At 50.8% G+C, this 129,546-nt stretch overlaps 3 protein-coding genes and 1 long non-coding RNA gene across 16 annotated transcripts; 2 read left to right on the top strand and 2 right to left on the bottom strand.

Moving 5' to 3' along the window:
• Positions 1-8,007: 8,007 nt before the first annotated feature.
• On the bottom strand, positions 8,008-56,581 carry NADSYN1 (NAD synthetase 1). 6 transcript variants are annotated; one of them, XM_055271493.2, is made up of 21 exons: positions 51,785-52,057; positions 50,029-50,089; positions 46,665-46,781; positions 41,515-41,568; positions 40,850-40,939; positions 37,229-37,280; positions 36,360-36,448; positions 36,046-36,163; positions 35,206-35,337; positions 30,985-31,059; positions 28,598-28,722; positions 28,076-28,124; positions 27,467-27,569; positions 26,547-26,715; positions 25,098-25,233; positions 23,895-24,001; positions 18,567-18,698; positions 17,638-17,707; positions 11,944-12,072; positions 11,022-11,198; positions 8,008-8,247 (listed from the first exon to the last, which is right to left on the bottom strand). In XM_055271493.2, the coding sequence occupies exons 1-21, from the start codon at positions 51,867-51,869 to the stop codon at positions 8,197-8,199; spliced, it is 2,121 nt and encodes a 706-aa protein (XP_055127468.2). In that variant the 5' UTR covers positions 51,870-52,057; the 3' UTR covers positions 8,008-8,196. The 6 variants fall into 6 exon arrangements, with proteins under 6 accessions (XP_055127468.2, XP_063500853.1, XP_063500841.1 ...); XM_063644783.1 differs by lacking the exon at positions 51,785-52,057 and adding an exon at positions 56,285-56,581 and having other exon boundaries at positions 8,008-11,198; XM_063644771.1 differs by having other exon boundaries at positions 8,008-11,198.
• LOC134737376 (uncharacterized) lies at positions 44,025-46,658 on the bottom strand. The gene is made up of 2 exons (XR_010122235.1): positions 44,754-46,658; positions 44,025-44,250 (listed from the first exon to the last, which is right to left on the bottom strand). It is a non-coding gene; the product is annotated as an uncharacterized lncRNA (long non-coding RNA).
• A 189-nt stretch (positions 56,582-56,770) lies between the features above and the next one.
• DHCR7 (7-dehydrocholesterol reductase) lies at positions 56,771-70,796 on the top strand. Its single transcript, XM_063644927.1, is given in 11 exon segments — positions 56,771-56,854; positions 57,433-57,557; positions 60,185-60,288; positions 60,922-61,144; positions 62,778-62,868; positions 63,691-63,904; positions 64,295-64,323; positions 64,326-64,344; positions 66,145-66,349; positions 67,262-67,393; positions 69,368-70,796. Coding segments are annotated over 9 exon segments (1,476 nt in total). The 5' UTR covers positions 56,771-56,854; positions 57,433-57,557; positions 60,185-60,190; the 3' UTR covers positions 69,833-70,796.
• A 10,919-nt stretch (positions 70,797-81,715) lies between these two features.
• On the top strand, positions 81,716-120,807 carry LOC129490581 (actin). Of its 8 annotated transcripts, none has more exons than XM_055294484.2 (9): positions 82,031-82,126; positions 97,669-97,795; positions 103,976-104,104; positions 107,441-107,551; positions 110,470-110,554; positions 111,860-112,021; positions 114,309-114,472; positions 116,433-116,614; positions 120,594-120,807. In XM_055294484.2, exons 2-8 carry the CDS (start codon positions 97,679-97,681, stop codon positions 116,610-116,612), a joined length of 948 nt encoding a protein of 315 aa, XP_055150459.2. In that variant the 5' UTR covers positions 82,031-82,126; positions 97,669-97,678; the 3' UTR covers positions 116,613-116,614; positions 120,594-120,807. The 8 variants fall into 8 exon arrangements, with proteins under 8 accessions (XP_063501110.1, XP_063501126.1, XP_063501102.1 ...); XM_055294466.2 differs by having other exon boundaries at positions 114,309-114,497; XM_055294459.2 differs by having other exon boundaries at positions 114,309-114,497; positions 120,519-120,807.
• The last annotated feature ends 8,739 nt before the right edge of the window (positions 120,808-129,546 follow it).

Below are 129,546 nucleotides of genomic sequence, written 5' to 3'. Positions count from 1 at the left end.
AGGTTGAGAAATGATTGATGTTTATGTGTCGATCTAAATCCTCAGACCTTGCTGAACTCACTGTTATTAGTTCTTGGGTTTTTGTTGTAGATTCCTTGAGATTTTATACCTAGACTACTCTGGTGTGTGCAAATATTTCTTCATTTTTCATCTGTTTATCTTCTAGTTCTTTTGCCTTATTGCCCGGCTAGAACTTCCAGCAGTATGTTGAAGAGTGGTGAGAGTGGACACTTGTAGTCGCTCCTAATGTTAGGGGAAAACATTCAGTTGTCACCATAAAGCCTAATACTGGCTATAGGTTTTTTTGTAGATGATGAAGTGACACTCTAATCCTAGTTTGCTGAGTTTCTTAAATTATGAATAGGCGGTAAAAATTTCTAAATGCTTTTTTTTGTGTGCCAATTGATGCAATTGTGTGAGTTTTCTTCTACAGCCTGTTAGCACAGTGGATTACACTGATTGACTTCCAAATGTGGAGCTAGTCTTACATCCTTGGAATAAACTCCACTTGGTCATGGTTTGTAATTCTTTAATATATTGCTGGATTCTATTTGCTTTCTTTTGTTGAGGATTTTGTGTCTATGTTCATGAGGGGCATTGGTTATTTCTTTTTTTGTATTGTCGTTGTCTGGTTTTGCTATCAGTGTAATACTGGCCCCTTAAAATGAATTTGGAAGGGTTCTCTTCTCCACTATTTTCCAGAGATTATGTAGAATTGGTGTTCATTCTTTAAAAATTTGGTAATTCTCTGCATCTGAAAATTTTAAATTCCAAATTTCTTTTGGCATTTTAAAACTACACATTCAATTCCCTTAATAATTATAGAGCTATCCAAATTATCTATTTTGTCCTGGCTGACTGTTGGTAGTCTGTGCTTTTTGAGGAGTTGGTCTGTTTCACATAAGCTGTTGAATTTCTATGTGTAGAGTTGTTTGCACCATTTGCTCATTATCCATTTCAGGTCTGTGGGGTCTGTAGTGATATCCCCAAACTTGGTATCCATTCCTGAAGCTGGTAGTTTGTATCCTTGTATCCTTTTTCTTTCTTTGTCAGTCTAGCAAGAGGTTTGTTAACTTTACTGATGTTTTTTAAAGAACTAGATTTTTGTCTCATTTATTCTATTTTTTGTCTCTAATTTCATTGATTTCTGTTCTTATCTGGATTTTTTTCTTATTATTATTTTGGGTTTGATATTTTGAAGACATTTTTATAGATTTGTATGTGTTATGGTTTATATTACATTTTAAGTATATTTTTATAGAGTTCCTAGTGATCTTTTATTGAATACTGGATAAAGAGTATAAAAAACTGAGAAAGGTTTTGAGTGATGTTCTTTTCCTGCAGAGACCATTTATTTTCCTTCTGTGGAACAGTTAGACGAGCAGCAGATCACATTGATCCAGTGAGGCATTAAGATAAGAGGCCAGGCTTTATTCTTTGTGAAGCAGTCTCTATTTCTGGCCTGTACTTCTCCCAGGATATAGCCTTGAGGGGTTTCAATAGAAAGCCTTAAGTTTTTACCAAGCCCTTTCTTATTAATCCTAAAATTAAATATTTATTTTCCAGTGCTACAAAACTGCCATAAACTCTGTTTTGCTTTAAAGGCTCTTAGTTGATGCTTTTTGCTTAGCTCCTTGTCCTCTTTCCCCAGGCAGTTTCATAATCTTCAAGGGAAGAAGAGCTGCTGCACACTGGACTCATTTCTCTGAGCTCTTCTTTTCCCTGGAACCTTTGCCATGCAAGCTATGGCTGCGTATGTCAGCCTAAAGTCTGATTTTAGGAAGGAACCGCAGATGCCTCAGCTGCTTTCTGCTTGTGCTGTTATTCTTTCTGCCACTAACGAATGGGCAGAGGCCCCACGGGAGGAGAGTGGAGCGCCGGTACCTGATGCATTTCCCTTCTCACCAGGATCCAGGCACCTCCTGTCCTGGATACCTGGGTTTCTCTCTAGTGCTTTCAACTGCTGTTTTGTGTAATTTTTTCTAGCTTTCCTACTTGTTCTCAGTGATTCTGTTGCTCAGATATGAGCTGTTCCATCAGAACCAGGAATCGCAATACATATTTGAAAAATACATGAATAAATTATCTGCAAATTTAAAAAAAATCAGCTCTCCAGGAGTAGCTTCTATCGTGGGTGATGGCGACTGTCTGAGGCTGGTGTCACAGGGGTAAAAGAGTTTACCAAGAAACTTGTAAGTTAAAAAAAAGGCAGACTTATTAAAGCAAGGAAGCAAGTACATTGCAAGAAGGCAATGGGCAGGCCAGGAGAAGAGGAGCTGACTGCAAGGAGACAAAGGCTTGCAGGGGATTTTACAGGATGGTTCCTGGGCCGTGTGCTGAAGAGGGCTGCATACAATACCTATAATGCCAAGGTTGCAGTGAGCTAACTTGCATTTTTCTATCAGCTGAGGGTCTGGTGATACCTGGGCATGGGAAGATTGTGAGTTATATGCGCAGGAGGGCTGTGTGTGCTGGACCGTGAAGAAATGCAGACTTGTAGCTTATCTGCTTTCTCTTTTTGCTTTCCCTTGGTCCTGCCACCCTGGCTCCTTTTCCCTGATTAGGATTCCACAGCTTCCATGTGTTTTGATTTGTTAGCTCTGACATGGGCCAATGAATCTTTTTTTCTTTAACTATATATAATCTTATTTTTCCCCTCATATAAGCCAATCCTAATTGAATAGAATCATCCTTTTCAAAAGCTTTTTACCAGAGCTCTCCATGCCACTCCCACGTACAGCCTCCCGTGCCTCACTCAGCTACAACCTGGCAAAAATCTCCAGCCCTGCAGAGACTGAGTGGTGCATTGAGTCCCTGATTGCTGTTTTCCAGAAGGATCCCGGAGAGGATGGTTACAACTGCTCTCTCCACGACAGAGTTCCTAAGCTTCATGAACACAGAAGAGGCTGCCGTCACAAAGAAGCAGAAGGACCTCAGTGTCCTTGACCGCATGACGAAGAGACTGGATGTCAACAGTTAGCAGGCAGCTAGATTTCCAAGAATTTCTTAATTCAAAATTGGCAGCCTGGCTGTGCATTGCCATGACTCCCTCCTCAAGGCTGTCCCTTCCTAGAAGCAGACCTGAGGGTCCCTTCGGCCTGGCCTCCAAAGCCACCCCCTTTCCTTTCAGCTTCCTGTCACCATCTTCTCCTCACAGCCCACACGTCCCCTAAGCCCAGCACACCCCTCTTCTCAGGCAGGCCCCACCTGTGGGTAGAAATAAAAGAATGTCACTTTTTTTAAACATGAAAAAAAAGCTTTTTATTGTGAAAAAATTAAAGTATATAAGTCTAGACAGAGCACCAGAATGATCCCCCATATATTCATCACCCTGCTGTAGCAATCATCAATTCACGGCTAATTTGCTTCCTCTATACCCCCATCCACTCCCTTCACACCTGTATTTCTCTGAAGCAACTCCCAGGTATAATGTGATTTAATTTCTACTGATTTCAGCATGCAAATCTAAGCAGCAAGGACTCCTTGAAAAACATACCATTATCACACCTGTCATACCTATCATACCTTTGAACCTATTTATAATGGTTACTTTGAAGTCTTTGCCTATTAAAGCCAACATCTTGTATCTCTGGCAGGCAGTTGATATGGTTAGGCTTTGTGTCTCCACCCAAATCTCTTCTTGAAATGTAACTTCCATAATCCCTGAGTGTCAAGGGAGAGACCAGGTGGAGGTAACTGAATCATGGGGGCTGTTTCCCCCATGCTGTTCTCGGGTCTCGTGATTGTGAATGAGTGCTCACAGTATCTGATGTTTTTTTTTTTTTTTTTTTTTTTTTGAGAAGGAGTCTCTCTCTGTCACCCAGGCTGGAGCGTATTGGCGTGATCTCGGCTCACTGCGAGCTCTGCCTCCCGGGTTCACGCCATTCTCCTGCCTCAGCCTCCCGAGTAGCTGGGACTACAGGCACCCGCCACCACGCCCGGCTAATTTTTTGTATTTTTAGTAGAGACGGGGTTTCACCATGTTAGCCAGGATGGTCTCGATCTCCTGACCTTGTGATCTGCCTGCCTCAGCCTCCCAAAGTGTGGGGATCACAGGCGTGAGCCACTGCGCCCGGCCAGTATCTGATGGTTTTATAAGGAGCTCTTCCCCCTCTGCTGGGCACTTCTCCTTCCTGCCACCTTGTGAAGAAGGTGCCTTGCTTCCGTTCGCCTTCCACCATGACTGTAAGTGTCCTGAGGCCTCCCCAGGCATGCTGAACCGTAAGCCAATTCAACCTCTTTCCTTTACAGACTACCCAGTCTCAGGCAGCTCTTCATAGCAGCGTGAAAACGGACCAAATGGTTTCAGTTTTTTGTTGAAAACTGGGTATTTCAGACAATATATTGCAGGAGCTCTGGATACTGTTCCCCTCTCCTGGGCAGTTCTGAGCATCTATTTACTTTGCCCAAACATCCCTTATTTATTTCAAGTAAACGCTGAAGGTGTCTCTTCTCACATCATTAACTACTCTGCTTAATTCAACTCTTTACTTCATATGTAGAGTTGACGTAGCTGAATGCCTGCTGGATAAGTCAATAAAAGAAACCCTGACACTGCCACTTTGCAATGATCAAATAACTCATCGAATTGAAGATTTAACTGCAAACATAAAACCCAAGTAAACACAGTCTCTTCACATACATTTGGACAAATCTAAAGACATCTCTGAACTTCTGGTATTGCTCTAGCACCAGCCCCAGCCCCAGCTAATTATTGGAAAAGGTCTTCTTTGTAAGTGAATGGTTGGCAACAAACCAAAGTGCTGTCATCTCATAAGCTGGACACTGAAAAGATTTGCAAAACAAGTACAACAATGCCACTCTTCTCACTTAGATGTTTTGTTTCTAGAAAATTTATTTTTTCGTAAAAATACGCTATTTCATGTTAACATGCAATGGGCTTATTTTTAAGTGACTTCATAAAATAAATCTATTTTTAGATTTCTGTTTTAACTTCTCAGGTAGCAAATATCAACAGATAAAAGCCACATAAGCAGATGCTCTTTGGGGTTTTGAGACCAAAGTGTTTGAGAATCACTGTCCTAGAGTTCTAAAAGATTGGAAAGGGGAGGGGAATGCGTACCCCTGTCATTAACAGTATCCAGCTGAGAGGGAGGCTCGGGCTGGCTGACTCGAGGTTCTATTGGAACACAGCCAGGCCTGTTCATCGTGTACTGTCTGAGGCTGCTTCCTGCTATGATGGGAGAACCTTTGGGGCGGATGCTGCTGGGAGCCGGTCAGACTGGGCTGAGCAAAGGCAGAATGGATGAGAACAGGAGGATGAGAATGAGCAAAGGCACCCACGACGAGAACAGGAGGAAAACCCACGCGTTTGGTGGTGACGAGAAATGCGCAGTGAGACTTGGGGTCCCCTGTGCTGCCTTCAGGCTGCGTTTTCCTTGAGTGAAATGTTTTCGCCAAAAGGCAGAGGAGAGGACAAAGCCTCCTGTGCATCTCTGTTCTCCACAGCGTCCCCAGGATGACAGGAGGAGGTCCCCAACACCTGAACAAGCTGTGTTTGACGCAAGGGGACGTTTTCCTCTCGAGGAGGTTTGCTGGCTCATGTCAGTGATGAGGTTTCAGGACAGAGCCCGGGACCATCAGCAACCTGGATATGGCCAGACAGAGCTGGAAGCTTCTCACTGGCGGAGACTGAAGGGTCACTACCCTACCTTAATCTCAGCTGGACTCACGCCAGATGCAGCCCACTTAGGAGGACCCAGTACTAGACTATCCTACCACTGGGGGACACACTATCGTGTAACTGAGGGACACTAGGCTGTACCTGGGTGGACACTGCCCTGTAACTAACTGGGGGACACTGCCCTATAACTGGGGGACACTGCCCTGTTACTGGGGGACACTAGCAAGTAACTGGGGGACACTGCCCTGTACTGGGGAATGCTATCCTATTATCCTGTTCCTGGGGGACACCAGCTTATAACTTGGGGACACTATAATGGGGGACATTGCCCTGCAATTGGGGGACATTATCCTGTTAATGGGGGACACTAGTAACTGGGGATACTACCTTATAATGGGGGACAATATTGTATAACTGGGAGACACTATGAGGGGACATTGCCCTGTAACTGGGGGACATCACCCTATAACTGGGGGACATCACCCTATAACTGTGGGGATATCACCCTATAACTGTGGGGACATTACCCTATAACTGGGGAGACACTCACCTATAACTGGGGGACATCACCCTATAACTAGGGGGATATCACCCTATAACTGGGGGGACATTACCCTACAACTGGGGACACTATAATGGGGGAACATTACCTTATAACTGGGGGACACTACCCTGTAGCTTGGGGATACACTATGCTATGACTGGGGAGACACTGCCCTGTAACTGAGTGGACGCTATCCTGTAACCAGAAGATACTAACCTATAACTGAGGGACAGTATCCTATCACTGGGGACACTGCCTTATAACTGGGGGACACCACCCTATAACTTGAAGGTCGGGGGTCAGGGTCTGGTGCCCCTGAACTCAGCTCTTGCAGGTGGGGAGTTTTGGAGCCTCTGAGGATAATTCCACCAGATGGTGCTGTCTTCAGGGTCCCAGCCTCACCTGATCATCTTTCAGGGGACACACTCCCCACCCCATTGCCACACATCTGGGGTGCAGAAAGAGGCCAGAAGCCTCCAGCTTCCATCCAAGGCCTAAGGAGAATCTCAGGTCTCCTGCTGGGTGCTCCCCAAGAAGGTGTGCGGTGCCGGCCACCCCAGTGCACTCAGACCTATCCAGGCAGGGGGCATCCACGATGTGACGTGTGTAACATACTCTGGAGGAAGTGATGGAGAAGACAACGATGGTGGTGACCACTCAGCCCGACAGCACCTGCCGAGTGCCCCCCACTTTCTACTATCCCAACAGCACCTGCCGAGTGCCCCCCACTTTCTGCTATCATGCCACTTAGTACTTCTATGACCTAGAGATGGTGAGACCAGGACAGACCAAGGAGGCCTCGGGCAGCAACCCCCTGGGGGTCATCCCCAGTGGCAGCACACTGGGAGGGACAGGGCCTGCTGGGGGCCACCTCGGCCCCAGGCACATCACAGTTGGAAGGCTTCCTGGTGGCCCAGGACAGAGGGAAATCTACAGCCCTGGCTTAGGGAAAGCTGGACAGTGAGAGGAGACAGAGCAGGGACAGGGGAAGAAAGGCCGCGTGCAGACCCGCAGAGACGGCAAGGTGGGAGGATCACTCCCTGTACCCCAGCCCAGGGCCCCCAGTCGCTTCCTGGGAAATTCACCCTCGGCTGCAGTCCATGCCCCAGCCCGGGCCCTGGGTTTGGTGTGGGGCTCTAGGTGAGGCTGGGAAGCAGGAGTGTCCCAGGCAGAGGGGCTGGGCATGGGGGAGAGAAAGGGCAGACACCCGGTGGGCAGCACAGACCCCAAACCCACTCCACCCTCCTGGAGGCTCTGGCCTGTGAACCCATCTTCGTCTCATCTTCACCCTGCAAGGATGGGAGGCTGAGACTCCCTGGGGCAACCCAGGAAAGAGGGTTCTAGGACCAAGGGGAGCTCTGGAGAGGATGGAAAAGTCGCTCCTCACCCCATTCCATAAACAGACAAAGGTGCCCAGAATGGCATGAAGATCAGCGGAAGGGGGACCCAGAGGGCCCCGCCCCTGCCCCACAACTGGCCCCACGCCTAGATGGGGTGGTTCTCCCACAGGACAGGAGTAAGGCCGACTGGTCCCCAGACTCCCAGGAAGAAAGCTCTGCAGGGACCATCTCCCCAGAACCTTCTGGAACCCAGGACAGGAAGGCGTATGTGGGTGGGAAAGGAGGTCTTCTCTCCTTCATTTTCTGCTCATGACACCCCTCCCTGCCCGGGAGCTACTGTTCTTGTTCCTGCAGTAAAGATGCCACATGGGGCGGCGGTTGGGCCCCTCCTACCCAGGCGGCTGCCGTCAGAGAGTGCTGGAGTTCGCGGGGAAGCGCACGCTGGAGGGAGGTCAAAATCATGTGCATTGGATTCCAGCCTCTTTTTAAGCCCAGGCTTTATTCCAGCCTCTTTTTGAGGAATTTGACTGAAAACTTCCCTCCTTCTCGGCTGATGCGCCATGCCGTCCTGGGCTCCTAGTGCAGGGCTCCTACCCTTGGCTCCAGCAATGTTGATGACGAGGTGCTGGGGTCCCCGAGGAGAGGAGGCCTCCAGGAAGGAACCAGCCTCAGTCCACGCCGTCCAGGGACTGTGGCTCTGCCCTCTCGAGCTGTAGCACCTAGAAAGAGAGGCCTGTGACACCACAGCCCCACGAAGACGGACTGTGGGGCTGTCGAAACACTGGCACACACCAAAAGCGGGTCACAAGTCCCAGAGGTGAGGAAAAGTAAATTACCAGAGTCCCCACCAGATGCTGGGAGTGTGCGCTGGAAAAGCCTGGAGGGGCGGGTCCAGCACACGCATAGCTGTCACTGCAGATGACAGCAGTGTCTCCACCTTTACCTGCAGCTGTCTCTGATGTTCCCACATGCATCATTCTTTTGGCTGCATAGTGTCTGAACCCCCTTCCGGATCTGGGGGAGCCCACCCCTGAGTACATCTTGGTGGGAGCCAAGCCCCCACCTCCCACTACAGAGGCCAGAGCTGGGGCAGCTCCCTCTCCTGCCCTGGGTGGCCGAATGACAGGGCCCGTCACCTGAGGCTTGGCCACTCCACTGCCTGGTGACCCAGGGACACTGGGACTCAGGGATGGCAGAGGAGGTTGGCATCCAGCCTAGGCCGGGTGTGGCACGTGGGCTCCGTCCAGCCACAGCAGGGGATATAGGGCAGCAGCCACCTGGCCTGAGTCCCAGCTTTCCAGACCCTGTGACCCCTGCCCTCGCTTCCACCCTCTAAGTCACTCTTTCAGCAAGTTCCATTCCATGGAAATCAGCCAGACACAGTATCTCTTCCTTACAACCATGCAGCCCCAAATGCCTTCTAGTCCCAAATGTCAGCATTCCTCAACCTTGGCACCACCAACACGTGGAACGAAGAATTCTCTGCTGGGCGTGGGGTTGGGAGGGGCCCGTCCTGCACATGGTAGGACATTCAGCAGCATCCCTGGGCTCTACCCACAGGATGCTGGGAGCACAGACCCCCGCCCAGTCGTGATAACCACAATCATCTCCAGTCATCGCCTAATGTCCCCTCGGGCAGGTCAACGGTCCCAGATGTAGAACCCCCGCCACTGATCCACCCTTGTTTACACGCCACCTGCTCAGAGATGCTGTCATCGATCACGAGGTATAAAGTGGCACCTCGTGTCCTCTAGCTCAGCAGAGGAGGGTTTTCCTCATGTCCTTAAGGAAGAGTTCAAGACATCTTTCTGACTAGAAAGTGACTACTCTGTGGTCATACAGCACCTGTATGTGCCTCTGTTGTGCACTGATCACACTGTGCTATGGTCTCACAGGTGCTGGAAGGACACTAGGTGTCCTCTAGCTCAGTGTAGACTCCTCAGGATTTGTCATTGTTTTTAATTTTTTTAATTAAAATTTTGTTTTGCAACAGGCTCTGGCTCTGTCACCTAGGCTGGAGTGCAGTGGCACGATCACAGCTCACTGCAGCCTCCATCTCCTTGGCTCAGGCGATTCTCCCTCCTCAGCCTCCCAAGTAGCTGGAACCACAGGTGTGCACCACCAGGTTTGGCTAATTGTTGTATTTTTTGTAGAGATGGGGTTTTGCCATGCTGCCCAGGCTGGTCTCCAACTCCTGGGGTCAGGTGATCCTCTCAAAGTGCTGGGACGGCAGGCGTGAGCCATTGCAGCCGGCCTCTGATTTATCATTGTTGACAGTGACTCACTGGCCGGCTCTCTCCTCTCATAAGATGATCCCCTGCGCTAGGAAGGCCATGGCCAAGCTGCTCTGTCATGGCTCCCACCCTGGCTTTGGAAAAGGGAAGGGCCTATCCTTTTTCATTGATTGTATTGTCCTTCCTTGATTCTATTAATAATTAATTAGAAAAAAGAAAAGGAAAGCAGGGTGGGTTGGAAGCCATGACGCCATCTGGATACCCCGGCTGCTTAGAAACGACGGTGATTGTCACCATATTCATAGAGGGGTGTCCAGCTGCTAATTTTAGTTTATGTAATGCCGGCAAATAGAGCCCAGCCTAAAGGAGTGCACGCCAGACTCTAAACACACTCGGCAGTTAGTGTAGCCATTGTGGAAAGCAGTGCAGAGATTCCTCCAAAGATTACAAATAGAACCACCATACGATCCAGCCACCCCACTACTGGGAATAACTGACAGGAAATGAACTCATCTGCTGACGAGACATCTGCATGCCCGTGTTCACCGCAGCGCCATTCCCAACTGCCCAGCTGTGGAATCAGCCTGAGCACCCACCGATGGATGAGTGGATAGAGAAAGTGCGGTGCACACACACAGTGGAGAACTATGCAGCCTTAGGAAAGAAGGAAATTCTGCCATTTGCAACAATATGGATGAACCTACACGAACATCTTAAGTGAAATAAGCCAGGCAGAGAAAGACAAATATTGCATGGTCTGATTCGTCTGTGGAATCTCAAAAAGGTGATCTCGTGGAAGCAGAGAGTGTGACGGTGGCTACTGGGGGCTGGTGGGTGGGGAGATGTTGGTCAAAGGCCACAGAAGAAGTAAGGTCAACAGATCCAGTGCACGACATGGTGACTGTAGTTAATATAGGAAAATTGCTAAGAGAGTAGATTTTAAGTGCTCTCACCACAGACAAATAATAGGCATGTGGGGTAATGCATGCACATGTGAAATAGCTTGACTTAGCCATTCCACCGTGACACACATATCGAAACGTCATGTTGGACATCATCAATATATAGAACTTTTATTTGTCAACATGAAAAAAGTAAATTTAAAAAACGCTTTAAACATACTTGTCCCTTTGCAGAAAGGAGGACAGTAAAAAAGTCACTGCGTATATAAGAAAGTTTTTCAATCCTTCATGGAAATAACTTCACGTTTCTTCTACAGACATGAAACATGGAGAGAGAAACATTCCTGCTGGATTTACCTGATTTTCTATGCACCGAAACTGCCAAGGCCAGCCCGTGTTGTATAGAAATGGTCGCAGATCAAACCTGTTGTCCTCAGGGCTGTAGTTCTCGGCGTGGTATGCGGGTGTGAGCGTGGTCATCTTGTGTCTGTTCATGGAGTACTTGGAGAAAAACCGCTTCACTTTGTCAGCGACCTGGTGGGCGTGCAACACACGCGAGCTTCATGTTACCAAAACTGGAGAGAGCCCAGGCTGGAATTCCCATGCTGGATCACACAAGCAAACGGCTAACGGGTTACTCCCCGCACAGGACCTTCCCCAGTGGCAGGTGTAGGGGATGCCCGTGCTCAGACCGGGGGCGCTGGCCGAGCTATGAAACCGGGGTCCCCCTGCCTTTGATGTTATGAAACCGGGGTCCCCCTGCCTTTGATATTATGAAACCGGGGTCCCCCTGCCTCTGATGCTATGAAACCGGGGTCCCCCTGCCTTTGATGCTGTGAAACGGGGTCTCCCTGCCTCTGATGCTATGGCATGCTGCCTTGGGAGATCTGAGATAAATCTCACGAAGATTTATTTCACAAGGCTTCCAGGAGGTTCCATGGGACTACCATGCTTGTGGGCTTCAGCCCCAGCAAGACTCACAACTAGCAGAAAAGCAATACTATTCTGACCCTGAAGTTTATACTCTGTCCTCAAAAAAAAGGGAGGGCTTGTTTCATGTCGTGTTTACCTGGCTGTGGGTGAGCCTCACTCAGATTAACTTTGGGCCAGCAGAAGATCAGAGTGAGTAAAAATAACCGGAAAGTGTTACTGTGTGAGACACAGTTTTATTATGTTAGGGTCACACTGTTATCTACTCGTTCCTGCAGGTCAAACCAGCCTCTGCAAAGGGGACATTACCTAACTGGCCTCCCTCTGTGATGCGTCCCATGGGCTTTACCTGTCTTGGGGTGCAGATGTGTCTCCACATGCCGAGGAGTTTGCAGAACATGCTGTAGGGCCCCATCTTGGCCACCTTCCTGAGTTTCCCATAGACCGAGAGCTCCGCATACGTCATCCCCATATCTTCCTGTGCACAACAAAAATCCGTTCCACAGTGACAGCAAGTCACAGCGGGGGGAGAGCCTAAAGCTTCTTTTGGAGATGGGAACCAGAGACCAAGGACGCGATACTTTCTCAGAGAGGCAGGAGCAGTGGTGGGCTTTATTCCCCAATACTGGTCAGCCAGTAAGGAGGTAGCATTTGGAAAACAGCAACGAAGAACTAGGCATTTGGTGTGGAGGACCGTAATGGGTGAACTGTGGGTCACCAAGAGCGCTCATGTCTGAGGCCCAGTTCCTGCAGATGTGACTTTATTTGGAAGAAGAGTGTAGGCTGAGCACAGTGGCTCACACCTGTAATGCCAGCACTTTGGGAGGCCGAGGTGAGAGGACTGCTTGAGCCCAGGGGTTTAAGGCCAGCCTGGGCAACATGGCAAGACCTTGTCTCTAAAAAAAATTTAAAAAAACTAGCCGGGTGTGGTGGTGTGTGCACCTGCAGTCCCAGCTACTTAGGGGGCTGAGGTGGGAGGATCACCTGAGCCTGGGTCGTCGACGCTGCAGTGAGCCGAGATTGCGGCTCTGCACTCCAGCCTGGGTGACAGAGTCAGACCCTGTCTCTAAAAAAAAAAAAAAAAAAAGAAAAGAAAAGAAAAAGAAGAAAAGAGAAAAAGATAAAAGGTTATAATTAAGTAAAGAATCTGAAGGTGAGATGACACTGAATGTGGGGTGGGCCCTGCATCCAATGACATCCCTTATGAGGGCCAGGAGGACACGTGGAGAACAGGAGGAAGCCGTGGGAAGAAGGAAGCAAAGGATGGAGCGACGCAGCCACAAGCCAAGGAACACCTGGAGTCCCCAGAAGGTGCAAGAGGCAAGAAAGGATCCCCTAGAGCAGGGGTCACCAACCCCCAGGCCATGGATAGGTACTGGGCCCTGGCCTGTCAGGATCTGGATCGCAGAGCAGGAGGTGAGTGGAGGGGCGAGTGAGCATCACCGCCTGAACTCCACCTCCCATCAGATCCTCAGTGGCATAGATTCTCGTAGAAGCGCGAGCCCTGTTGTGAACTGCACAAGTGAGGGATCTAGGTTGCATGCTCCTTATGAGAATCTACCACCTGATGATGTGAGGTGGAAGAGTCTCATCCCAAAGCCATCTCCCGCCCTCTGTTTGTGGAAAACATTGTCTTCCATGAAACCGGTCCCTGGTGCCAAGACTGGGGACCACTGCCCCAGAGCCTTCGGAGGGACCAGGACTCTGCCAACACCTTGATTTCAGACCCTGGCCTCTGGAACTGTGAGGGAAGCAATTCCTGTGGTTTTAAGCCACTGGGTCATTAGTGACAGCAGCTCCACAAAATCATCCATGGAAGGCGTGGCACATGGAGCAGATGGAGCCTGTCTGCTGCCCTCCTGAGCCCGTGCCCTGAAGTGTGGGGTCTCAGAGAAGAGGGCTGGGGGCTCACTGAAATCTGGGCCATGTTGGAGGCCACAAGATGCCGCTGGTACCACTATTGCAGCGTCAGGCAACAAATGCTTCCAGCCAGGTTCAGAGGAGCCAATTTTACCCCGAGGCTCGTACAACCCAGGCCCTTTCCATTGTTCAAGACCTGCTCCGATTCCCTCTCGATTGCTACCACACCCCAGGGCCATCATCAGACAGTATGGCCAGAGCCATCGCTGGGCCTTCTTGTCCATCCCTCCAGGGGACGCTAAGTGTTTTCACTGCAGTGGCCATGTCTGTGTTGCCCACCACGGAGTCCCCAGCACCTGACGGGTGGTGCACAGGCAGCTGCTTCACTGGTTTCTTTCCCATGAAGTGAGCATTTTCCAGTGTAACATTTACTTCCTTCAATTCAACACTAATAGCTGGAGACTTCAATACCCCACTTTCAATAACGGACAGAACAACTAAGATGAAAAATCAACGAGGAAACAGAAGATACGAACAACTCTGTCAACCAGGGAGGCCTGGCACACGCCTGCAGGGCACTGCACCCGGCGGCGGAACCCACCTTCCTCCCAAGGGCACACGGGACGCTTCCCAGGTCACACCATCTGCTGGGCCACGAGAGAAGCCTCAGACAACTTTAAATGTTGAAGTCATACCAAGTTGCTTTCTCACCACAATGGAATAAAAGTACAAACTCAGTAACAGAAATTTTGGAAATTCACAGATGTGTGGAAATTAAAGAGCATACTCCTAAATAATCAATGGATCAAGGAGGAAGTCACCAAGGGAATCAGAAAATACTTTGATAAATGAAATGAAGACACAACAGACCAAAATATGCGGGAGGCACTGAATGCAGTGCTAGGAGGGAAATTTGTAGCTGTAAACACCTACCTTAAAAAAGAAAAAAGATCTCAAATCAATAACCTAACTTTCTGCCTTGAGACACTAGAAAAAGAAGAGCAAATGAAACCCAAAGCCAGCACAAGGATGGAAATGACAGAGATCGGAGGGAAATTAATGAAAGACAATAGAGAAAATCAACAAAACAAAAAGTTATGCTTGGAAAAATTAAAAAAAATTGACAAATCTTTAGCTAAAATGACCAAGAAAAAAGAGTGAAGACTCAACTAAAATCGGTAATGAAAGACAGACACCTTACTGACCTTATAGAAATCAATGGATGGCCAGACACGGTGGCTCACACCTATAGTCCCAGCACTTTGGGAGGCTGAGGTGGGTGGATCACCTGAGGTCGGGAGTTCGAGACCAGCCTGATCAACATGGAGAAACCCCGTCTCTACTAAACATACAAAATTAGCCGGGCGTGGAGGTGCATGCCTGTAAATCCCAGCTACTTGGGAGGCTGAGGCAGGAGAATTGCTTGCTTGAACCCGGGAGGCGGAGGTTGCAGTGAGCCAAGATTATGCCACTGCACTCCAGCCAGCCTGGGCAACAAGAGCAAAACTCCATCTCAAAAACAAAACAAAACAAAACAAAACAAAACAAAACAAAAGAAATCTTTGGATCATCAAGAAAGACAGGAACGCATCACTTAATGACAGGGATACGTTCTGAGAAACACACAGCCAGGCCATTGCGTCGTGTGAACATCCTCAAGGCACTTACACACATTCAGATGGTCTAGCCTCCTATGAACCTATGCTTCATGATACAGCTTGAGCTCCTAGGCTACACACACGCACAGCATGTTGCTGTACTGAATACTCTGGGCCAGTCTAACACAATGCTAAGTATTTATGTATCTAAGTGTAGAAAATGGACGGTAAAAATACAGTAGAAAGGATAAAAGATGGGACACCTGCATAGGGCACTTCCCAGAACTGGAGCTTGCAGGACTGGAAGCCGCTCTGGGTGAGTCAGGGAGTGAGTGGTGGGTGAATGGGAAGGCCTGGGACGCTACTGTGCTACTGTGGGCTTTCCAAGCACTGTAAACTTAGGCTAGAGTCAATTAATACAAATACATTTTTCTTCCTTCAATAATAAATTAACCTTAGCTTATTGTAACTTTTATACCTTGTAAACTTTTTGTGTTTGTTTTTTGTTTTGTTTTGTTTGTATTTTTTTGGTAGAGACAGGGTTTCACCATGTTGGCCAGGCTGGTCTTGGAAGTCCTGACCTCAGTGATTCACCCACCTCAGCCTCCCAAAGTGCTTGGATTACAGGCGTGAGCCACCATGCTCAGCCTTACCTTATAAACTTTTTAATTAAAAAAAATTTTTTGACTCTTATAACAGCTTAAAACACAAATACATTGTCAGCTGCCACATACAAAAGTTAACTCAACTGGCTCACAGACCTAAACATAAGGACTAAACTATAAAACTCTTAGAAGAAATTGTAGGAGCAAATCCTTGTGACCTACGGAAGTTGGAGGGTCATGGATCTAATTATAAAAATATTTTTTCTTATTCTATAAGCTTTTTTCTATTAAAAAATGATTTTTTATTTTACTTTTTAACATTTTTTGTTAAAAACTAGAACACAGACACATCCATCAGCCTGGGCGTGCCCTGGGTTAGGATCATTAGGCCTGGCAGAAATTCTCTCTAGCTGCGATGGCATGACCCTGTAAATCGGAATCTTAAGGAGGTTACTAAAAAGCTCTGAGCACTAACACATGAGCTCAACAAGGTGCAGGGTATATGGTCAATATGCAAAAATCAATGGTGTTTCTCTATAAACTAGCAATGAACAATCTACACATGAAATTAATAAAACAATTCCATTCACCAGAGTATCAAAAACAATAAAATATTTTGAAATACATTTGGCAAAAGAAGTGCAACCTTAAATTCTGAAAACTAGAAAAAACATTGTGGAAAGACATTAGAGGCCGGGCGCAGTGGCTCATTCCTGTAATCCCAGCACTTTGGGATGCCAAGGCAGGCGGGTTACTTGAGGCCAGGAGTTCGAGGCCTCATGCTCTGGCCAACATGGTGTAACCCCATCTCTACTACAAATACAAAAAACTTAGTGAGGCGTGGTGATGCACACCCATAATCCCAGCTACTCCAGAGGCTGAGGCAGGAGAATCGCTTGAGCCAGAGAGGCGGAGGTAGCAGTGAGCTGAGATTGTGCCACTGCAACTCCAGCCTGGGCAACAGAGTGAGACACTGTCTAAAAAAAAAAAAAAAAAATTAGAGACAACTTAAATAAGTAAGACATTCCGTGTCCCATGTTCATGGACCTGAAGAGTTCTTATGATTAAGATGGAAAACTCCCCAAACTCCAAACTGATCTACAGCGTCCTGCAGTCCCCGTTAAAATGCAAAAGCTTTTTTTTTTCTCCAGAGATTGACAAGCTGATCTCAAAGTTCATATGGATATTCAAGAGGCTGAGAGTAGCCAAAATCCTTCCTACAAAGTTATAATAATCAGGACAGTGGTGGGACCAGCATAAGGAAAAACAGAAAAGATCTGTGGAACAGAATTGAGTGTCCAGAAATAAATCCTACATTTACAACAAGGGTGCCAAGATACATCAATGGGGGAAAGAATCATCCTTTCAGCAAATGGTGCTGGGACCACTGGATATTCACACGCAAAGGAATGAAACTGAACCCCTTCCTCATACCACACACAAAAGTAACCCAAGTAGGTCACAGACCTAAATGTAAGGATGAAAACTAGAAAAACACTTGGAAGAAATCATAGCAGCAAGTCCTTGTGACCTAAGAGGCTGGAGTGGCATGGATTTTATCATAAAACGCCCACAGCCACTTCCCCCAGCATCCACTAAGCTACAAACCACAGCCTGGGCCTCATCATGAAGGGCCAGCATGCAGTGGAGGAGTCCAGGGCGATTCTCCTCCTACATCTCTCTAAAGCAGAGACGCCCCTCCTGCCTGCGAGGGACTTGCGTTACTCCGCCTGCCATCTGCTCTCCCTCCCCTCCCACCATGTCATCCCCTTTCTGGGGCCCCAACAATGAGGAAGTGAACTGAAGTGTCAAAGGCCAGCGATGTGACTGACACTGAGCCCTGAGCACCCAGGCCAGGGACCCAGTGACAGTGATGGAGCACAGCTCCTGGGGTCAGGAGGGAGGTAGGAAGAGCCAGCACCACCATGCAGGAGGTGGGGAGGAGGGCAGGAAGTGCCATGACAAAGCCACCGCCATTACCTCGTCAGTCTGGGACACCTGTCCATCAGCCAAGGGCTCCAGCTCTGCAGTGGCCAGTGCCGACAGGATGCTGCGGCCAAAACACATAGAGGTCGGTCAGTGCAGCTGCGAGGGTGGTGTGAGCTCTGGGAGAGAATCCCCAGACTAAGTTTCCCGAGTACGCTGGCCCCGGTCACTCTGTTCACCGTGGGCAGGACATCACCAAGGCTTGCGGTGCTGGTCTTGCCAGTGGGGGTGAGCACCCTTGGCTGAGGAGTGTGGGCACTGGTGTGGCCTCGCGACTCCAGGAGGAGAGGCAGAGATGGAGGCACAGCGCAGGGCCAGTCCACCGGTCACCGTCCACACCCAGGTCGAGGGGACTCTGCTGTAGGGAACGTCAATGGCCTGTGCGCTGCACCACATTGAGGAGCACCTGGCCTCTACTTGCTAACGCCCAGCACACCCCGTGTGGCGAAGCTGACCAACCATGTCTGCAGACGTTGCCTGATGTCCCCTGGGGAGCACAGTCACTCCAGTGAGGATAAGCAAAAAAGAAAACACATTCCCGTGGCAGGGAACCTCGGCAAAGGCTGAAGAAAGGTCCGGGCACTGATCCACCTGCAGTCACTGCTAAAGCACAGGCGCTCTGCTCAGATATGGCGAGCCTCGGTCCGCCAAGCATCCGCATGGGGACGGCGGGGAAGGGAGGCAGGGCAGGCGGGGAAGGCAGGAGGCCGCAGCTCTGTGATCTGGCCGGAGCCGGGGGGCTGTGGAGGCACCACAGGAAGAAAGGGAGGCTTGGTTGCAGGCCTCAAGTGCCAGCGCAGGGGCAGGACTTTTCAGCAGGCAACAGGAGCTAAGAAGGAGCCTGAGCATGGGCTAGGGTGGCCGGGGCCGTGCTGGGAGAGGAGCCCCGTGGCTGCGGAGCCACAGCCCGTGAGCACACTCACCTCTGCAGGGCAGGAAGCTGGAAGCGCTCGATGCAGAACTGGACGAAGGCCCTCAGGTCCGTCTTGCTGATCCCGCCTATGGGGTTGACGTCCGCACTGGAGCAGTCGTACTTGGTCAGGTAGCCCAGGAGACTGCAGGGAGAGGGAGAGAGAGCGTGGGTTGCCGAGGGTCTGCAGACTCCATCAACCCTGGCCAGCCAGGGAGTCGCTTCTTCCAGGGGCCCTGAAGTCAGAAGTGTGGCAAATTCAAGGGTCCCGGAGAAGTCCCAGAGCTACCGGCAAAGGTGGCAGAGGCTGCAGAGGACCCAGGAGGGCCTTTGAGTGCACCAGAGGAGACGCCGGGGATGGCAGGCAGGTTTCAGGGGTCACCAGCACGGAGCTGGGAGCAGCCATCTGAACAGAGCTGAGGGACAGAGGTCTTGGGGCATCAGGTGTGAGCAGGGACTCGACACATGTGGACACTCTGCTGCCCGGGTGGCTGGGCCCCTCCCCTGCCTGTCAACTCTGAGGCCTGTGGTCAGCAGAAGAATCCATCCCTCACTAAGGTGCCCACATCCTAATCCCCAGAACCTGTGACTCTGTCACCTCGCAGGGCAAAAGGGACTTTGCAGATGGACTCAGTTGTGGACTTGAGATGTGGGGGTGTGCTGGATTGCAGGGTGGGCCCAAAATGCAATCAAAGGGGTCCTTAAAAGAAGGGGGTGAAAGTGAGAGTCCAGGGAGCCCTGACTGCAGGGGAAAGGCAGAGATGCCAGGCCGCTGGTGGTGAAGATGGAGGAGGGGTCGTGAGCCAAAGAAGGCGGGACTCCAGAGCCTGGAAACGGTGGGAAACAGATTCTCTCTGGGGCCTCCAGAAGGAACCCACTGTGTCCACACTTTAACTTGAGCCAGGGGACCCATACCGGACCTGCGTCCTACACAACTGAGGGACCATAAATGTGTGTTGTTGAAGGCACTAACTTTGTGGTCCTGGGTTACAGCCGTCCTTCTCCACCCTACCCCGTTGCCAACGCTGGCGCAGGCCTCCAGGTTCTCCATGGGACTCCTGGCTGACCACCCATCTCCTCCACACCAGGCCAGGCCAGGCCCTTCCACTGTCTGAATCCCCTCAACGGTGCCCTTGACCTTGCAAGGCCTTCCAGGCTGGCCCCTGCCTATCCCACCAGACGCATTTCTTGACACTCCCAAACTCACACCTCCATGCCTTCTCACCCTTCCTGACCCTCACTGTGGTGCAATGTCGGGGTTGTAAGACCCCCAGCGTCCCAACAGAGGGACAAGTGAGACCCTGTGCTGCCTTCAGTGAGGGCTGCCCCAGTCACCCCATCGCTCCCTGTCCTGTCCCATCCAAGGGTCCGTTAGCAGGAGCTGGGATATGGGCCAGACAGGCCAGGGGAGACAACAGTCTCCATCTTACCACTTTTTCTCTTCCATCCCCAGTAACTGCCAAGGACTGGGGAAATCCGCCTGGGCTGACGCAGAGAGCACAGCCAGGGGAAATCCCGCAGTGCAGAGCTCAGCTCAACCTGCAGGCCCATGGGGCCAGGATGCTGCCTCGTCTTGGTGGAAGGAAACTCCGGCTGGGAGGTGGGGACCATGGGGATGGGGAGGCACGGTTATAGGGGGAAAATTGAGGCAGACTTTTTCTGGTGAAATCAAGACTGATTTGGTGGATTGGTGAGACTCTGAAGCCAGCAACAGGTGTGGCCATAAATTTCAATACAGGACCACCGAGTTCCAGCAGCTGTCCCCTCCTCTTGCACTCTTTATTTTGTTTGTTTATTTTCTAAATGGCATTCCCCCAGGCTGGTCACTTCCATCAGCCGAAATCACGCTGTTAGATGCCCACCTTCAACACAGCCTCTCGGCTCTGCATTCCTGTGCTGACCCCAACTTAACCCCGCAGGGCTGACTTCACTCTCCCCTCCCCTCCTGCTCTCTCTGGAACCTTCTCCTGGGCCTGCCTCTGAACCCACCCCTGCTGCTGTGGGCATGCTGGCCGGACACCTAGCAAAGCCACCCTTCTGCCTGATCACCTGCTCTCATCTCCTTGCCAGCAACATCCCCACTGTCCGGCACCAGCAAGTCCATTCCCTCTCTACTGGTCTTTTCTTGACAGCATCTTAAGGCAAGAAAACAAATGGAGACCAGTCTGGGCAACAGAGCGGAAACAAAAAAAATTAGGCATGGTGGTGTGTGCCTACAGTCCCAGCTACTTGGGAGGCTAAGGTGGGAGGATTGTTTGAGCCCAGGAGGTCGAAGCTGCAGTGAGCCATGACGGTGCCACTGTACTCCAGCCTGGGTGACAGAGCAAGACCTGTCTCTAATAATAAAGCAAACTCCTTTTCCTGTCCCCACTGATCTCTGCAGTGCCTATCCTGCACCTCCTCTCCCCTTCAAAGTGAAATTTCTGGAAACAGCTGTCTCTGACTTCTCACACCTCCCCCTGCCCCACACACTGCACACATTCCAAAACCAGCTCTGCGGGTCTTCCAGTCCCCACTCAAGACCAGGCCTTTCAGAGTGACAATGACGGGCTCTCAGTCCTGGGGGGGTCATGACTTAGGCCTTCACAGGCTCTTCTCCACCCCACCCTCGCCTCCTGCAGGCCTTTATGAAACCCACTTCTCAGTAGGGTCCTCCCTGGACAAACTGCTTACAAACTCCCAGCTCTCCCTTCCCCTCCTTGAGCTCTCTCGGCAGACGTTTCCTACAATACACATGTTATCTGCTGGGCTATCACTGTCTCCTCCCACTTGCAGAGAACAGGAATTGTTTCTGACTCATTCACACCACCGAGAAGAAAGCCTGATGGAGGACAGGTGTCCAACAGGCCCCTGATGAGCAGACAGGGATGCAACTGAACTAGAATCAGAAGCAATTCAACAACAGAATTATAGGGAAATTTAAAAAAATCAACACTACACATTCGAGATTCTCGCCAGAACGCAGAGGAAGAGGACTGGCTGTGACCAGTGAGAAGAAGGCGGCAGAGGGGGATGCAGCATGGGAAACAGAGAGAAGGGCTTCACTACAACATCACGAGGGGAGTGTCCACAGCCACAAAGCCTTCTGTCCCGCAGCTGAGAGATTATGTTTGTTTGCTTGTTTTTTTTCTTTTTCTTTTTTTTGAGACGGAGTCTTTCTCTGTCCCCCAGGCTGGAGTGCAGTGGCGCGATCTCGGCTCACTGCAAGCTCCGCCTCCTGGGTTCACGCCATTCTCCTGCTTCAGCCTCCCGAGTAGCTGGGACTACCAGCGCCTGCCACCAGGCCCGGCTAATTTTTTGTATTTTTAGTAGAGACGGGGTTTCACCGTGTTAGCCAGGATGGTCTCGATCTCCTGACCTCGTGATCCGCCCGCCTCGGCCTCCCAAAGTGCTGGGATTACAGACATGAGCCACCGCACCCGGCCCATTTGTTTATTTTGTAAATGGCATCTAGAGACCTTCCAGCTCCCAGAACCCAATCCCACCCTGGAAAAAATACTTGTTTCTTTGTTAACATTTTAAATACAAAAAATGATGGACAAGAGTTGTGAGGGGGAACTGTTACAACACAATTTTCTAACAGATCAAATTCTTCCTCATCTACAAAAGCAATGCAGAGCCCAAAGCAAACATCAATCTCCTCAACTACACTAGAGCTCAGAATATACGCCAGCCAACACACCCCTCCTGAAAAATCAGTCCCTTATGAAGGCATCAGAGGCACCAGAAAAGCAGTGGTCAAAATATGCATGAGGAGGATGAGAATTTTTATACAGTATCAGGTGTTAATTTCAAATTTCTGTAATTAGAAAAATAAAATAGGACTTAAAAGTAAAAAATAAGTTTTAAAAGAGAACACATCTGCAGGCAGGCAAGGATGCAGAGTGATTAAGACACTCACACTCTTTGGGAGGCCGAGGCAGGCGGATCACGAGGTCAGGAGATCGAGACCATCCTGGCTAACACGGTGAAACCCCGTCTCTACTAAAAATACAAGAAAAGTAGCCGGGCATGGTGGCGGGAGCCTGTAGTCCCAGCTACTTGGGAGGCTGAGGCAGGAGAATGGTGTGAACCTGGGAGGCGGAGCTTGCAGTGAGCCGAGATCGCACCACTGCACTCCAGCCTGGGCGACAAAGTAAGACTCCCTCTCAAAAAAAAAAGACACTCACACCATAGAAAAAAGGGAGGGATAGATGGATGGAAGGAAGGAAATGTGGACAGATGGGTGGATGGATGGACAAAGGGAGAGATGAGTGGATGGATGGGTGGGTGGACAGATGAAATGGTGAATGAATACATGGATAGATGAGTGGATAGACGGACAGATGGGTGGATGGACAGACACATGGGTGGATAAATGGATAGGTGTGTGGGTGGATGAATGCATGGAGGGACAGGTGGGTGGAGGGCTGTGTGGGTAGATGGATGGATGGATGAATGCATAGACAGACAGATGGGTGAATGAATGGATAGATGAGTGGGTGAGTGGGTGGGTAGATGGATGAATAGATGGGTCATCGGTGGGTGGATGGACAGACAGATGGATGGGTTGGTGGATGGATGGATGAATGGATGGACAGACAGATGGGTGGATGAATGGACAGATGAGTGGGTATATGGATGGGTGGATGCATACATGGATAGATGAATGGACAGATGGATGGATGGGTGGATAGATGGATGGCCCAACTGATGGATGGATAGATGGATGCACAGACAAACAAATGAATAAATGACAAATAGTTTTTGAAATCCCTCAGCTCCTAAGGAGCAACTAAGAACAGCACAGATGAGCTGAGAGGGGCAGAGGCTCACCTAAGGGAAGTGGGGAAACCAAGGCTGGAAAAGAATTTCTAGCAGCCTCCACTGCTGGGCTTGAGGGGCAGCTTGAATTTTATCTGGAAAACAACAGGGAAGCTCTGAGTTTTGTTGAACAAGGAAGCAATATGAGAAGGGGAGTATTTTCAGTCCACATAAAAAATGAACTCTGGTTTGGAGGTAAAAACTAGCTGCAAAGGAATGACTTAAGACGCAGTGGAACAGCCTAGAAGAAAGAGGGGAGCCTGACCATGGCAGAGGGTGGTAGGAAGATGAATTTGAGGTGCAGTAGAGATGAAGAACCACAAGGCTGATGAAAGTGGTGAGCACCCAGAGCCACCTGCAGGAACGCGATGATATCCGCTCTGCCACTCGGGTTGGGTGAAATTCTAGAGGAATGATGTCGTTCCAGGCACCAAACCTGCCATGAGAGGCACAGGATGATAGAATCTCACAGCGTGTCACCTTCAGAGACCTGAGAGGTTCAGGGGCCCACGACCACGTGCCACTGGGCCACACTCACCTCTCATCCACGTTGGCGGATCCCAGCACGAGGAGTCCACCGCGGATGCCCCGAGACCAGAGGCTCAGCTGAGCAAACAGATAGGCGAGGACCATCCGTATTCGAGCCTGGAAAACACAACAGAGGAAATAACGGGTTCCCTTGCAAAGGAACACAGGGGAGACACATACCCGCAAACTCTTCAAAACAAGAAAATTAAAATAGCTTAGGAGCTCTCTAGTGTTCTGGGAACATCAGAGTCTCAGAGTCCCACAATGTCCCGAGGCCTTCCTCTCAGGGTGGTCCCACTGCCAGGGGGCTCACACAAGCTCAGCGGTGCCTTGCCTTCAAAGATGGGAGCACCCGGAGCCCAGGAGGGCAGAGGGAGCACTGGTGGCAGGACTGAGTCGTGGGGTCCCTGGGAGAAAGCTTGGCAACGGCATTTCCATCCCTTTACCACTGGCAGGAGGGGAGAGGAGAGGCCACCCAGGCACAGCAGAAAGGGGACACAAGAGAGACAGGACAGATCCCAGGAGCCAGAGCCCCCAGCTATCTTTTCCTCCGCCCATCACAGAGCAGCCAGCCAAGTGCAGTAGCCCAGGAGGCAGACAGCGTCTGGGCTGTTCCCTGAGGATTAAAGAGACACACACACACACAGTCATGTGCACTCTCACACTCATGCACACCCACCCACCCACACGCTCGCAGGCATGCTCGTGCACTCATGCAGACGCATTCATGTACACAATTGTGCACTCACATTTGTGCACACTCACTCGCACATCCACACAAAGGCTTGTGCAGAAGCACTCACAAGCACACCCACACTTGTGCATACATTCACATGCTTGTACTCTCATACACTCGTGTAACCTCTCACGCTCAGGCTCACGCTCAGGCTCAGACGCACCCTCTTGCTTTTGCACTCAGGCTCACACACACACTCGAGCATGCACATCCTTACACCCCTGCTCTTGCTATTACACATCACATGCTCACGCACCAACACACACGCAGACCCCCTCCTTGTTAACAAGGCTGCATGACCGACGTCTTCAGTGAGGCATGCAGGCTGTGACCCCAGCACTGGTTGTCTCTAGGTAACCTGTGCCATGACCTTCATGGAGACGACGGCCCGGGTTAGGGCACCTGCACATCCTGCACCAGCCATCCCAGGGCTCCCTGCACCCCCACCCCCAGGGGATGCCGGCCCAGGCAGGGCACCTGCACATTTTGCAGGGCCAGGTTTTCCCTGCTGCTTCCTCCATGAGCTGCGAACAGAGGGCTCTTCCCCGTCACCAGGCTGAAGATGCCCATGACGGCCTTCACGGCTGGATCGATGTTGAAACTGATGTGGTGGCTGGAAGGAGAAGGGTAGGCGTTGAAGGCAGCGTGTGCACATGTGTGCATGTGTGTGCGCATGTGCGCATGTGTGTGCGCATGTGCGGTGAAGCCCTGATGACCTAAAACTGACCATTGTAACCCGTTTAAAGCGTATGATTTGTGGTGTTTAGCAATCCACAGTGCTGTGCAGCCATCACCACCATCCAGCTCAGAACTTCTCATCACCAGAGAAGGAAACCCCATCTCAATGGCAGTCTGTCCCCACTCCCTCCTCCTCCAGCTCTGACAGCTGTGACAGTGACAGACGCAGAGAGTGACAGACACCCTCTCTCTCTATGCCGTGGCCTGTTCTGGACATTGCGTGGAAATGGAATGGAAACGGAATCAAACACCATGTGGCCTGGTGTGGCTGGCTCCACTCCCTTCATCCTCACCACGTCTTCAAGGTTTCTCCTCACTGTGTCATGTGATCGTGCTCCACTCCTTTTTGTGGGTGAATAATATTCCACCGTGTAAATGGACCACAGTTTCTTTCTCTATTCATCTGAGATGGACCTTGGGTTGTCCCTACCTCTTGGCTTCTGCGAATGGTGCTGCTATGGACTTTCCTGAACAAGTATCTGTTCGGGTCCCTCCTTCTGATTCCTCTGAGTACATATCTAGGAGGAGAATCACTGGAGGGCACGGGGACAGCTTTTAGCTGAGCTCAACAAACAGGATGGGGAGCTGCTCATTTCCTCCTAGGAGCCATTATGGATGGAACATTCTAGATGGAACCCAGTCTCTCTTCTCCGGAAAGGTTCCCTCCCTCCACTGACCTCACGTAGAGAACTGCCCGTGGAAGAGGCAGTGAGGGCGGGGGAAGGGAAAGGAGGAGGGGTAGGAGCCAGCCCGCAGCCAACTCCCAGGACTTGCTGCTCACCCTGGTGAGCACATATGACCTGCAGCCTGCAGTGGGAATGCAAGGAGTGAGGGGACAGAAGGGCAGAAATCGCAGGCACCATCGAGACTGGGGTGGGTCAGATAGGGAGGACTCATACACAGCTTCCCTGAAATCTGGCTCAAACCAAGAGAAAGTAGAGCCTTGATACACTCCTAGGTGCACATTTAAGCAATTGCTGATGACTGGAGAAACAAACTGCTCTATCTGTACAGTGGAATATTATTCACCCACAAAAAGGGACGGAGCACTGACATGTTTATCTACACTGTGGATGATACGATGCAGAATGAATGAAGCCAGTCACCAATGCACTCACAGGCAGAGCTTCCAGCGGCTCTGAGCTCTGTCAGCCGCCTGCCATGCCCAACACCAGGAACCAACTCTACCTTCCAATCTGCTGGGCCAACTCTCTGGCCCGGGTGCACGTCTCCTGGGAGGAGTTCTTGCTGGCCATGTAGCAGGTGGTCAGTATGCGTCCGCAGAGGTCTCGGGGATCCTGGGGGGTGTAGCTGATCTGGTTCACGATGGTGCGGACATCAGCCAGCACTTCCTCATCTGAAAACCGCCAGGACAGAATGGGAGGACGTCACCTGAGTGTGTGGGGTGTTTACATAGTTCCACCCCAGTCTATGCCCCCAGATGCCCCTGCGGCTCCACCCCGGTCTATACCCCCAGGAGCCCGTGCAGCTCCACCCCGGTCTACAGCCCCCAGGTGCCTGTGTGGCTCCACCCCGGTCTATACCCCCAGGAGCCCGTGCTGCTCCACCCCGGTCTACAGCCCCCAGGTGCCTGTGTGGCTCCACCCCAGTCTACACTCCCAGGTGCCCATGCAGCTGCACCCCAGTCTGCGGCCCCAGGTGCCCGTGTGGCTTCACCCAGGTCTACACCCCCAGGTGCCTGTGCAGCACCAGCCCACGCTATGGCCCACAGCCCCATCCGGCAGGCATCATCGCCCCTGTTCTGCTGCATATGCTAAGGTGATGTCTGATACCATATCACATGGGGGAGGATGTGAACCTCCGACGCCTGTGTTCTCTCCACCAGGCCACACCATGCACAGAGCAGGCAGGCGCAGCTCTGGAGACTCAGCCACATGGGCCCAAAGCTCCAGGAAGCTGCTGATGGCCTTGCTGCCTTGGCTGCAGGACAGGGATGTGACGCTGTGACATTTGTGCGTGGCCGCAAAGCCCCCTTCACCCTGATGTCCATGGCACGGGTGTTTCCTCTGCCCGCTCCTGGGTCCCCGACTCAGGCAAACCAAGGGCTGGACCCTGGAGCCTTCCTCAAGCCAACAGATGTCACCTACTTCCGCTCCTCACGGCCTCACAGACCTGGCAGCACATGGAGTAGATGAGGCAGGCGGTGGCTGCGCTGTCCACCCCGCCACTCAAGGGCAGCAAAAACCCTGCCTGGAATGGACCAACCAAACACAGTGTGAGCAGACCCTTGGAGAAGCGGCATGCCCACGGATCAGCCAAGCTCCACCCACAGACCTCAAGGAGGCGTCCACAGAAATGCACTTTCCATGAGGTCAGGACAAATACCCACATGTGGCAGGATGAATAGATTTTTCAGAGGGAAAAAGAGACGCTTCAGTGTGGGACATGTCAGAGGCTGACTCCACCAGTGAACTGCAGATACGCGTGATTACAATGCTGGCGAGATGGTGAGCGCGACCCTGAATGCCGACAGGCTAGGTTCCACTGAGCCTCCAAAGGTGGAGCTGACCCACCAGCCACTGTGCCCACCTTGCCTCTGACTAGTGCAGACTAAGCTCCCCATGGAGGCAGAGTGATGAAATACTTTTTGTTGTTTGCATTAAAAAAAAAAAAAAAATCCCTACCCTGCCCCAGAATAAAACTAGACCAACCAGCAGAACAAGCAAAGTGGGCTCACTAGAAACTGGAAGTCTTACCTGTTGGCTTCGTCTTAAAAAATCCCAGAGCCAGCAGGCAGGTCCAAGGCTGCAGGGCAATCAGAACATGGAGCCCGGAGGCAGCGGCCCCTGCCCACAGCACCTGACAACCCACCCAAGCAGGCCCCAGGAGGCTGCAGTGCCACAGTCAATGCTGGGCTCTCAGGATGCCCGTCTCTGCTTTAGGCACCTCATGAGAAGGGACGCATGTGATTCTGAAGACAGCCCCAGGATGTGGGTATTATCATCGTCCTCATTTTAAAATGGGGACACTGAGCCACAGAACTGACAGCACCTTGGGGCCCAAGGTCACAGCACGGGGAAGCAGCAGGGGTGGGGGTCACACCCAGGAGGTCTGGCTCCAGCATCCACACCCTCAACCCAGGGGAGGCACAGTTGCCTCCTGCCAAGTCCCCACCCAGGCAGGTTCTGAAAACCCACTGCGTGACCTCCAGGAGTCCCCACCCCAGAGGCGTGGCCACATGGACGCCAGGTCCCTCCCAGGGCTCAGGGGCCACACACCTTATCTCCTCCTCAGGGCTGTGGTATTTCCACTCGATGGGCTCAGAGACGGGTGCCAGCAAGTCCTCGTGGCACGAGAGGGCAAAGTCCACCTTCACTCTGGGGTAGGGGCTTGCCCTGCTGGCCTGGCAATGGAGATTCAAGGCAGAATGACTCCCGGCTTCATGGAAACCCTCTGGGTCCCTGGGACCAGCAGACAAGCAGGACTCCATCAGCCACAGAAACGCATGTCAAAACCACAGCGAGGCCACGAGGATGGAGAGAAGCAAAACGACCATTGGCAAGAGGTGCTGGTGAGGGGTGAGAAACCGGGATCCTCAAACCTGGCTGCCCGGAACCTACCATGGTGCAGCCGCATGGCAAATGCTCTGGCAGCTCCTCAAAAAGCTAAACAGAGCCAGGTGTGGTGGCTGACACCTGTAATCCCGGCACTTTGGGAGGCTGAGGCAGGTGGATCACCTGAGGTCCGGAGTTCGAGACCAGCCAGACCAATATGATGAAACCCTGTCTCTACTAAAAATACAAAAATTAGCCAGGCATGGTGGTGGGTGCCTGTAATCCCAGCTACTCGGGAGGCTGAGACAGGAGAATCGCTTAAACCTACGAGGCAGAGGTTGTGGTGAGCCAGGATTGTGCCATTGTACTCCAGCCTATGGTAGTTCACAACAAGGGCGAAACTCCGTCTCAAAAAACAAACAAAAAAATAAAAAACAGCTAACAGAGTTACCATAAGACCCAGCCAATTCCACTCCTGGATAGACACACCCAAGAGAAATGAAAACATGTGTTCCCTCCAACAGAAGTACATGTATGTTTGTAGCAGAATTGTTCATGATAGACAGAAAGTGGCAACATTCCCGATGCCCATCAGTGGATGAGTGAATAAACACAACGTGTCCATCCCCGCTACGGAACACTCTCTGACCATACAAAGGGATGAGCTACAGCCACTCCCTGTATCTGTGGGTTCTACACCCGCAGATTCAACCGCACACAGATGTAAGATACAGTAATTGCGGGATCTGAAGCCCATGGATACAGAGGGCTGACTCTTCGTACAGTGAGTTTTGCAGGTGGGACTGTGGGACACAGGCATCCCCGCAGGGGATTGGTGCAGGCTCCTGGGTCCAATCCCTGTGGATACCAAGGGGTGGCTGCACCCGACACATAGATAAACCTTGAAAACAGCACAGTAAAGTGTGGGAAGCCATACGCTGTGTGATTTCATCCCATTGAAACGTCGAGAATAGGCAAATCCATGAAGACAGAGAGTAGATTTGTGGTTGCCAGGGCCGGAGGAGGGGAATGGAGTGCGTAATAGGTACAGTTTCTTTTTGGGGTAATGGAAATGCACTACGACTGTGGCTGCATAACTCCATGAGTACATGAAAAACCACTGAATCAGGTGCTTAAATGGATACACTGGGTGGTATGGCAAATACAACTTAATAAAACTGCTATGAAAAAAAGGCTGGGCATGGTAGTTCACGCCTGTAACTCCAACACTTTGGGAGGCTGAGGGAAGGGGACTGCTTTAGCCCAGGAGTTCAAGACCATCCTAGGCAACAGAGTGAGACTCTGTCTCTACAAAAAAAATTAAAATAAATAAAAAAATATTTAAAAAAAATTAAAAATTAGTTGGGCATGGTGGCGTGTGTCTGTTGTCTCAGCTACTCGGAAGGCTGGGGTGGGAGGATCACTTGAGCCCCAGAGGTCCAGGCTGCGGTGAGCTGTGATGGCACCACTGCACTCAAGCCTGGGCGACGGAACGAGACCCTGTCTCAATCAATAAATGGCAGAAGAGTCCGCTCTGTTTATGAGCATCACACTTCTTCAATGTTTGCAAAAATCACTGTCTCATGAAAGCTGCTCAGTTGGACATCCTATTTGTGATGACGTCCTGCAGAAACAGAGCTCCAGTACCAGCAGCAGGACCTCGGGCTGCAGGACGGGCGTTATTTGCATCCCAGGGTCTCAGACTCAGACTCAGACAAGGCTCGCTTGCGCCTTGGACCTTGCCTCCGACTGCTGAGGTGGGGACCAGCTTGCCACCTCCCACCTTGAGGCCTTCCTGGGCTCCATCCAAGGCTGCTCGGGTCTTCCTTGTGTGGCAGCCCCTAGCACACTGACTGTCTCGTCGGCCTCTCTGCCTGCCTGTCCCCAGCTCACCCCAGCTCAGGGCCTGGCCCAAGCAGAGGATGACGGGGAACAGATGGAAGCAGGTTCCGTCTGCAGCACCAGCCCTTTCCATGCTCGGTAAGTCCGGAACTTCCCCATCGGACTTTTCAGGCACTGCACCCTCACAGCCTCCACCAGGCCCGCACGAATGGGGCCACTTTCCATGTCTTTGATGATCATCTCACACAGGTGTCTACTAGAGCACTCACCTCCAGGTTTCGAGATGAAATCTCCGCCCTGTAGCTCCGGACGTCCTCCAGATCCAGCGTGGCCGTCAGGACTTCCTGGGGAAGGAAATTTCAAAGAGAACCCATGATTTCCCATTTGTTCCACTCCCACATGTAATTTGGCCACTGTCAAAGGTGTTGTCACACTTTCTAAAGCAGGGGCTGAGACCCCTGGATTCCTGGGGGCCCAGGGATGGGGTGATGACATTGAGGCCGACCCACAGCCCTTCCCCCTCACTGTTGCCACCAGAACCTCCACTGCATTCAGACACTTGCCAGTGACCCACTAATCACAGCACAAGACACCACCCTGTCAGTAAGATATACCCTGTCAGTAAGATAGTAAGACACACCCCTGTCAGTAAGACACCGGCCTGTAAGACACACCCCTGTAAGACACACCCATCAGTAAGACACACCCATCAGTAAGACACATCCATCAGTAAGACACACCCCCATGTAAGACACCCGCCTGTCAGTAAGACACACCCCTGTAAGACACACCCCTGTCAGTAAGACACCCCCCTGTAAGACACACCCGTCAGTAAGACGCCCTCATGTCAGTAAGACACACCCGTCAGTAAGATACCCCCGTCAGTAAGACACCCCCGTGTCAGTAAGACACACCCCTGTCAGTAAGACACCCCCATGTCAGTAAGACACCCCCATGTCAGTAAGACACACCCCTGTCAGTAAGACACACCCATCAGTAAGACACCCCCATGTCAGTAAGCCTCTGCCAGCGACTTCTGGGAACAACCCAATCATCGAAAAGACACACAGGGAGCCAGGGCCCCTTTGCTGCCTCTGCATGTGGCTGTGTGAAGATGGGATGGCTGGAGCTGCTGCACACATACCATGCCCATGAGGAGAGGCAATCTGAGACAGGCCAACACAGAGGAGGGCGGAGCTGGAGAGGCAACCTGAGACTGAGGCCAACACAGAGGAGGATGGAGCTGGGGGAGGGCAGAGGCGGAGCTGCAGCCCTGGCATCCACACCAGGGTCCTGGCCTGGACATGCTGCCTGTGTCACAGGAGGTGACACTACCCTGCCTTTGAACCCGGCTATGGTAGGGGTTCTGCCAATTGCGGTATATGCAGAAATGAGGTTTTAACTCATAGGGGTTATTCCTTCATGAAAACATATCTTTATCAAATTGTGTTCCTGAGTGTTGCCTTGCTAAACACGAGTGTGGGACAGCGGGAGCAGCACCTGCACCACTGCGGCGGTTCACAGGATGGCCGTGGCCACCTTGCGCGCCCGTTGCTCCTACCGCTCTAACAGGGGGCCATACCTGGCTGGAGATGCCCATGAACACAAGGAGACCGATTCACGCATCCTGTGGTTCTCTTGCTGCTTCCCAAAGTGATGGCACCATGGCCACCAAACTTCCATGCAGAAAGCCATGGTAAGTGTGAAGCCATAAAACAATGGAGACGGGGGAAGGCAAGGATCGTTCCATGAGAAGGTGGCTCCATCCCACTCTTCCCAAGGCTAGGTTAACAGCCTTCCACACGGCAGCCTGACCCCAGGCACACGACAAGCCGGAAAGCCCGGGGGATTAGGAAGACCCTGAGAAATGCGGGCCCGACAGGGTGGTGGGGTCGGCAGGTCTGTTGCTCGAGCGGGAGGCAGAAGGGGGCGACTCTGAAATGATTCCACGTGTCACAAGACTTCTGTTGACCATTTCAGGTGCACCACGGAGGACCTGGTGGAGGGCGGCGGCCTGAGCCTGAGGACAGCACTGCCACTCTGAATGCAGCCAGCCTGTGGCTGCAGCCTACGACGGAGCTCTCAGGCAACATCAGGAATTCTAGAGACGCGTAAAGCAACGGCTCCCGGATTCTAGTGCACGAAACAACTGCCTGGTGCTCACTAAATATACAGACCCCCAAGGACTCCAATTTGGTGGCTTGATGTGGGGCCGGGAACCTGCAGGGGTCCTGGGACAGGTGATTGATGGCCAACACACCTGCCAATCAACACGATCGCCAATGTGCCTGTGGTTGTGACGTGGGGAACGGGGAGAGGACCACACTTCCCGTCAGCAGGAACTTAATCCTTCTCTTCGAAGCCCTTCCAGCTCTGTCGTGGTTAACGATGAAGCGAAAGGAGGCCTCTGGGGACGCTGTCACGTGGAGAGCAGGGCCTGGGGTGGAGATGGCCACACCCTTGCCTGCCCCTTGTGCGAGAAACCCCTGAAAAGACCGTGGAATTCTTGTTCAGGGTGAAGCTCACTCGGTCCACTATGAAACTGGTTTGGTTTCGTAACCGCCTCCGTGCTGACCACGCCTATGCTGTGCAGAAAGCACTAGACAGAATTGTGAGGATGGGAATGCAGGGGAAGCAAAGCAACGAACTGCTCAGACAGCCTCGCAGAGTCGGCGATGCCAGGACACATGCTCGCCCTGCTCCTGCAAAGCTAACTGCAGAACTCGCCTCCCGTGCTACTGCCTGCCTCGGTGAATCCGCTGCTCTAATGCCTGACCCCCTGCCTTGGTGAATCCGCTGCTCTAATGCCTGTCCCCAAGAAGAGCAGAGTGGAAGGCCGTCGGGTCCAAAGGCGAGCCAGGCGATGCTGTGGGTGGGAGGGAGCGCTGTGGACCCGCGTGCGGTCTGAGCCCGAGAGTGGAGATGCTTCCACCCACGCCGGCTTGGGGCAGAACTAAAAGTTACTTTTTGTTGTATTTGTGCACTTGGGATTGATTTCCACTTGTGGCAATAACAGCCCATTTTTTCTCGTTTGCTTCAAAAACAGAAAGGGAGGGCAGGTGCGGTGGCTCACACCTGTAATCCCAGCACTTTGGGAGGCCGAGGCGGGTGGATTCCCTGAGCTCAGGAGTTTGCGACCAGCCTGGGCAACACACTGAAACCCCATCTCTACTAAGTAAATATAAAAAGTTAGCCGGGCATGGCAGCATGTGTCTGTAGTCCCAGCTACTCAGGAGGCTGAGGCAGAATTGCTTTAACACGGGAGGCGGAGGTTGCAGTGAGCCAAGATTGCGCCACTGCACTCCAGCCTGGGAGACAGAGCAAGACTCCGTCTCAAAAACAAACAAACAAACAACAGGAAGGGAGAGTGGCCCAAACCACTCCAAGGACTTTCCATCTGTGGTCCCTTCTCTGTGGAGGAAGTTTGCATCCATGGCAATAACGATTACCTGGGAAGCCTTGCCCTGTGCTAATGCGCATCTTTAGCCACAGAATGTGCAGAGGTTTCATCAGCTTCCCAAAGGAATCTGGGGCCCCAACAAGGTCCTGAACCCCATTCCAAGTGGCAGCTCAGTTGCTGGTGGGGAATGTGCCAGGTAGGGTTCTTAGCTTTGTTCTCTGTCATCTCCTTCCTCGGAGCACCCACATATCTGTGTTGCTTCGGGATAGCAATGGCGCTTCTGGCCTGTAACTCACAGCTCCCCCGGGGCCGTCCCCCACGCAGCTGGCCATTGTGTGCTCAGAGAGCCCCACAGAACAAAGCCTCCCTGACCAGAGTTCCTGGGGTCTCCACTCCTGCTTCCCAGGACTCGGGGCAGCGTGGCGTGAGGCCTCAGATGAGTATATGCGGCCTCGATGCCGGGGGAAGACAGACAGGGCCTCGAACGGCCTCACCATGAGCTCCCCTGACAGCTCTGCTCCCGTGGATAAGGCCCCCTCACCAAACACAGGATCCCTAGACCGTTCAAAGGAGCAGCTTTGGTTCCCTGCCAGCCTGCAGAATTCAAACAAACCAATGACACCCTCCCTCAGGGGCCAGGCGGCACCCATCCTCTCGTCACCACAGCGTCCGCCTCGCACGGCGGGGGCTGTCCCCTCGGTTCCTGAGCGCACTCCCACCTGGCCCTGTGTGGCACGGAGCCCTCCTCCTGCACTGTGGGAACGCAGGACTCATAAGCTGCCCTCAATCTCATCCATCCAGTACCATGAGCGTGTGTCGGGGTTCAGCTGTTCCCAGACCCGAGGGCGGGAAGTCCCCCCTCACCAACCAGGTAAATCAGAGGCCACCGGAGCAGGCGGGACCTCTGGGGGCTTCTCCACAGGGGCCCTCACTAAGCACCCGGCTTACAGGGGAGAGCCAGGAGCAGGTGGGACCCCCGGGGGCTTCTTCACAGGGGCCCTCACTAAGCATCCGGCTTACAGGGGAGAGACAGGAGCTCAGCCCCTGCACAGGGAACCCTCCTCCAGGCACGTCCAGGCCCGCTCATTACCACGTCATCCAGAGAAAACTGGGATCCTCGAGCAAAGACACTTCCGTTCATGGCGATCATGGCACAGCCGTCATAGTAGAGGCGGTCCCCATCACAGCCCTTCTGGTTGGCCAGCAAGTAAATCCCACCATTCTGAAAACGGAGGAACCCACAGCGGAGTGGTCAGCTGTGGTCCACCACCCTCACCTGCCACCTGCCCAAGTACAGGAACCTCCCCCCAGTCCCGCTAGGTCACATGAGTGGCCCCACCACCACAGAGAGAACGCGCATGCATAGGGAAACACAGACCTGTGAAGCTGCGGCGAGCCTGGCCTTGCTAGGTGCCAGGCTCTACATAAAACATTTGTTTTTGCTTCACAACAACCCTACAAGGCAGACCCCGTCACCTCCCTCAGGCATGATGAGGTTCAGACAAGCCAAAGAAAGCTCCGTGTGATGAAGCCAAGACTCAAACGTGGCTCAGCTAGACCCACATCTGCACCGTGAAGGATGAACCAGCACCGCCCCTCGCACGTCTCGCTGCCCAAGAGCAGGAGCAGCACACATACAGGTGTTCCCTATGCCCCGCCATGATGCCAAGGAACGAGGAGCATGTTCCAGTTCCTGGTTACGGCAGAGAGGGTGACAGGGATGCTTCATAGGGTGGCTGCGTGGGTGAGATGGGCTGTGCTGGCGAAGCCCTGGAGGGCAGCAGGGCACACTTGTTGAGTCCAGGCCGTAATTACTAGCCCGGAACATTCATCGTGTGTGGGCCCAGCCCTGCGATGGGCAATGAGGATGCAGAAATGCTTGAGATACAGCGCCTGCCCTGTGGTGCATGCTCCCTGGCCCAGCCCCTACCTTGCTGGTGGCCATAGTCACGAGATCCACCCTGGTGTTGGCTTTGCGCAGCACGTGGTGGCTGCCCGAGGCATTGGTGATGATCTCCACGCCATCCAGGCCCATGTCGATGTGCGGGCTGCAGGCAGAGGCAGGTGAAGAGAAGAGGTCACCAGACTCTTCCAACCCAGCCTCCCGGGCGGCCTCTCACACTCTCCCATGGCAGCTCCCAGCCCACGGCCACGGCCACGGCCCCAGGACATCTGCAGTCCTAGGTCCTCCGAGCTGGCCCATGTGAGGTGGACGACTGGACAGCACAGGGGCGTGGGACTGACCTGTGGGGTGTCCAGAGCTCCTCACAGATCTCACTTCCAATGCAGGTGTCCCACGTCACCAGCACCGCGTCTCCGAAGGGCACGGTTTCCTGTAGTTAGAAGAGAAGAGTGCATGAGATTTGCTGGCCACCCCTGTCTGGGCCATGCACTACCTAGGGCCACGGACATCCTGCAGCCACAAGAGCTGGAGTTGGCTCTGGGCTCTCGTACATTCTGAAGAGGTGGGTGTCCTGCGGCTGCACATGAGACACCGGGTGGTGCCAGGTAGAGGCGCCTTTAGGAGCCTATGTGCAGAAGAAGGGGATGCCTGTACTCTGAGCAGCCAAGGGGCAGAATGTCACAGACACCAATGGGGCTGCCAATCGGGGCCAGCGGCTTCTGAAGTGACCCTGTCCTGTGATCACACTGAAGCAGCTGCTGCCCTGTGCTGATGAAGCCCGGCCCCCACTCCCAGCCACAAGGCAGTGGCTGAGAGGGGACACCAGGGCGCCTTCCCTTAGAATTCAAAATTGAGAGTAGGGCATTTTGCTGTCGGTCTAGATAACACTTAAATGTCAGAACAGAGCCCCTGGGGGTGGAGAAGGCTGTCTTCTGCCACAAGGAGGAAATGAAGAGGAGGAAGCCAGTGTGAGCGGGGGGGAAGGGAGGAAAAGCAGCCCTAAGGCAAGGAGGAGCCGCCCTGGCTGCTGCCTGGCCCCCACCGCCCCCCCTCGCTGTAGGAACCTGCCTCCTTTTCCTGTTTCGGACCTGTGCGCACTGTGGTGCCTTCCGTTACCTGGATCCCAAAGGGTTCCCGCCCCACCCGGTCCACTGTTGACCGAGAACAGCGACAACCGACTGAAAAACGGGCTTCACACCCAGAGACTCACCTGCTTTGTCAGGTCCTGTATCATCCGAGGCAGAAAGTACTCCTCTGTGTGCCTGGAGAGGAAAACATCGAGGACCTGAGGATGAGTGTCTCAGGACAAATGAGGAATGGCAGCTACATTCAAACAAAACTCCAACTGAACCCTCCCAACTGATGAACTGGCAAAGGAACTGCCAAGCGTTCCCCCCAGTGCAATAAACAATCGCGTTCAGGTAAAAAGAAAAGAGTATGAAGGTGGCTTGCGGAGACTACGTGACATGGTGGTGGGCTGGGCTCTCCGAGCAGTGGGCTGCCTCAGTTTCCCCACACGCTCATGTTCTTTTCTGAGATGTGTCACAGGGGATTTGCTGAGAACTGGCCACACTGCCCCATGGAGAAATCCGGGTGGAATTCCTGATCGCTGTTACTGAATCAGAAAAATCATGTGGCATTAACCCGAAACACAATGACAAACCTGTATCATCCCTGGAATAAAATGATGCTCTCAATTCAAGAAATCAGGAGGAGGGTTTAATACCAACTTTAGCGCAAGGTGTCCCAAGAAGCTCCACCAAGAGGTGGAATCTTCAAAATAGACGGTTCACGCATTTGACTTCCAAAAGGCTGTTACGAGATGCACCACTCAGACCTGCAAGTAACTCTGTTTCCTTTTTGTTTTCTTAGAATTCCCAGGAGCCTTCTGGGCATGGTTTTAGTAGTTCTTTTTACTTAAGAAATGTTAAAAGTTGAGAAACTGAGTCAATGATGTCTTTCCCCCTCATCCACTTAGGGAACGGGGACATGAAGATATCCTACAGAACTACAAGCTGCCTCGCCATCCCATATTGAGCACTCCATTCACCCTCTGTAGCCTGTTGACGGCGATGCTGCTGCACCGAAATGCATTTTAAATGCGGGAACCGTCCAAACATCTCTCCCTTCATCTGCACCTTTCCCTCGACTCATGCAAAGATGCCCTGGGCACCAGACCAAAGACCCAGCAGGACAGGCATGCACCCGGCCTTCCTCCTCATTGCAGCTGTGCTCCACGGCCAGCGCACACCTTGAGGATGGCTCTCTGCAGGCAAGGACCAGGCCTTAGTTATGTTTTCCTAAGAGGACCTGGAACCTGGAATGGCTCCTCGAGCCTGCCAAGTACTCTTTACTAAAGCAGGGGCATGGTGAACATGATCATTTCTTGTCATCATTCGGCACAGCTCCCAGAGAACTAGAAACCTCAGCTTTCTCTAAGTGAATCAAAATGTACAGTTGCTTCTGGTGGGCTCCAGCCTCACCTTCCTGCCACTCCTTCCATGGGGATGAAAGGAATACCGTCCCAGAGGGCCCAGTGTGACACCTGACACCGAGGCGTTCATGAGACGAATGGGGAAGAAGGAACAGGAGCCCCACACTTATGCTCTGAAATCCTAGAGACAACATCAACGGATAAAAGTTCTCAAAAAAGCACAAATAAGTAACAGGAGATAAGTTTACAACTAAGAAAAGAATTTGAAGTCTTAAAATACTTGCAGATAAGAAAAACAAAGCACAGGATAGAGCCCCGTGAAAAGCACTGCAGAGAAGACAAATTCAGGGGAATCAAACTGCCAGAAAAAAATGCAAATAAACAAAGACAGTGATGGTTAGAAAGAAGATGAATGATAAGGCAGGCAGACACAGACATGTCACTTGCCAGCCATCGAGGTTCCTGAAGAACAGAATGGAGGCAAAAGAACGAAAGCCTTTGGAAGCAGAAAATAGGTAAACTTTCCTGAAAGAAGAAGCCCTGAATGTGAAGTCAAAAAACCTTCCCGGGTATCATAAAAAATGAGGAGAATCCCCAAGCCATTTGCTGGAGCTACTGAACCTCAAGAATGACAGAGACATCCCACAGGCACCTAAGCAGGAAAAGCTGGCTCCTGCAGAAGTGCTAAAATCTGGTTGGCCACAGACTTCCTTCATGGATTCGTTTTATTGCAAAATATGTTATGCAAAAGAGTACAAAGGCACACGTGTAATTAAAGGATGTTAAAATAAGCCCAGTGCACACAGTACCCAGGTGAAGGAGCAGAGCATCGCCTGGACCTCCCAGCCCCCAGCGTGCGCTGCTCTCTCCTTGGAAGTGCTCCCCGCATCAAATCTTGCCTGTCTTTGTCCTTCAACCCAGGAACATGTCCTTAAGGCACAGATCACTCATGCCCCCAGGTGCGCTGATATAGTCTGGCTGTGTCCCCACCCAAATCTCATCTTGAATCATAGCTCCTGTAATTCCCACATGTTGTGGGAAGGACCTGGTGGGAGATAATTGAATCATGTGGCAGATTCCACCATACCGTTCTCATGACAGTAAGTCTTAGGAGATCTGATGCTTTTACAATGGGTTTCTCCTTTTGCTTGGCTCTCATTCTCTCTTGTCTGCCGCTATGTAAGACACGCCTTTCACTTTCTGCCGTGATTGTGAGGCCTCCCCAGCCACATGGAACTGAGTTTATTAAAGCTCTTTTTCTTTACAAATTACCCAGTCTTGGGTATGTCTTTATCAGCTGCATGAAAACGGACTAACACACATCTTTTTTTTTTTTTTTTTTTTTCCTGAGACAGGGTCTTGTTCTGTCGTCTGGGCTAGAGTGTAGTGGCACAATCACAGTTTGCTGCAGGCTCAACCTCATTGGCTCAAGTGATCCTCCCACTTCAGCATCCCAGGTAGCTGGTGTTGGGAACAGGCCCCCAAATCTATAAACAAAATCCTACAAAACCCCAAATCTATCAACAAAATCCCACAACTGTCTTGGTAAATTCCTTTACTGCCTGCACCATCGGCCCCAGCTAGTCACTATCTGTGACACTGCTGAGGTAGAATAGGGTCTGGGGGCAGGGAACCTAAGCACTTCCTAGAACTAAATCAAACAGAAAAACCCAGCTCTTTTTTTTTTTTTTTTTTTGAGACGGAGTCTCGCTCTGTTGCCCAGGCTGGAGTGCAGTGGCGCAATCTCGGCTCACTGCAAGCTCTGCCTCCCGGGTTCACACCATTCTCCTGCCTCAGCCTCCCGAGTTGCTGGGACTACAGGTGTCCGCCACCATGCCCGGCTAATTTTTTGTATTTTTAGTAGAGATGCGGTTTCACCGTGTTAGCCAGGATGGTCTCAATCTCCTGACATTGTGATCCGCCGGCCTCTGCCTCCCAAAGTGCTGGGATTACAGGCGTGAGCCACCGCGCCCGGCCCAAAACCCCAGCTTTCTAAGACCAAGTAAATAATTTGTAACTACTTCAGACAGAAAACACCCTCTTTATTTGCATAGTGCGTACACCAAGTAAATAACTTTGCAACTTCACTTCAGCCTCTTCATTTTCATGGGGCACACCAAGTAACTGATGGGAGGCCTCTAGAGGATATTTAAACCCCAGAACATTGGGTAACTGTGCCCTGAGCCCCTGCTGGGGCCGCTCCCACCCTGTGGAGGAGAATTTCATTTTCAGTCAGTTTCTGCTTTGGTTGCTTCATTCTTTTTTTGCTTTGTTTGTGCTTTTTGTCCCATTCTTTGTGCAAAATGTCAAGAACCTGGACACCCTCCACCGGTAGCACTCCCATGATCAGGACCCAAGGCTACACACATCCCAGGGGCAGTCAGGCACCCGACTCACCGACTCCTCGACCACGGGGTGAACCAGCGCAGCTCGCGGTAGTTGCCTTCGTTGGCCAAGGCCATCTTGGGTCTGATGAGCAGGATCTTCCTGCAGACAGGGGAACAGGGCCGTGCACACCAGGCTCCTGAGATGAACATGCCACTGGCGGTGGTCAGTGCCACCGAGGGAGAAGGTGATGCCGTGCAGAGTTGGCTTGAGAACAGGGCCCCGAGCAAATCTTTTTCCTTCTCTGGGCTTCCGCTTTCTATGACTCAGGTCCCCATGGCTGCATCCATTTGTGACAGTCAACGATGAAGCAGCTAAGCCCCAGCAGGTGTGCACCTCCCTAGCAGCTGGTGACCAGGCGCTCCAAGGGAACTTGCTCACCCAGACTGGCTCCCAGGCCATAAGGACCTGTGTCCCCACATCCCCACCCTCTGCATCTCTCTCTTTCTGATACCTGATGATGCCTGTCTCGGTGGTGGTTGAGACCCAGAGAAGCAAAGGCACCCGGATCACCTGCCTGGTGCATTGGCCCTCACTAAGCCCGGGCACTTCCAGAAGCAGCCTCCCAGCAACGGGTCCCCAGGGCACCAGCACAGGTCCTGGCAGCCCTCGGCTGACAGCCAGGGAGAGGCCCCAGTCACCTTCCCGGGGGGTGGGGGGGTGGGCAGGGAGCCTACCTGTTGAGGAATATCACTCTGCAGTTGTAGCGGACGTTTCGATGCATTACAGGCCTGCAGGAGAGAGGGGATGTACACGCATGTCTGCCCGGTTATGAAAACACAGAGCACGTGGAGGCAGCGGCTGCAGCTCTGGAATCATGCATTTTACTTTAATATGAAGCTTCCTCCGATCCCTTCGAAGAACCGCAGGGCTCTTCTGTGGCACCCTCAAATCAAAGCTAAAATGAGCCGAGATGGTTCTGCCACCCAGGCAGCACTGACTCTGAGTCTAGAGGAGCTTCTTCTCAATGAAGGGCAAATTCATTCCACCACAGGGTTCTTCCCTCTCCTCCTGGAATGTTCCAGCCTCTGCTGCCTCCTCCCCTTCCCCCTCCAAATTGCCTTGTGCTAACCTGAGGCATCCACTTCTCAGCACCTGTCTGCCCTGAGCTCATTTCCACCCACCCCGCTGCTCCGGGCTGGCCCTTTCTCAGGACTGGGCCTTGGCTTCATGCTCCCATCACCTCGCTGACACCCTATCATCTCCCCCTGCAGATGAAGGGACCACAGCAGGAGAGGCCGGCCTGGCTCGGGGCACTCGAGTAGGGACCAGAGTGATCCGACAGGAGGCTTGGGTCAGAGCAGGGCAGCACAAGGGGAAGATGACCCTCATGGGGGTGCTGAGAGGACGCGCTGTTGGAGAGAAGCACAGGCGCCTGCCAGGGGTGTGGATCCGACAGCAAAAGTGTTTCGGGGGAAGAAAAACCAAACGTGGATGGTGTGGAGTTCCGATTCCAGCCTTGCCACTGGCTAAGTAACCGGTGTGAACCCAAAAGTATCTGAGACAGGTCTCAGTCCATTTAGAACATTTATTTTGCCCAGGTGAAGGACGCACTCCTGACACAGCCCGAGGAGGTCCTAACCACACGTGCCCGTGGTGGTCAGGGCACAGCCTGCTTGTACACATTTCAGGGAGACAGAAGACGCCACTCAATACATACGAGATGGACACTGCTCGAACTGGAAACGTGGGACCAACTCGAGGGGGCCAGGGACGGGCTTCCAGGCCATAGGTGGATTTAAACAGTTCTGATTGGCAATTGGTTGAAAGAGTTATCAATAGAAAGGAATGCCTGGGTTATGATAGTGGGTTGTGGAGACCAAAGTTTTATGATGTAGATGAAACCTCCAAGTAGCAGGCTTCAGAGAGAACAGACTATAAATGTTTCTTATGAGACTTAAGGTCTGTGTTGATGCTCATGCTTGTCGGCTTTTCCAAAAGGGAGGAGGGTAAATGAGGCCTGTCCCACCCCCCATCACCCCCCACTCCCCGTCATGGCCTGAACCAGTCTTTCAGGTTAACCTTGGAGGGCCCCTCCAAGAGAAGCGATTCATTCAAAAGGTTGGGAGGGCCTTAGAATTTTATTTCTGGTTGACACCAGCCTTGATTCTTCCTCCCAAAAATGGGGACGAAAGGGCAAGATGCATGCAGGGGCACCACTGCCCACCCCGGTCCTGGCTGCAGCCACCACGAGTGACTCACTCCATCATGGCTTCTGTTCCTCTCTGGTGTGTTCTGGATCCAGGACCCCACCAAATCTCATGTCCATCTGTAATTCCCAGCATTGGAGGTGGGGCCTGGTAGGGGCAGAGTTCTTATGAATGGGTTGGCACCGTCCCCTTCGTGCTGTTCTCCTGACAGTTAGTGAGTGGGTTCTCATGAGATCTGGTCGTTTTAAGAGTGTGTAGTGACCGGGTGCAGTGGCTCACGCCTGTAATCCCAGCACTTTGGGAGGCTGAGGCAGGTGGATCACAAGGTCAGGAGTTCAAGACCAGCTTGACCAGTATGATGAAACCCCGTCTCTACTAAAAATACAAAAATTAGCCGGGTGTGGTGGTGCATGCCTGTAGTCCCAGCTACTTGGGGGGTTGAGGCAGGAGAATCACTTGAACCCGGGAGGCAGAGGTTGCAGTGAGCCAAGATCGCACCACTGCACTCCAGCCTGTGCGACAGAGCGAGACTCTGTCTCAAAAAGAAATAAATAAATAAAAATAAAAAAGTGTGTAGCACCTCACCCCTCTCTCTCTTGCTCCTCTTCTTGCCATGGAAGATGCCTGACGAACACAAACTTGTTCTCACTTAGACAAAGTGTGCCCAGAGTGTGAGAGAAATAGATGTTTTAAATAAAATACGGGCCCTCCATGAATATCTGATCTCTAAGTGGAGTAAGCCACTAGAACAAACTCAGAAACAAACTAAAGCAGATCAGGGCGGCGCTTTCACTACGTGACCATTTTACCACTGAACACATAAAACAAAGTCACACACCAAACAACGCACCAGGAAAAGGATTTTTACCTTATGTGGGAATGGACTGACATGTTTCACATATAAAGGACTCAAAATAAATGAGACACAAACAGTTGTAGGCAAAAAACCAGGTAACTCTTGAAGAGTGTTATAAATCACCAAGAAACAAAAAAAGTTCAACTCAGTAAGTGAGCAAAGCAAATAAATAAGACAGTCGTTTTTAAAAAATTATTCACCACTCTGTTTCTTTATTTTGTTTATAAAGACAGACCCTCGTGGAGCAGAACTAAGGATGGTGCACCTCCAACCACAGAGGGCGGGGACCCAACTCAGCACCCTCTTCCTGGAGGACCGTTTGAAGAAACGATGCAGGATGGAAGTTATCAGTGACATTATGATAAAACTCTTGTTTTGCTCATTGGAGCCTCCAGTCCAGAAAAATGCTAGATTTCAAAAGAAAAAATACCTTCAAATATGATGGTTACCATTTTAAGTGTTAAAAAGTAGAAAAATGAAAAGAGGAAGATAAATTCAAAGTCAGCAGAGGAAAAGTTTGAGCAAAAATGAACCAACAAAAAGACAAAACCCAAAAGAACCAGCCTGGGCAACATAGCGAGACCCTGTCTCTATGGAAAAAAAAAAAATTAGCCAGGTGTGCTGGTGTGCACCTGTAGTCCCAGGTAGTCAGGAGGCTGAGGTGGACGGATCACTTGAGCCCAGGAGGTCGAGGCTGCAGTGAGCCAGGACTGCACCATGGCACTCCAGCCTGGACAACAGAGTGAGAATCTGTCTCAAACAAACAAAAACAAAAACGAACAAAAAAAAGAAACCCTAATGAGTAGAAAACTTGGTGAAGTGACTAGAGTAAGTCCTTGTGGTCGTCTGACTCTCAGCCCCTCAAAGATGTCCCCATCCTAACTGCTGGAGCCTGCGACTGTTATGATACCTGAGACATTGCAGGGGTGATGAGGTGACAGGCCTTGAGATGGGAGATGATTCTGGACAATCTGGGCCAGCCAGCATAATGGCAAGGGTCCCCATAAAAGGGAGGGTCAGAGGAGGAGCTGCGACAACAGAAGTGGGGGTCGGGGTGACGTCACAGCTGGGAGGGGCCACAGGCCAGGGAAGCTAGAGAAGCAGGGACACGATCCTCCTGGAGTGTCTCCGGAAGGAACCGGGCTTGCTGCTGACCCACTGACCCCTTGACTTCTGACCTTCAGAACCATTAGATAAAAGACTGGTGTTGCTTGTGTGTTTTGTGTCCATGGAAATTCATCAGAGCCGCAAAAGAAAACTAAGAGAGTCCACAGGACCAATTAGCATCATCCATGTGAACAGAGCACTAAAATTCCCATCCATGTGCTGCTTAGAAGAGGCCCCACTCCACAAATGTCACGGTGAGGGTCGCACGCAAGTGGCGGGAGAATATGTGCCAGGCAGATGCCAAGGAAGAAGCGATGCCAGATGAGGTGGGGCTGAAGGAGATGTAAAGGACTCCATGCCAGGCTCAGTGACGGGGACGGTGACGCAGAGCATGGCAGACACTAGCAGAACATGTGCAGGGGCCTCCACAGGGGACGGCTATGCAGAGTGCGGCACAGACACCAGCAGAGCATGTGCGGAGGCCTCCATAGGGGACCAGCTGTGTAGGGCACAGCACAGACACCAGTAGAGCGTGTGCAGAGGCCTCCAAGGGGACAGCTATGCAGAGTGCGGCACAGACACCAGCACAGCACATGCAGAGTTCTCCATAGGGGATGGCTATGCAGAGTGCGGCACAGACACCAGCAGAGCGCACACAGAGGCCTCCATAGGGGACGGTTATGCAGGGCACAGCACAGACACCAGCACAGTGCACGCAGAGGCCTCCATAGGGGACCACCTATGAAGAGTGCAGCACAGACACCAGCACGGCATCCTCCACAGGGAGCCGGCTATTCAAAGCAGGGCGCAGACACCAGTGCAGCACGTGCAGAGGCCTCCACAGGGGACCGGTTATGCAGGGCACAGCACAGACACCAGCACAGCACACACAGAGGCCTCCATAGGGGCGGCTATGCAGGGACAGCAAAGACACCAGCACAGCACGAGCAGAGTCCTCCATAGGGGACCGGCTATGCATGGCACAGCACAGACACCAGCACAGAGCGTGCAGAGGCCTCCATAGGCGACAGCTATGTAGAGTGCACCACAGACACCAGCACAGTGCACACAGAGGCCTCCATGGGGGTGGCTATGCAGGGACAGCAAAGACACCAGCACAGCGCGAGCAGGGGCCTCCATAGGGACTGGCTATGCAGGGACAGCACAGACACCAGCACAGCACGAGCAGAGTCCTCCATAGGGGACCGGCTATGCAGGGCACAGCACAGACACCAGCACAGCGTGTGCAGAGGCCTCTATAGGGACCGGCTATGCAGGGCACAGCACAGACACCAGCATGGAACATGCAGAGGCCTTCCTTGTGGAGCTACACATATGCAGCCTAGGACATGGGAACCATGTGGCGACATGTGGACATGGAACGAGCCCCAGGGCTCCCCGTGATGTGAGTCAAGCTCTCCACACGGGATGGGGTGAATGCTGCATTCCCCTTTGTGCAGAGTCTGCTGATGTGTGCACAGGACTTTCTGGAAGAACTGACACATCCTGCTTCCAGGAGCTCCCTCCTTGCAGGGGAAATGAGGTGGCTTATGGGGCTGAGATAGGAACAAAACCCACTTTTCAAGCATAAGGCCTTTGGTATCCCTGGACACGTGGACATTCCACACCCTGGATGGAGGCCAGTTGGGTGGGTCACGCCCTTGAGCTTGCCTTTGTCCCGGGCTTGCCCTTCCACACTCACACTGGCACTTACATCCCCACGTCGCAGATGATGTCCTGAGTGACGGGAGACTCCAGAAGAGCCGCTAGGACTTGAAACGAGTGCAAGAGGGTGTCCGACTCGTAATAATGATCCCAACATCCGTAGCCACTGCAGAGACAGTGAGAAGGTGAGCTCTAGAAACAACTCAGGTGAGCGGGGAGGGGCAGGGCCTGTGGACCAGTCCAGTCTGAACGTGTCTAGGGGCTGGGGCTCAGGTGTTTTCTCAAAGCCTTCCAGGTGATTCCAGTGAGCAGCCAGCATAAGACCCACTGCCACAGCCAGATGCGCTTTACTGAAAGTGAAGAGCACGGCCCCTGCTCCTCTCTCTGAGTTTTAAGTTACTACAAAAAAACTCTCTCTCATATGAGGAAGTGCCTGCCCTTGGGTTTCCTTGTAACTGTTAATGTGGCCCAAATGACACTGATCTACAAGAGAAGAACCTCAAAGAAACAAAGCTGGACCCACAGAAATCCATTCTTCGGCAAAGAAGATCACTAATAACTATTCAGAAAAACCACCCACAAAGCTGCCCCTGCGTTTCTTGCTACAGATGTTTGTAGTCAGCTGAATGATAAACCCCAAAAAGGTCTGTCCACACCCCAACCTTAGAAACCTGCGAAGGTGACCTTATTTTAGAAGAAGAGTCTCTGCTGATGTAACTGAATTAAGTATCCCAAGATGAGATCACCCTGGCTTTTGCAGGTGGGCCTAAATCCAATGACAAGTGTCCTTGTAAGAGAAAGGAAAGGAGAGACAGGGAGAACAGAAGGAGGCAATGTGAGGATGGAGGCAGAGATGGGAGCAATGAGGCCACAAGCCAAGGAGCACCTGGAACCACCAGGAGCTGGGAAAGGCACGAGGGACCCTCCCCAAGAGCCTCTGGAGGGAGCCAGACCCTGCTGCCATCCTGATTTTGGACTTCTGGCTTCCTGAACTGTGAGAGAATAAATTTCTGTTGCTTTAAGCCTCTAGTTTGTTTCTATCTGTTTCGGCAGCCACAGGAATTAATTCGATAATCCGTGGTGTCATTAAATGCAAAGGCTGAGTTTCTTAATATTGGGGTTCCCATAATAAAATATAGAGTATTTGTAGAACACTTATAACTCTTCAAGAAGTTCTCCTTTCTACTACACATCAGCCTGGAAGGCACACTTCAAATGCCCAGCAAACCTCGCACACACCTGCATAAACGCCAAAACCAGCAATTGTGATTTTCAGTATCTGGGAAAGCACTGCTCTCTGCCTTGGCTCTGCTAAGAGGAAAAGCCCAGTTCTCAGATAGAAAAGGCATCCAGGAGATGCCTCAGTAGGGAACGGAGCCCTGAGATGTCCTTTCTCCTCCAATGGATCCGTTTCGTGGGTTTTCATGCCCTGTTGGCGTCCTGGCCCACATGTGAAACCAAATAACGTTATAACACCACACGTCCCGCTGCATGGCATCCAGTGTCCAGGCGCCTCTCACCTCTTCGGCAGGTCAGCAGCTGGAGGAACAGTTTATCGCAGGCGCTGGTCCTGGGGCCATTTGGGTGGTAGACTTCCCTTTCCAAAGCTTCCAGCACTGGCTCAAAGGAAACAGCTGACTTTTCTAGGTGAGAAGGTGTCTGGTCCATGAGTCAGCCTCCTCTAGGGCCACTGGGCCCTCCCTGTGTATCAGGTGCTGGACCTCTAACCAGTAAGAACAAGAGGCGGTGTGCTCAGTGATGTCCCTCCTCTCCTGCCTCGGTTTCCTCTCTGTAAGTTGTTGGAATATTTCACAGGAGCCTGCTCAGCAGGTTGTGAGCTATGTGGAGACCTGCTCAGCTGGGCCCCTGTCCCTGCTGGATGCAAATATTCCATCCCAGGGGCCTTTCGTTAGACATCCTCCCACTTTTAAAATGAAACAGGTCCATATTTGGAGGAAAGAGAGAGGTGGATGTAACTTTTATAGAAGAGACAGACTAGGACGAAGAAAGAAAAGAAGACGTCAACTCTAAGCATCTGGCAACATCAGGCCGGGGGACTGGGCTGTCACCACTGCAGCTCCTCCAGGGCGAGCAGCAGACAGGACATGAGGATCAGGCCCCCGACCAGCCCAGGAGAGGTCAGGCTCACGAGACGATCAGGCCTTGAGTCCAGCCCAGGAGAGGATCTGGCCACGGGGCCAGGAGAGGATCGAAGCTTTATGATCTCAGACAACCCAGAACCCTAGATCCCTTGGCACTTAGGTGAAGAATTTCTTAAAGAATCAATCAAATGAAGACAAATTAAAGAACAAAGTAAACATTCTTGGATATTACAGGAGAAACAGCCCTATCTGAAGGTGGTATTCTAAGGAGAGAAATCAACCTAATGAAGGAAAGGAACTTGGAAGGACTTAGAGAAAGATGCCTCTGGACTCACACAAAACCTCCTAAGAGAAGACAGTTCCTGCTTACTCTAAGCCCAGGAGCAAGAACACACACTAAGGCAGGGGGCAAAGACTGAAGAGGGACTTCCAGATTCCACTACGGGTCAGGGGCCTAAAGACCAAAGGGAAACTAGCAGAGCACAGATGGCAGCTGACATCCAAAATGAGGAAGGACTATCGCTTACAAGAGACTTACAATGTGGCTACTCTTTTTTTTTTTTTGAAGGGACAAGAAGGGAAATAAGCAATCCGTTTTCTTGATTTTTACAAAAAGGCATATAAAAAACGATGACCTATGCTTGCTTGTGGAAAGATTCTGAGATCACGGAATGAAAACCTGGGAAGATGTCTTGGTCCTTCAGGCTGCTATAACAAAACACCTTGGACTGGGTAATTTATAAACAGCAGAAATGTATTGCTCACAGTTCTGGAGGCTGGGAAGCCCACAATCAAGGTGCTGGCAGATTTGGTATCTGGTGAGGACTGGTTCTCTCCTTCTGTGTCCTCACATGGTAGAAGGGGCCAACAAGCTCCTTTGGGCCTCTCTTGTAAGGGCACTAATCCCATTCATGAAGGCTCCACCCCATGACCCAATCACCTGCCAAAGGCCTCATCTCTTAATTCCATCACCTGGGGGTTAGGTCTCAACATATGAATTTTGCGGGGACGCAAACATTCAGACCACAGCAAAAGGGCAGTGGTAACACAGAAGCAGCCCAACTTTGAAATTGGCCTTAATCTGGTAAAAGTCAGTTCTTTTAATTACTTAACATGGGAATCTAGACTTATTCAGCCTCCCTGGGCCTGCCCTTGCTCAGGTGTTCAATGGCATTAACCAGGCCCAACAGCGGGTGTGGCGTGTCCACAGCTCTCAGGACCGTCCCTGCTCCTTCCTTGCCTTCTCAGCTGGGGAAAACTGATGCTGGCATCGCTAGCTGACCACCCCAGGGTGTCTGTGTCTGTTCTCACCATATTTCCAGCTCTGGTCCAAGCCTGTATCTTGCTCCTCTGTTTTTGGCAATTTCAATACCTATAAGTACAGAGAGAAAAAGAAAATGGAGCAATTTCAGCACCTATACATTCAAAGACAGATGAAACAACCTGCTGCAGTAGGTAGGATAAAAACAAAAAAACAAACAACAAACAAAAATGCTCTGTGCCTTCTTGTTGACAGCCTGGCAGCAGAGGGCAGCATATACCTGTATACACCTGTATACACATGAGTATGCCTGCACCTGCTTATACTTGCATATACCTGCTTATATCTGCAGGAAATGAGAAACAGGGAGGGCTTACAGGGCTGACCCTTAGCACCATGGAGGAGGCGGAGGAAGAGGAAGAAGTCACACCCTGGTAGTTTATTAACAAGGAAATGCCCAACACCATCTAGAGGAAAAAGGACTTGGAGGATTACGATCCAGCAGTGGTGCCACTGTCAGGCACCATCAGCTTACTGGTCTTGGGCAGCAGCTTCTAACAAGCACCTAGGGAGGAGACGCTGGCAGAGTAGAGACTTAGCTCTGGCCACCCAGCCCTCTTCAGTCCAACTGGATTTGCTCTAAGCAAATGAGGTGAAAGCAGGTTGATATTAAAAAATAAAAAATAAAAAACCACCAGCTGCGGTGGCTCATGCCTGGAATCCCAGCACTTTGGGAGGCCAAGGCAGGTGGATGACTTGAGGTCAGGAGTTCGAGGCCAGCCTGGCCAACATGGTGAAACCTCGTCTCTACTAAAAATACAGAAATTGGCCATGCATGGTGGCAGACGCCTGTAATCCCAGCTACTCAGGAGGCTGAGGCAGGAGAATCGCTTGAGCCCAGGAGGCAGAGACTGCAGTAAGCCAAGACGGCACCACTGCACTCCAGCCTGGGCAACAGAGTGAGAGTCCATGTCAAATAATAATAATCAAAATAATCATCCACAGCACATACTGATTAGATACCATCTCTTGAAACATTCTGTTTCTATTGTTCCTGGCAAAGGCTCTTGCAGTCAGCAGACCAGTGCAAGACAAGCTGCAACCTGACTACACCTGCAGGCTTGCCCATTTAGGTGCAGGTATAATAGTTTAACTTTTCATCCTCCACGGTGCGTCCCTATGAACGAAAATTAGATGGTGACCTTTCAACAACCACACCCTATCTTCGAGGCCACCACGCCCAGCTGATTTTTGTATTTTTAGTAGAGACGGGGTTTCACCATGTTGGCCAGGCTGGTCTTGAACTCCTGACCTCAGGTGATTTCCAACCCCCGGCCCCCCCAAAGTGCTGGGATAACAGGCGTCTTTTTCTACTTCCCTTTCTGGGACGCCTTCTCCCAATGCCCACCCACCAGGAAGGCCCACGGGGCCAGAGACCATCAATCTCTGGTTTCTGCACACCATCCCCGCCAGTGGGCAGCCATTCTGTCCAACTTAGATATCTCTGAGAATGGGCAGCTCAGCCCCAGCCACGGGACCCCAGAGATATCAGAACACGGGTCCATCCCCAGGCCCCCCGCCTAAACCGCCAGACTTTTCTTAACCGTGCCTTGTATATCGCTTGTCCCCAGGAACTATAAACACTTACTTCCCGACGAGGACCTGAGCACGTACCACTGGCGGAGTCATTGCCCATTATCTCACCTGATCCCATGCCCAGGGCCGCGAGTTTCCCAGGGCAAGGCTGTGAGCACGCCACGGGCAAGCCTGGGCCCAGCCACAGTGCCCCCGCCGCCCCAGACTCACTCTTTAAAATCCTTTGCAAATTGCCCTCGAAGTCCAGGGCCCACTGGTTGAGTGCGCAGGTGGCCACGGTCACCTTCCGGCCCATCCTGGCCGCAGTCGCTTGGGCAGGAGGCCAGCGGGGGACAGCAAGACCCAGGTCCCAGCGAGGTAGGCGGCTCGGGCGCCGGACCTTCCGGGTTTCCTGGCCCCGCCCCCTCCCCGCCCATCCGTTGAGGTTCCGGCCAAGGAGAACCGCGGCGTCAGGCCCTGCCTACGGATCGCCCCGCCCCGTCTGCGGAGCTCACGACCGCGCCTGCGCAGCGAGGTGGCCGCAGAGTTCGCGGCACCGCGAAGGGCCCCGCCCCCGCCCCGGCTCCACCCACGTCCCGGGCCCCGGCCCCGCCCCGGCCCTCGCGGGTAAACCCGTCCAGGCGCACAGGTGCAGGGGGCTCACCGCCCAGCTGCAGCACCCCTCCATTTTATCCCACACCGCCACCCCACAACCAGCTTAGCCATGTTTTATTTTAATACGGCATGAAACGTTCCAAATACACCAAAAGTGGAGAGTACGGTAGGAGCGCTCCATCGTGCCCGTGGGACAGCAGACGATAGCAATCGAGTCTCCGTGCTGGGAATCCCGCCTCCCTGGGCGGATGGCGCTGAATTCTTGGGAACCCTCTCCTGCCCCTTTCACTCCTGTACCACGTGTGTAAGTAGCGCAGGTAGCGCACTGCTTGCCTTTTCTGAAACTACAGGAACTGCACTTGAATGTGCTTCTGCAACTTGATTTTTTCCCCTGTAATATGAGATACGTTCTTTTAATTATTTTTCTGCAGTTTGGCATTCCACTGTAGGAATAAAGCAGGTTTATTCAATAGCGGATGGGCATTGAAGTTATTAGCAGCGTTTTGCCAACAGACGCACGCACACAGGCACTGCTGCAATTTCCTTTCCGGCAAGGTTTCCTCCGTGGCCTCGTTCCGCCAGTTCCTGCAGCAGCTTTGCAGAGTAGTAGGGTTCGTGCTGTTTGACTTTACTAAATATTGCCAAGTCTCTTCTCCAGGGCGCTTGCACCGATTCACTACCAGCGGTTTCTCACTTATTATTTTTTCACATTTCCTCTTTAGTCCACCCACGGTAGAATCCATTTTTCCCGCATATAAATAACTGCCTCACCATCCTTGCTTGAAGAGGCCATCCTTCCTTCTGTCATTCATGTTAGTTTAAAAACACACAATTTACAAATTTGGAAAAAGAGAAGGCTTTATTTCTTGTAAACGGTTGTAGCCTGCAAGGTGGCGGCCATCTGTCTGAGGCTGGGAATCTGTCTCCAGCCAAAGCCAGAGACAGGCACTTCCAAGGAGGAGGGGTTGGGGCAGGAGCGCTATGCTGAAGGGATTGGCTAAACATACATATTCAACAGGTTACAGGAGGAGCTATGAATATTCATGAAGGTGGTCCTGACACATGCCCTCTTATTGAGCAAAGCATGTAATATATGAACCATGTTCAGTTTGGGGTGGAGACTTAACATTTACACATCTTACAATTAGGGCCTTTATGGCAAAAGGTCTTTTCAGGACACAAAGGCATGCAGGTGCATCATCTCTCTCTATAAACGGGTCAGCTGGTCGGCAGGGTCAGCTGGTCGGCGGGGTCAGCTGGTCGGTGGTCTCCTATCAGGAGAAAGTCACTGAAATCAGTCTCTTGTCCAATCACAGCTGTTATGGCTGGTGAAACAGTGTCAGTCGGCACCTAGTGGAGCTGCAATTGTTTTAATATTGCCTATTCCAAGGCTAGTGTGTGTTTGGCTAATAGAGAAACAGAAAGCCTTGTGGCCGTTAGAACATAGTTTATTCTCTAAGTGTGGGGTGCCTTACTTACCCTCGCCTAGCATGGCTTCGGGTCCTGTTTATAATTTGGTATCTTATTGCCACAGAGTCTGTTCTGTCAGTCTTACGATCTCTGTTTTAACATGAATGCTGGCCAGTTGTGGTGTCCAAACTCTAAAACAGGGGACTATTACCAGGCGCGTCTGACCTCCCATCCCGTCATGTCTGGGAACTCAGTGTTAAGGTTTTTCTGGTGTCCCCTTGGTCAGGAGAAGGTCCCTTTGGTCAATGGGGGGCTTAGCATTGTATTTTTAGCTTATGTACATATACCCGTTTTCACATTTTGAATCACTTTTTTCCTGCCTATAAAGTAATGCTTGTTCATGACAATTTGGAAACTCCACAAAAGCACCAGAATGTTATACATGCTAACTTATTTAATCCTCACAGTAGTTTTCATGCTTCTGAAATCCACACCATCTGCTCAAATTATCTCCTGCCAACAATGGCTGATGCTAGGACTGGGCAGAGAAGGGGAGGATCCTTGAACATCTGGTTGTCCCAGAAAATAAGTACTCAAAGGATGGTAGGGACATGTCATTTGAAAAAAGAAGCCAATTTGAAGGGGCTCCCATTAGCCAAATACAGGACAATACAGTAAGGATCATAACTCAGTCAGCTAAATCCATTAGGGCATACTGATAAAAAATAAATCAAAGAGGAAATCCCTACAGAAGAATGCTTGCTAATAAATAAATTATTAATAAATGTTGAGGGAATGATAAAATTAGAAAATTAACACTTTGTCCCAAGAAATATGGGATTCATGCAAGAGTCCTCATTAAATGCTAGTTCACTGGGTGAAATGTCATTTGGGAACAGCATATTTACAGTCTCAAAGTATCACTGCACCAATTACTCATTAATAACAAAAGGAAAACTGGAGACTTCTGGCAGAAACCACTGAGCCCCACTATCAATCATGGAGCACAGTGATATGTTGCCTTAAAAAAGAAAATTTTAGGACTCTAGAAATTTATTATGTCAACTTGGGCAACAGCAAGATCTTGTCTTTAAATAAATAAATAAAAATAAATAAATTTATTATGTCAAGAGGGAAGTTAAGTCCTAGAAACTGGGTCACATAGCATGTTTGCAATTTTGTCTTTTAGATTATAGGCTAATGTTTTTCTTTATCATTTATTTATGTTTTATAAATGACTAGGAGAGACCACAGACCAGGCCTCCTCCCCTTTTAATTACTGATCTTTATTATAGATTGTCTCTTATTATCCCGTACTTAGACCAGACTCCTATATCTTCAGTGTAAAATGTTAAATATACCTTCCCCCCAAAAAAGACCACCTCAACTGGTCAGATTATAACTTTATGCATAAAAAGATGTTAAAATTCTGTTAAACTTCCCTAAAATTTGTCTACATAAATGATCCCAAACATCTACGCTTTGAAACACTGATTTCCATTCTTTAAAATCTGTGCTTCCCAGGCAGCCTGTCCTCAAACTTTATACACTTAAATAAACTCTCTTTAAGCTAAATTCTGACCCGTTTGGTTATTTCAGGTTGACAGCCTTCTGACAAGATAAAACATGCTCTATGTAGTATATTATCCTGCCAAAAAAAGTGCATAGCCTGAATGCACAGTGTGGCTCCCTGATTAGATCCTGGGGTTTAAAAAAGGGCTGTAGGGCAGAGCTTCACACCTGTAGTCCCAGCACTGTGGGAGGCCAAGGTGGGTGGATCGCTTGAGCCCAGGAGCTCGAGACCAGCTTGGGTAACATAGTGAGACCCCCGCGTCGTCTCTACAAAAAAAAAAAAAAAAAAAAAAGTAGCATGTGGTGGTGTGCTCCTGTAGTCCCAGCTACTCAGGAGGGTGAGGGAAGAGAATCACTTGAGCTCGGCAGTTCAAGGCTGCAGTGAGCTGCAATCGTGCCACTACCCTCCAGCCTGTGTGACAGAGACCCCGTCTCAAAAAAGCAAAACAAAACAACAATAACAAAAGGGCTGTAAAGGGCATTATTGGGACAACCGGGGGAAACTGGAGATGGAGAATAGATGACAGCATTGAACTGACGTGGTCATTGTATTTTGGTAGTATAGGAGGTTCTTGTTCTTAAGGAGTTGGATACCGAAGTATTTGGGAGGGGGGTATCACGGTATCTGCAGCTAATGGTGGGGGCTAAGTGGGGAGGAAAAAAGAAAAATACACATATATAAACAGAGAGGGAGAGAAATGAAACGTGGCCACCTGCTCACCCCTGCTGAATCTAGGAATCTGCGTGTTCACTTTACTTTCAACTCGTTTGTATGCTGAACATTTTTCAAAACAAAAAGGTGCAGGGAAAAAAGAAAACATGATGTCTCTCTGAGGGCCACAGAGACGTGGCAACCAGATCGCTCTGCCAGTAAGTAAGGCCTGTTACCCGAGCAGACACCTTCAGCTGCCCCCACCTCCAGGGCTGCCTCGCCCCAGGTTATGCCCTCGCAACGTGGCCCGTGCGTCCGGCTCGCACTGTGGCTCAGCTTCTCCCTTTGCTCAGTCCTGCTGCTCCGTCCACTCCCGTCCTCGCACAGGTGTGCCCCCCTAATAAGCAGGCCACCCAGACTCCATCTCGGGTCACTTTGGCGGTCTCCCAGCGGCGAGCCTTCCCTGACACCCATGTGTTCACCTGATCGTTTATGGAGGATCCTCTTCGCCCCGGGACGTGAGCCCTAGGACCAAGGACTGTCTATTTTGCTCCTTGCGGTGCACCGGCGCCTGGACATACGCTCTATCAATGTGCGTCGCGAGCCGCTGAAGCCCCATTTGCGAGGGGGAAACTGAGGCACGATGATCCAGGTGATGAGCGTGGCGCGTTCTCCGCGCGGCCCACGTGGCCACTCCGTCCTGCCCCACCCCCAGCTGGTCCGCTCGGATCTCGAAGAAGGGCAGGAGGCTGCGCCCACCCACTAGGGCCGGGGCGGGGCGGTGGGGCGGCAGGGCGGGGCCTGGGCCTTCAATCTCGAGTCCGGCCGCTGCCGAGTGGCGGGCGCGGTGGGCCCGGAGTCAGCTCAGACTCCTCGGCCAATCGCGGGGCGCGGAGCCGCCGGGTGTGCAGGGTCCGCCTCTGATTGGCAGGCAATCGCTGACATCATCTGGGGGCGGGCGCCCCTGCCCTGCTGATGACTCCGGCCCCTGGCTAGAGGGTAGGCGGTGTGGAGCAGCGCGCGCAGGCGAGGCCAGGGCAAGGTGGGTGCAGGTGAGGGGCCGAGGTGTGCGCAGGTGAGGGGCCAAGGTGTCCGCAGGTGAGGCCAGGGGAAGGTGTGCGCAGTGGGGGGCGCGTGCCCAGGTGAGCAGGTGCCCACTCACAGGGCGAGGGTGGGGTCAGGGGTAGGGGGCGTGCGCGCAGGTGGGGAGAGGGTCCAGCTCACAGGCGAGGAGCCGCTGGGGCTCCGGGGAGGCGGGGCAGAGGTGTGGATAGTCCCCCTCCCCCACGAGCCGGCCCCTGAGGGATGCTCTGTCCCCGCGCTGTCTGGAGCTCCCCCAGGCGAAGGCTACCTGGCTCCGGGGTCGGCTCCTGGTCCAGTGCCGCGCTCCGCGGTGGCGCTTTCTCCTGCTCCACCTGTTGTTCGCCTCCCTCTTTGTCAGTGCTGAGCCAGGCACGGCAGCTCTGCGATGGCACTGGCTTGTCCGCTGCCCTCCCTGACATGCAGCTGTTGAAGCCCTGAGCACTGGACCTTGTGCCTCTTGCTTGACTCCAACTGTGGGCCTCGAGGGTCTGCCCTCTCCTGAAATGTCAGCTGCCTAGGGTCTTATTCATTTTTGTGTTCCCTGCAGGACTTTAGCCGGTTGAGAAGGCTCAAGCAGGCATTTGGAGCACAGGAGTCTACAAACTTTTAAGGGGCAGGTTCAAGAAGGAAAACTTCCCTTTTGCTGTGAAACTATTTGGCAAGAGGCTGGAGGTAAGTGTGTCTCAGTGCCCTGGATCGTGGGCGCAGGCTATGGCTTCACAGCGTTGAAAGTACGGACAGACTGGTCCACCAGCTCTCGAGTGCCAACGACTGTCTGTGCCTCTTATGAGTAAAATACGACATACCAGGGCACCTCCCCTTTGTCTGTTCCCAGCCGTCTATTGGGAAGGATGTTACTTAGATGTTTATTGCAAAACTCAATGCTTGTGACTAAAGAGCTGACTCCTGGGTGAATGAATTCTGTAATAAGCTAAAAGTACTTCTTAGGTCTTGTTTTAATCCCTTTTGACAACATTCTCTCAGTGGCTTTTTCACACTTTAGTTCTGAGGTTACACATCCCCTGATCCTTTTGCAACTTCCCAGTATTTTACATAATTGATAATGTTGGTCAGGCATTGTCCCCTTGTAGCTTATCCATGACTTGGGGCAAGAAGAATGCCACTCCATTCTACTTAGCCTTCCTGTAAGGCAAGTGTGCATGTGGGTGGTCTGGATTAACACCAGTCAGTGTGGAAACTAGGGATTGGAGGGAGTGGGGGCACTGAGCTGGTAAGTTTTGGCTGGGAAGAAACTAAACTTGTATCTTACCTTGATGAGAGCCTGGGAGAGAGGAACTGTCTGAAGCAAGCTGGCTTGTCCGGATGGCTGTGATCTTGAGATCAGACTCACTACGGTGTCACCTTTTCTCAGAAGTAGTTTTCTTTCATCCACTTTGATTTTACAGATATAAGGAGGGTGACTGGCACTCGCCAGGCTCTATATTCAGTATTTGGGCCGTAGAGAGACATGGTCTCTTCCCATCAAGAACTCTTCGTCTTGTTTTGTACATCATAAGAACTTCATAAACTAACTTGTGTAAATTAAGTCCTGGTACTGAAGTTCTCAAACTCCATAAGGAAAATGTCTTTTATTATTGACATTTTTTAAATGAGTGTAAATTTTTATTAAAGTAATTCATGCTCACATTTTAAAAAAAATCAGTGTTAAAATGCTTCAGAAGAAATAGTGTCTACCACATCCCACATCCAACAGTCTTGCTTGCCAGCAGCAAACACTTTTCATTCTTTTAGCTACTTTTGTGTTGTTGTTTGTACCTACTTGTTTCTAAGTAATTTCCTTTTAGTAACCCTAACTTTGCAAATTTCCTTCTGTGCATACAATAGTCAATCAATAGTCAGAGTATACATCGTTACGACAAAATTACCATTATTCACTGTTGAGCCAAGTAAGGTCCTATAATAATGGCTTGGTTTCTTTTTTTCCTTCCTTATATGACTTTTTATTTTTCCTGGAGTTAACAGTGGCCTTTTTTTTTCCATTTGGTAAGGTTTCTATGCATCTCTCATTCATTTTTTTCTGGATGCTCTAACCGAGCTGTCACACGTATCAATAATTTTCCTACACATTCAGATGCAACAAAATTCATCATTTTCATTTCCTCTCTTTCCTAGCCATTCATCTTGTACCAATGTGGACTGGTTTCTGGCTAGTCCTGCTGCATAGCTGTCCTCTTGGGACTTGCCCATTCCATTTTGTGGACATTGCTTCAGCAGCTCTCTTGGGTCTCCAGTTTCCTGGATCCTATGTTGCTGTCCTTGAGTAATAGTTCACATAGGAATAGAATTCTAGGTTGCAAAAAGTTTTCCTCAAAATTTTGAAGTTTTTCATCATTGTCTTCTAGAATCCAGCTTGCTGTTGAGAAATCTAAGGCTACCATGATTTTTACTCCCGTTTTTTCTCTAAAAGTTTTCAAGAGCATCTTTTAAAAAAATCTCTGATATTTTAAAGCTTCACAGTTATGAACTCGTTCTGGAAGTGGGGATGTCACTGCTTCCCCCAAATTATAACCATGTAGAGCAGCTGTGGGTACCTAGAGACATTCTGTGTTCTCTTCCCCTTTTTTTGAAGGCTGATTATTGAGGGTCCCATATGGGCCACTGTTCTAGGCCCTGGTAGTAGAACAATGAAGAGCACACACAATTCCTGCCCTTGGGAAGCTTACATTCTAGTGAGGGGAGACAGACAATACACACACACAAATGAATACTTCTAGGCAATGGGGAGAGTTACTAAGAAAATAAAGTACCCAGTGGAGGGCCTTGGCAGGGAACCTGGGGAGCAGCTGCTTCAGACTGGCTGAGAGGGAAGATCTCCCCAGGAGGGGACATTTTACATGAGCCCTGAACAAGGACACCTGCAAACGTGCTCTAAGCAGAGGAAGTCCGTGCCGCGGACGACTTAAACTGTGTTCAAGGATGAGTGAAGACCCCTGTGTTCCTGGAGCCAAGGGAGAATAGGGGAGAGTGGTGTGTAGGAGGGAGGCATGAGCCAACTTGTGCTGTAAGAGGGATGGGCATTCTGCCATGTTTGGAGAATGAACTGAGACTAGCAAGAGCAGCCGTAGGAAGGTCATGTGGGAGGTGATTGCAGGGTCCAGGGAAGAGAGTCTAAGACAAGATGATCTCTTCCTTGCCTGGAATCTGCTGTCAGGGACAAGGTACCGGGAAGGGGTGCACAGGAGGCCAGACCTGCCAGGCGCAGAGCAGTGGTGGATGCAACAGGGAAAGGTGGTGTCTGTTATTTGAGGGAAACGTAAGGAAGGTTCTCCTTCTTGCAGGGCCCAATGGCTGCAAAATCACAACCCAACATTCCCAAAGCCAAGAGTCTAGATGGCGTCACCAATGACAGAACTGCATCTGAAGGGCAGTGGGGCCGTGCCTGGTAAGGATCTTGCCTGTTCTCCCAGCTAGAAAGTAAAGTGTGGTCTCAGAGCTTTCCAGCCTTTGGAATTGTATGGACCCAAAGGAATGAAAGATCTATTTAAAAAAATTTTTTTTTTTTGTCAAGACTAATGAAAGGTAAGCAGTTTTCCACTTTATAAAGTAAGGAATTAGAAAAAGGAACTAGAAATCATGGTCAGTCAACAACGTAGAAAAAAAGATAAAGGCTTAAAGGGCAGCTGGGGCCTTCCCACCACCCTGGAGTATGACCTGTTGTCACAGCCCCCATTTCGCCATAGAGCCATGGGGACTTCGTGCCAGGCAAGTGTCCTCTCCGACCTGGAACTGGGGAAACCACTGGCCTTGGTAGTTGTGAAAGACCTACCTGCACTCATATTCTGAGCTCTGGGCCTTCCGTGGGGGCCACAGATTGTGCCACCAGTTAACCACAATAGAGCAGGCATGTTGAGTGGCTTCCCTGGCTGCAAGGAGGGCCCGTGCTAGGAGCTAATCCCTTCTCTTATGGGGTGCTGGTGGGTTTGAGCAACAGGTCCCCCACATAGAGCCTCTTAGGGTCCTGGTGGGGCCCAGAGTGGATGGGCCCCAGTGTGACTGCCTGCATCCATCCTCGCAGGGAGGTAGACTGGTTTTCACTGGCGAGCGTCATCTTCCTACTGCTGTGCGCCCCGTTCATCGTCTACTACTTCATCATGGCGTGTGACCAGTACAGCTGTGCCCTGACCGGCCCCGTGGTGGACATCGCCACCGGACGTGCTCGGCTCTCGGACATCTGGGCCAAGACTCCACCTATAACGAGGAAAGCTGCCCAGCTCTATACCTTGTGGGTCACCTTCCAGGTCAGCAGCCCCTGCCCTGGGGTAGGGGCACAGCAGGTGGGGAGCGTGCCCTCCGGCTGGGGTAGTCCTTCCATTTGTCTGAGACATGGGATCCTGACTCAGGTTGACACCTAGGTTCCCAGGACCCAGCAGGGCATTCCCCAGACTCTGGCATGTCCAGATTCTTCCCCAGATGCAAGGCAGGAGGCACCTGTCACATTAGTGTTTGATACACCTTCACGGCATGCCTGCATGCAGTTGCTGGGCACGCCCAGCTCTGCAGGGACAAGCTGAGGATAGGAGCAAAACCCCGTGGGAGGGCAGTGCTGGCCCAAGGAAGCCCCATAGTCAGCAGGAGTCACGCCTTGCACCAGGTCTGGAAAGGAGCATCTCAGTCCCCAAAGGGACACTCTCAGTCATGAGATGCCACTCAGAGAAGCCAGGGCCGTGTTTCCCCACAGGCAGTCGAGGCAGGTCCAGGATGTCCTCAGCTCCATGGTATCCCTACTGGCCTCCCGGTCCAGAGGGAGTTCCAGGAAGGGGTTGTTGTAAACCTGGCGCACACATGGATGGTGCTGATTGCCTGAACCACCGAAAAGGTTTCCAGGGAAATGGTACTAGAAAGAGACAGGGCTGGGTTTTCCTTCCTGGGAGGGAGGAAGGCTCAGATCATGATTAGCTGTTTCTCCCCAGGGTCCAAGCTTTTGGGCTCCAGAGTACTCAGTTCAGATCTCTTGGTCCCTTTGAGTGAAAAATGACAGGGGCAGTGTGAATCACAAATAGCCACAAAGCAGGAACCCCCATCTGTCCATCAGTAGATGAATGGACCCACAGAACAGAACACTGTGCCCACCATGGGACACTATTTGGCAGTAGAAGGGAATGAAGCTCTGATGCCACTAGGCGGATGACCCTTGAAGACACTGCTGAGCAAGAGAAGCCAGTCACAGCAGCCGCATACTGTGTGGTTCCATTTATATGCAATACCCAGTACAGGCAAATCCACAGACGCAGAAAATTCAGTGGCAGCCAGGGGTGGCAGGGACAGGGAATTCAGAGTGACTGTAGATGGGAACAACATTTTCTTCTATGGTGATGAAAAGTTCTGGAATTAGCGATAATGGGTGTACAACCAACCATGTAAATGCGCTAAATGCCGCTGAATTGTGCACTTTGAAAGGGTGAATTTTAGCCGGGTGTGGTGGTGCACACCTGTAATCCTGGCTACTTGTGAGGTTGAGGTGGAAGGATCACTTGAGCTCAGGAGGTCAACACTGCAGTGAGCTATGATTGCACCACTGCACTCCAGCCTGGGTGGTAGAACAAGACCTCATCTCAAAAATAGATTTATATATCAAAAAAAGGTGAATTTTGTGGGATTCTCCATTTTTAAAAGGTGACTGGGAGGGACCTGTGCATTCTCCTGAGGGGCGAATGGAGCCCTGGGGGAGAACGCATTGGCACCTTCCCTGGTTGACGAGTTTATTGTCTCAGAACCCCCTTCAAAACCCACAGCCCAGCAGTTCAAGCTTCCAGGAGCCGTAAGTGCTTCTAGAAGAAAAAGACTATGATTGTGATTCTCATGTTCCTGCTATGCGTCCTCCTTTGCAGGTGCCCTCCACGTGGGGGTGATCAGGCTGCTTGTGTGTTTCAGGTGCTTCTGTACACGTCTCTCCCTGACTTCTGCCATAAGTTTCTACCCGGCTACGTAGGAGGCATCCAGGAGGGGGCCGTGACTCCTGCAGGTAGCCCCCTCCCCTCCACCCTCCCCAGGCTCCCGTTCCCATCCCTTTCTCTCACGGGCCAGTCCTCCCCAGCGCCGCTTTGTCCGTAAGACTTGTCACAGGATAGAAATCCATTTTGCTTGGAGTTTTCACAGCACCAGGCCTCAAAACCATTGAGGGCAGCTGGGGCCATCCCACACCCAAGTTAGAAATCACTTTCCTGGGTAAGGAGGGAATGGACGGCCCAGCTCCTTCCCAGCCCCATAGCAGGGGATGCACTTGGCCCATGGAGCTTCCTGCAGAGACCACCATGCAGGGACCACCATTTCTCGGGGCTGTCCGTGGGAGACCTTGTCTGTTCATTCCTTGCCATCATTGAGAACCCATGAGGAGCCTGGCTTTGTGCCTCACACGTGGGTGCAGACTGGAACTGCACCCCGACTCTGCCCCCAGAAGCTCCCTGTTTTGGGGGGTGGATGGGCTGAGGTGCTCCCCAACAATTACAAAGGGGGCCAGGGACACCCGAGGGGCATCCTCACTTGCTTCTGCCCCTCGGCTCTGACCTCCTTGTCAGACTGTGCACCTGTCACTCAGGCTATGGCCAGTTAACGAGATGCAGAACCAAAGGATGGACTCAGCCTCCTCTCCCTCTTCCCAGGAGCAGGCAGCTCCTTGGCCAAGGGTATAGGGGCCTCAGAGATGGTTCCTGGGGCCCCGGATGAGGGTCTGCAGCAGCAGGGGCCCAGAAAGTGACCAGGGCCCCCGCCAGGCATGCTTCAGCCCAGCCAAGCTCCTCACTGTGGGCTGGGAAAGCGCCTTGAGTTCTGAATCCTTTGTCTGCAGGGGTTGTGAACAAGTATCAGATCAACGGCCTGCAAGCCTGGATCCTCACGCACCTGCTCTGGTTTGCAAATGCTCATCTCCTGTCCTGGTTCTCGCCCACCATCATCTTCGACAACTGGATCCCGCTGCTGTGGTGCGCCAACATCCTTGGCTATGCCGTCTCCACCTTCGCCATGGTCAAGGGCTACTTCTTCCCCACCAGCGCCAGAGACTGGTATGTCCTTAGCAGCCTGTCCAGCCTGATGTGGAAAGTGGAAACTTCACCCCTGGCCTTTCTTGCTGCCTGGGGCAGGTGGTTGTAAAGCCCTGAGCACTGAGAATCTGTGGAAGAGGAGGAGGGGGATGGAACTTGCTTCACCCTGGGGAACATCCTTTCTGAATGTTTGGTGGGTTCTCCAGCCTTGGCAAGAATGCAGCTGAAGATGACAGGTCAGATGTGGTGGCCAAGTCATTGCCTTTAGGGCTGGTGTGGGGGTAGGGAAGCCAGGAAGAACTTCCGGCTTGGGGCACAGGTAGTCCATTGCCTCTTTCTTTGGATTAGCTGGTCAGGCCCAAAACAACCTTAGTGAAGAGTCTTCTTGTCCCTGTGGCTTTAATGTAACAGCTTCCCAGGAGAGCCCTGCTGGCTTGTACCATTCCCATGGCTGGACAGTGGTCAGCCACTCATCTGTCTGTCCACTCATCTATTCACCTGCCCATCTCCGCACCCACCCACCCACCCATCTACCCATTCATCTACCTACTCACCCATCATCCATCCACCCGTCACCCCATCCCATTCACCCACCCACCAATGCATCATCCATCCGTCTACCCTCCCATCACACATTCGTCCATCTGCCTATCCACCTACCCACCCACCTACACATGTAGCCACCTACCCATCCACCTGCCCACCTCCCCATCCATCCACCCACCCACCCGTCCATCATCCATCTCATCCACCTGCCCATCCACCCTCCACCTCATCTATCTACCCACCCGTCATCTATTTGTCCATCCACCCATCCACCTACCCACCCACCTACATATCCAGCCACCCACCCATCCACCTGCCCGTCATCCATCCACCTACCCACCCACCCGTCCATCATCCATCTCATCTACCTGCCCATCCACCCTCCACCTCATCTGTCTACCCACCTGTCATCCATTTGTCCATCCACCCATCCACCTACCCACCCACCTACACATCTAGCCACCCACCCATCCACCTACCCGTCATCCACCCACCTACTCATCCATCCACTCTATCAGGGTCTGTAATGGCGCGTGCCAAGGGGAAGGGATGTATTCATCCCATCCAGGTTAGCCTCCTGCCTGAGCAATGTCCGCAGCTCCTGACGGGCCTCCCTCACCCTCTCAGACCCTCCTAGCCGGCTCCCTCTGGCTCCCTGGGTGACACTTCTGAACACACCTGATCCCTGCCACCCTGCACCCCAGCTCAACCCTGCCTATCATTTTTCCATCCACCTGCTCTTCTCCCCATCCCATTCATCCATCCTTCCACCCACTCACCCTGTTATCTATCGAGCCATCCATCATAAACCAATGCTTGGTGGAGTTCTCTTGTGGACAGTTGTAGGCAGTGGGACTTACAGTTCAGTTTGAGGGATCCAAAAAACCACAGTGTGGTTTACACCTAGGCTCTTGGAAAATGTTTCTGGAGGATGACACTTTGTAGTTTGTGTGTTACCAGATAATGAGGCTGACCTTCCATGGCTCCTGGAAATCATCCTCACCACCTTATAATCATGTCAATGGCTGTAGACTTGGTGTGTTTTGCTTCCTTCTACTTACCCCAGCTAAGGGAACTGGACATGGAAATAGGATTTTCTAGTTAATACAGAAATTCCTCTGTGTCCTCAGCCAGCTAGACCTAGTCAGGGTCTCCACAGGGGTTATCTCGGCTGATGCTCTGGCTCTCTGGGGATTGGGGGATTCAGGTAACTGGTCAAAGAACTTGTCCTGCATTCTGTATGTTGGCATGATTTATAATGTCACTCACCCATGAGGGCCCACGTGCCCCGAGTTGGCTTCAAACCACGTGCTTGGGTCCCAGAACGTAATCTCAGTGCAACTGAGCCAGTGCTTCGGCTCACCTGTGCCATGCGTCAAGGGCATCTGGAGAAGGGTAGAGAGAAACCCAGGTACCAGCCCGGGGCCAGTCTCCCACCCTTCCCGGGCGCAGAGCAGGTGCCCTGGGGCTTCTGCCTAAGGATGTCTCTGCTGAGCGGCAGCTGAACGCAAAGGAGAGCGAATGAGGGTGCTAGGAACCAGCTGACAAGCATTCCAGCCGTGGTGGTCCCAGCGGCTCGTGGCCAGCCTCTGCCTGGGCCGTCTCACGTTACCCTTTAGGACCTTGGGCCAGTGCTGGGCTCCCGCTAAGCAACGTGGCTTCATCTTGTGAGATATGCTTATCCACTCAATGTATCTTTTATTTATATTTTTCAGCAAATTCACAGGCAATTTCTTTTACAACTACATGATGGGCGTCGAGTTTAACCCTCGGATCGGGAAGTGGTTTGACTTCAAGCTGTTCTTCAATGGGCGCCCCGGCATCGTCGCCTGGACTCTTATCAACCTGTCCTTTGCAGCGAAGCAGCGGGAGCTCCACGGCCATGTGACCAATGCTATGGTCCTGGTCAACGTCCTGCAGGTGACTGTTATGTCTGGAGAGGGTGAAACGCCGATGCCGGCGGGCTCTGGGGAAACCCGCAAGCCAGAGTGTGTTCCCATGACCTTAATCTACCGCTTGTAAAAGAGAGTCAGCTGCCCTCCCCAGGTGTCACCAGGAAGTGGCCGGCGAGCACTTGGTGAAGGAAGCCATCCTTGGGTGCCTGTCTCTGCCAGCCCTGAGAGGGGAGGAGGCAGGTTCTACGCAGCCAGGCGTGGTCCAGGAAGGTCTCCCTTGGGGATTACACCTGGGTAGAATCTGGGGGTGTATGGGAGTTAACCTGGTGGAGGGGAGGCAAGAGTGCATGTTCCAGGAACCCCCTGTAGGGAGAGAGGGTAGCAAGTCTGGGACACTCAGGAACGTCCCACATCCTGAGCAGACACCGTTCAGGATTTCGGAGCCAGGTGAGGCTGGAGGCCTCATGGAAGTCTTCCTCTTTATCTTAAAAGCAGCAAGACCCGGAAAGTGTGTGCTGAGCTGGGGTGCAGGGTGGCAGGGATCAGGTGCGTTCAGAAGCGTCATCCAGGGAGCCGGTGGGAGCTGGCAAGGAGGACCCGAGAGGGTGAGGGAGGCCCATCAGGAGCTATGGACATTGCTCAGGCATGAGGTTGACCTAGATGGGTTGAATGTATCCCTTCCCCTCGGCACGCACCATTGCAAGCCCTGAGAACCTGGGCTGGGAGAGACGCCAGGGCCATGGGCTAGGGGTGGTTCTGAGGACAAGGATGCCCTTACCCCTGCCCATGACCCAGGCAGGAACAGCCCCAGCATTGAGAAAGTTGCTGAGCAGCTCCCAAGCACCCCTTGCTGCATCCGCGTGGAGTGTGATTTCCCCAAGGCCCGTGTGGGCCCCAGGAGGGCCGGGGGTGGTCAGCGGCTGCTTCTGTCTTGCAGGCCATCTACGTGATTGACTTCTTCTGGAACGAAACCTGGTACCTGAAGACCATTGACATCTGCCATGACCACTTCGGGTGGTACCTGGGCTGGGGCGACTGTGTCTGGCTGCCTTACCTTTACACGCTGCAGGTGAGGAGGTGGGCAGGGCCAGCCCAGCAGGGCATTTGGCAGACACATGCTAAGCTTTCTCCTTGCAGAAGCGTCTGTCCTTGGGGGCGCCAAAGCTGCTCCCTGTTTCTAGGAAGAAGGGAAGGCCTCTTGTATTAGCCAGCTCGGCCAGCTTGGGCCAGCAGCCAGGGAAGTGGCCTTGAGTATGTCCCTAACATCTGCAAAGTAGGGCAGATGCTGGCTCAGGGCTGGATGGGGCAGTGGAGGTGGAGGTGGGTCAGTGCATGCGCTGGCAGCAGGGGTCCTCTTCATTCCTGCCACCTAGGATGTGCTGGGCACTGGGGCAGGGCTGCCCTGGGAGTTCCAGAACAGTGGGGGGACAGCAAGTGGCCTTGTCATTGGCATCAAGCCCCCCACTTCCCTCCCAGCTCAATGAGAGCAGCCCTGCTCTGATTTAGGGGGAGTGCTGGGCTCCCAGGTAAGGTGGCTGCTTGACCAGATGCCACCCGCCCATTTCAAGAGCAAGGAGCCCCCTGGGGACAGAAATAACTCACCCCAGGGCACTTGCTTAGCAGCACGGTGGGGTGGCCTGCTCCAAGAGGCTCTACACAAGTGGAGAGAACCAACGTGGAGAGGATGTGTTCAGGATGTGACAGGCCCAGCGTCACCTGTGGCAGCCAGTCCTGTGAGATGGAGGCGCGGGTGTCCTGGAAAACCAGGACACTCACAGCAGAGAGGGCCAGTACCAGGTGGAGAGTGCAGAGCCCCAGCTGGCCCCACACTCACACCGGGTCCTTGGAGCCCCCACATGGCCCACCCAGCCCCATTTCTCCACCTGGCTGGCTGCAGGTCTGCTGGTTCCCTGGTTTTATAAACTCCATTTTCCAAAGATGTGAAAACGTAGCAATAGGTCCTACTATATAATAGGTCTTACTTGCTTTAGCCTCTGTATGTATCTCGAGATGTGTGTACATTTTTTATACTATATTTGTATTAGGCTTCTCCCGAGAAACAGAATCAATAGAGGGGTGGAGGGTATACGTGTAAGAAAGAGATGTATTTTTCATCTCACGTGATTGAAGGGTGACAAGTCCGAGATCTTCAGGGCAGCCTGGAGCCCCAGGGAAGAGTTGATGCTGCGCTTAATAGAAGGCCATTTTTTTTTTTTTTTTGAGACAGAGTCTCGCTGTGTCGCACAGGCTAGAGTGCAGTGGTGTGATCTTGGCTCACTGCAACCTCCACCTGCTGGGTTCAAGTGATTCTCCTGCCTCAGCCTCCTGAGTAGCTGGGATTACAGATGCATGCCACCACACCTGGCTGATTTTTGTATTTTTAGTAGAGATGGGGTTTCACCATGTTAGTCAGGCTGGTCTCAAACTCCTGACCTCGTGATCCGCCTGCCTTGGCCTCCCAAAGTGCTGGGATTACAGGTGTGATCCACTGTGCATGGCCAGAAGGCCACTTTTTAGCAGATTCCCTCTTCTTTGGGGAAGGTGGGTCTTCTGTCTCTTAAGGCCATCAACTGATTGGATGAGGCCCACCCCCATTGTGAAGGGTCGTCTGCTCTGCCTGGTTGACTGATTAACATGTGAACCCCATCTGGAAAATGTCTTTACAACTAGGTAGTGTTTGACCAAATATCTGGGAACAGTGGCCTGGCCAAGTAGGCACATTAAATTGACCATCACAATATTAAATTCAGATTATATTTTTCATACTGTTACATATTTGATGTTTATACTATATGTCATATATAGGGGGCATATACACACACACATACACACACAGACAGGTAGAAGGTAGGTAGAGTTACTCATTTAATGCCCACAACAGCCCTCGAGGTAGGTGCTTTTATTCACAGAAGAGAACACTGAGGCAAGGCATGTGTCAGAGGCACAGCTGGGGTTTGACCCCAGGCCGCCGGGCCCCCGAGCCCACGCTCCTGTCCTCTCCCTGGGCAAAGCACCGCTTGACCCCTTCCCCCTTGCCCCCCAGGGTCTGTACTTGGTGTACCACCCCGTGCAGCTGTCCACCCTGCACGCCGTGGGCGTCCTGCTGCTGGGCCTTGTGGGCTACTACATCTTCCGGGTGGCCAACCACCAGAAGGACCTGTTCCGCCGCACGGATGGGCGCTGCCTCATCTGGGGCAGGAAGCCCAAGGTCATCGAGTGCTCCTACACGTCCGCCAACGGGCAGAGGCACCACAGCAAGCTGCTGGTGTCGGGCTTCTGGGGCGTGGCCCGCCACTTCAACTATGTCGGCGACCTGATGGGCAGCTTGGCCTACTGCCTGGCCTGCGGTGGCGGCCACCTGCTGCCCTACTTCTACATCATCTACATGACCATCCTGCTGACCCACCGCTGCCTCCGGGACGAGCACCGCTGCGCCAGCAAGTATGGCCAGGACTGGGAGCGCTACACCGCCGCGGTGCCTTACCGCCTGCTGCCTGGAATCTTCTAACGCAGCACCCTAGGGAGAAGCCCTGAGGGGCTGTCAAGAGCGTGTTCTGCCAGGTCCATGGGGGCTGGCATCCCAGCTCCAACTCTAGGAGCCTCAGTTTCCTCCTCTGTAAACTGGAGAGAGCCCGGCACTTGGCAGGTGTCCAGTACATAATAATGCTCTGTTCCTTGCTTTTGCCTTCAAGGGAATTCTGAGTGTCCACCACTGCCGTATTGCCAGCACAGACGGATTTACTCTAATCAGTGTCCCTGGGGCAGGAGGATGACCCGGTCACCTTTACTAGTCCTTTAGAGACAATTTACCTGTATTAGGAGCCCAGGCTGCGCTGCACTCTGCCCACACTGGTGAGCAGGAGTCTTCCCATGCCCTGTCATTAGGCTGCATTTACTCCTGCTAAATAAAAGTGGGAGTGGGGTGTGCGCGTTATCCATGTATTGCCTTTCAGCTCTAGATCCCCCCTCCCTTGCCTGCTGTGCAGTCATGGGCGGGGCCCGTGCACTGTTTCTTCTTGGTAGCGTGCACGGTGTTGAACTGGGACTCTGGCAAGAAAGGGGCTTTCATATGGTTTCCTTCCTGCTCCGGCTGCATAGCTGCCAGGGGTGCTCTGCCTGGAGTGTGCAGACTTCAGAGAGGTCCCAGCACCGGCTGTGGCCTTTCAGGTGTAGGCAAGTGAGCTCTGCTCCCCAATTCCCTGTGAGTGCCCACCCTCTCGAAAGAATTTTCTGCTTGCCCTGTGACTGCACAGGCTCTGGCTCGAGCAACCCAGGGAACTTCACCCTCAGGGGCCTCCCACGCCTTCTCCAGCAAGGAGGTCTCAGTCCCAGCCTTGGGGGGGCACCTCCTTTTCCGTGCTGTCTTACCTGAGGCATTCTCCCTCATCCCTAGGGTGTTGTGTAAAACTCTTTTTAAACTTTATGCTCCGAGTAGAGTTCATCTTTATATTAAACTTTCCCTGTTCAAATAAGTGGCTGTGTGGTTTCTGACTTGTGAACGGGCCTGACTCATGAAGGGGCCTGACCACAGGTCTGACTGGTGCACGTGGGCTCTGTTTCTGGTATGAGAAGGGATGTCTGAGACAGACGCTTGGGTCTCTGCGTCAAAGCGTTGGGTGCCAGTGGGTGCGTGGCGCCACCCTGCCCCTCTCCCTCCCATGTCAGCCCTTTGCTGGGGCCGTTTTTGGGTTGGATGTGGAGAGTGTTCCATTTCCCCAAGGAGATGAAACCAGGCTTGGCCACCTGCCCCCAGCAAGTGAATGAAGAAGCCAGAAAGAGTGCCAGGTTTGTCTTGCACCTGGAGAAACAGAGTTTCACACAGGCAGCCCAGTGCCCACACCAGGGCAGGGGGCCAAGCTCAGAGTGGCTTCATTGCTTCACATGAGAATTGGTCCCACAGCCAGGCCGCCTCCCAGACAGCCTGGAGGGTATCAGAACTGTGACCCACCCAGGCTGACTGCTGAGCCCTGGTGTTTGTGCACTGGTGCCCCACCGCTACCTGTTTGAGGATATGGGCCTGAGGGGTCCCGGGCATCTGTGCTGGACACACACCACAAGAGTGATTCAAATGCCGGGGAGACAGGAGCACACTGCCCTGCATGGCTCTGAGCGGAGTGGACCCTGCCTTTTCTTCCCAGATATTGCGTAAATTCATTTCACAGAGGCTGGGGTGTGGTCGCCGTGAGCTCAGATCCGGGCCTCCCTGCCGGCGTTGGAATCCTGGCCCCAGCATTTAAGAGCTGTATGACCTTGAGGGGACCTACCCTCTTAGTGTCTCAGCTTCCTCTTTTGAAAGATGAGGGTCATTATTATCTTCCTGTCTTGATGTGAGAAGGGCTTTCCAGGCCAGTTTGGTGGGAGAGCTCTCGGTTCAGATGTGGACCTGCCTCTCTGAATTGGCCAAGGTTTGCTTTTGGTTTGGTTTCTGTTTGAGCAGCTTTGCGCTGGGCTGCAAGTTCCTCTTCCATGCACTGTGCATTTGTACAATGGGTTCTGCAGATGCAAGGCTATGGCCCAGGCTCTGTCCCACCAGACACGTCTGTCCTCACTCATCCCCAGATGGAGCCAGCTTCTCTCTGGGCGAGAACAGGGTGACCCAGGAGCTCAGATTAGACAGTGCCAGCCTCTCCCATTCTCCAGGTACAGAGAGCATTCTGTTCCCAGTGAAGCCACAGCGCCTGATCCCTGGGAAGCTGGCCTGGCCTTTGCCCCCTTCCAGAATGAAGGACGGCTCGGACCAATTGCCAGGGCCATCTGACCTGTGCTTTACAGGGCATGGGGCTGCCCTCTGATAAGGGGCAGGCATCCAGTACCCCCGGACAGGGTCAGTGCAGGAATCCAGTGGGCACATTCAGAGAGGCTGTTTTCCCATGAGTAGATTCAATCCTGATACACCCCACCCTCCCCAACCTCAGCCTTTGAAAGCAAGGCGAGGCCTTTCTCAGAAACCACCCTGCTTGCTGTTGGCTGCAGCAGATCTGCTTTCTGGTCCACATTTAACAATCAATTACTCAGCACATATCTCTGTCCTGGGAGGAGCTGGGCAGATTGCAGGCACTGTCTTTGATGGCACAGCTGACTTCTTGGGAAACTGAGGCCTGGGGTTTAAAGCAACTCACCTCAAATGACAGAACTAGCAACTGGTAGAGGCTAAATTTAAACCTAAGGAGGAGAGGTAAAGGGGCAATGTAGGTCACAGAGTACAATGTTTGGGTTAGACAGGAGAATAAGTTTCTGAGATCTGTGGCACAGCATGGTGGGTGACCATAGTTACGAATGTATTATATATTTCAAAATTGCTAAGAGTAAATTTTCAATGTTCTCATCACGCCCACAAAAATACACAGGTGAAGTTATGGATATGTTAATTAGCTTGATTTACTCATTCTACAATTTACACATGTATCAAAACATCACATTGTACCCCATAAATATAAACAATTATTGTCAATTGAAAATACCATTAAAAAATATAAATGACCAATGAAGATCTGAAAAGCTGTTCAATTTCCCTAGTAATTAGAGGGAGGAAAATTAACATCATGTGATCCTTTGGCAAACTTTATCGCAGCAGTAACTCCCAGCATCACCAAGGTCAACAAGAAGCCAGTGTTCTCCTGAACAGCACATAGGAGTTCCGTTCATTCAGGTCAAGAAATTTACCCTGAAGAAATCAAGGGAGGAGGAATATGTTTCGATAACAATGTTGGTACAAGTATGGTTTATGATAAAGTTTTCTGCTGGGTGCAGTGGCTCACGCCTGTAATCCCAGCACTTTGGGAGGCCAACGTGGGCAGATCACTTGAGTTCAGGAGTTTGAAACCATCCTGGGCAACATGGTGAAACCCCATCTCTGTAAAAACCATTAAAAAATTAGTTGGGTGTGGTGGCACATGCTTGTAGTCCCAGCTATTCAGGAGGCCGAGACAGGAGGATCAGCTGAGCCTGGGGAGGTTGAGGCTGTAGTGGACTGTGATTGCGCCATTGCACTCCAGCCTGGGCCAATAAAGCAAGACCCTGTCTCAAAAAAAATTAATAGAGTTTTCATATGAAATCTATACATAAAAGGATATATACCAAAACATAAACATTAACACTATTCATAGCTGCACAGCAGAGGTAATAGTGTTTTTTTTCTGTATTTTTGATGAATGTTATTTTTCAGTAACACTTCTGCAGGATTATAGTAGAGGTGAGGAAGGCTGCTTGCACCTGGACAGATACAATGCATTTGTTTTTAATAAACTAGACCTTCCTGCCCTAAGCAGGCCAAGGAGGAGGAGGAGGACTTCTGGCCAGGAGCAGGGTTTCCACGCAGGCACTGGTGCCACCGAGGGCCGACTGGGCTTGGTTTCACCGCATTGCCTACAGGGAGGGCTGTTTAAGGAGCAGGAGTCAGCCCTTCTTGTCTGGAGGACTGTCAGAGGTGGGCGTCAGTGATAGCGACAGGAGGCAGACAAATGCCCAGCAGACAGAGGCGGATCCCCGGTGAAGCCCCACCTCCAAGTTGAAGACAGTTTAAAGCCTGAAAGCCAAGCTATCCTTGGACCGGACTGACAACTTGTCTTGCTGTTTGGTGCACTTCCCTCTGATGGATCCCCACCCTTCACCTATTTTACATATACCCACCTTTTCCTAATTGGTTTCCCACACTGTCGTGTCCACCTTTGAGTGGCATCTTTGCTTTAACCTTTTTTTTTGTTTGTTTGTTTTTGAGACAGAGTCTCGCTCTGTCACCCAGGCTGGAGTGCAGTGGCACAATCTCGGCTCACTGCAACCTCTGCCTCCCGGGTTCAAGTGATTCTCTTGCCTCAGCCTCCCAAGTAGCTGGGATTACAGGTGCACAGATTTGCATTTTTAGCAGAGACGGGGTTTCTCCATGTTGGTCAGGCTGGTCTCGAACTCCTAACCTCAGGTGATCTGCCTGCCTTGGCCTCCCAAAGTGCTGAGATTACAGGCGTGAGCCACCGTGCCCAGCCTAGTTTTAACCTTTTTCTGCATACTCACAAACCAGTCAGCATGCACTCCCCAACCTGTACCTATAAAGACTCCAGATTCAGTCAGTAGAGGGGAGATGGCCTGACTTTGGGGAAGATGACCTGCCCTTCCCAGCCCCTCTGTAGCTCCCCTCTGCACTGGGAGCTATATTCGTTGCTCAGTAAAATTCTCAGCCTTCACCATCCTTCAAGTGTCCATATGACTTCATTCTTCTTAGATGCTGGGCAAGAGTGGGACCCACCTAGTGTGGGTACCCAGAAAGGCTGTCACACTAGCCCTTTTTCCTTGCCAGCGGAGGGCAGCCACCCCACGTGACAAGGCAGGGGGACAACTGAGCTGCTAACACACCACCATCCACAAATGGCAGAACTAAAGGAGCACTGTAACGCTGCCTCTGGGGCTTTGGGGTCACAGGTACCCTCACTCGGGTGCTGCAACACTCCTAGTATGGCCACAGGTCCTGCATGGAGCTTGCTCCTGCGTCTGCACCTGGAATGGCCGGCCAGATCCCACACTTGCTTGCTCATGTGCTCCCTCACACAAGGGGTTGAGCACAGTGAGCTGAGTAGACGGGGCACCCCTTCTGTGAGTCCTGTGAAAGGACCAAGAAAAACCCTGCATTATCAGGAGAGGGAACGTCAGGCCACAGCCCGGCCAGATTTTCTGGTCAAGAGGCCTCATTGAGGAGAACATTCCATGCAGACTTGAGATCTAAGTCCCCTCTGTGTGTTTATTTCATCAGGATGGGCAGATTATTCTCCCTGAGTGCCTCCTCAGCTCACGGATCACTCTTGCCCCTTTCCCGAACCTTGGTCTCCAAATGTGTTAGGAAATCTGGATGTTACCTCGGAAGACCAAGACCGCAGTGACTGGGAGCTGGGGACGGGATGGGTCTGGCTTTTGGAAACTCAATGCCCCACATTCAGCAATGACCCACAGATGTGGACCAGCTCTTTGTTGTCCCAGGAAGTGGGCGGGGTAGGGGTTTGCACAGGGTCAGTGTGGTCACCTGGACACACAGGGAAGCTGCAAGATGGCTGTTAGCAAGAGGCAAGTACCAGGCGAGCCCACCTGGCTCACAGCTTTAAACACCTCCATGGCTTGGTGACTCCAAGGTTTCATCTCCAGCCATGCCTTTGTCCTGAACGCCGCTCATGAGTCCACATGCCCCCTCTGCACCTCACTTAGCATCTGAAAGGTGACTCGACTTCACACCTCAATCAGTCCTGACCTTTCCCCATAAATGTCAGTTGCTCTATCCGAAAACCAGGTATCATCCCTGAATCCCCTCTCTCATGCCACATTCCATCAGAGGGCAAGCCTGTGGCTGTGCCCGCAAAATGTCCAGGATCTGACTGCTTTCCATTTACCAAGTGCCCCCATCCCAGCCTCTATCCTCTCTCAGCCCCAGTGCATGTCTCCCTGCCTCCTGCCTCCTGCCCCCAGTCTGTTCTCGGCTCAACAGCCAGACTATCCCATCAAAATGTGAGTCACATGCTGTCACTCCGCTGCTCAGAACTTTCCAAGGTCTTCTCATGTTGCTCAGAATAAAAGCCAGGGTCGTTCTGAGGGCTTCAGCGGCCCTGTGGACTCTCAGACCTCTCCTGCTGCTTCCTTCCACATTGACACAGCGATAGCCATGCCCGCCACCTCCCTGGGCCTCTGGCACTGCTCCACCTCAGTCAAAGCCCAGCTAGAATTATTGATGCAAATCCCTACAGCCAAGATCATCAAGACATCAACTGCCAAGCTTTCTGGCCAGGGATTTCAGTTGTAGAACTGTTTGCAACACTTAGCTGCAATGGAAGTGCCAATTCTGGAACTGGTTTCCGTGTTGTTGGCTCACTTCTTCTTACCCCTGAGCACACTTGGAAGGCTACAGACTTAGATAAGTGAGGAGGAGGCGGGAGGCATTTGAATTACATGGTTATTATTTTTTTCTTTACCTGGGAGTGAACTCTACTCTGTCTTGAGAAAGAATTCTTGACTTGCCTTGCAGATGAGAAATGCTGCCGTGGAGGCTGAGTAGAGGCAGGAACAGCTGCCTTCCCTTTAAGACTTGGAGATGACCCTGGGGAGGGCAGCAAAGGCGTCTGCAGAACCATCCGGGCTGTTTCCCCCTGGACAGGAATGCAGGGAGCTGCAGGCAGGGTCACCATGGCCCTCTGTACCTTGGAATACACTAAGATCTCCAGGGTGTGGTGGTCCTATGCCCACACATCCCACTGTTAGGAGTGTCCTCACAGTTATATCCTGCCATGTACAAAATGGCTGCAAGTTCAAGGCTGTGCATTGCAGTGTCCTGTGCAAAAAACCGTGAGAAGATCAGGAACAAGTTATGCAAATCAACAGGTGACTGGTTAATTAAGTGCATCCACATGATGGAATGTTATGAAGCTCTCAAAAAGAATAGGGCAGTCAACTGATGATGAATCACATTAACTTAATAAGGAAGAAAAACCACTTTATTATAGCAAATAGATGGAGAAAAAAGGACACTAATTCATGATAAAAAGTCAAAGACATCCTGAGAAAACCTACAGCTAGCTTCATATTTAATGATGAGATATTGGATTCTCTCCCCATAAGATCAAGAACATGGCAAGAATGTTCACTGCCACTTCTTCCAAATTACATTAGAGATCCCAGAGATTGCAATAAGGCAAGAAAAAAATTTAAAAAGACATAGATTGGGAAGAAATGAGTAAATTAGCACAATTCACAAGATTGTTATGTAGTAAAGAGTTAACACAACAGGCCCTAACTACTCTGTTTGGAAAGGCCTGCCTGCAAGGTAGGCCCTTGAGTGGCATCTGGGAATTTAGATTTGGGTAGGGTTCTCACCACTCTAATAGATAAGAGTAGCTCACTGTGCCTAGACTGTTGGTACAAATAGTATGCCTTTTGGTTCACTTGCTTTCCTTCTGGAGGTCTAGAATTTTGACACACGCCAAGCAGAGGCTGGATATGGTATAAGGCCAGCACTCCTGAAAAGTCCTGGCTGCTTAATCTCAAATGTGCTTCCTGATTGGTAACATGTCACACATATTGTCACAACTTGTTGCTGGGAAAATTAAGCATGTCCTGCATGACCCCACTGGGAGAGACCCTTTGAAGTTTATGCCTGGTCTCCCCCAGACTCTGCTCTCATGCACCTTTTCCCTCTGCTGATGTTGACTTTTATCCTTTCCCTGGAAGCCGCAGTTTTCTGAGCCTTCTTAGTGAATCATCAGACCTGAGGGTGGTCTTGACCGTCCCCCACAATAGTTATGCAGAAAATCCTAAGAAGTCTACAAAAAAAGCTACTAGAACTAATAAGTGAATTTAGTGAGGTTGCAGGATACAAGGTTAATATCAAAAATCTATTTTATTTCTATTCTTGCAAAAAAGTAATCGTACCAATTTTTTGATAACATTTACTATGTTGAAAACACAGCAGACTTAGAATGAAATTTTAATTAAAAATATGGAAGACTTACTGTATTTTGGAAACCACAATTATTTCTGAGAGAAATTAAAGAACAGCTAAATAAATAAATGGGTGTGCCACATTTACATATTGGTGATGTGTTTACATGCTGGTTACGTATCGGACTGGTGATACAGCACCATTTCAACCAAGTGAGAAATGAAGAATCTTTTCAATGAAAAAATTAGCAGTTAAAAAAACAATAAAAACTTTTGAGTCATATAGATACCCAAATGGAGAAAAATGAATTTTGACTCCAACTCGTATCATTTACAAAACTGAAATGGATTATTAACCTAAATGGAAAAAGCAAGCCAATAAAATCTTTAAAAAATATATAAGAAAATAGGCCGGGCGCGGTGGCTCACGCTTGTCATCCCAGCACTTTGGGAGGCCGAGGCGGGCGGATCACGAGGTCAGGAGATCGAGACCACAGTGAAACCCCGTCTCTACTAAAAATACAAAAAATTAGCCGGGCGTGGTGGCGGGCGCCTGTAGTCCCAGCTACTTGGAGAGGCTGAGGCAGGAGAATGGCGTGAACCTGGGAGGCGGAGCCTGCAGTGAGCCGAGATTGCGCCACTGCACTCCAGCCTGGGCGACAGAGCGAGACTCTGTCTCAAGAAAAAAAAAAAAAAAAAAAAAATATATATATATATATATAAGAAAATGATCTTGGTTAGGCAAAGATTTTCAAACAGGATGATAAAAAGTACTAACCATTAAAAAAAAGGAAAAAAGTGGACATTGATGAAATTATAACTTCTCTTCATCAAAAGAAAATACTACGAGAATGAAAAGGCAATTCACCAAGAGGGGAAAGTTATTTGCAATGACACTTTCATCCTCTGGAGGACTCACGTCCCCATTATATTATGATGGTGCAAACGTAATTGCGGCTTTTGCTACTTCAATAACAAATGCAGCTACTTTGGCACCAACCTAATATAAGGGGGTCTTACAAATCATGGAGAAAATGACTGGCACGCTGATGCTTTTAAGATGAGAAAGAGGCTTGGGCAAAATGACCAATGTATGTGAAAATATGCGCAACATCATTAGTCATCAGGAAAATGCAAATTTAAACCATAGGAGCTACTGCATCTCCACCAGAATGGCAAAGAAAAAGGCTGACAAGCCTGTCGTAGAGATGTGTTCTCTGGTTGCTGATGAGGTGCACGTGGGAGCAACCCCTTGGGGAGATTGGCAGCATCTCTTAAAGCCGAGCGTTCATGTACCCTATCAGCCAACAACCCTACTCCTGGGAGTGTTCCCAGGGATGCAACCTTCATGCTCACTAGAAGACATGTGCAAGAATATTCATAGTGACATTATTTGTAAATAGCTAAAAAAAGAAAAAAGAAACAGTTGGCAGTAGCCCAAATATCAATCAGCGGTAGAATGAATAATTTGAAGTACAGCCACACAGTGGAAAAATGCATGGCAACTGAAAGAAACCAAGAAAGCAGCAATGGCTACGTCAGCAGCATGGCTGAGTCTGCACACAGGATGTTGAGCGAAGGAAACAGACCTGAGACGACTGTGTGTACCGCGTGAGTCCCTCTATATGGTGGCCAAGGGCAGGAAGGAATTACTATTATAATTAAAGACAGAAGCGTGTTTACCTCCAGGGACCGTGGAGCTGGGTGGGGTAACCTAGCTGGAAGGGAACAGGGTGCTGCCTTGAGGGCTCATGAAATATTCTAGGCCTTGGTCCAGTTACTCAGGAGTAGGCAAATGTGAGTCATCCCTCTGCACCTGAAATGAATGCATTTCGTGTCTGTAGATGGTATCTTTTCATTAGGAAAGGAAGAAAGCCAGGCAGCTCATGCAAATGCACCTGCTGAGGATGAGGCTGGGCTGGGACCAGAACCACAGGTGTGGATAGGGGCCTGTAACAAGAAAGCTGTAAGGGGGTCTCCTGGAGGGAGATGCTGATGGGAGAGCAGCGGCTGCAGTGGCTTTTGTAGATGCCCTCTGGGTGCAGAAGAAGCTGATGGAGGACAGAGCCCCTGAGCAGACGACAAAAGTGGGAGCTTGGAAACCTGGGCCCCTGGTGGTGACCAGCATTTACTGCCCCCTGACCAAGGGCGAGGCCCTCATCTCAATCCTTGCTGTACAGTGACTCAGACTCCCTAAGATAGGTGGGCCTCATGCTTGCCATTGCTCCCACTTAACAAGGAGGGGACAGCAGTGCCAGGTCTCAGTTTTGTCCAGTCCACAGCAAGTGCAGAGCCAACATCCTTATTGCCCAGCACTAGAGTCCTCATGCTTAAGCACAAAGCTGTTAAGTTCTGTTTCCCACCATACTCTTTCCTTTCTTTTTTTTATTTTTGAGATGGAGTCTTTCTCTGTCACCCAGGCTGGAATGCAATGGCATGATCTTGGCTCACTGCAACCTCCCCCTCCCAGGTTCAGGTGATTTTCCTGCCTCAGCCTCCCGAGTACCTGGGACTACAGGTGCATGCCACCACACCCGGCTATTTTATTTTTTAGTAGAGTTGGAGTTTCACCATGTTGGCCAGGCTGGTCTCGAACTCCTGACCTCAGGTAATCCGCCTGCCTCATCCTCCAAAAGTGCTGGGATTACAGGCATGAACCACAGCACCCGGCCACTCTTTCTTTATGAGGCAGGATCTTGCTCCATTGCCTAGGCTGGAGTGCAGTGGTGCGATCATGGCTCACTGCAGCCTTGGCCTCAAACTCCTGGGCTCAAGGGATCCTCCCGCCTCAGCCTCCTGAGTAGCTTGGGCTACAGGTGTGTGCCACCACACTCAGATAACTTTTTAATTTTTTGTAGAATCAGGGTTTTGCTATGTTGCCCAGGCTGGTCTTGAATTCCTGGCTTCAAGGCATTCTCCTACCTTGGCCTCCCAAAGTGCTGGGATTACAGAAGTGAACCAGAGCACCTGGCCCACACTCGTGCTTATAGCCTTCTGTCTCTTTTTTTCTGATAGAATTCTAACAGTCCCAAAGCTCTGTCCTCCAGATCCTTAGCACCTAGGGCAGCAAATTTGGAGGAAAAAGAGGGTTTCCCAGTTGAGTCCCAGTGATGACGGTCAACATCTGGTTGGCCATCACACGATGTTCATGGAGGTGGCCTTAGGAACTGGTCCCTGACATATGGAAGTGAGGATGTTAAAGTCCACTACTCCAGCAGGGTGTGGTGGCAGGCATCCATAGTCCCAGCTACTGGGGAGATTGAGGCAGGAGAATCGCTTGAGGCCAGGAGTTTGTGTACAGCCTGGGCAACATAGCAAGATTCCATCTCAAATTTGTTTTCATGTGAACGACTCCATGGAGGCCCCCTGCGTTCACCTGCCGACTGGCAGAGACAGTGCCATCATGCACCTCAGTCAGGCTTCAGCAGTCCTGACTACCTTCTGTTTGCACAGCCTCAACTGTCAGGTTGAAATGTGTGGCATCTCCATGCTGAGCTGCCCTGTGTCCTTCCACAGCTGCCTGTTGCTGTCGTTTCAGCCCAGGTAAATGTCCCGCCCACATAAGTGAGCTGCATCTTCCTCTGCCCTTGCCTTGACCCAGCCAGACGACCTGGACCCTCCTTCTGCCTGCTCCACGTGTGCGGCTACCTCTCCTGTATCCCCAAGATACCTCCCACGCCTCCCCTACTCAGAGCTGAGGGCAGGGATGCCCCATACTTCGAGCTCTCTCTTCAGCCTCCCTGTTTCTCAGCCATCCTGGCAAAAGTCTTAGGGCCTCTGTTGTCCTTGGTAGGATAGATCCCTGGAAGTTCTCACACTCCAAAACAACCACAAAGATGGAGATAGATAAAGTAGAAACATGAGCATAAAAGCAAAAAGGTAATATTCTGGGGCCGCTGCTGCCAGTGACTGATGCCCACACAGGGTGGGGCCCCTGAGGTCACGGTTGTGTTACAGCACAGTGGCATTATTGCACATGATGGTGGCCTGAGCCACCCAGAAGAGGCCACCTGACACCCAGCATCCCTGTTCAGTGAGGCAGGAAGGTTTGTAATGCCCTTTAGAGATCTTGGTGCATTTAAAAACATCCTGCTCTACCTAGTTTTTGTTAACTGGGTTATTCAGTTATAGAGAATGATTCATTCTCTAATGAAAAGAGCAGAAGGGTTGTGGGTGGGTTGCATTATAGGTGATTTTCAAACAGTTCTTTGTTTCAGTAGCTCTGGTTTGGCCTAGATGTTTTCACTGTTTAAGTCTTTCAGAATCTTTTTTTTGTTTTAATTTTTAAATAGGAAATGAGAACATCCCCGAGCAAGACCAACAATTGCTGAATAAACACAAACCCCCTTGAGAATCATGCCAACAGGTGCTGCCTCTTCACCTGGGGATTGCAAAGGTGAGAGGGGAGGTGAGTGCCTCCCGGTGTCTGGAGAATCATATGGGGGTTGCTCTGGGAGTTTTAAGTTTCTCGTGAGTGAAAGTTAGCGGTTTTACATTTTCTCTTGATGCTGGTTTTTACCTCTTCCTGGAGCTACTAAAAAAGGTTTCCTTGTAGGTGAAAATGGAACCGAATTAGTTCTGTGATCTTGTTCCATTCTAAAAGGGATTTGATTTTCCATTCATTCCTCCCAAAACCATTGCATACCTACTATGTGCCAGACTTTATTCTGGCCAGAAAAGATTCTTGATGTTACTGGTATTCAGTCATTGCTGTGGGCGTGTACTCAAAAGCAGGCTGCAGAGTCCTGGAGCCAGCGGTCCTGGCAGAACCCTTAGGAGAGGGCTGGGTTTCTGTAACATGTCTGACACAGACCAGCAAGGCCACATTTAAACCAAGGCTGTGTGTGTGTGTGTTTTATTTTAATTTTAATTTTAAGTTGCTGGGTACATGTGCAGGACATGCAGGTTTGTCACATAGGTAAACGTGTGCCATGGTAGTGTGTTGCACCTATCAAGCCATCACCTTGTTATTAAGCCCCACTTGCATTAGCTATTTATCCTGATGCTCTCCGTTCCCCCACCTCACCCCCTGACAGGCGCCCGTGTGTGTTGCTCCCCTCCTTGTGTCCATGTGTTCTCACTGTTCAGCTCCCACTGATAAGTGAGAACATGCAGTGTTTGGTTTTCTGTTCCTGTGTTAGTTTACTGAGGATAATGGCTTCCAGCTCCATCCATCTCCCTGCAAAGGACATAATCTCATTCCTTTTCATGGCTGCGTAGTATTCCATGGTGTATATGTACCACATTTTCTTTATCCAGGTATGTTTATTAAGGGGAAGGCCCAACCATGCATTGTGTGCGGCCACCTGGCGAATGAAAAGCAGGTCGGGATTTTCTTCCAAATATACATATGTATATATAGGTATATATATATTTACATAGGTAAATTGTATGTTGCAGGGGCATGGGGTACAGATTATTTCATCATCCAGGTAATAAGCATAGTACTCAATAGGTAGTTTTTTGATCCTCACCCTCCTCCCGTCCTCCACCCTCAAGGCGACCCCACTCTCTATTGTTCCCCTCTTTGTGTCCGTGTGTCCTCAATGCTTAGCTCTCACTTATAACTAAGAACATGTGGTATTTGGCTTTCTGTTCCTGCATATATATATATATATATATATACATATACATATATATATATATATATATATATATATATATACATATATATATATATGTTTCAGTAGCTCTGGTTTGGCTTAGATGTTTTCACTGTTTAAGTCTTTCAGAATCTTTTTTTAAAATTTTTAAATAGGAAGTGAGAACATCCCCAAGCAAGACCAACAATTGCTGAATAAACACAAACCCCCTTGAGAATCACGCCGACAGGTGCTGCCTCTTCACCTGGGGATTGCAAAGTTGAGAGGGGAGGCGAGTGCCTCCCGGTGTCTGGAGAATCATATGGGGGTGTGCTCCCTTTGGAGCACAAATATATATATATTTGAAATTCACAAACATTTGCATTTCTAGCCAGCGACACAAGCCGGCTGTCACTGCTGAAAGTGAGGCGGCTTCCAGTCAAGGTCCAGGGACTTGACGTCGTTTGATCTGGCTACACTCCCACTGCTCGATTTAGACTCTGCCCAGACTAACAGCCAGAGTGTAGCCAGATCCAGACCTTACCAACACGCTCCTTCCTCCCCCATCCTACCAAGCTGGAATGCACTGTCAATATCCTTCATAGAAGACAGAGTTGGCTTCCAACAGTATCAGGGGATGCAGGCAAAGGGGGTGATGGGGCCTGAGATAAGTTTCAGTTCAGTATAGAGGGGGCATCTGTGCCCAAATGACCAACCTTGGTAACTGGTATGACTTACTGTTCTCACTGAAAATACTATAGCTCTCCAAGTTTGAAAATAACATCAAGAATCTTTTCTGGCCAGAATAACATCCAGCACATAGTAGGTATGCAATAGTTTTGGGATGAATGAATGGAAAATCAAATCCTAAGAGGAAGCTTCCTTCCAGGCTGATCATACGTCATTGTCATAGGTGTCTCCATTGAAACACTCAACCAGGAGTGGGCAAACTGATTCTGAAAAGGGCCAGGGAGTAAATATTTGGGGCTTTGTAGGCCATGAGGTCTCTGCTGCGATTACTCACCTCTGCCATTGCAGCGAGAAAACAACCGCAGACAATAAACACAGAATCAAATCAGCATGTTCCAATACAACTTTATTTACTAAAGCAGTCAGTTGGCCAGATTTGGCCTGCAGGCCATGGTTTGCCAACCCCTGCGCTAGACACGCTCACCGCTCCTACAGGACAGAGACTGCGTCCCCCATCCCCTTAGGACCGAGAACTAGATGTTTTAATTAAGTACATACATATTAAAACTGCCTCTCCCTTTTACGATTCTGTTTTAAGAACTTTAAAAAATGTTGCAAAATTCTTAGGTATTATGTGAGGGGTAGGTTGAAAGGCTGAAGGTACTAACCTTGCTTCAGAGGGAATAGTGTGAAGCCATTTCCTTCCTGAAACTTGGATTTGGGACTGAGAGGCGTGAGAATTGTGCTCTAGGGAACAGCCACCAGGGGGAGCACAGTGCACACAGAAGTAACCTGCTTTGCACCCAGAAACCAGCGGTGAAATCTAGAGGCTCAAAGGTGCAGGCTACTCATGGGATGTGCTGCGTGCTCACTTGGGGTACAGGAGCTGGGATTCTGGGTGCAAATGAGGGAGCAAGATGCTGTTTTCTCACACTCTACCCTTCCAAAGGTTTTGTGGTTTTGATTTGTGCACATATTACTTCTGCAAATATATGCTTAAGTATTGTACATGTGATGTCGTCAGGACTAGACCAAGATGCATGGCACCCAGGGGAACAAGCTTCAGCCCAAATTACTTACATAATTGACTGATATGTGTTTAGGGAAGGGGCTGAGTGCTATGAGGGGGAGCAGAGGGAGTTCAGCTTCACCCAGATCCCCCGAAATTCAGTTCAGGCTCCACCTGCACACCTCATCAAGCCCTCCAGGCAAAGCATGGTATCATCCACACAGGACCATTTTCCAGCTTTCTGTTGCTATCCAAATATATCCCTTGGCCCAAATGACCACATTTTCATCCAGTGGAACCAGGAATACTATACAGCAGTGAAAAACAAACCACAGCTACACACATCAACATGGGTGCACCACCGGAGGACGAATACAATAAACAGGCCACAGGAAAAACATATGAGGTGGTTATTTTATTTGCAGAAAGCCCCAAATCAGGCAAAACCAATATCTTCTCTAGGGATATATCCAGGTGTGGCAAAAGGGCTAAAAAGAGCAAGAGAATTATTAAGCAAAATGTTAGGGTGCTGGATATCTTTGGGAGGAAGACCTAAACAAGAAGTGTGAAGAATATGTGATGTCTTATACTGAGTAGCAGGTTATTAACTTATTTATTAAAACAAGGCCAGGTGAGGTGGCTTACACCTATAATCCCAGCATTTGGGAGCCTGAGGTGGGAGGTTAGCTTGAGGCCAGGAGTTCAGGACCAGCCTGGGTAATATAGCAAGACCCTGTCTCTACAAAAAAAAAAAAAAAAATTAGCCAGGCATGGTGTTGTGCACCTGTAGTCTCAGCTACTCGGGAGGCTGAGGTGGGAGGAGCATGTGAGCCCCCAGGATGTGGAAGCTGCAGTGGGCTATGATCACGCCATTGCATTCTAGTCCAGCCTAGTGACATAGCAAGGCTCTGTCTGTTAGAAAAAAATAAGGCCAGGTGTGATGGCTCAGGCCTGTAATCCCAGCACTGTGGGAAGCTAAGGCTGAGGTTTGAGACCAGCTGGGGCAACATGGCGAAATCCTGTTTCTACTAGAAATACAAAATATTAGCCAGGTGTGGTGGTGCATGCTTGTAGTTCCAGCTACTCAGGATACTAAGGTGGGAGGATCGCTTGAGCCTGGAAGGTCGAGGCTATGGTGAGCTATGATGGTTCCACTGCACTCCAGCCTGGGCAACACAGCAAGACCCTGTCTCAAAAAAAAAAAAAAAGTCATCCCTAACATGTATATACATTACATATATCTTGTTTTACATCATAATAACATAGTATAAAATAAAAATAGAAATAATCCCTTCTGCATGTGTATCTCAGGGTGCAGCCCTGGGGAGACAGAGAAGCTTAGATGTGGGGAAGCTCTCATCTGGCCATTAGGGTTTGCAGTGTGGCTTTCTAGAAGCTGTAAGGGTGAATGAACCGCAGATGCTCAGCCCCACCCAGAGAACTGCAGCTGGTGTGGAAAGTAGATTGGGAGGCATGACAAGCGACAGCTGTAGTGAGAGACATCGGGTCTGGAACACAGTGACTCAAGGCAGAGGACTGTCCCAGGGTACAGGATCCAGGCTGATGCCCATGTGCCACTGCACCGCTGGCTCAGATGCCCCCATGACCTCTGCAGCTCCCGGGGCTCCTGGGAATGCCACTGGCAGTGCCCCACACTGGGTGGTAGCTGCCTTTGTATTTACCCAGCCATGCCTTGGCTCCCTGAGCACTGGGCTGCTTCCAGCTCTTCATTCCAGCACCTGTAGGAAGCATCTGTGGATGCTCCTGGGAGGGATCGGTTGCCATATTACCTGCTCTTTGCAGGAAAGCTTGGCCTTTTACGTCCCAGGCCTAGGACCTGTCCCAGTTTGACAAGGACTGAGAAGTTTTGGGGGACATGGCTTCTTCAATGTTGAAACTGGAAAAAACCAAACCAGGGTGAGTTGGTTATTTAACCCAGACTTTGGTACTCAAATATAAGGGCTTGGTTTGGCTAGCACTGATTTTATGTCACAGGAGAATGCCACATATCCTGTACACCTTCTGTAAACCCTCCATTTATTTTGGAAGGAACAGTCATCCCGCATCTCCCACTGCCAGCTCCTGGGGGCTGCCAGCGTTTTACTGAGTGGCTCTCAGCTGCCTCCAATCTTGCTAAGGGCAGATTAAACTAGTAGAATGAGACTTGAGAGCAATTCTTCCTCCCTGAAAGGCTAGAGTGAGGACACAAGAACACGCTTTTCAGACTGGGGAGTCAATAATCACAACAGATTTCTGTAGCTGAAGGTGGTGGTTTTCTTGTCTTATCTTTGACTGGCAGGCATCAGACTCACCTGGGGGTCTTCTTAGACTAAGATTGCTGGGCCCCCACCCAGTGTTTCTCATTCAGGGGATCTGGGATGAGGACTGAGGACTGCATTTCTAACAGATGAAGCTAATTCTGATGGTCTGGGGTCTGCACTTTGAGAACTGTTGTCACAGTGTTAAGGGATAAAGTCTAGATGAGGGGTTGTCAGACTTTTTCTACAAGGGGGTCACATGAGAAATATTTTAGGCTTTATAGGTGATTTGGTTTTGATCTCTGTCCCCACCCAAATCTCATGTGGAATTGTAATCCCCAATGCTGGAGGTGGGGCCTGCTGGGAGGTGATTGGATCCTGGGGGTGGATTTCCCCGCTTTGGGGCTATTCCTGATAGAGTTCTCATGAGATCTGGTTGTTTAAAAGTGTGTGGTATCTCCTTCCTCTCTCTCCCTCCTGCTCTGGCCATGTAAGATGACCCTGCTTCGCCTTCCCCTTCCACCATGATTGTAACTTTCCTGTGGCCTACCTGGAAGCCAGCACCACACTTCCTGTACAGCCCACAGAACTGCGAGCCAATTAAACCTCTTTTCTTTTCTTTTTTTTTTTTTTTTTGAGATAGAGTCTCAGTCACCCAGGCTGGAGTGCAGTGGTGCAATCTCGGCTCACTGCAACCTCCGCTTCCAGGGTTCAAGCAATTCTTTTGCCTCAGCCTCCCAAGTAACTGGGACTATAGGTGCGTGCCATCACACCTGGCTAATTTTTTGTATTTTTAATAGAGATGGAGTTTCACCATGTTAGCCAGGATGGTCTTGATCTCCTGACTTCGTGATCCGCCCGCCTAGGCCTCCAAAAGTGCTGGGATTACAGACGTGAGCCACTGCGCCTGGCCCGAAACCTCTTTTCTTTGTAAATTACCCAGCCTTAGGCATTTCTTTATAGCAGTGCGAGAACGGACTAGTATAGTGGGCCACAGGTTCTCAACTACTCAACTCTGCCATGGTAGCCCAAAAGCGGCTAGAGACAGGGTGCAAATGAGTGTGAATGAGTTCCAATAAAACTTTATTTACAAAGACAGTCACTGGGCCAGAATTAGCCTCTGGGCTTTTGTTTGCCAGCCTCTGGTTCAGACTGTTACAGTGTGATTTTCAATGATCCCCTTAGCATGTTTTCCATCTTTGTATTGGTGAGTGGATGACTTTGAGCCAGTTGAAAGCAGACCATGGAGTCTGGGAAGGACCACTTGTTTAGGGTACACATGCAGGGCAGTGTAGCACAACCATACCAAGGCTTTATAGCTTTCAACAACCGTCATACTCACCAGTCTGTGGGTCAGCTAGGGGTTCTTCTGGTCTGAGCTGGTTTGGCTGGTCTCCCTGAGCTGTCTTGTGCACCTGGGGGTGGGGGTCACCTCACAGGTCATCTGATGGTGGATTATCCAAGGTGGCCTCAGCCACATGTCTAGCAGGTGGTTGGCTGTTGGCTGGGCACCGTGATTCTCTTCCACGTGGCCTCTCCTCCTCCAAGAGGCTAACTCCAGCTCCCACACCAGGGTGGTCTGAACATAGCAAGGGAGGAAGCTGCAGCTCCTCTGATGACTATGTTTGGAGCTCACACAATGTCACTTTCATCACACTGTATCCATCAAAGGAGTCACAAGACCAGTCCAGGTTTAAGCATGGGAAAATAGACTCCACCTTGTAACAAGAGCAGCTGCAAGAAATCTATGGCTGTTTGCAATTTACCACTCAGGTGGAAAGAAAGGATAGGGAATGAGGTGGCTTGGCATCGAAGTTTAGCTCCAGCTTTCATAGCTGGAGGTCTCACTTATCCCCCTGAGCCTGATCCCTCCACAGAAAAAATGAGACTGATGCTACCCAGCCTCAGAAGGTTGCTGAGAGGCTAGCAGGATTAATCTAGAGAGTGTCTGGCACAAGAAAATCATCTCCGTGTGGCTGCTGTTATAAATGTCTCAGTGAACCCCTGCAGATGTGACAGCACTAGGGGCGTAAAGAATTGAGGACACCCAAGACCATTGGAATGTCCCTTCACATACGTCTCCAAGGACTCCCTGCCCAGCTCTGGGCTTTTGCTTGTCCCTGCCTAGAATCTGTTCAAGGCTTCAAAGGTCAACTCACATTGTTGCCTCATTTTACAGCCCTTGTTGCATTGCATTAATTTCTTTTTTACAAATGTCTTTCTCCTATGAGTTGGGAGCTTTCTGAGAGCAGAAACAGGATTTTGCCCAGAGCCTGTGGTAGTGCCTTGGGGAACATCCTATCCCAGCCGCTTTAAATCATCTGGGGTTTGCTTCACCCTGTTTTCCATCACAAACATTGGAAGCCAACCCGCACAAATTCTCAAGAGAGGAAGGATGTAAGCAGTACACATTCTGCTCCCTTGCAGCTCTATGTGGTCTCTCTTCTGGGACATTGCCACATGGATCTTAGTATAATTTGCTTAAGAAAAACACAGTAGCCAAATTCTGTCAATCCTATCTGTTTCCCATGAGAAGAACAGATCTCATCCACAGGGCATCAGGGATGTTCAGGCTCTTTGAGAAGAGAGGACAAAGGTGGGCCCCCCAAGGGCGTCTCTGTGCACTTGGAGAGATCCAAGAACTTGCTAAAGTAATATAATAAGTTAGTATTCAATGCACACTTGTAGGGTTGAACTATGCTTTGTTATAAAGGGATGCCAAGATCGTAGAAAGTTTGTGTAGGGAGTAGACAGATACATCATTTCTCTTTCTATAAGGCCTGTTTTGAAAGATTTCTTTCTAACAAATGGACTAAGTGAAGACATGGCTGTCTGAACTTAGAGAGGCATAAGAGATGCAAGGATAGAAATGACTACATTATGTATCCATCCATCCATCCATCCATCCATCCATCCATCCATCACTTCATCCATCCATCCATCCATCCACGGACTTACCACCCATCATCCATCCATTCACCCACCCACCCATCCTCTCATTCATCCATCCATCCACCCATCCCTCCATCTATCCACCCACCCATCCACCCATCCATCCATCCATCCACCCACCCATCCATCTATCCATTCATCCATCTACCTATCCATCCATCCAACATCCATTTACCCACCCATCTACCCATCCATCCACCCACCCATCCATCCATCCATTCATCTATCCATCCGTCCAACATTCATTCATTCATCTACCCACCCATCCATCCAACATCCATTTACCCACCCATCTACCCATCCATCCACCCACCCATCCATCCATCCATTCATCTATCCATCCGTCCAACATTCATTCATTCATCTACCCACCCATCCATCCACTCATCCATCCATCCACCCACCCGTCCACCCATCCATCCATCTGTCTACCCACCCATCCACCCATCCATCCATCTATTCATTCATCCATCTATCTATCCATCCATCCATCCATCATCCATCTACCCACCCATCCACCCACCTACTCATCCATCAATCCATTCATCCATTCATCTATCCACCCATCCATCATACATTCATTCATCTACCCACCCATCCATTTACTCGTCTATCCATCCATCCTGGATCTCACACAACACTTTGCAAATACTTCAGTCTACCAACTTATTTTCCAATTCTAACCCTCTCCAACACTCTAACATCCCGTTCTCACAATCTCTCTCTCTCTCTCTCTCATTCTCTCTGTCCCTCCCCAACTTCTCCCTTTTGGGGAATTCAAATTGCCCAAAATATAATAGAGATAACTCCTTGATGTTATTATTGTGATCACCCTTAGGTATGTACAGCACTGTACAGTTTACTAAACACAAGTCTTCACATCAATCCTCTTCGCTGCAGCCACATGACTCAAGTAGGCACAGGACCCATCAGGAACACCAGAGTCCTGAGCAGGAAGAACGTCTCCTGTTGCAGCCATGGGGGGAGTCAGGCATGATGTGCCCAATGGTGCAGCAGGACGTGATGATGTCAGGGCTGCCCCGGACGTATTGAACTTTCTGATTTTTGTCTTCTTGTGATGGAAGAAATGATTTTGGATTAAGATGGAGAGAAACAATGATAGTATCAGATCTGTTGCGATGGTTTCCCTGGTGAGGAAAGTATTTCATAAGCTTGGAAAATCTGGTTCTAACTGGCTCACCCCTTGGAATTGTCCTCCCACCCAGCTTCCACAGGTCTGCATCATGAAGGCCCTTCCCTTTCAGCCAGGACTGTTTTGTCCACCTCCCACTCCCTCTGCAGGCACACTTGGCAGAGCTTGGACATTTTGGGTTGTCACAACTTGGAGGGTGCTACAGAGATCTAGTGGGTGGAAGCTGGGGGGCGGCTACACATCCTCTGAGGCACAGGACAGCCCACAGCGGAAAACAATCAAGACCAACATCTCCAGAGGACCGCGAGTCTGTGGCTTGGCTACGCATTGTCACCCAAACAGAGCTGGTGGGCCCTGACCCACTTTGGCCCAGAAGTTTCTGGCACCTCCCCCCATCTTGTTATTGCTATTCTGAGACATTTGCACACTGCAGTCATAGATCAATGCTCCAGGCAGGACAAGTGACGTCACAAGACATGCATAGGCAGCCTCGATGGCACTGATCACAATTGAAAAATTACGAATGACTTTTTAATTTAAAAATAAATTCTGGGCCAGGTGCAGTGGTTCATTCCTGTAATCCCAGCACTTTGGGAGGCTGAGGCAGGTGGATCACCTGAGGTCAGGAGTTCGAGACCAGCCTGGCCAACATGGTGAAACCCTGTCTCTACTAAAAATACAAAAATTAGCTGCATGTGGTGGTACACGCCCGTGCCCGTAATCCCAATTACTCGGGAAGCTGAGGCAGGAGAATCACTTGAACCCAGGAGGCAGAGGTTGCAGTGAGCCTAGATGGCGCCATTGCACTCTGGCCTGGGCGACAAGAGTGAAACTCCATCTCAAATAAATAAATAAATAAATAAATTCTATATAATATCTGGCTTCCCAGGGAGACCAGCAGGCTCATGGGGAAAGAAACTTGTCTGAATCCTCCTCACTGTCTCCTCACTCTAGAACAGCACTGTGCCCCTAGGAGGCAGTTGGTAAATATTTGCTGAATGAATACTGATAACTCTTGATTCCGAATTAAGCACCTCTGACCTAATCTACCTTAAGCTAAATCTACAAGAGCATTTTCAGAGGATAATCATATATCTCTAATTTCCAATGATTTTCTGGGCATTCCATCCAATGAAGCTCTAATGCCCAGGACCAAGGAAGCCCAATTGCTAAAAATCAGTCAGGACTGTCTTGGTTGCAAGTGACAGAAACCCAACTCAGACCCATTTGGCAGGAAAAAATTCTGTTGGTTCCCTGGGATGAACAGTGCAGGGCAGGCTGAGGTTTGTGCTCCAACGATATTGTAAAAATCCTGTTTTTCATGTCTCTCTGCTGCTTCCTGCGGGCTGACTTCCTCCACAGGGAAGCTCTGGTTGTGGGGCTGCAAGGCAGCTGCAGGGGCAACTCCAGGCTCACTTCAGGTTCTCCCAGATCCTTAATCCAAGGGAAGAGAGTATCCTTCCTGAGAGTTGACCAAGATCCCAAGAAGAAACCATGGCTGGCATCACACGCTCACCCTGGTCAAGGGTGGCCACCACAAATCAACACAAACTTTGACCTAAGACAATTGAAATGTATTCTGACAGTTTTGGAGGTCAGAAGTCTGAAATGGATTTCACTGGGCCAAAATCAAGGTGTCTGCAGGGCCATTTTCCCTCTGGGGGCTCTAGGAACTGGGAGAACCCATTTCCTTGCCCTTTCCAGCTCCTGGAGGTGCTTGCATGACTTGGCTCACTGCAATAATAACATCTTCCAATCTCTCTGACTCTGACCTCCTGCTTCCTCTTACAAGGACCCTCATGATTACCTGGGGTCCACCCAGATGATAGAGGGCAATCTCTTCATCTCAAGATCTATAAATTAACCACAACTATAAAGTCCTTTTTGCCATGGAAGGTCACATATACACAGGTTCTGGACATTAGGATATGGTGTGAGGACAGGGACCATTATTTAGCCAATTGTAGTAGCCAAGGAGTGGAATAATCTTACTGACCAGCATGGATCTTGTGAGCCCTTAGGGCCCACCTCATCCAAATCTTAAGACTGGAGCAGGATTAGAGTGGAAAGAGAGGCAGAGGCTCTAGGAGGCTGCTGGGCTAGCTTCCAGAAGCCCCAACTAGGTCAAGAGGCCATGACCTCTGCTAGGCACCTCACAGTGGCCTCATGCAGAAGCAATGACACAGAGGGACCCTGCCTGGACTACAGGTGGGCTCCACCTCTTACCTCTCTGCACCTGTTTGTCACCAGTTCTCTCCCTGGTATTAGTTATGTCCCCAGCACAGCACCTGAAACAGGGCAATGTCTTCTTTCCCTTCCTTTTCCATGTCAATGATGTGAACCAACAGTTTCTTTTCTCAGTAGCTGAGCAATCTTTTCTGATTTCTTTTCTTTTTCTTTTTTTTTTTTTTTTTTTTAGAGACAGGGTTTTGCTCTGTTGCCCAGGCTGGAGTGCAGTGGTGCAATGTTGGCTCACTGCAGCCTCAAACTCCTGAGCTCAAGCAATCCTCGTGCCTCTGCCTCTCAAGTAGCCGGGACTACAGGTGCGTGCCAACACCATGCCTGGCTAATTTTTTAATTTGTTGTAGAGATGGGGTCTTTCTATGTTGCCTCGGCTGGTTTTGAACTCCTGGGCTCAGGCAATCCTCCTGCCTTGTCCTCCTGAAGTGCTAGAATTATAGGTGTGAGCCACCGCAGCTGGCCTTTTCCAATTTCTGCTATGCTTTCTTTAGATTTTTACTGCTGTGCATTGATAGTCAATATTTGGATTCACAAGTAAGTTTCAAATCAATGAGGATTTGGAGTAAAGTAGAAGCGTGCTGCTTGGTTGGCCACACCATGCTGGGGCAAGCTCGAGGATTCAGCCCATTGGAGGCAAAAGCCTTCCCTGCACTGAACCAGTTTTTATTCCACTCAACACACCTCAGATGAAAATATTTTGGCTCAAGAGAGCAGCACAATTATTTATGGCCTCATTTCCCTCTTTCCGTGGGAGTGGAAGCCAACATCAGATGATTTAAAACAAAATGAAGGAAAAAACACATTTTTGACATCAGGGCTAATTTCCCTGAATGCAAATGCTATTGTACCAAAGGAAAAATGAAAACCGCTTGCCCAGCCCTGGAATCAATTTATTTCTGTGACCCAAATGCATAGCACTTGGTAGAAAGAGGAAGGTATTTGGATGTCTGCTCCCACATTGGCTATTTGCTGATTTACGTGGGGGAAATGCCTTGTATATCAAGACAATCCGTCATCATCATCATCATCATTGTCGTCACTGTCATTATCATTGTCATTATCATTGTCATCATAATCGTCATTGTCATCATCAGTGTCATCATTGTCATAATCATTGTCATTGTCATCATCATCAATGTCATCATTGTCATCATCATTGTCATCGTCATCATCATAATTGTCATTGTTATCATTATTTCCATCATCATCATCATTGTCATTGTTGTTATCATTATTGTCATCATTGTTATCACCATTGTCATCATCATCATTGTTATTGTCATCATTGTCAATGTCATCATCGTCATTGTCATAGTCATCATCATTGTCATCATCATTGTCATATGTCACAGCCATCATCATCATTGTCACAGTCAGCACTGTCATCATCATTGTCATTGTTGTTATCATTATTGTCGTCATCATCATTGTCATAGTGACCATCATCATTGTCATCATCATCACTATCAACATCATTGAGGCCATCACACCTGTCACTGCAGTGAGGGTCAGGTCAGGAAACGCACCCAAGGGTTTCCTGTGCTGTCAAGTGCCCCTCATGTCTCAGGCTCTACTGCAAATTAGAAAGCAAAAAGTCAAATTATTCTTATTTGCAGACAATATGATCTTATATATAGAAAATCCTAAGGACTCTACCAAAAATCTTTTAGAATTGATGAATGAATTTAGTAAAGATAAAAAATTAACATATAAAATCAGTAGCATTGCTATATATGGACAACGAATAGCTAAAAAGGAAATCAAGAAGATGATGCCATTTACAATAGCTATGAAAAATGAAATACCTAGGAATAAATTTAAGAAGTGACTGACAAAAAATAAAAACAAATGGAACGACATTCCATACTCGTGGATCCAAAAATATTGTTAAAATGATCATAGTACCTAAAGTAATCTACAGATTAAACACAATCCCTACCAAAATACCAAGGACATTCTTCACAGAATTAGAAGAATCTTAAAATTTGTACAGAACTAGAAAAAACTCTGAACAGCCAAAACAATCCTGAGCAAAAGCACAAACCTGGCATTATGAGACTTCAAACTATACTACAGAACTGTAGTAACCAAAGCCTCCTCCATCCCTGCGTGTCGAGGACACACAGGAATTAACGGGTAGCTGATGCCTGGCCTTCCAGAAGCAACAGCCTGGCTGCAGATACGCAGTCAGCATGCAGACAGATGGGACACCAGCAAATATTCCAGAGAGGAAGGTTATGAAGCCCCCACATGAGAGACCAGGTGGGTTCAAAAGCCATCCAGCCATATCAGCTGAGTACGCAGTATGCAGAGTGGGGGGCGTGGGCCTGACGTGGAGATGCAAGACAGGGGCCTGCAGAGATGACAGCAGCCCCGTGTGACGAGGGCCTGATGTGGCTGCGGCAAACTGACCGATGTTTCTGGACAGCAATTTGGCAAGATGTTTAAGGAGCCTTTAAAAATTCTTGCTCTTCCAACCAGTCATTTGAAGGAGGTGATGGAAAGGGGCTGATTCAAAATGCAGGAAAAAGAAGGATGACTAAGGAGATTATCCCAGGGTTGCTGACGGTGACCAAAAAAAATAGGACCTACAGGCTCCACAGAGGATTCATAGCAGATGTGGTAGATGGTGTTAGAAGGAAAACGTTTCCATCGAATACTCCGTAACACACAAATGGCTATAAGGTTCCACTGAGAAGTCTAACATAAAACCGTACATACTGTAATATGTGTAGTGTGTATACCTAGCAACTTAGTGAGAGACACCCTGGTGCCCCACTGAGTTGCACCTCACACAGCTGTTCACTGAGGCACTAGATGAACGGAGACCCCTCTGTTTTCTGTGACAACTGTCAGGGTAGATAGCTGAATATTGGCAAAGGTTACCTCTGATTAGCAGGATTTGGAAAGGGTTTTTTCTTTCTTCACAGTTTTCTCTATTTTCTACAATCAGCCTGTATTCTTTCTTTATCGAAAAAAGGTCCAAAAGTCACTTATAAAATGAAGAAAACATTTGTCATGGTAAATATTTAATCACAATGCAATATTCAAAAAAGAAAATGGACTCATTCATTTTTGAGGGTAATCGATTTTTTAAAAACCTATACAGTGCATAAAAGTAGGTTGAAAACAGGCTGGGCATGGTGACTCATGCCTGTAATCCCGGCACTTTGGGAAGCCGAGGCAGGCGGATCACCTGAGGTCAGGAGTTCGAGACCAGGCTGGTCAACATGGCGAAACCCCGTCTCTACTAAAAATACAAAAAAGTGACGGGGTGTGGTGGCTCACACTTGCAATCCCAGCTACTCAGGAGGCTGAGACAGGAGAATCCCTTGAACTTGAGAGGCGGAGGTTGCAGTGAGCCAAGATCATGCCACTGCACTCCAGCTTGGGTGACAGAGTGAGACTTTGTCTAAAAAAAAGTAGGTTGAAAACAGAAATGCCAAAATATCAGAGGGGTGACCACGGGCGGGGACCGCAGGTGATTTTGATGCTCTGTATCTTTCTGAGTGTTTTCTAAACATGCAAAAATATGGAAAACGTTCTCTAGTAGCAAAGCAGAGGGAGAGAATGGTTTCAACCTGGGCCAGGAGGCCAGTGAAGCCTCCTGGATGAGGCAGCGTTGGAGCTGGAAATCAAGAATTCGGCTGTGACCATAGCTTGCAGACCACCCAGGGCCCCAGCTCCTCTTGGGGTCTCCCCTTTCCACGAAGGGGAGAGGGGCTGCTTCAGATAAGTGGTGGTGAAGCAGGTCACAGAGTTTGCTAGAAACAGGTGGAGGCCAAAGCCTTAGTGCAGGGCCCCCCAATCCTCCCTTCTCCAGGGCAGCCATGTGCGAATGGTCATCAGAAAGGACCCCCTTCCAGCAAACTGCACACAGCATCCTGGAAGTGGCTCTTGCCCACCCAGGGCCCAGCTCTGGGTGTGGGGACCACCCACACTGCTCTGAGCCCCCCGGGCGCTATGAACCCTGAGCCTAATGCCCAGCACAGTGCCTGTCCCAGGGACCAGTGCCATGCAGTGGCGTGGGTAACCGTGTGTTCTCTCCCGCAGCCTCACCGCCATGGACAGTGTGCCCCTCATCTGTGACTACGGCTCTGGCTTCAGCAAGGTGGGATTTGCAGGAATGGAAAGCCCAATGGGCGTGTTCCCCACTGTCCTCGGGAAACTTCAGCACGATGTGAGTGACGTCGGGGTCCCCTCCCTGTGGGGTGCTGCTCATCCAGAGGTGGCCCGCCGGCCTGGTCAGCCCCATCCCTTCTCCCACAGGGTGGCCAAGGCAGTCCCCTGAGCAGGGCGTGGTGGGAGCGAACGTGCCTCCACAAATCCAAGTCGGGAGCACTGGGCTTGGTACCACACAGATGGCCGGGCCACCTAGAGTCTCTGCCTCAGCTGGTCCGGGGTGGGGGATGGGGTGAGCAAGGCCTTGCCCCTCTCACCGCTCCCAGCACGCGGCCCACTCTGAGAACTGCAGGCTTAGAGGGAGCAGCGATGTGTAAATCAGTAAAGTAGACGCGTTGTGAAAAATCAGTCTTACTGCCCGTCTCCCATCTCTGGCTCTTCCCACATTCAGAGAGGTATGGACACAGAGAAGGAGCAATTCACCTTTAGGATAAACGGGAGTCCATTAGGGTGAGTGGCAACGGACACTCAGCCTCCATGACAGGAAGGCAGTAGGAGGGCAGGTGGGGAACCGGACACAGGCCCTCCAAGAGGCCTGTCTCTGACATGCCAGCAACTGGACCCCACATCAACAGATCCTCCTGTGTTTCAAGGGAATTTAGAAACACAGGTGTTTCTATTGTGGTAAAGTATACACAGTGTAAAGATGTGTTAACTGCACAGTTCAGTGGCATCAAGAACATTCACCACCATCTATCTCCAGAACGTTCTCATCCTCCCAAACGGAAGCTCTGGCCCCTTTAAAAACCAGCTGCTCATCCCCCTCCCCTGGAAAACACAGTTGCATCATAACCGAAACTCGGCGAGTGGGTCTGAGCCTGGCCGCATGCCAGGTGGGGACAGAGATGCTCCTTCTCCCTGAAGAGGAACCACCTGCTCCGAGAGGTGACTTCTTGAATCCACGTGGTGACACAGTGGTGGGAGAAAGACCCCCCAGTGCATCTGCGTCCCCAGCTCATGCTCTGGATCATGGTGCTCATCCTCCAAAAGTTCCAATCGTCTGTGGTAGGGAGCAGCGTCATGACACGGAAGATCTCAGATGTCGCAGGACCTCATGGCCATCACTGTTGCACTTTGCAGCACTTGGAGCAAATTATTGGCAATGTTTCTAATCATCCAAGATACACTGGATCCCAGAGCTGTGAGAGAGGAGAAAATCCCGTCTCCCTCTCTAAGAGGATAAAATGCACATGGATGCTGGGAGCCAGTGGATTTCCTCCTCGCTGTCCAAGTGGCAGGGATCATAGCAGGGACCACCCTGGCAAATTGCAGGGGCCTGCACTCAAGCTAGCCAACCAGCTTGCTGCTTGGAGATTGTGGAGCTCAGTTGTTAAGAGCTGGGGCTTCAGGGCAGGGGAGACTGAGGCTCCAATCTCAGCCCTGTCCACAGCACATGCATGACTCAGGGCAAGGGTGCTGCTGTGGCAGAGGCATCTCTTTTGCATAATGCGATTGTCCAAAGTATGTATCTCATAGATTCGGCCTGAAGGTTAAATGAGATGAGTAAACGTATGTTTGGTGCAGTTTCTGGACCATAGGGAGTGTTTAGCAATGATGACGATGGCAGTGATGATAACAATGACTAGTATATTCATGTATTCACTTAAAACAACAGAAATGTGGCCATGTGCGGTGGCTCACGCCTGTAATCCCAGCACTTTGGGAGGCCGAGGTGGGTGGATCACCTGAGGTCAGGAGTTTGAGACCAGCCTGGCCAACATGGCAAAACCCGGTCTCTACTAAAAATACAAAAATTAGCTGGGCATGGTGGCGGGCGCCTGTAATTCCAGCTACTCTGGAGGTTGAGGCAGGAGAATCGCTTGAACCCAGGAGGCAGAGGCTGCAGTGAGCTGAGATCGCGCCACTGCACTCCAGCGCGGGCGATAGCGTGAGACTTCATCTAAAAAAAAAAACCAGAAATGTATTTCCTCATAGTTCTGGGGACCTGGAGTCTGAAAGCAAGGTGTCAGCAGGGCTGGCTTCCTCCCAGGGCTCTCGCAGCTGATGTTTCCTTCCTCTTCCAGCTCCTGGGGGCTCCAGGGATCCCTTGGCTGCCTCGGTCTTCACATGACCTCCTTCTCTTTTTCCTTTTCTGTCTCAAATCTCCTCCTGCCTCTCTCTTAGAAGGAGACTTGTCATTGGATTTGGGGCCCATCCAGGTAATCCAAGGTGATTCTCATCTTGAGATTCTTTTTTTTTTTTTTTTTTTGAGACGGAGTCTTACTCTGTCGCCCAGGCTGGAGTGCAGTGGCGCGATCTCGGCTCACTGCAAGCTCTGCCTCCCGGGTTCATGCCATTATCCTGCCTCAGCCTCTCCGAGTATCTGGGACTACAGGCGCCCGCCACCACGCCTGGCTAATTTTTTGTATTTTTAGTAGAGACGGGGTTTCACCATGGTCTGGATCTCCTGACCTCGTGATCTGCCGGCCTAGGCCTCCCAAAGTGCTGGGATTACAAGCGTGAGCCACCGCGCCCGGCCGAGATTCTTAACTATCACTTCTGCAAAGACACTTGATGCAGATAAAGTCACCTGAGACTCCAGGTGGACATAATGATAGGGTGGTGGGCATCATTCAACCCACTAGAGTTACAGTGTGGAATTTCATCTCAGCTCTCAGCCCCTCCTCCAGGGAAGGGGCCTTATACTTGGAGTATGAATTGACTTAGAGGGGGTGCATTAAGGAGAATCTGCTGAGAGTGAGGCTCTCCCTTCCGAATCCACCCCAGCTAGGCTGTAGGCACTGTCACTGTCTCCCATCCCCCCATGTGGGACTGTCCTAGTTGCAGGAAAACAAGCTCAGGGACGCACACAATAAATGTAATGCACTTGAATCATCCCGAAACCATCCCCTGCCCTACTCAGTGCAAAAATTGTCTTCCATGAAACTGGTCCCTGGTGCCAAAAAGGTTGGGGAACGCTGACCTAGATGGCGAAACACAAGATCACAGCAAGAGGAAAATTCTTTGCCAAAACAGAATAAGTGACCAAGATGAATTATGGAGCAGCAGACTGCTTCACTCAACCACAGCAGATTGGGCTCTTGATTTGATTTTATTTTCATGGGCAGCTGGGAGTAAGTTTCTGTCTCTGAGAGAGGTCACCTTTTTTTCTAGATCTAAGCTCCATGTCCCTTCCCACAAGCTCGATGCAGTGCCCTTAACTCTCAAGTCAAGAAGTCACAGCCACGGAGACCCAGGGTGTCCCTCGGGGCTCCGCCACCCCCACGCCCCTTCTAAGGCTTAAGTCTGGCAGCCAAGACGGCAGTGAGACCCCTTGTAGGAGAACTTGTGAGAACAGAGAGGCAGGATGAAGGCACTGCCCAAAGTCACTGGGTCCCTTCCAAGTAGAGCAGCCGTTCTGACCCACAGGCCTCCTGACGAAAGGACACCAGGCCCAGCACTGTCCATCTTTTTATCTCAAACAGCAACTGCGAACTGGAGAAAACATTGTTCCTTCTGCACACCCGTGACTTTGTCTCTCCTATCCACTACACTTAGATGTGGGTGGCTGAGAAACATTCGAGGAGGTGGCAGCAGTGACAATCCCTCCTGCCATGATGTCAGCTTATGAAATGCATTCCTGCTGGTGGGCTTAATTGACTTGATCCTCCAGCAGCACCATGGTGAGGTGTGAGGAAGAGAGGTCATTGTTCCCACTGGACAGAGAAGAAGATAGAGGCTCAGAGAAGAAGATGGAGGCTCAGAGAAAAAGATGGAGGCCCAGAGAAGAAGATGGAGGCTCAGAGAAGGAGATGGAGGCTCAGAGAAGAAGATGGAGGCCCAGAGAAGAAGATGGAGGCTCGGAGAAGGAGATGGAGGCTCAGAGAGGGAGATGGAGGCTCAGAGAGGGAGATGGAGGCTCAGAGAAGGAGATGGAGGCTCAGAGAGGGAGATGGAGGCTCAGAGAAGGAGATGGAGGCTCCAAGAAGAAGATGGAGGCTCGGAGAGGGAGATGGAGGCTCGGAGAGGGAGATGGAGGCTCCGAGAGGGAGATGGAGGCTCAGAGAAGAAGATGGAGGCTCAGAGGAGTTGGAGGCTCTGAGAGGGAGATGGAGGCTCAGAGAAGGCGATGGAGGCTCCAAGAAGAAGATGGATGCTCTGAGAGGGAGATGGAGGCTCTGAGAAGGAGATGGAGCCTCAGAGAAGGAGATGGAGGCTCCGAGAGGGAGATGGAGGCTCAGAGAAGAAGATGGAGGCTCAGAGGAGATGGAAGCTCAGAGAGGGAGATGGAGGCTCCGAGAAGAAGAGAGAGGCTCAGAGAAGGAGATGGAGGCTCCAAGAGGGAGATGAAGGCTCAGAGAAGGATATGGAGGCTCTGAGAAGAAGATGGAGGCTCCAAGAGGGAGATGGAGGCTCAGAGAAGAAGATGGAGGCTCAGAGAAGGAGATGGAGGCTTCAAGAGGGAGATGGAGGCTCAGAGAAGGAGATGGAGGCTCCGAGAAGGAGATGGAGGCTCCGAGAAGAAGATGGAGGCTCTGAGAGGGAGATGGAGGCTCCAAGAAAGAGATGGAGGCTCCGAGAAGGAGATGGAGGCTCAGAGAAGGAGATGGAGGCTCCAAGAGGGAGATGGAGGCTCAGAGAAGAAGATAGAGGCTCAGAGAAGGGACACGACTTTCCCCAGGTCTCATAGCTGGTGATTCTCATCCCAAATCCAAACCTCTTCTGCTGAAGAGACAAACTCCTAAGATAGAAAAGCTCTGAGCAGGTGAACTGTGGCAGCCTGGAGAGGGGGCCTCACTCTGAAATCACTGCTCCATTGCATCTCTGCAGCATTGCACTCTTGCACCTGGCATCATGGCACCATTGAGCCACTGCACCATGGCATGGTTGTTCCACCACATGCACACCATTGCACCATGGCACCATGACATCATTGCACCATGGCACTACGACGTCACTGCACCATGGCACCATGAGGTCATTGCAGCATGGCACCATTATGTCACTGCAGCACAGTACCACAACGTCATTGCAGCACAGCACCATGGTGTCATTGCAGCATGGCACCATTATGTCACTGCAGCACAGCACCATGACGTCACTGCACCATGGCACCATGACATCACTGCACCGTGGCACCATGGCCTCATTGCAGCATGGCACCATTATGTCACTGCAGCATGGCACCATGACGTCATTGCACCGTGGCACCATGATGCCACTGCACCATGGCACCATGGCCTCATTGCAGCATGGCACCATTATGTCACTGCAGCACAGCACCATTGCACTGAGGCCATCCTTCCTACCTGCCGCTCCCAGCCAATGACTGAGGATGGCAGTGACACCAAGGCAAGTCAAGCCCATTTTCGGGAAACCCAGCACTCCTGTAATAATTGAGCCTGGCTCAAGAGCTCTCCAACAACCTTGCAAAGCCTTCCCTTAGACGGCATGGTGGCTAAGGTCACCCACCCAATCTGCTTCCCTGTTTCCTGCACCCAGGCTCAGACTTGGACAGCAGCCTGTTGTCTCTTCTATCTTTGTCCTGCTGTCTCCCCATTGTCCCCGACGTGTGCGTATTCCCTAATCACATCCTTGCACCTTTCATTCCATCCTGGTGTCTGTTTCTCAGTGGACCCAGATGAACACATGGGCCATCAAGTAAAATCACCTCTGAATGACGGAACAGATAGCTTAATCTGCCATGAAAGTAGCCAGGTTTATCTTCCTAAAAAATAACATAAGTTGAATTACATCACAGACCCTTTTCCGGTCAACCTTCCGAAGCAAATGTGGAAGCAGTGACGATCCCTCCTACCACGATGTCAGCTAATGGAATGCATTCCTGCCAGTGGGCTTAATCGATTTGATCCTCTAGCAGCACCGTGGCATTCCTGGTGCATCTCCCCTCACCTCTCCTTCCTCAGCAGCATCTCTCCTTGCTGTCCCCAGTTTCCTCATCTACGAAGTGGACAGGACAAATGTCCTAGGAACGACTCCTTGGGCACACTCTTACCTTGCAGGTAGTTTGCTAAAACCTCTTAGTGGCCGTTTCTGAAATAGCTCACAGGGCTCGGGGAGGTCGTGGATGCCGGTGCTGTGACTTGGAGTCTCCCACGAAGGCCACTGTGGCCTCCCAGCCACTGCTCACTGGGTCTCCACAAATGAAAGCCAGCTGCAGGGGAGTCCAACCCCAGTCACCCCTAGAAGCTGATCTGTCCTGGCCTGTGTCTTTCAGAACGTATTGGTGGGGATGGAAGAGGAAGACTGGTTCATTGGGGAGGAGGTTCAGAAAAAACGAGGGAAACTCAACGTGCAATATCCCATTTCTCGGGCAATGACAACCAACTGGGACAACATGGAGAAGGTGGGCACAGCTTCTGCCAGGCAGGACGGGTTCATAGGCCTCCCTAGCTAGGTCCAGCTATGAGACAGGGGTGCAGGCCTTCCTAACACAGACGCTGCTGTGAGGGCTGAGGGGGATGATGGATAAAAAGTCCTCAGTCCTGGCCGGGCGTAGTGGCTCATGCCTGTAATTCCAGCACTTTGGGAGGCCGAGGCAGGTGGACAGATTGAGTGCAGGAGTTTGAGTCCAACCTGGGAAACATAGTGAGAATCCATGTCTACAAAAAATTAAAAAATAATCTGGCTGTGGTGGTGTGCCACTGTAGTCCCGGCTACTGGGGAGGCTGAGGTGGGAGGATTGCTTGAGCCTGGGAGGTGGAGGCTGCAGTGAGCTGTGATTGCAACCCTGTGCTCCAGCTTGGGCAACAGAAGGAGACCCTGTCTCAAAGCAGACAAACAAATGGCAAAAAAGTCTTCAGTCCCAAACAGTAAGAAGTGTAAGTATGTTGAACTTGCAGCTCCCTCATTTAGTAACTGAGGTTCTGGCTAGGACCTCCATGTGCATTTGGACAGGCCGTGCACTGCCTTAGAGGATGTACCTGTTAGTTACTATGTCCCTGTCCCAGCCACAGACAAGGCGGCTTCAACAGCAGGAATTCATTGCCTCACCATCCTGGAGGCTGGAAGTCCAAGGTCAAGGTGTGGGCCGAGCTGGTTCCTTGCAGGGCCGTGCTGGAGCCTGTGTCCTGGGCCTTTCCCCTGGTGGCTGTCAGTCTTTGGCTCCCCTTGGCTCACAGATGTGTCACCCCGATGTCTGCCTTCAGGTTCACGTGGCATTCTCTGTGTCTGTGTCCACATTTCCTCCTTCCTATGGGATTGGGGACCCAGCCTCCTCTTAAGTGATGGCATCTGCAACAACCCTGTTTCCAAATAAGGTCCCATTCAGATGTACGGGGGCTAAGACTTCAAAATATGAATTTTGGGGAGACACAATTCAACTTATCACAATGTTCTAATGCTGGCTTCACACATTAGCCCCAAATGCAGAGGCTGAAAATGCCAATGGTCATCTCTCGCAGTTTTGTGCGTCAGGAATCTGGGAGTGACTCCTCAGGCTGGTTCTGGCTCGGGGTCTCAAGTGGCTGCCACAGCTCAGGGGCTGTGTCAGCTGCAGGCTTGACTGGGGATGGAGGAGCCCCTTCCAAGGCGGCAGTATCAGGTGGCCACGGGGTGCTTCCTCTGCATGGGGGTCTCCCCCCAGGGCTGCTCGATGTCCTGCCAGCCTGGCGGTTGGCTTCCCCCACGGGGAACTATGGAAAAGGCCAAGGTGGAGGCACCAGGCCACCGTAGCACAGCCCGGGCCGTTGCACTGTTACTTCTGCCACATTCTGTTGGTCACAAGCCAGTCCTGATTCCATGTGGGAGAGGTCTGCACAGGGCGTGACTTCCAGGGGCTGAGGGCCATGGGGCCATCTTGGCGGGGGCAGTGGGAGCACCATTCACAAGCATTTTCTCCTGCATAGCTGTGGCTGTGGCTCCTGGTGTGACAGGGAATGCAGAAACATGGGCAACGTAAACAGGTCTTGGAAAGCACGGCTTCAGCTATGGGCCCCAGGGGCCCCCGCCCTCTGCTGCCTTGTTGGGGGCTCACCTGCCTGAGGGAGCCCAAGGTGCTGGCTCTTGCGTGGCTTCAGGGGTCCTGGCTCCTGGCTTCACCATCTTCCCTGAATTGCCAGCATCACTCAGTGACCCTCCTCTGTGCCCACGCCTCCCACCGCCTCCCTCTCATCACCCCGCCCCATCTTCAGGAGACTCTTCCAAGCTCATGTCTGGCTGTGTCCCTTTCCTACCTCAGGCTGGTCATCTGTGGATGGGCCACACCTGCAGCTGACGCTTGGCTCTTGCTCTTTCACGGGGATTGTGGCCTCATGCTTCCAGGTTCTGTGCCTGTCTGCAAGAGGCCACCCCTTTACACTGCCCTCCCTCAGGGGCACATCCCCCCACAGGGACAGGCAGCCGACTCACACCTGATAACCAACCATGGTGTACTGAGCCCCTACTGTACCGGGTGTGAGGGGCTGAATTGTGTCCCCCAACATTTACACGTGAAACCCTATCCTCCAATGCCTCAGAGTGTGACTGTGCTTGGAGATAGCGGCTTTAAAGCAGCAAGTAGGTTAAGAAGAGATCATTAGGGTGGGCCCTAATTTGGTGTGATTGGGGCCTTATCAGAAGAGGAAGTTAGATGCAGACACACAGCAGGGGACCCTGTGAGGACGCCACCAGAAGAAGACAGTGCCTGCAAGCCGAGGAGAGAGGCCTCGGGAGGAACCAGCCCTGTGGCACCTTCACCTGGGACTCCAGCCTCCAGAATGGGAGACAATGAGTGTCTGTGGTACGAGGTGCCTGTCTCTGGGGCTTTGTGATGGCAGCCGTGGGACATGAATGCACCAGACTTCTCGGCAAGGCCACCATTTCACTGTCACACTCCTCTGTGAGGCAGGGAACATTTCCTGTTTTGAGGATGAGGAATGAGGTTCAACAGAGTCAGGTCCCTTGTCCAGGGCTGGCCTGGTGTGCGGTGGAGCTTCCGTTCATGCTGGGCTTACACCTACACTCTCTCCCTGTGCAGCATCCACCCGTCTGAGTCCCAGTCTATGTCACACCCTTGAAGTCCTGGTGGTGGTATCTGACCCTATCAGACCACGAGATGCTCTAGCCAAGCTCTGGGCCTCACTGATCTCAGCCCCACGTCCTAGCCCCAGGCATGGTGACCGAGTGAAGGTTCTGCGTCTTGCTGAAGCCACGCTGTCCCCCTGCTGCTCCCTGAGATCAGGATGCCCTCTCTGTCACTCAGCCATCGCAAGTGCTATTTACAATGCTGCTTTGACAGCTGGGTGCAGTGGCTCACACCTGTAATCCCAGCATTTTTGGAGGCTGAGGTGGGTGCATCACCCGAGGTCAGGAGTTCAAGACCAGCCTGGCCAACATGGCAAAACCCTGTCTCTACTGAAAATACAAAAATTAGCTGGACATGGTGGCGTGCGCCTGTAGTCCCAGCTACTCGGGAGGCTGAGGCAGGAGAATCACTCGAACCGGGGAGGTGGAGGTTGCAGTGAGCCGAGATCGTGCCACTACACTCCAGCCTGGGCGACAGAGCGAGACTCTGTCTCAGAACAATAGAAATAGTAAAATAAAAATAAAACACTGCTTTGTCAAACATATAACATAAAATAAGATAATATAAAATAATAAAACCTAAAGCCCTGCCTGGTCCTGCAGCCAGGCCCTGCCCCGTTTGCAGAAGCCTGGCCTTGGCTCCAGAAAGCTGCTGCCTCTGCATCCCATCTCCTCCCAGATTTGGCATCACTCCTTCTACCAGGTGCTCCACGTCGCCCCAGAGCAGCACCCCATGTTGGTGACGGAGCCGCCTTTGAACCCAACACCCAGCAAAGAGAAAGTCACACAGGTACCGGGGCCAGCAGTGGTGAGGGCCTCAGGGGCTCAACATCTGGTCTCCCCTGAGTGGGGGGCAACCTCGGCCTCACTTGCTCCTTGCTTGGCAAGAGGAGGACGCTGGTCAGGGGACTCCCCTCGACACTCATGCCAAGGTGCTGGCCAGGGGCTGGGCACTGCATACACATGACTTCAGGCAGGCCCTCCAACCAGCCGTGGGGCAGTAGACCATCCTCCCCTTTGTACATATGAATAGCCTGCGGCAGCAGGGAGCTTAAGCAATTTGGCTAAGTTCATGCTGAGTGTCGCTGGCGGTCTTGCCTAGACCCCGGTGGTCTCATCCTGCAACTCCACTCTCAGCCACAATTCAGTTGTCCTAGGTGCAGGTCTGACTCCGGCCTCTGATTCTGGTTTAAAAGCTCCCGGGTCTCTTCTCTGAGCTTCCTCTTGGGCCTGCTCACCAGGCAGGAGGCACTGGTGTGTGACAGGGTGGCCCTGATGGGGCTGGGCAGTGGGGCCTGGCAGGGGCCTGGGCTGGAGAAGAGACGAAGGTGTGGCACTCTCTTTAAGGCTGGGGTGGGGACTGCAGGGCTGCGGCTGGCCACCACGTTCCCATCACATCATTAGCTGCTCCTAATGAGGACATCTGTGAGCTCATTAAGCAAGCTGCACAGGTCCATCACCTGGCCCAGAGTCCCTGGAGCCCAGCGGTGTCTCCCGCAGTGAGCTGTGACCCACAGACAGGCGCAGGGCTTGAGGCGCCACCTGCTCACTACAGAGGCACACGCAGCGGCCCAGAAATGGCAGCTCCATCCGTCACCGTGCAGGCATGAGCTGCTGCCTCATTTAAGACAAAGCCCTGAGCGGACCCTTCAGTCCTCCTCGGCTTGTGGACAGGTGGATCACAGGAGTGGGCCACAGCTGGGCTGCTTGGTCGGGGCGCAGCAGGCTGCCACTTTCAGACTGTTGAGTGTCCGTGAGGCAGTGGGGAGCTGGAGAAGGAGCCGGACGGCCCTCTCCGCAGGGGACATCTCGCTCCCCAGCGGGGGCGGCAAAGTTCTCTGGAGACACAGAACGGTGGGATGAGCGTAGACATGGAGAGGGATTCAGGATGAGGGCCTGGCTCACACAGTGACGGAGGCTGGCAAGTTCCAAGTTCTGCCATTGGGAAGCTGGAGCCCCAGGAGGGCCCGTGCTGTGGCTCCAGTCTGGAGGCCGGCAGGCTCTAGACCCGAAGAGCCAACGTTCACTCCGAGTCTGAGGGCAGGAAAGGGTTGGCGTCTGGGTGCAGGCAGTCGAGCCAGAGGGGCTACCTCTTACTCCGTCCTTTTGATCAAATCAGGTCTGCAACTGATTGGATGAGGCCCACCCACACCCAGGAGGGCCCTCTGCTTTACACAGCCCCGATCCACGTGTTGGTCTCACTGAGAGACACCCCACAGACACACACTGAAGAACACTTGGCGAAATCCCAGGTGCCCCGTGGCCCAGTTTGGTTGGCCTGTGGGATAAGCCAGGACTCCAGCCGTGGGGTTGGCGTCCAGCCTGCCTCTGCAGCTTCCCACCCGCTGCGTGCACTGCCTGCCTTTCTGCCCTGGTCCTCTCCAAATTCACCCTCTAACTGTATCAGGGACCCAGCAGGAAGTCAAAGGTACACTCACGTGGGGCATGTTTAGTGAGAGTGTCATAAAGAGATTATACACAAAGGTGAGCGTGAGTTTTAGAAAAAAGCCCCATGAGAGGGTGCAGTATCCGGGGGTGTCCTGGGGCAGCTGCTACCACCCCTAAGCCTGAAAGAGCAGTGGATGGTTATCAGTTCCCAGGGAGGGCTATCGCCCAGGCGCTGTGGCCTTCAGAAGAGGGACCCAGCAGGGAGGGAGCTGGGACATCAGCAAGCCCTCCCCCTCCCCTCCCTGGATCTCCTTCTGGAGCCCTGTGGGCAGAACCTGATGGGCAACCCAAGAAAGATGAGCCCAGGGCAGACATCACGAGGAAGGCGGGGGCTTCTGCAGGCCACAGGCAACCGCCAGCCCACCCGCATGGGGCTTTGCCTCACTGTGGGCAAAGGGATATTTCTACATCTGTGGGCCCTGCTTTGAACTCTCCATCCTGCGCCCCGCCCCAGCAGGCCTCAAAAAATCCCCGCAAAGACAAAAGCCAGCCTCAGCTCCTGCGGGCCTGCTGTGGGGCCAGAAGGTTACAGAGCTCGCATGGTCTTCAGGGTCCTTCCCTGTGGTCTGATTCCCATTTTACAGATAAGAAAACTGAGGCCTGGGACCAGCAAGTGATGGCATTTGCAGAATGCTCAGTATACACTAAGCACTGTGGCATGGGCTTTATGGGTGTTAACTCATGTTGTCCTCAGCGCCATCCCCAGGGAGGTATCACCACTCTCCTTCTGATGAGGAAACTGAGGCACAGTGAGGAGCAGTCATCTCCCAAGGTCACACATGCTGGAAGAGCGAGGCCTAGAACCCAGGGGTCCCGCTGCCAGGCCAGGCCCTTCCCTGAACTCTGGGCTGCTCCCAGTGTCCACACCCCAACACTTCACACCCTGGGGCCACTGTGCACCTGTCCTAATCACCCTGAGCCAGGTACCAGACATCGATGGACAGCCCCTATGCCCAGGACCCCATCTGCAGGGAGTCCGCAATCTAATCCAAGTCTCCTCACAGTCCTAAGAGGTGGCTAGGATGGGTGTGAGCCCATTTTACAGACTGGGAAACTGAGAGTGTCCCGGAGCTCATTAGAGCAAAGCTGGGATAAGGAGGAATGTGTTTCTGTGCCCGTGGTCTGGGTCTCTCTTGGGTTGTGTGGGGAACAAAGTGCCTCTTGCAGGCGGGACTCATGTTGCCTGGGTAGTTAAGGGGAAGCCCACCTCCTCCTCATCTGCAGGCCTGGCTGCCAGGGGTGGCTGATGTTTCTCCCTAGGTGCTGTTTGAGACTTTCAACATACCTGCCCTGTATTTAGCTAACCAAGGAGTCCTTTCTCTGTATGCCTCTGGCCAGACCTCCGGTGAGTAGTCCTGTGGGAGCCCCATACCCTCCCCCTCCCTCCGGCTGAGACGCTCACCACTGTGCACAGCCCACTCCCTCCCTGACCAGTAACGAAAGACAAAGACCCACACAGCTCGCACTCTCCAGCCCCTTTCATCCCTCCTGGTTAAACGATTTGCTCCCAGGTTTTAACAGTTTACTTTACTCACTTTTTTTTCTTAATAGCTTTCTTGAGGTGTAATTGATATACAATAAACTGCATGTGTTTAAAGTGTACAATTTGCTAAGTTTTAACACATGGGTCTATTCTTGAAGCCTTCAGAACCAAGATAATGAATGTATCTATCATCCCTAATCTTTTCCCTGGCACCACACACTCTGCCCCTCCAGTCTGTCCCCAGACAGCCACCAGCTGCCTTGGAGTCTGCATTTTCTAGAATTTTGTATGAATGGACCAGGAGGTCAGCACTCTTTTTGGGTTTCTTTTTTTTTTTTTTTTTTCACGCAGCGTAATTACTTGAAGATTTATCCTCGTGTGTGGGTTGAGAGTTCATGTCTTCTGATTGCTGGATAGTAGCCCATCATATGAATACGTTGTACTTTATCCACTTGTGAACGAATATTTGAGTTGTCAGTTTGGGGCTATTGTAAATAAAGCTGCTATGGGCCAGGTGCGGTGGCTCACGCCTGTAATCCCAGCACTTTGGGAGGCTGAGGAGCGCGGATCACGAGGTCAGGAGATCAAGACCATCCTGGCTAACACGGTGAAACCCTGTCTATACTAAAAGTACAAAAAATTAGCCAGGCATGGTGGCGGGCGCCTGTAGTCCCAGCTACTCGGGAGGCTGAGGCACGAGAATGGCGTGAACCTGGGAGGCAGAGCTTGCAGTGAGCCCAGATCACGCCACTGCACTCCAGCCTGAGTGACAGCACAAGACTCCGTCTCAAAAAAAAACAAAAAACGAAAAACAAAAAAGCTGCTATGGGCATTTGCGTACAGTATAAGTACTGTACAAGTATTATTTGTCAATTCAAACAATAAAAGGAAAAGATCCCTGGTATGATTTTTCCTCTTTTACCTTTCGGACCACTGCTGTGAAACCTGCATGTGTGGCGTCATAAGAAAACTTGTGGGCCACCATCCACAACAGCCAGCCCTTTGGTTCCTCCTTGTACACTCACCTTTGGGGGAAGAAAGCTGGCTCCTCAGAATCTTTGTCTTCTCCTCCGTTAGCTCCCCTCTGCCTTCTCTCCCTGCAGATGTAACAATTGTACGGGATGTCATTGGCCCTGCATTATGATGCCAACATGTTCTCTTGTCTAGGCATGACTGTTGAATCTGGAGAGGGAATGACACACTTCCTGCCCATCGCTGATGGTTGTCCTTTGCATCAGTCAACCTTCCAGGTGGACATAGCTGGCCAGGACCTAACCTTGTACCTCCTGCAACTGTTGAAAGACAATGGGCAATTATTGGTGGGCACAGGTAGGAAATTGCTATTCTTGGCTGGGTAAACTAGTCTCTGGGGTATAATAGCCTTCTTTGCTAGCTCAACCTACAGCCCTCAGTGTGTAAAGCTAAGACTACTTGACCATCATTCGAGTTCTAAAAACAACTTTATTTATATTTAGGGACATTTAGTGGATTGTTGATGATGATAAGGGTAATGATAATGATGATAATGATTATGGTGGTGGCGATGATGGTGATAGTGATGGTGACCATGATGGTGATGGTCATATTGTGATTGATGGTGATAATGTTGATGGTAGTGATGGTGATGGTGATGATGGTGATGGTCATATGGTAATTGGTGGTGATGGTGATGATGATGGTGGTGATGATGGTGATGCTGACAATGATGGTGATGGTGATGATGATGGGTGATGATGGTGACGGTGATGATGATGGTTATAGTAATGGTAACAATGATTGTGATGATGGTGGTGGTGGTGGTAATGATGGTGATGGTGATGATAGTTATGATGACAATTGTTAAGATGATGATGAGCTAAGCTTTATAGAGAACTTATCCATTGCAAAGCACCGGGCCAAGTAAACATCTCACATGCATTTTCTCATTGCTTCTCACTGTAACCCTATGAGAGGGAACAATTATTTCTATTATAAGAGGAAGATGCAGCCAGGTTCAATGTCTCACGTCTGTAATCCCAGCAATTTGGGAGGCTGGGGTGGGAGGACGACTTGAGCCTAGGAGTTTGCGATCAGCCTGGGCAACGTGGCAAGACCCAGTCTCTACAAAAAGATTAAAAAATTAGCAGGGTGTGGTGATGAGCAACCTGTAGTCCCAGCTACTTAGGAGGCTGAGGCAAGAGGACACTTGAGCCCAGGAGTCAGAGGTTATAGTGAGCTATGATGACACTACTGCATGCCAGCCTGGGTAACAGAGCAAAGCAACACCCTGTCTCTTAAAAAAAAAATAGGAAGAGGCCTAGGAAGGTTATTAGAAGATTTGCCCAACATTCCATAAATGATAAATGGTATAGCAGCTGGGATATGAACCCAAGGCTCCAGGCAAGGTGCCTGTCCTTCTCTGCCCCCAGTTCCTGGACTAGATTCCCAGCCTGTATAACCTGCATGACACCCATTCCCAGTGAGCCTACAATCTTGCATCCCAGGGTCTTCCTTGCAGACCAAGAGGTCTGTGTCAAAAGTGATGCAAAGCATGGAACCTTAAAGAATAACAGCAATTAGAGGGAAAGTGAGAAGGATTGCAGGGCAAAGTCATAGCATGTTATTGATGCGTCACACCTGGTGAGCTCTTGGTGAGCATCATTGCCTCTCATCCTTCCAACAGTCCTGCGAATGACCATTTATCCCATTCTTGCAGATAAGGAAAGGGAAGGTTTAAGAGGTTAATGAAGTTGCCTAAAGCCAGGCATTGGGTCAATGGCAGAGATGGGATTTGAACCCAAATTTGCCCCACCAAAGCCCCAACTACATGAAGAAAGGAACAAATATCAGGAGAGTGCAGCCTCCCAGGAGCCAAGGAAAGAAGAGAGTGATTGACAACCTCAGCTGCCAAGAGAAAGAGGTCAGGAAAGAACCAAAGAGTGTCCTCAGGTTTTCGGACCTAGGAGTACAGAACAGACCCAGGCAACAGCAGGTTAGGTGGAGCGAGTGAAGGTAGAAGGCAGACGTCAGGGTGTTGAAGAGCACGTGACATTTCCAGGTGGGCGGTGCAGAATTCCCCTGATCCAACTCAAAAAGAGTGATAGAAAAAGTGTAAAACCATAAGCAAGAAGACACAGCTGGGTTTAAAGCCTGTTGTCAGCCATGCAGAAAGAGAAGAAGTGTATGTAACCTTGCAGATATTTCTGGGTGGGGACTTTGATCCACTGTGGGCAATTCTCCAGAGAAGAGGGCAGCTGTGAGCAGGTGGCAGCTGTGAGCAGGTGGCAGCTGGGGGATGGGGCACCAACTGCACTGCTCATAGCAGTGGATAAGAAAGTCAGGTTTGCTTTTCCAGCTCCCCCCAACCCTCCTCCAAACATACACCATATGTAGAAGGAGATCAACTTCTGAAACGCTAAAATTTCCTAATCCCTTTTATCTTAGTTCAAGACATACTTATTCTACTCTTCCACAAACTCAGGCTCAATGCATGGCACAAACAAGAGCGCCAGGAGTGTGAGATGGAAATAGAAATGACAGCTCCAGTGGTGCAGCTTCAACCTCACCAAAGGCGCTTCTGTGAACTCATCTCATTTTCATGCCTTTTTCTGTTTGGCACTTTTCCTTTGTCCCACAGGGGATCGAGAGTACATCCGGGACATGAAGGAGAAATGCTGCTATGTGGCTTTGGACTTTGACAAGGAAAAGATGAAAACCGATTCACCATCCTGCCAACGGAAATATCAGCTGCCTGACGGCCAAGAGATCACCGTCGGGCAGGAGAGCTTCTTCTGCCCCGAGGTGCTCTTCCAGACAAAACTCATAGGTGAATCTGCAGGAAGGGGACAGAAATTAGCCTGGACATGAGCAAGTGAACACCCTGTAAGAAAGAAGGGGCCAGGCGTGGTGCCTCACGCCTGTAATCCCAGCACTTTGGGAAGCTGAGGCGGGTGGATCACCTGAGGTCAGGAGTTTAAGACCAGCCTGGCCAACATGATGAAATCCCGTCTCTACTAAAAATACAAAAATTAGCCAGGCAGGGTGGCACATTGCCTGTAGTCCCAGCTACTCAGCAGGCTGAGGCAGGGAAATCACTTGAACCTGGGAGGTGGGGGTTGCAGTGAGCCGAGATCACACCACTGCACTCCAGCCTGGGCAACAGAGTGAGACTCCATCTGAAAAAAGGAAAGAAAGAAGGAAAGGAAGGAAGGAAGGAAGGAAGGAAGGAAGGAAGGAAGGGAGGGAGGGAGGGAGGGAGGGAAGGAAGGAAGGAAGGAGGGGAGGGAGGGAGGGAGGGAGGGAGGGAGGGAGGGAGGAAGGAAGTAGGGCTGCCAGGAGGGGGTCTGGTTTGAGTAGCAAATAGGCACGCTGTTTCAAAATCTCCTCCGACACCAGCTAACACTCACTAGGCACTTACAGTCTGCCTGTCACTTCACTGACCATTGTATGTGTTAGATCCTTGAATCCACCCCCAAACCCACCTCTGTAAAATTATCCCATTTTACAGAGAAGGAAACTTACCAAAAAGGTCTTCTCTTTCATAATGTATGGTTTGTACTCTGCCTGCTTACAAAATAATCTGAAATATACAAATCAAGACAATTTAAGACAGACATGTAATCACTCTGGATTTGGAGGGAGCTTTACAAATGTGGCTGATCTAGAGACTTTGAGTTAGCATGGAGCTGCCTAAATGCTCCAGCTGGTACATTTGTCCTGGTGGAATGGGAAAAATGACAGAGGGTGAAATCCCTACTGATGGGGAAGATGGAATCTCCCTGGTCAACATGGAAAAGCAGGTATTCCCCAGAGTCCAATTCTTCATTTGTCACCTTCATAAAGGACAAAGGGGAATTAAGGGTGGGGAAGTAACCATTTCCCCAGGATGAGGACCCAGTGAGTACCTGGCACTTAGAATCTTCTGTAAGTTAGTTGGTTTATCTCTGTGTTCCCCTGTTCAATTGTGCAGGGGATGACCTGGTCACGTGCACCACCAATGTGAAGTAGAGAAGAAATTGAGGTTCTTCACCCACAGTGGGGAAGTTCTCCCCGGGGTCTGGCTGGGTCCCAGTGAACGGGAGCACCATCCCAGAACGGTGAAGCTAGCAGGGCCTTCCTGCCAGGCTCCTCTTAAATGCCCCTTGGGGCCTTTCGTCATGAGTCCAAGGTTATTCATCAGTTTTTCCTCACAGGCAAGAGGCACAGAGGGCACCACACAGCCTTCCCAGGGGCTCACAATGTTGAACAGAAAATATCAGGTTGGTGCAAAAGTAATCGATTACATTTGCACCAACCTAGTAATACAAGGCACACATCTCTTCAGGGCAGTTCTCATTATATTTGAGTTTATTCATGTGGCCAAATGATGAGCCAAGAAAGGAGAGATCAGTGTCATTTCTCAAAGGCTGCCAGAAGGAGGATGGTGCCTCGACAGGAATCTTTTTATACAATCGATACCAGGACATTACACGTTAAGAACTGTCAATAACAGTCGAATATAAATTCTCCTGGAGGAGAGTGGAGCATTCCTATTTATTTCCTCAACCAAGAGCAGCCGAGTCCTGTCATCTGGCCAGGTGGCTCCCGGCATTCCCTGGTGGGAGTCCAGCTAAGCTAAGGTTTGCCTACCTTGCTGGGTGCTACCTAAGGCTCAGGGAGGTTTCCAGCACCCAAGGCCTTCCGCTGGGAGGCAGGGGCCCAGGTGTGCAGCCGCCAAGCCTCTGGCTTCCAACATTCTTTCTCCCTCTGCCTGTCCTGACAGGGAAAAACACCCCTGGCATCCACACGATGGCCATCCAGAGCATCACTTCCTGCAACCCCGACCTCCAGAAGGTTCTCTTCGGCCACCTGCTACTGTCTGGAGGGACGGGCTCCTGCCCCGGCTTGCGATTCCGGATGCAGAGAGAAATATCTGAGCTGGTGTCCCCTACAGTTTATGTGAAGGTGAGGCTTCCCCAACCCATCCCCTCTGGGAGCGCTTCAAGTTCATTCCACAGATGTATATTGAACGCAATAGATATGCCGGGCATGGCTCCTGGCACCTGGGAAATCCTTGGAGCTTTCACTCTAGTTGCCGGGGGAAGCAATAAACGTCACAAATAAACATGAAGGGGACATGATTGGCATGTCAGGAGGGCTGTGATCCATGGGGAAAGTGCAGCAAAGGACGGGGTGGGACGGAGTGCGGGCAGGGCCAGGGTGGGCCAGAGTGGGCCTCCTCAAGAAGGGGACATTGGGTAAGCACTTGAGGTAAGGGTGAGCCATGTGGATATCTGAGGAAGAGCGTTCAGCCGTGGAGGGGAAGAGCCCATGCAGTGGCTCAGAGGCTTGCTTCCTGGAGGAAGGGCAAGGTGGGGTTGGCTGGGGCCGAGTGAGCAAAGGCAATGGGAAAGCAAAGTCAGAGATGCCGCAGAAGGACATCCATTTCAAGAGGGGCTGAAAACCCCCAGCAGGGTTTAGCAGAGGAGAGATATTGTCCAAGTAGGCTCTGGAGAACTGCTCAGGCTCCTGTGCAGAGAGTAGATGTCATAGGGACACAAGGTGTGGACAGTCAGAACATTAGGACTGTTGGGATGTTGGGAATGTTAGGACTGCCAGGATTTGGGGACTGCTGAGATGTCAGGACTGTTGGGATGTCAGGACTGTTGGAATATCGGGACTGTAGAGAGGTCGGGACTGTTGAGATGTCGGGACTGTTGGGATGTTGGGACTGTTGGGATGTCGGGACTGTTGGGATGTCTGGACTGTCGGGATGTCAGGACTGTTGGAATGTCAGGACTGTTGGGAAGTTGGACTGCCAGGATGTCAGGATGTCGGGACTGTTGGGATGTTGGGACTGTTGGGATGTTGGGACTGTCGGGATGTTGGGACTGTCGGGATGTTGGGGCTGTCGGGATGTCAGGACTGTCAGGATGTCGGGACTGTTGGGATGTCGGGACTGTCGGGATGTTGGGACTGTTGGAATGTCGGGACTGTCAGGATGTCAGGACTGTTGGAATATTGGGACTGTTGGGATGTTGGGACTGTTGGGATGTTGGGACTATTGGAATATTGGGACTGTTGGGATGTCAGGACTGTCGGGATGTTGGGACTGTTCGAATGTTGGGACTGTTGGGATGTTGGGACTGTTGGAATGTCGGGACTGTTGGGATGTTGCGACTGTCAGGATGTTGGGACTGTGAGAATGTTGGGAGTGTTTCGATGTCAGGACTGTTGCTATGTCGGGACTGTTGGGATGTTGGGACTGTCAGGATGTCAGGACTGCTGGGATGTGGGACTGTCAGGATGTCGGGACTCCTGGGATGCGGGACTGTCAGGATGTCGGGACTGCTGGGATGTGGGACACACCTGGCCTGGCTGGCTGGGGCCGGAGGGGCAAGGTCACTCACTCATTTCCAGTTGAGCTCAGCAGCTGTCCCATGAATGCAGCCCCCTTTGGTTAAATGAAAGCACTCTTCCCCCATGGGGGCCCTACCCAGGGGTGTCCCCAGTGGACACTTTCTCTGGCTTCCTCTATGTCTGCGTCTGGCCTCACAGCCTCTGCTGTGGGGCCTCTGGGGGCTGTCACTGCAGGGCGTCCCTGTCGAGCTCTCCCTGAATCCTTCCCATCTCACCAGCTGGCCCTTGAGCTGGCTGCAAATCCCACTGGCCAACCGTAGGGTGCTCTGTGATGGGGTCTCCTGCAGGTGCACAAGTGACTCTCACCAGAGCGACACCACCACTCCCCTCGGGCTTGTCACAAGGGTTCATGGCCACCCTTTGTATGCTCTGTGGGGGCGGGGCAGGGGGCGGGATCTTCCAGACACCAGGGTGGGCAGGGGCATGAGTGGCCATCTCAGCACTTCTTGTCCTCCCTAGACCTGTCTTACTGCCCTTGTCTCCTCCACTCCAGCCACCAGCTTTGGAACAGGACATTGCAAGGTGACTTCCTCCAGAGTCTGGAGGCAAGAGGCATGGACTTACTCCCTTTTGCCCACAGCCCCCAAAACTTTTCTTGAAGATTATATCACCCTATCACCCATCACTGTCACCCTCAACTCTAGGGGCCTCAGGTCTGGTTGCAGGCAGACGCGCTCAGAGGGAAGGGTCCGGAACGTGTCCTCAGAGCATCTTCAGCTGCCTCTGAGACTCTCCTTGCCCATCTGACGGTGTTCCCTGCACCCTTCCTGTCCTTGCTCTGTAGACCAGGGTGAGATTTGAAAAAGAATGCACAGCAGTGATGCCTGTCCCAGGTGGTCCCTATCCTTCCTCTGTAGCAACAGAGAGGCATCAGGAATTACAAATGCATCAGCCAGGATTACATAAAAATATCTTCCCACTGCCTTGTCACTTCTCAAGTCTTCAGCCCTCTTCCTATAGGCCATAAACATTCATGGGATGCTGTAAAACTGTTATCCGTTTCCTTCCTCCCCAAGTCTGCAGCTCCCGTTAGACCATCTTATGTTATATCATAGGCATTTACATTCTATTAAAACCATCACCCCTCCCACCTTCTCACTCCAAAACCCTTGGCTCTCACTTCATAGCCCGTTTCTGGTCTCCCTCCTCTCAGCTTTCTGGACCACTCCAGGCTCTTGTGTGTAATGAACTTTGACTGAATCAGAACAGAAGGCTACTGCTTAGCCCAGCATGGAAAACAAATTAAAATTGAATATCATAGTTTCATAACTTTCTTTTTTTCTCTTTCCTTTTTTTTTTTTTTTTTAAATAAGACAATGTCTCATTGTCACCCAGGCTGGAGTACAGTGGCATGGTCACGGCTCACTGCAGGCTCAGGTGACCTCCCAGGCTCAGGTAATCCTCCCACTCAGCCTCCCAAGTAGCTGGGACTACAGGCATATGCCTTCACGCCCGGCTAATTTTTTTGGTTCAAGTCTTGGACTCCAGGCTCAAGTGATCCACTTACCTCAGCCTCCCAAAGTGCTGGGATTATAAGTGTGAGCCACCACGCCTGGCATACTTTTATAGGTTTCTTGACCACATTTGTGAAGGGGATCTTTGGGCCATCTCTGTCCTGCCAGCATGTGGCTGGGCTGCATTTGGTCCAAGCCCTTTCATCCTTCTGAGTCCTCAAGGTGCCCTCCACCACCTCCTCCCGCCAAAAACTCTCCATGAAGCTTGATGATGACATCGCCCATTTCCCATTACTTGGCTGTGATTTAGCTCTTCTCTGCCTAATTTCTCTCCTGTCTAAGCCATCTCTGAAAGAGGTACAGTGGTAGATTCTCCTGTAAGCATCCATAAAGCTCATTAAATTGTTGCCTAAAGAAAATCCTCTCTCTGAAATGAGTTCATCATCCACCTTGACAGAACAGCTCATTTCAATGGGGCCAACTTTTCAAATAATTGTTTCACCCAGCAACCTAAATCTGCTGTAATGAATGTTCTTGAGCTAAAACTCTGCCCATTATTCCCCCTTATTTCTTCAGAATGTTATTTTACCCTTAGATCCATTTCTAGATGTGGATTTTGGAGTCAGAAACATGCACAATTTGAGGCTTTTTGAATGGATGACCCAATTGCCCACAGAAACACTGAGCCTCCCATCTGTGATTGTGCTACTGTACTCCAGCCTGGGCAACACAGTGAGACCCTGTCTCTAAAAATAAAAATAAAAAATAAAGCTACAGGAAGTAGGCATAGACTGTTTGGCATCTTTAATGGCAAATCATAGATTGTATTTGCCAGGAGGGAGAGACAACTGTCCATGAAGTTCTCTCAGGGGCGGACGTTTTGTGTCCCCACTTCAGAGTAGTATTCTGATTCCTTCTCTTTTCTCCTGCCCACTCCCCACCTCCCCTTCCCTCCTCTGCCCTCTACTCTCCTCTGCCTCCTTAACCCCATCCAGGTGGCCACCTGTCCATATTCTGTCTATGGAGCTTGGGTAGGTGGCTCCATCTTGTGTTCACTCTCCACATTCAAGGATATGTGGGTCACCAGCAAGGAGTACAAGGAGATGGGCTCTTCCATCATCAGCAGAAAAAGCTTCTGATGTGTGGCTTTCAGTACAATGTCGCCTGTGCCTTTGACACCAACTGCAGGATGAGCCTTGTTGTGGCTGAATTGATCAGAGCTGAGAACCAGCTCAAGGCAAAGGCACTTCCTCCCCCAGACTTCAATAAAGAAGGTCAATAAAGGATGGACTCTGACTTTGTGTCTGGGCATGGCTGGCAGCAGCACAGGACACTCACTACGCAGTGTCACAGGACACCAGCTGCATGAATGCAGAGTAGTGGAGGAGAGGGAAATCCTGGCTCTTCCTGTGTATCAGTCAGGATGGTGAAGCTGTGCTGCAGGAACAAGCATCCCCCAAATCTCAGTGCCATAAAACAAAAGTCAGTCTCTCCCTCATCCTGCATGTCCACTGAAGGTCAACAGGGGCTGCCTCCTACATCATCCTCACTCAGAATCCAGTGACAGAGCAGACTATCAGAGACATTGTCATTCATTGTGGGTGAGCAGAAGAGTGTGCTGGTGAATCTTACATTGGCAACTAAATCCATCAGTCCAGAAAAGCCACAGGGCACAGAGCCATGATTAATTAACCACAACAAGTCACATGGCCCTACCCAACCACGAGAGGCAGGAAGTGCCATCCTACCACAGGCCTGATGTACCCACATGGGCAGGACAGCATGGATGTTCTGGCCTCATGATGGCATGATTGGGGCAGTACCCATAGCACCCACTATGCAAGGGGCATTACATCCTCCTATGAATTTAATCCTCATGACGTTGCTGTGAGGTTGGTTTCATTAAAGCTGATTTCATGAAGCAGAAACTTGTGCTAAGAGAGGTGAATTAACTAGATCAAGGTTATTTAGGTAGTAACATGCAGTTTAAATCTGTAAATAGCATCTAGTAAGAGTGCCAGGGGAGAACAGAGAGACCTAAGGAGAGGAAGAAACCAACCAAACAGAAGACATATGTTTTCAGTGTAGAGGGGCCATGGAGGGCTGCACAGACACAAGGAAGGGTCCTGCATGCAGACACTAGTGGAATTTCAGAATATCAAAAATAATGACATCCAGAGGCCTTGAGAGAAATCAACAAACGCAGGTTAACTTAAAGTAGGGTGACTGGAAAAAAACCCAGATTACCCAGTTAAATTTTGAATTTCAGAAATGTAACAAATGTTTAGTATAAGCATGTCCCAAATGTTGTGTATTATCTCTACTTGCTAAATCTGGTACCACTATCACAAGGGAAAGTGACTCCAGTTATTATTATCAGAGTTCTTGACTGCAAATTGTTGTAGAAGACAAGAGAACTGTCAAGTTAAGAGGAAGGATTATTTTGAACCTAAAATCTCATACCTTTTCCAATGGGTGGAAATGATAAAAAAAAATAACTTGGGGACAGGTAAACACTCTGAAAATTTACCACATATATGCTCTCTCCAAAAACAGAATCAAAGATTATCTACAAGATGGATAAACAAATAAACCAAGAAAAAGAAACAGTGGTGAGTTAAGAAAGCAGACCAAACTTAGAGTTAAATCTAAATAATTATTATTATAGATTTTTTAAAAAATTAATAACACTATGGAACAAAAATCTCAGATGATCACAGAATGACAGGTGAAGTGATAGAGGAGGGAAGGAGGCAGAATGTGAAATTGTGGAAAATATGGGTGTTCATTAACTCTAGAGATTGACTGGAGAGAGAAAGTCTAGGCATGTATGTTTCTAATTTGAGAATAGCAGGAGACTGCACACACAGACCCAGTCCACACCTTCCAGGTTCTGTTTAGTGCCCTCAGCACGTATTGTTGGCATGTACAGTTCTTCCCCAACCCTCCATCTGGCCCAGGTGATTTGGGTAGGGGAAAGATACCATTCTAGCAGCTCCTGCTGTATTTAAAAGTAACATTTTAATTAATGGGTTGTCATTTCAGATGTCAAACATTGGGGTTGTTTTCCTTCAGTTATCAGATAGTTCTAACTTTTTTCTGCCCTGAGAACAAGTATTTTTATTCCAATACATTTGGAAAAGTTGGTTGCTTGCCATTGTCTTTACATTGGCAACATGGTATGATACAGCCAGCAAGCAATGGCACCCATGGATCTGCAGGCTGAAAACCATGCAGACGTGCTTCTCAGTACAGGTGAGAACTTGAAGGTGCTCAGAGATAGGGTAGAAAGTTCTAGAACTGCCTTCCTCCAACCTAGTCTTTCCCAAGAACTGACCCAAACCAGGGGCTCCCTTGGGAGCATGCCCTATCTCTGAACCCTAGCACAGCGATCCTTGGCCAACTGCAAGCCTTGGCAAGTCCCTCTTTGCAAAAGCCCTGTGTCTGCACCCTGATTAGTATCACTGGCACTTGTCTGAAAGTGGGCTCTCATTCTCTCTCTTTTCCTGCCTCCCTCCTCCTGGGTAAATTTGGACAAAAGCTGGCATCTGCTATAATTCACATTGTATGCCATGTTCTCCACCAAGGCCGTGAACAGGAGCCCGGGCATCTACAGGAGGGGACTCTATGGAAAGATAAGTAACTGCAACTTGTTTCTCAAACAAACAAACAAAAATAATAATCCTGACTCCATTCTCTTTAATGCACTTCCAAGTTCTGTAATTCAGAGCAAATGATCATATTCTCACTGTACTGCCTGTTTTTCTCTAAGAAAATATTTCAAATTGATTTTTAACTCATAAGAATTAATGAAGTTGTCGACTTGGCAAAGAGACGTCTGCACTCCCACACTCATTGCTTCATTGTTCACAATAGCCAAATTATGAAATCAACCTCAATGTCAATCAACAGATGAATGGATAAAGAAAATGTGGTATAGATATAAAAAATGGAATACTATTCAGTCCTAAAAAAGAAAGAAGTCTTGTCGTTTGCAATGATGTGAATGAACTCGAATGACACTATATTCAGTGAAATAAACTGGGCACAGAAAGCCAAATACTGGATGTGATATCTAAAAATGTCAAACTCATCAAAATAGAGAGTAAAATGGTAGTTACCAGGGGCTAGGGTAGGGCAGGAGGACTGAGGAGACGTTGGTCAAAGGACACATTTCAGTTAGGAGGAATGAGTTCGACAGATCTACTATACAACACGATGACTATAGTTAATAACAATGTCTTATATACTTGAAAATTGCTAAGAGAGTAGATTCTAAATGTTCTCACTAGGAATATATAAGTATTTGAAAAAATTATTTTTCTGCCACATATCTAAAACTAAAACAAAGTTGTTAACTTGGGGTTCATGAAGGGACTACCATGTACTGTAGTGGATAGTCGGGGGCTGAGTTTGGGAAATAGTGGGTGAGCGAGGGTGGAGATCAGGGGGCTCACCTTCTAACCTAACCTTCCCAGTGTCTCCCTCTTCTTCATTTCCCAGAATCCCTTGCAGCAAGCTCCTAATGGAAGCACCTGCATCAAACTGAACGCTCCTGCAAGACAGAGGCTCTGCCAGCACTGCCTGGCATCCCTGCAGGCAAGCCCCTGCACAGAGGTGTTGACCCTTCCTCCAGCAGCTTCCCTGTCTGGGTGGGGTCTACAGTGGCTGTCTCCTGACTCTGATGGCGGCCTGACTCTGGGGCTGGAGGAGGAGCTACAGCTAACTTCCCAGTAGAGAAGGTGGCTTCCTGTTGGCAAAGAGGAAGCAGCTCCTTTGCTGGCTCAGTTTTGTTTTCAAAGTCGTTCCTGAATATTCAGCTCCACATTCATTTCTTCAGCCTCTCCAATGATTCTATTTGCCCCCTGTATCCTAAAACTAATTCCGTCTTGCTAAACTGGCTGCAGTGCATCCTGTTCTCTGAGACTGAGCCCCAGTGATATAGTGCAGGTATGCATTTTCTAGGGAGATGCTCCATCATTCCCACCAGCTTCCTGAGAGGGCAAATACCTGAGAGAGGCTAAGAACCTCACCCACTTGTGATCCACAGGAAGTTCTGGTGGGCTAGCGCAGGTGTCCTAGAATACTTGAGGGGAATCAAATCACGCTGAACTTGTGGTACAAATAGTGCTTCTAAAAAGCTCTGCTAATTTGCATTCTGCCCATCTGGAGTTTCAGATCCTGGGTCTAATTAACACATTGCTCACCTGAAGCCATTTTCACTTTATATTCAATTCAACAAATTCGATGACTTGTTTAATAAACATTCACTGAGTAAGCATTCACCAGACCCTAAGCTAGGAGCTGGGGAAACAGACACACCTGCTGTAATTCCTGCCTGGGGCAGCTTATCCGCTGCGTAAGGAGGAGAAAGCCTGGAAATAAAACCACTGCATTTTAAGGCTATTATGGCCACAGCAGAAGTTATGTATCAGGTGGTGAGAGGGGAGAGAGAATGAGGCAACAATATCCTAGGAATCGTCTGTGACCACCAACTGTGGCGACTGCAAAAAGGGCCACAAATTCTTCCCCTTCCATCAGGAACTGGAAACTGCTTCTTCATCCCTAGAATATGGGTTGGTTATGTGACTAACTTTAGTGACTGGGACATTAGCAAACATGATGCAATGTTCCATGGACTAAGGGGTAAAAAGTAACTGTGCATTGGGATTCCTCTCTGGCTGTTCTTGGAAATCCTGCAGCCACCACTGTGCAAACTGGTGGATGCATTCGCGGTCATGAAAGACATATGGCCCAGTAACCCCCATTAACTATATCTGACCCTCAGCCAACCAGCAGCCAACTGCCAAATGCAGGTGTGAAACTACCTGACCACCAGCTGCCCACAGATGAATGAATAAACCCAGCCAAAACGAGCAGAGGAACCAGCGAGGCCCAGCCCAAGTCACTGGGCCACAGAATCATTACCTGATAAATAATTGTTCTTTTAAGCCACCAAGTGGTGGGATTGATACACCTACTCTGTGCCTAGATTTCTACTAGGCCTCTAGGCAGAGTTTCAGGAGAAATAGAAGAAATATTCCCTGTTTTCAAGAAACTAAGGCATCACATCTGAAATTTACCTTTGACATAGGGGACTGACTGCGACGTGGTATCCGTCTTCTGGGTCTGCCTTCTCAGTCCAGAAGAGGTCAGTAGTTGCTAACGCTCCACGTGCTTTTGGTGTAAAAATCCATTCTCCAAAGGAGGTTGAGAATAGGCTTTTCCATCACGGTCAAGGAACGAGGATGGTGGTAAGAGAATATGGCAATGAGGCAGGTATGCTGGCAGCAACAATCCCCATTGTCCTTCTTGCCAGTGTGGCCCAGAGGCTGGGGACTGAAAGGATGCTGGCTATTTGTTAGGCAGCTCGGGTGTGAATTCCAGCTCCCCTCAGTATGGACAAGCTCTAAGGCAAATCACTTCACCCACTTCACCCTCCTGTTTCCTCTTCAGCCACATGGGCAGACAACACCAACTCCCAGTGTGTTGGAGGAGTAGATGCGTAGACATAAGTGGAGGGCTCAGCACATGCACACCCACTCCCTCTGCTCTCTCACTGGCCCTGCAAAAGGGCAGGGAAGTGGCCCAGACTCCTCGTAACCCCAGTGGTCATCTATGCCGCAGACACCCCTGGTAACTGGAAGGTTCAGTCAGAGTGGATCGTTTGGTGCCTGCGAGGCCTGGCTCTCTCCCCACCAGGCTCCAACCTCCCTCCTCTCTTGATTCCCCGGGTCTCCTCATAGACTCCTCTTATCCTCCTTCATTTGGGTCTTTGCTGCTTCTGGGGAGAGTGTCCTGCTTGCCTGGGGCCCTGGGCCTCCTTGCAATGCCGCACTCTCATCCCAGCCCCACCCCTGAGTCTAGCTGGGCCCCTCTGGTAGGGTTGGGACAGAGCCGGCCAAATGAGGCCAGTGAAGGCCAGAGCTCTGGGGCAAGAAGCTTCCCTCTCTTACTAGCTGATGGTTGCAGGATGGGGCTCAGCCTACTGGAAACAGCTGGATCTCCCTCGGGTGAAGCAGCAAACTCAGGGGGGATGGGAAGCTCTGCAAGGCCACCCCTAGTGAGGCCAGCAGGGTAGTGCAGGGTACAGGACAGAGAACCAGGGACCAAGAGGCCTGAATTCTGTACCCAGCTTGGTGGTGCTGGCCCATTCTAGGACCCACACTCACACTAGGCACACAGCTCCTGCTGTTCCATGAGCTGCCCTATGGCGTCAGGACACAACTGGCAGAGCGGGAGGCCTTGCTCCCCTCCATGGGATCTGAGAGCAGAGATCACAGAGCAGCTGCTACAGCATAGACGTGTCTTTCAGATCTCTCGTCCTCTCTTTAAAATGTGTGCAGGTTGATACTCCTCTCCACAGTAGAGCTGTTGGTTTTATGGTTAAGTGTCTTAAATTACTTACTGATTAAATTATCCATCTCTTCCTCTAAAAGAAGAGTTGGAGGAAATTGACATGTGGGAAGCTGTGCCCCATTGTCCTGCAAGTTCAGGCCCCTGCCAGGTGTCCCCACATCAGAGGTCTTCCATCTTAGAGCAGCAGGACAGCAGCGTCCCCGAATGGCTGCGTCTAAGTTGTGCTGAGTGTATGTTTTTCAAAACCAATGTCAGGCAGAGAGTTTTGTGCTGGTGCAGGTGTTAGAGACTGCATGACGTCTCTGGAATTGTAGGAATTTTTGTTTGGGCAGAGGATTGGAAACATGGACGGTCTGGAGTGTGGGGAGGGTGTTTTCATGCTTGCTGGGTTTCTTCTCCTCATCTCATCTGAGAATGTGGCTGCACTCGGGAAGCAGGCTCGCCCCGGCTGCATGGTTGGAGAAAGTGAGGAAAACACAAGTTCTCGAGGTCATGTTTTTGGAGGCCTGCGATTGATTTGAATGCGGCAGGTGGTTCTCCTTAGAAGGACAAAGCGGCCACTCAGAGGCCTCGTGTGCAGGTTCTTTCTTGCCAGCTGACGCCCATGCCAGGGCTGAGTACAAGCCGGCTGCTGGCCGACAGGCCCAGCTGGAGATTTTCATTTTCCCTTTTGCAAGAGGCTGATTCGACCCTGAAGGAGGGTGCAGTGGCCTCCCAGAGAGCTGATGCAAAATTCAGATGCATCATATCAAGGGGATTGGTTGCAGACCACCAACCCATTTTCCCCCTCAGTGCTTTTCCTTGATTTTTCTGTGAGATGGAAACTTCTCCCTCCTCCAGCCAGGGCTGGGGGCTGCTGAGTGAGTGGGGAGACTGGGCAGTGAGACCTACAAAACCCATAAGTGGACCTGGAGGACAGTGGCAAGATGGTGAACCCCTGTGGGGAGCAGCAGACCAGGAAGCACCAGGCAGGAAGCAGTGCAAAGAGCACCAGGCAGGGAGCGCTAAGCTAAGGAACATCAAAGCAGGACCATCAATACAGGAAGCACCATGCTAGAGGCACTTACTGTTCCAGGGAGCACCAGGTGAGGAGTGCTGGGCCAGAAGCACTGTGCCAAGGAGTGCTAAGCCAAGGATTACTGAGCCAAAAAGTACTGTGCCAAAGAGTACTGCACCAGGGAGTACTGTGCCAAGGAGTACTGAGCCAAGGAGTACTGTGCCAAGGAGTACTGAGCCAAGAAGTACTGCACTAAGGAGTAGTGAGCCAAGGAGCACTGTGCTGGAGTGCACTTAGGGTTGTCTGTGAGGTCAGGGCTCTGCCCAGCAGGACCTCATGTGGCCAGGCCTGCTGCTTCACCTTGCAGTGCTTGGTCTGGGTCTCCTCAGCCATTTTTGGGCCTGAGCCCACCATCAGGGAGGCCAGTGAGCAGCCTAGGAAGCCCTGGTCCTGCCAGAAGCTGCAGCTCCAGCTGAGGCAGATGCCCCGGTCCAGGCTGGCTGGTGATGAGGGGCTGACAGTCAGTGCTTCCCGCCCTGCTCTGCACCGCCATGCCTCCTGCAAAGGCACAGCTCCACAGGCCCTTCTGGCTGTGCTGCTGCCACTGTCTTTTGTTTTCAGAGTGCAGGGTTAAGAGCAGATATGGTGGAGAGACTGTTGGTATCCCACACCGGCCCGTCTTGGCTATGGGATGTATTGCTACATAACAAATTGCCCCAAATCTTAGCAGCTTAAGACAACAAACATATATCAGTCCCAGTTCTGGCCCAGGGTCTCTCCTGAGCAGGATTCCCAGCCCTGAAGGCTAGAGGCACTGGTGGACAGAGGTCAAATCACCACTCAGCTGGCATCAGATTGGGCATGACAGAGAAATGCATCTGAGAATCGAGACTTGGGGATTGTGTGTTCCAGCAGTAGACCTGCCCAGATCGAAGACCTGCTCATGCTCCCCTCCTCCAGGAAGCCTCCTGGGAGTACCCCACACCAGGGCAATTCGGGGGAGTCCTCTGTCTTTACCCTCAGTACCTGCAACAGGCACCAGGTGGTCGCTGCCCGGCTGTGGCCTCACTGTGGCCCTTCAGGAGCCAGCTCTGGTGTAGACCCCGAACAACCCAGCACCTGGTCCAGCCTCTGAAGGGCTGGGTTCCACTCCTGGCTCTGCCTCGTGCTTGTCCTCTGAGCCTCAGGTTCCCCATCTGTAAAGTGGGCAGGAGGGACCCTTTCGTGAGAGTCCATGCAGCGGCGGATGTGAGAGGTGGGTTGTTGCCTGTACACCACGGTGAATGTAGGGGTGGAGGAGCAGAGTGCATGCCATCCTCACCTCTGGCTGCTGTGGCATCACCCAGGTGTGCTCTCTGGCACCTGTGCCCTTGCAGGGATCTGATCCCACAGCCGGAGCCTCCCACGGGGGCCACTTTTACAGTTGGGCCCTCCTGCTCGAGCAAGGATGCTGAGGAGTGTGGTTGTGAATTCTTTCACATCACAGAGGGCCCCGGGCACCTGCCCTCCTCCCTGGCCTCCTTGGGGACACTTTTTGGTCGGTGCATCATGGCGCTTGGCTGGGGAAGCCCCCACTGCCTCAGACGTCAGGAAAGGCCATGTTACAGCTCCTGCTGAAACACCTGCTTGCCAGAAGTCCCGCTTAACTTAAAGATGGGCCCTGGAGC

Source organism: Symphalangus syndactylus, chromosome 1 (assembly GCF_028878055.3).
Source record: "Symphalangus syndactylus isolate Jambi chromosome 1, NHGRI_mSymSyn1-v2.1_pri, whole genome shotgun sequence".
NCBI lineage: Eukaryota > Metazoa > Chordata > Mammalia > Primates > Hylobatidae > Symphalangus > Symphalangus syndactylus.
Note: the sequence above shows the minus strand (reverse complement) of the source record. Positions and strands in the feature narration are given on the sequence as shown.

What these genes read in the sequence shown, in the direction of transcription:
- LOC129490581 (XM_055294459.2), top strand. Translation starts at nt 97,679, where the DNA reads ATGGACAGTGTGCCCCTCATCTGTGACTACGGCTCTGGCTTCAGCAAG. An exon ending in TCGGGAAACTTCAGCACGAT is followed by an intron (nt 97,796 to 103,975) that starts GTGAGTGACGTC and finishes TGTGTCTTTCAG; the next exon opens with AACGTATTGGTGGGGATGGA. An exon ending in CTTCCAGACAAAACTCATAG is followed by an intron (nt 114,498 to 116,432) that starts GTGAATCTGCAG and finishes CTGTCCTGACAG; the next exon opens with GGAAAAACACCCCTGGCATC.
- NADSYN1 (XM_063644771.1), bottom strand. Translation starts at nt 51,869, where the DNA reads ATGGGCCGGAAGGTGACCGTGGCCACCTGCGCACTCAACCAGTGGGCC. An exon ending in TTTCATCTCGAAACCTGGAG is followed by an intron (nt 28,723 to 30,984) that starts GTGAGTGCTCTA and finishes CTCCATTGCCAG; the next exon opens with GCCAGCAGGGCAAGCCCCTA. An exon ending in TTTTAAGACGAAGCCAACAG is followed by an intron (nt 27,570 to 28,075) that starts GTAAGACTTCCA and finishes GGTCCATTCCAG; the next exon opens with GCAGGGTTTTTGCTGCCCTT.